Here is a 143,617-nt window from a genome sequence, read left to right as displayed (position 1 = left end):
TTTCAGCACATCGGGAAATCGGCGTAGCTGACCTTTAACGTAGCATAGCATAGCGCCACACCTGTGGCATATACGCAACATTTCGACCCGTAGAATTTTTAGTTTTCATGTTTTCTGATCCCTGTTCTGGTCTTTCTTGCTTAGGCGTCGACTAGGTACTGCTCAACTCATATCTGCTTCAGCAAAGCATCTGCATGGATGCAGTAGAATGGATAAGCCAGTCTGAGTGGTTGGAACATCATCTTTCGGCTTAGCATCTGCACAGGTTCCTTTGTGACGGGTCAGCCTTGACATGTGACACTACACAAGCAGCAAAGGGATATGGACATGTTTCCTGTCATGCTGGATTTGTGAATGTGTGTGCCTGTGCAGTGAATTTACTGATCTTCTGTGAAATCTTCCACGTGAGACATCAGCTAACAGTGAATGCAAAGTTGCTTCGGCATATTACTCGAACTTCATACACAATTGAACATGAGAGAACTGATGTTCTGAGGCTGGAACAACATAGAAGCGACAAGTACATACAAAGCCTCAATTTGCCTAAGAAATTAACGATGAAAGATGAAAGTCACTGAAAAGGTTAGCCAGTCGGTCAGAAAGGTTAGAAAGTCACCAAGGTCAATTGGTAGAGCCCTGGACCGGCAATCCAGAACATGTGGGTTCGACTGCTACAGCTGGCTAACCTTTTCAGTGGCTTTCATCTTTCTTCATAAACAATGTTCATATCAAGTTCGTGTTTGGCGCATATACGGAAGACTGCATATGTGTGATTTGGAAATACCAATCCCGAAAAATAAAGCACATTGTGCAACAGAAAGAGCCAACGCTTCCGCGTTTCATTTATTTAACTGGATGCGAACGAAAATCCAGAACCGCCAAAGATGGGGGGGGGGGAGAACAGAGGGAAAGGGAAAAAGAACACCTCGGCAGCGTCGCCTTACGTCACCCGTCACCCAGGGAGACAAAATAAAACAAAGCAAATAACTACTCTACCGAGGCCCATCGATTGACCCGACGTCAGAGGTCACGTGAGTTGTTCCCAACAATAGAAATATACTACACGTTCATTCCCCTGCTCACGCTACAGAAGTGTTTAGAAGTTTAGTAAGTGTATTTCTTGCCTGGCGTCGCGCGTATTTTGTCTTGCAATGTTTGAGTCAGCGAGGCAGTTCCTGCATCCTGTCCAATGCTATGAACGATGGCGTAACAACGTCCGCGCAACGTCCCTTTCTTCTCAGGTTTCAGGGGTGAGATTTCTTTCTTTTTTGCCCTTCGCTTTCATATTGGTTCCTGCTTGTGTTCACAATCGCATGTGGTAGAGCTGTTGAGCACAACAGCTGAGTATCGTTTTCTTTGTCTGCAGAATGTGGTTGCGTATGAGTTACGACCACAATGGGGATGTGGGACTGAAATAAATGTGTGGTAATAAAATTCAATCGTTTGATTACATTCAATGCTATCTGTGTTGCAGAAAATACGGGTTCAGTGAACAGTGTGCCAGGGGGAACATAATTAAGATTGTTGCATTTGTTTTAAAACAGTGCGTACGTTGAGCAGTTCTTTCATTTAATACCCAGCCGAAAAAAAGTAATGGGTTCATTTGGAAAATTTTGAATTGAATCCAATTTGTCGATCAGTTGTGTTTTCGCCACCCATTGGACTCCAAACCAATTGGATCCGTTCCAAAACCAGTTGGTGTTCCCATAGCACACACAATTGGTGTTCCAATTGGTCGACCAGTCGTGCTTTAGCCACCCATTTGCAAAACTTCCATGGAACAGCGCGCGCCCTGGGAGGGCACGCCGGGAAATGCTGTGCAAAACTACAGCGGCGGTGCATACAGCAGTACGACGACGATCGGAGACGATAGCAAATCACTGTCGTTTTGCACAGCATTTCCCGGCACGCCCTGCCAGGGCGCGCGCTGCTCCCTGGAACTTTTTCAAATGGCCTATTGGACCTATTCAGGAACCAGTTGGGTTTTCATTGCATGCCCAATTGGATTTCAAATTTGAAATAACTGGCGACGTGGAATTACACAGTTGTGGCGGCACTAGACTGACCACCTAATTCAAATGGTGGATGATATGCACCATCACATGCAACCTATTACAATCCAGCTGGATGAATACGTGGGCAGATGAGATAAACTTGCTTTTGTAAATCATGACTTGTGTAGCATGCGATTCCATGAATGCCGGTACATGTTGAGAACACTGTAGTATAATTTATTGTATATAACTATATTGCAACAATCCCGTGTAACTTGTAATTTTCATATTGCATGTTACACATAGAGTACCAACATAGCTGTCATCTTGCAGACAATGTTGTAAAAGAAAAAAATACATGACTAGCTTCAGTGTGCAGTCTGCAGTTCACATAAAGGCTTCAGATCCTGGAAAAACACCCACGTTTAAACAGACATGCAACTGCTCATGGCTTTTGACTACCAACATTGCATTTATGTGCATTATAATCATGGAAACATACTATTTGTACTACTGCACAGCTCCATACACTGCTGATATGCATCAACGTCCTTTGAAGCAGTGGAAAGGTATTGAATAATAAGAAGATTATTATAAGCACTATTTTTTGTGAAGATTAGATGCAGAAGATTAGAAGAGAAGATTAGATAGAAGATTAGATTTGGTAAAGAATAGTCTTGCAGAGCGCAATCCTCCAGTCACAAATCATAATAAAGACCTGGGTTTTGACTATTTCACGGAAGCTCCTCAGAACAAGACTCGCTGATATTTTGAACACACACTGTCTCTTGTTCTTCCGTGTTTCCTTCGCTTACATGCTGAAGTGAAGGCAACTTCAGGTAAAGCAAAATTCTGTAAAGACTACAAAACAGCGCAAATGGTTTTCGAGGCTGCAGTGTGGTTGGTTTCTTACTCTGGAGCTCAGATTTCTCCCCGAAATTGGGATGCTGAGAGTTTTTCAGCCCAAAGTTGCATGAATATAGGACACATACTTAATTAACTGACTCTTAACCCCAAAATGTGAAAAAACGTTTCTTGAGAACTTCAGGCTCTAGTTTTATGCTGGGAAAACAAATTTTTATAATCCCCTATTGACCTTCAGCTGAATTTGAGTGCTCACGTTTGCAACCATTCTGAGATACGAGAAGCTACATGTATTCACTGCAAACAAGAGTTGGCATTTTTCGAACAGCCCAACGACGCACAGCTTGGTCAGGTTCCTTTTCGGATGCTAAGAAAAGCCCAGCCTCCTTGATTTGTATTGATAAGATGCTTTATGTGCATTGCAAAGTAAGTATGTGGCTGATACACAGATACCTCCCTATGCCATTTGAACTCCATGGGATGAAATTTTCAATACCACACATCATCCTGGTATCATGATCTAAGCAGACTCATAAAACGGGTGGAGGTAGTGGAAAGCAAATACGGCACTGGCAGTAGATGCATTCCACGCCACGTGGTCCAGCGATTGCGCACGACCATCACCAACTGTCATGAAAAAAATCAGAGTTCTTTGTGGTGGCAGACATATACCAAATCCCAAATATGAGCCTCAAACATTGCAACGTTCCAATGCTGGGGGGCTCTGAAGTTTGCGCTGCGAGCGAAAACCATACTCGCTATGGAAGGGTGTCGTGAGCGTCCTACAGCTCTGAAGAAGCTCAAAATTCAAACGTGTTTTTTAGGAGTGCATCTAATTGAAGTATGCAGGTGAGCAGTATGAGGTTTGTGTTGTGTGCGTCCTTCTAGTTTACTTGCCTCATCCACTACAATGCGACAGTAATGTTTTACAGCTGTCTATATTCTATTCAGTTTCTATTTCAGTTTTATACTACGTTTTCCGAGGTGAGCAGGAGCAAGGTGCTCTCATCCTCCATGACCGTGCTGAGAAGCCTACGTCTCGTGTTTGCTACAGAAAAAAGAATTAATTTCCTCAATTTAACAAAAAGTATCCTCTCATTTTTCTCTGCCCATAAGCAAGGTGTTCTTCTACAGATCTATGTGAAGCACGCCTTCCTAGCTTGTTATAGCGTGTGAAAATTTCCTCTCTGAGATATGCACTTTTCAAGGATTTCAATGATTTCATGAATATTTTACTACACCTAAATCGCTGAGAAGAGTTCAGAATTTTCTGTTAAAAGGTGGGCCTGGTTGGCTTTACACCTGCAAAATGCAGTTTTGTTAAAGGCAGTAGCTATTTTTAGAAAAAAATGGCAATGTTGGGCAAATGTTGAAGTGTTTCCCAGAATTCCCCAAATCCTAAATTTTGCAGAAGGCTACTGAAACTCGGTCGGTAGGTGGCATGGTTTCTCTATAAAACACATTCCAATTTTGAGCTTCTTCAATGCAGTACGTTGCTCACGACATGCTTCCGGTGGTAGTGTGGTTTTTCGCTCGCTCCGCAAACTTCAGAGCCCTCTAGCGTCTGAACGCGGTGGTGTTTGAGGCTAATATTTGGGATTTGGTACATGTCTCTGAATGAACCACGCCACAATGAACTCCGATTTCTTTCGTGACAATCACTGATGGTCTGGAATGCACCAGTTGGAAAAGCTCTGCATAGCAAGTCTTGAGCCACAAACCACATGTGAATGCACAGTCAATTAATGCCATATAAGTAGCACAACAAGCAGGATAAAGTTATCTGCAAGACTTTTGGGTGTGGTAATGACTTCCAGCGGAAGATTTCAAAGGACGCAGAGATATCTGGCTCCTGCAAGAAGTTACTATTCTGCTTGCTCCTGATATATTAAAGTAGCACAGAAGTCATTTTTAACACACAGTTTTGTTCCTATAAAACTGTTAAGTTTGCCAGTAAGATGCACCATGCGAAGTAATTTACACCACATAGTCATAATTATCGCGGAAATTGAATTTAAAATACGCCGCAAAAAGCGACCGTGCGCAACGGTGGTGAAGAGCAGTATCAGCCTGTGATCTGCCTGGAACCTCGCGCTGACGCTATAAGGAGAACGCTCGCTGATTGGCCTAGAGAAATGTTGTCTGCTACTCCGCTGTCGTCTGCTACTCGGCTGTTCGGGGTTCTGATAAAGCATTCCTCCTTGCTCGATAATGCTTCGGCCGCTCCTTCTATCCCCCAATTCTCCGGGAAAACTGGCAAAACAGGTTTACGGCGGCAAAGGGACAAGGCGCTGACCCCCACTGACTGGGGAACCAGGACGAGTCTCCTTATGCCGTCATCGGTGACGTGCCATCATACCTCCTCATCCTCGTTATAGCTGGAGTGGCGACTTAAGGGTCAAGGCGCGGAGCTACGTTTATGTGAGTTTTTTTCTGGGAAACAAATTGCACACATCAAAACCTTTTGCGCTATTCGGTATAATGACACATACACTTTCATCAGATGTCTTAATCTAATTTTTTTTTGGATGGCCCTCTGTACTCCTTTAAGTGTACAGCTCTCCACAACCAATGCTTAGACCGGTAGAGCGGGGGCAGAGACACCCTTCTGGGATTCAGCTCAACTATTGGGAGACGGTTTCTGGCTGTCCCACTATCGGCATAGAGATGTCAGTCTGTCGTCACTCAGACGCTTCCAAGGCAGCCGTTGCTTTCTGCACATGTTGTTATAAAGATCATTATTGTGCGTGTTGTTTGTGCTACATGCACTTAGTTACATCTCCAACACCGGCGATATTCGTGGCATGGCTGTGTCGCAGCTAAGAACGATCTTGTGCACCCAAATGTATCATCAGTTATGCTGTATAAACTTGAAAGAAATAAACGAAGATACACAGAAGTGTACTCCACATTTCTTTGACTCAAAAAGCAATGCAGAATGGAACACAGTTACTGTAGATGCGGGCATGATTTACGTATCCTGACATGCACACAAAATTGGGCAATTGAAACACGACATGTTGTGCCTTTTCCCAAATGCGTTCCCAAATGAGCAAGTTCCACAACGAGAGCAGGAAACTGTCACGAGCGAGAAGATGCCTTAGCCGATGTACGTGAGCCTTAGCCGATGCGGCTTAGCGACACCGCATCCAACGTCTCTGTTCCCAATGGCGTACTCACGAGAAGCCCTGGAGCAGACAACAATAATATTCATCGTGTAGTCTTATAAAATGCGTGTAGTTTTTCTAAATATCGCATAACGCCATTCTAGGTATTTTGAACTTCGTACACAATAACAAGCAGGTGCAAACGTGGTTATGGGATGGGTTGTTTTTCTCCTTTTTTTTCTTTGTTCTGTGCATCTGCCAAGCGTTGTGCACTGGTCTCTGTTCTGCAGTGACATTTTTTTTAGAATCCCTTGTCTTTTGCACTGGCACTTTTCACCCCACACACAACATGTGTCTTCAGTGTGGCATAGCTTATATGTTTTTTTCCATAAATTGATAAAGTTTTCTGCGTTTTTATTTCCGGTTCGGCAGTCATAAATGAACGACTTCCATGATCATTTCTATAACATCATAGAGTCCCCTAGCAGATTCTGGGATGAAGTTATTTACAACCAACCGTTTGTTTGAAAGAGACTGACACATGCAGAATATCCCTAATTTTCGTCTCCGATATAGCACAGTCAATATTTTCGCAATTTTCGTTTGTTTTATCACATTTTGATGTGGCAGCATGTATGTATGTGTTAATTTGTGATTTAAGTCCGCTCTATTGGAAGCGATAGCGAAAATATCTACGTGCTGCAGGTATCAGCGAGAATGTGTTTCCTCGCTCGCATTGCTGATTTTTCACGCTTGTTCCAAGCATCCGACTAGGTTGGAAATACTAGAGCGAGAAGTGTGACATTTTCATGCTGTGGCGCGTCACAATTGCTTGTTTGGGAATGTAGCGTTATACTTCCAGCTGTTCGGCACCATCACGACATCTTTGCCTAACTGAAAAACTGGAGTACTGGTTGACATACTTCTAGCATGACACCTACATGTAAACTTAAAGGGGCCGTAAATCCAATCCCAAATGTGAAATGAAATCATGGTTTGAATGTAGATTTATAGGTACCAAACATCTCCGTCGAAACCCCTTCACACTGCATTTTTACGTCACGGAGTAATGACACTTTGAAAATGAAGAGATCCTTGTGCACTTGGCTCGCCTCCTCCTCGCCCGATCTTGGTATGACATCGCACTGAGCGTGCAACGGAAGTGCGTAGTTTCCCTTCCCCATGACAGCGCCTGTACACAGGGATGCAGCGAATGGTGGAACGTGACGAAGTGCTCAGATGGAGGCGGAGATTGCTATGATGTAGAGCAGTAACGCAATCGGTCAAAGCGGCTCTTCCTGCCTATTCTATGGCGCTGCTCGGCACTGCTTGGAGCCACGGTCGGCAAAGGGCTCGAAAATGGGAGATTTTTAAAACTGTGTAGCATAAAAAATAATAGGACGTGTAAGGTGGGAATGGGACATTGGCATACCCGCCAACTTGGGAGGAGCATGGATAATCCGCATGCTGAGCTGACCCTCTCAAGCTGTTTACAGTGCGTGACAGTTAAATAAATCCAAGAAGAACACAAAAGGAATACAAGCCTGATACAAATGTCAAGTCATGTCACATGTCAAGAAAAAGTAATGCATTTCCGCTTTGCCACTTTCTCAATTTCTGCCAGCTTCTCTACGATGAAGCGGTTCAGGTTTTTCGCTGCTGAAGGCAGCACGCTCTGTTTCACGCCGTTTCGTTAGAGCCGTGCTTTCTAGCATTCCGAAAAATTATCGTGCTAAGGTAAGCCATGTAGAAAACGAGCACAAACAAACAATTTGAATGCACATATTCATGTAAAGTGGGGTTCGAAACAGATACTTAAAACGTAGTGAGACAAATAGAGCACCTTCACCGTTAACCGATAGACAGACCTCTCCATAAAGCTCAGACAAATCTAAATATTGCAGCTTCCAAATTGCGGGTTGTGCGTTTATGTATAAGAATATAATTTTCCTGCATGTTACTGTTTAAGGGCAAATACCAGGCTCAACCAGACACAACGAACACTGCAGTTGAAGTGTACACTTGGGGAGTAAAGGGGTCAAACCTGGAAACTTCTGGCTCTATTTCCAACAAATACCAGGAAATGCTGAATGCCCTATGCTGTACGAACAGATACAGCAGGGTTAGGTGACTAGAGAACTGAACTTTGACAGTGGTGACTGTGCAATTCCATTAGCATTTCCTGAAAATAGATATGGCAAGGAGCTATACTGCCCGTTGGAAGTGGATTCACTGTAATGGCTTGGCTGATTACTCAGTACAGCGAAGCCCATTTAAAACAAACGCGAAGGAATGAAATGTTTAATACTAACTAACTAATAAACTAAACGGAATTTGTTCACCTTATCAGAAGTTCAGCTCACGGAATATGCAAAATTGTAATGTGTGTTGGACACAATAAAGGAGTTTTGCAATGAAAACACATTGGCACGAAGCCATTTAGTGTTTCAACCATCAAGACACATTTTGCTCCATAACTGTCGTGCTTCAGTTGCACGTATGTTTCCTCGGTTTGCACTTCGGGTTCTCTGGAGATCTTTCATGTCCTCGTACGCTCTGGAACAAAATTACCTTCTTTCAATGCTGCAAGTACCTTCTCACTTCCTTAACTGTTCTCTATAACGTGCTTTTGTCCGCTCCGGACTTCTCTGCGATTGCAGTCGTTGAAATCCTGCCATCGTTCGGCATAACCAAGAATTTATGCAAAGCGAGTTCGTCTGAAAGGGGATATAGACACTTACCTCGCATGACCGCCACTTTCCAGGGTGTGAGTGGCGGCTTTGGGGCCCTCCCAGGGCTGAGGGTACTGCTTGCTCGAAAAAGTAAAGGGAAATGTTGTACCATGTCGGGCCTGTTATGCACACAGTAAGGAACATGTCAAGGTGTTCACAAATAAACCAACTTACCCAACAGAGACCTGTTTTCCGAATTCTCTCTTGTCCATATGCTTCCAAGGAGCTCCTTGACGAACATAAAATCCTCTAGCTGTCTTTGAATGCGTTCCCATACCATCTGCTCAATGTGCAACCCCTGGCCAATGTCTATCTGTGACACATTGAAATGAAAAAAAAAAATCGCAATCTGAAAATCACAAACACGGTACTGATTTTCTTAAAGCTTCGAATTTAAAATTTTGTCTCATTCTCACTTTTGATTATTTGATCCTCAATTAACATCCTGTGCCTTATGTCTAAGTGAATACGAGTTTGAAGAACTATTGTATTTTAGAGCACAGTATTAGTCGCGACTGGTGAGTCTGAATGGACCTCTTTCACATACGCGTCGTATCCTAGCGGCTCTCCAATGAACTGTGCTCGGCGCGTGGGTAACACAAAGGACCAAAACCGGTCCGTAGTGAGGGGCAACAAGCTCGCACGGTCTCGCCTCTGGTCCCCGCTTCTGTCGTCCCCGTACTGCGCCATCTTGTGAAGACGGAGATAATCCTCCCCGACGCCTCAATGACACACGCATAGGCCATTGTGATAAAGGCCCATTGATTATCCTGAGCGTGAGGTGCAGTGGGTTCATCATGCTTGAAGAAATGCTAACACCCATGTATGTCTCGCCACTTTTAGATTAAATATACTTGGAATGAATAACTTTATCAGTGGCAAGTGCACAGGCAAGTTAGTACACGGCACAGGCAAGACCAAAATTGAAATTATTCAGCAAAGGACAGGATGTCAACGTCGCCAGTGCGAAGCACAAAGGCTGAAAAGCTGCGAACTGGCAAACTAAGCAGCTCGGTGCTGTATCATTCTTTCTTGTGCCCTCACACTGGCGCTTTTAGTTTTTAAAATGAGTCATCAAACATTATACGTTTGTAACCCTGTTTAAAAATGGGACATGACACTTTCCCAAACATGTTCTCTGCTTTTCTCTGGTTTACTTTTCCTGGGCTCATCGAACATAACACAAGTTACTTGATGCCTGTAATGCACCATGCTGTGTGAGGCTTTATGTTTTTTACTAGTTGAGATACGCCATGAATTAAGGAAGTGGCATAAGACCCCCATTAGACAGCGGACACCGCACACAAAACAGGTGCACCTCAAGCAATTTGTACTGAATGCATCAAGTATCTTGGCTATGAACAAACTTATCCTCCTGCATTCAGCTACAGTTGTTCCCACCATATTGTTGCTGGCTGCACTAGCAACCTATGGCTCAGGCGTCGTCTCACGAGGTGGCTGGACTTGTGGTGGTCTTGGCACACAGCACACAAGTTGCGTCTTCTTCGGCATGTGAAGGGACGGCATTGACTCCTTGAAACCTACATGATAGATTTCCAGTGCGTGGTCACATAGTACCTTAACTGCTGAAGGGCACCACGTAAAGGTGCAGGATGTTATGATTACAGCTACCACTACCCCTGCAGTGATTCCAGGTGTCATATGATCAAAGATGCATTCAAATCAAATGCATTCCACTTTATGGGGAATGCAGTTGCATTCCTGGAGCTGATGCTTACTGTGCAACGTTTGCTGTTGCCCATTAACGACTAAAAAATATTTTTCATTGTGGTAAACCCCACTATTGCTTTAAGCATAAATGTGTGTTGCCCTTGTACGCAAACTTACACGAATATGCCTAATCAAACAAAACATTGTGTTTTGCAGTGGACTAATGGCACTGACACACCATACCTTCCTGATCATCAAGCTTGCACAAAAGTTTCTCGTGCAGGGCTATATTAAGTCTGCGCAGGTTCTGAAGTTCATTGTCTCTTTCCTGCAGCTTCTTCTTAAGATCATCTATGGTGCTCTCTCTGTTATATCTAATGTCGTCCGCACAGATTGCTGTACTGTCTCCATAAGTTAGTGGCTTTTGTTGCTTTTTCTTGGACTCAGTGACTTTATGATACCTTTCCTTAATTTCGTGCTTTCGTTTCTCAATGATACGCAGGAGGTTCTGCCTCTTGTCGTGCTTGCGCAGACGTGTAGGTGGCTGCAGAGGGAAGACGCAAAGCTTAACTGAGAAAGCGTAAGTTTTTGAGTGAGATACCTCTGGTGGCGTTTCTTCTTCACTCTAACTTGTCTCTACGATGCGATTCACCCTGAGTATCTTGCGCCGCACTTTAGAAGCGATGTCTTCTGCTGACACTAAGAAATATTTCAGAAATGTCACTACGTCCCCGTTGAAAAAACCAGCAAGATTCCAACTGGGATTGTAACTGGTTTGGACTGGTCAGACCGGAAGTGTTACTGGTTTGGACTGGTCAGACCGGAAGTGTTACTGGCATGACTGGAAGTAAGACTGGGTAGACTGGAACTGACACTGGTATTGTTGGGCACCAGTCTATACTGGATGCTGGTTACACTGGAAACTAACTGGCCAGTACAACTGGAAGTTGTACTGGTAAAACTGGGACCAGTTTATACTCTTTACTGGACATGCTTAGTTTTGACTGGAGCAGACACTGGGCAGACCGGTGACCGGTTTGTGTTGGTTACTGGTGCACTGGATATGATACTTGTTAAACATATACTACGGTAACACTGGGCCTCATATTCTCAAAATTGGTCACCACTGGTGGTCATGGTGTCTGAACTAGAAGTGAAATTATACTGACAGGATTTCCAGATACTGATTTTTGAAAGTCACTTTTACCTGGACAGTTAGCTAAACTGCACACCCCTGTGCCTATTGCACAAGATTACCGCAACTACACAGTTCGCAGCATGGGCTGGATGTATGCTTTCATTGAAAGTAAGCCTATAATCAGAGGGGGGGGGGGGTCCAAAATTTTGTCCTATCGCGCACCTTTGTTGCGTCAGTTATTTTAGTTTGTAAATCTCAAAGAACTTTTGAATGGTTAATGTTTTTTACTCAATACTGAGCGATTGACAAAGAGCGCTAAAAGGAAAACGAGCGCTGCTTTTGTGCCACTTGGCATATATACTACAGGTCAGAGAGCACCTGCTCGTAACACAAGTATCACAAAGACAGCCTTATAGTTTCATTTTATCGCTCTCTTTGTGAAGCGGTCAGCATTGAATAAAAGCAGTGTGTGTTACAGTTATCGAACAAGACTGCTTCGAAGAACAAAAGAAAAAGTCTGTATTTAATCAGTGACAAATAGAATAGTACCAGGTCACAACAGATTCAGTCCCGTTCTATTTTGTTGGGCAGGTCACAAACATAGGACTGCCCTGTTGGAAACGACATAAATAGACAAATGTCTCTGACACAATGCGGTTCAATGACATTCACGTCTGAACGCTCAGACAAAAAACACTCCTTAATGTGTGGTGGAAATTTGCGTGAAGGCACACACGCGACTACCTTCCTGCAGATCAACAAGCACTTTTGGGCTCGTTGCACACGGAGCTCCAAAATCGTTTCAATCCTCTGGTACTGTCCGTAACAGTCCACGAACACAGTGGAGTCACTTTTAGTTGGTCTACTGTAGGCCGCGCTGTTAAACACCTGGTGACAGTAAATTAACCTGTCATGTTCCACAACACCCCCCACTTGGCTACCCAAGAACTGTTCCAATGCTTGTACCTCTGTCGAACTTAGCCTTCCTGCACGGCCATGACCCATCATGCATACATCACCAGCGTATGAGGCAGTCTGTATGTGAGCAAATCCAAGAAGACGTTGACATGCAACCTTCTCTTCGTTAGCAACACGGCCCAGAGCAAGAGCAGTTTGCAGTTCTTGATGCATCACAACCCTTTCTGTGATTTGTTGTGGCGCACCTCTCGCAGCTGTAACCAAGTTGACCAGCATGCCATTTCCTCCCTCAAAGACGAATGCTGAGTGGGCCCACAGGGGCCCAAGATATGCCACTGATGCAGCAAGGTGTAGGAGAGCATGAACGTTGAAGGTCATAAATGCCTCTCCGTATAGCGGGATGCAACGGCCAACAAATTCCCTCAGGAGCTCATCTGGCAGAAAAAAGAAAAACAAATTAGGAATGCTTTTTAGCACCACTTGTATTGAACCTTGTACATGATATTTTCGAAGTGATCACAGTCTGGTGGTCACTTTCGACGACATGCATGGCAAGGCTCTATCTATCACTTACTGAGTGGCGTAATTAACTTTCAACCTTGTCCAAATAGGCAGATCAAGAGAACGAAGTGAAAGTTTGATGTCGATAGTTGAGAGTGAACGGGAGCAACTATTCGGTGCTTCCGTGTGGTTTGCCCGGCAGTGTTTGATGATATGATGTCAGCTTTAACCCTAACATTTTCCTTCTGGACAGTAGCTGTGGGCCACCTTGTACCTTAGAAGAGCATAGTTGCAAAATGACAAAGGTGCTGCCAGATTTATGCATAGTGAGACTACAAAACTGAACTTGGTTTGACACCATCTGCATCAATTTTTGTTCTCTCTCTCTTTTCTTTTTTGTAGGTATTCTAAAACTCCAAAATATTAAAATTTTTATTTTCCAGAATTTCTCCACTATGATCATAGTTTTAGGCTGCGTACCAGAATCTTTAATTAATATTTCCAGTTTATCATTATTTGCTTGCAGTCCAATCGGGCACATGCAGCCAAAAGTATACGTGCCTTTTAGTGTGTATACAAATCCATATAGCTGATAGCCAGTCGTCAATGCTGCGCTTTGTGAGCCTGACCTGCTCTGCTACATGTGGACGTTTGGATTGCGAAAGCCACTGAACCCACCGCATAGCAGTTCAAACAGCTATTTTGGTTCGCTAAACCTAAACTCAAACCAAACCAATACACCTGAACCTTAACCGAGCCCCAAAAGATAACAGTTCTATATCCCTGATGGTATGCCTCCCTTGTGCAGCAGTGCTACACTGGTTTGATATGCTGTGTTTCAAACTAGTATATACCTGCATGCGTTATGTCAAGGTCTGATATATTTTCTCTCAGGGGGATGTGAACGGCTTTCGAGAGTTTCGCCATGTGTCTCCAATACTCTCTTGGCAGGATATCCACTGTGCATGGCATACTATAGAATAGCAGCCAACTTCTCAGCTCTGGTGCTTTCCAGTGGGCACGGTCACTGATGCTCCGTGGGAGTCTTGTGATGCAGTGCGGCGGTTTTATAGAGAGGACGCGGCTATTGATCGCTGACAGATGAGCTCGAGAACCTAGAATAATGTTGAAGCATTGAATCACTGGTGACTGATCACCTGAAGCATGCGTGCAAGCCAGACAAAACCTTCAGGAGGACCACACAGGTTTTGACAAGCGTTGTTTTGTTTGTTTTTTTTAGAAATTTGAAGGGGCACTAAAATGCAAAAACAACTTGCTCTCAAATGAAAGACCGTGTTTCAATTAGTGTGATGCAAGCAAAATTGCTTCACAGAACGCTACCGTTAAGAAGAACACCACTATGAAAACAGAGTCGTCTTTGGCGGCAACGAATGAGATCCGCCGGAGGAAAAGATTGGCGGCATCCAATGAGACAGCAGGAGAAGCATGCACATACCTATCGTTGCCTCGTGGATTGGAAACGCATCCGATTGTAGTGTTCTGTACATGAGCGGCATGATGCACACTGCTGCATTTTTCAATACCGATTCCCTGAATTGTAGCCCACAACAGTTCTCGTGGATGTTCCACTGACAACCTTTATCTTCACGTCCTCTGGACGGCGACGCCAGCCCGCTTCGCAACACGCACTATGTTTTTCACTGGTACTGCTCTATGACATGGCACGCGCAGCATGGACTAAAAATGTCGATGCACGAGCTGCTTAGCGCAGAAGCAAGGAATAGTCAGGTATAATTTTGATTGTAGCTCCGTAATGCAATCAAGTTTTGAATAACGATAACAAGTACGAAATTAACATAGCGTGTAATGTAATTATAAGTGAACTTGTTTTTGCATTTTAGTGCCCCTGTAATGACTCGTTCCCACTCCGCACTCAAGTACATTGCTAGAGAAAAATGCCCTGCATATTGTATATTGGAAGGCATTTCCTGTATACCAAATGAAATGTGAAAGATATTTGAATACCTATGTACTGACGTTCCGAAGAGTGTGATGAGCTGAAAAGGTACTCGTTGACTTGCCGAGTAACACCAAGTAGCACCGAATGCATGTATTCGACGCTACATCCACGCACAAGGTCGAACCCTGAGAATGTAATGCGCTGTGTCAAGAAGTGAAAGTGCATGAAACTGAGTGAACATTTCATGCGAGAACAGTAGTCAATACAAAATGAGAGTGCAAGGTAGTAAGTCCGTAATGGTGACAGTATTCTATCATTTCAAGTTTGGATTATTGCAGAGTAAAAAAGAAATACCTGAGATGGAAACCTTACCTGGCAGATTCATCATTGGCGTTGGGCCTTTTACACCGTTAATGTCGGTGTCTAGCTCAAGTGCAAGATGGCAATCACGAACCACCAATGCGGACGTCCTTTCTTCTACTGGAGAGCTGCTGATGTATCGTACACAATCTGAAACAGTGCATGGGCAAATTACTGTCTGCCAAGAGCCCAAATATTCTCGCAATGTTCTTATCCACGAACAAAAATATTCTTTATGATAAAGGTCTCCCCCTAGGCCCGCCGCAGAGTACATCTTAAGCAGAAAGTAGAGGAGCAATATGGCTGTTCGATGATGTATGTAATAATAACATACTTACTGTCAATGTATTCACATGTTATGAAGCACCACGTGCAGGAACTGTATCCATTGTGCTGCTTCATGTTGAGGACAGCTGCCCTTGCTGGTGCGTCAACTGCACAACACAGTACAAATATTCGCGATGAGTAGCAGTGCCCGTCTGCTTCCCAGAGAAGTGGGCCGATGCTGTTGACCTCCTCGACAAACTTTGTTAGGACCCCAAGAACACGCTGACATCCCTCACTTATCCTGAGGATGTCATTGCGGGACAGCAGTGACGTCCTGGGAATATCCCCATATGATCCTCAATTTGTTAGAAAAGTGTTAGAATGAGACTCCAGAGATGGTCCTAGGGACAACATCTGGGGACAAGACTGCGATACTCTCAGGAGCACTGTAGGATAATGTGAAATTCTCCAGTAAATCTGCTTTCATTTCTCACTCTTAGAAGTCTGCAGACGTTTACACCGGAAACGGACTCTCTCTTTTCCGGTTTTCAACCTCGGCCACCAGCTTGTCATTTTCCGTCTCTCATTTTTGATGTTTTTTGATGACGAACAATGGGTGGCGTGGTATAAAAAGCAAAAAATATAAAAGGTCATGTGCCACTAAGTGTAAGACTAAGACAGCCGACTTTGAAAGGAATATCCAACTGTGGCATTTCCTTTCGCAGATAGATCATATACTATATATTGCTTATCTTGCGAACTTCCGCATATGCAAGAGTCCTCCTAGCATCGCAGTCAAAACCAAGGGTGAGGAACCTAAGTTTAATTCAATTTCATGTATAAGTAACAGACCAGTGACGAATTCCTTGGAGTATAAGGATACAACCAAGGTAGCGTCCATGTTTCCTACTTAGTGGATTTAAAATACCCACCGAAAGTCAAGCACGCGCTGTAATATGCCATCACTTTTCTGTATTTTCCACGGAAATGCTCCGTGCAGCATCCCGTCAGGGACCTTGCACGGATGTTCATGGCAACGAGGTCACAATGAAAGGTCTAGCAAGCTATATTTTATCGCACATTGAACCCAGTGCATGGAGTATCCGTTGAAATCATTCAATTTGTATTTGTATTCCTGTATTTTTGTATTTTCTCTTTCTATTCTACTATTCCCTTTTTGTAATATTTTCTAGTTCATACATGATGACTGCTGATTTGGTTCAATTTGGTTATGACAAACAAACCGAAACACTAATTAATGGGCGCAGGCATAGAAACGCACATCGCATTATTAAACTAATTTACTTCTCCTATATATGTCCTCCGGCTGGCGGCCGCAGGATGTACGCAAATGACTATCACTGGAAGATCCCATGATGACACTCTCCGGATCTCCTCCGGACATCCCATCACGGACGAGGACGCGATGACACTTTGAGGACGTCCTGAGGATCGCGAGTGTTCTTGGGGGAAGACCGACATATCTGGATGATGTTTCCCAAACCAGAGGCCAGCAAGGGTGCAGTTCCTGAAGCGCGAGCGTGGCGGCAATTCGTTCAACACAAACTGAATAGGCCACACTGACGTGTTAGAAGACTCGAAAAGTGGGCTTCCGTCAGTGTTCACCGTCAAAGTCAAGTCACCGCGACAGAACCCCACTGTATTTTTCAATGTGTCATATCCTGCAGCAGATGTTATGTCACTTATCACCCCTGCAGCTGGGTTAGCTTCAGCAATGCTTCTATGCAGCTCTTGTTTGGTCTTCTCCACAACATACTTCAGCTGTTTCTGCATGCTAAACATGACAAGACGTTGACTGCTGCCATTTGGGTTCGCACGCTCTCCACATATTTGGCAGTGTGCACCAGCCTGATTGTTGTCATCCAAAAGGGAATCGCATGTTCCACATAAATGATAAGACCTGGCCTGTTCCTTCGTTTTCTTTGTCCATAGATTTCTGAACATGTATTTACTTCGTGGTAGAACATTACTTTCTGGCTCAAAGAGCATGTTGATGATGGAAATAAGATCGCCCAGCGCCTTCCACGTCAATCCATTGCTGACCACAATTGGCATCAGCATCGCAACAGCTCCTGCCTTTGTGGTTGTTGAATGTGGCAGCCTCTCTGCGCCGACTTCATCAAGACACGTAGCCAGAACTTCTTCCTCTGACACATTCCTAGGAAAGCCTCTGAAGGGATCTGTTTCTTCGTCTTCCTCACCGGAACTGTAATCATCCGTCTCCAGGGGCGCGTTGTGCACGTTTCTCCCGCATCGTCTTTCGTGTCGTCTTTGGTCATCGTCTTACCGTCTCTTCCGTGAGACGAAAGACCATGCAGCGCAAGCAACAAGTGTGATTGCGCGTGGTCGTCTTCGTTCTCCTCGCACCGAGACTAACAGACGCTACTCTCGGCACCGGACGCCGCAGGACACCTTGTGGAAAGGCACATTTTATACAGTCACGTAATAAAAGGAGCTGTTTATGATATATTACTCTGTCTTTTTCCTAGACTAGCATAAACTTGTAGAGAGTACGAGCTACAAGCCTCATCGTAAAATTGAAATAATCTTTGTTAGCAGAGACACCGTCATTCGGGAGGCGCGCGTTTTTCAAATTCAACACTGTCGTCTGCTATCGACTGACGTGCGCTCGGATCTTTTGCTCTTTTTATATACATTGCGCTGCCTATTTTAAGTTTTATTCCTATAGTGTTTCCTGTGGAAACACTTGCAGCATTTATCCTCACCTTTCTGGAAGCAGCTAGGTTGTTGGAGTCGGAGGTAGCAAAGAATCGGCCTTCAATTTACAGACATGTCAATGTCTGAAGCGCAGAAGCTGCAGCTGCTCGCGTTTATGGAGCAGAATCGGGAGCTATGCAACAATAGTTTCATGCCCGGTGAAACGAAGAACGATAGGAAGAAAGAGTGGGAAGAGATCGCTGTAGCCCTAAACTCTCTAGGGGAACTGGTGAAAGACGCAGTTGGGTGGCAGGGACTATGGAAGCAGTGGAGATACCGTGTGCGAAAAACGGTGCGCGCCAACATAATTGGCATTTGTGGTACGGGTGGCGGCGGCGGCGCTATTGTAAACTCCGGCACAGAGCCCGGCGAGGAGAAAACAACACGCGTCGTCGATATCGCAGGGTCCTTGCGTGGTTTCGACGCCCGTGCATGGCCCTTGTAGGCTGGGACACCGTATCGGGCGCAGCAGGAGCTGCACGACTAAGTATGGCGGGCAACGTTACACAAGTGCCACAAGTGGTAAGAAAACGTTACTCTAGATAAAGCTAGCCTTCCAACGAATTCGTTACGTTTACCTACACAGCCAGTGTCAGAACAAGCTGACCAACCAGAGACCGAAAGAGACAATGGCAGTGTCCCAGCAGCAACAGGCCCTACGGTGAGGAATTGCGTAACTTCTTTGCCTATCCATATAACTTAACGAGCAAACTGTCACAGGTGCTTCACTACACCGATGCTGCAGTAGCAAGCACTTCTGCAGCTGCACACCAGCAGGAAACTGAGGCTACCGCAGCAGCAGTGCCAGACGTATCAGGCACACAGCGTGGTAGAATAGGGCCATGCCGAAGGAGGAGGCGGCGAGTCCCCGCACCAATAGCAAATCGCATTCTGGAGGTGCAGGAGCGGATTGCTGCTGAAATAACGCAGCTCCGGGAGGTAAGGAAGTGGCCAGATACAGTTGACGCAGCACAGGTGCAGTGCTGGTGAAATCAATTAGAATCAGTTAATCAGTTAGAGTCAATTAAGTGAACATATTTACTTCAATTGAATAATCAAAAGTGAAAGTTTACACATAAACCCAAACGACAGTAAATGCACTTTTTTAAATTCCATACCTGTGAAGCTTCATGGTCATCACAAACTCATCATCCAAAACACATACATATACAAAGAAAGATTACATGGGGAAGGGCTGTTAGATTGTTTGCTTTCGCTTGTGTGCAGATCATCACTCCAATGGCTCAAGCCGTGACAGAGTACTTCAGGTACAAGATTGAAAATGAAAGGAACGCCAACAATAATATCTAAGGTGGGTCATTCTTTGTATTACTACTTATGCATCTTCATTGCAGTTTAATACTCAAAGTCTCCCCGTGATGTACTGGTGGGAAATGTTGCAAGAGACACTGTTTTCATGTGAAATATATTTTTCATTTGGAACGACAAGAGCCAATGAAAATATTTTGCAAAATATGAAGTTTTGGAGTATATGGAAAACATATACAAATTGTAAACATAACACAGTTACATAACTTTGCACATTTCTTGTTAACGTGAAAAACACAAAATCAGTAAGAGAAATAACATTCACAGTGACCAAAAAGAATTAATAGTAAACAGAATAGTGAGTGCAATACGTTACAGCACCTGTGAAAAGAAGACACAATGACAACAAATACACTTAATGGAATGACATGGTCAAACTGAGGAACTCAGCATACTCTTATTTTCTGACATCCGCTTTTGTGGTGTTTTGACGGTGTCTACCAACCTGGAAACGCAGGACTTGTCAGGGAATTTTCATGTGACTGGGAAACTCAGGAAAATTGGCAAAAATCAGTTGAAGCCAAGCGAAATTGAACCTTTGTATGCAATAAGGGGATAAGTCGAAAAATCTCAAACAGAGAAAACGGGCTTGATTTGATTGTCTGTCCCATTGACGCACATGCATTTCCCATTCCTTACCCTCCTGTAGCGTGCCAATAAATTGCAATACGATCCTAAATTTTCTTTGGCAGATACATACTGGTATGTAGATGTCATTGCAGCAAGAATAGTAAAAGCGGGATAAGTTCCCTTTTGTTTTGGTCAGGATTTTCCTTGAAAGGGGAAGTGAAAACGTGAAAATGTCAGGCAATTTGAAGGCTGCAATTTGGTAGATACCTTGGTTGCACCATGGTTTTGGTGGAAATCAATCCTAAATAAAATGTCACAAAGTCCTTTAAATTAGAATGTACGAATTAGAAATTATGTGGTCCCTGTACTTTTATGCCATACACATTTAAAAATATCTGTTAACAACTTGTTGCCTGCGGTGCACTGCCTGAGCAGTCAGTGATGCACTGTTCTCTACATCATCCCATTCATCCTCGGGAGCAGCAGGAGGATCGGGATCGGAGCCTTCATCTTCGTGTTCAGGATCTTGCAAATTGTAGTCAATGCAAATAGTATGCAAAACTGCACATGCAGTGATAATATTGCATGCCCTGTCAGGTGCAAAGTGCAAGGTCCTGTAGCGATGCAGACAGCGGAAGCGCATCTTCAAAACTCCAAAACACTGTTCAATTCGAACCCGGGTCTTGCAGTGGGCTTTGTTGTATGCCTGGTCCTTCTGTGTTGCAGGAGAACGAACAGGAGTCAAGAGCCACGGTTCAAGAGGGTACCCCAGATCTCCTGCACAGAAGAGAGGAAGCTATAGTTACTGAAATTGTTTGATGGATGTTAAACTTGTGAGCTCATGACATCAGTAGACAAACTGTTCTGAAAAATATTTAATATTTATGTAGTTTCTATAAAATAAACCTGACCTGCACCTTCCCATGGAAGGTGTGCCTATTTACTCTGTGAATATACCAATTCCGAAGTCGTCTAATTCTGCAGTTAATACATCTGCTGTATGCAATGATGTATACAACAACAGCATCAAATACTTTTATGTTGACGTGTACACAAAGCATGCTACTCTACTAAAAAATTCAAAACCAAGCTACATATCTGTTTCCACATTGGCCTCTACTTCTAGTAAAACCGAGCAGATTAAGGCCTCCCGTTCATTGGTAATAACGGAGGTTGTGCTGAAGACTGGGAGGTTTGAATCCTACCACAGGCTGTGATGTCTGAAGTTTTCCTTGGAATTTCCCGAAGACACAGTCCCCTCCGATGTCGGCCCAGGATGCATACTAACCCCCCTGTCCCCCACTTCTTCCTGCTTACTATAAGTGCACTTCTGAGGACCATTACTGAAGCAGTTGAGACAAATGTTCCACATACCTAACAGCCACTCGCCCTCAGCAAATGTCGTCGGTGCTCGCAGACGGACTTCGCACATGCTCCACACTGAGGAGTCGTGGCAGCTCCCTGGGTACGTGGCGTCAATGTGGAGAAATCTGCGATTGGCATCACAGATCTGCAAATAACATAATTTAGGCAGCCAAATTTGAATAAAAGCTCAGCACGTTGTCACTGTCATAGCAACTCTAAATCAGAGTCACACTCTCACCCCTAGCACGTTGAGGGCATGGTATCCCTTGTGGGAATAATAATTCCCATCAACAAAGCGGGGGTCACTGCGACTCGGGGCGATGATGGCTATTGCAGTACCGTCAATTGCACCTGCATGATAAGAACAGCACCTGTCATTTATTTAAGAAACATCATATGAACACCAATCTAAAAGGACTGTCATTTAAATTTACCAAGGCATCCGGGTATACCTGCTATGGCATAGAAGTCCCGTTTGATGGCCACCTTCTCTTCTGTCGATGCCGGGAACTTCAGATATCTCTGTCCCAAATTTTTTATTATGGCTAGGCTGACAGCATGGATAGCCTCGGAGACCGGGCGCTTTGTAGTGGCGATGAATTCATCACTGGCGATGTTGTCCAGGAATGCTCCTGTTGCATAAAATCTGAGCGCCATCAGGACCCTCTGCTCCACCGACAGAGTTGTGCTGCGCCACTGCTGGGCTATAAGTGGAGACTTATTTCAGAATGATCCCAAAAACTTGGCCGTTCATAATTACTTATCTATTAGCTTTTCAAGCACTTCCTCTTGGAATCGCAACGCAATGATCAAAGCAAAACATTCTGTTACGCGAGTGTAGGCTGTTGTTTTATTGTTTTCTTATTCCTGTCAAATGGAACCAGAACATCAGGGAAATAATGCTAATGAAGTGCAGATTTTTACCGCTTTATTGCGATAGCTGACGTACAACCAAACCTCATGAATGCTCCGAAGTTATATTTCCCTTACATTTATCGCAGTGCTGTCGGTTTTCACTGCACAGGCTCAGTTTCACCAACGTCAGTTTAGCCACATTCAAACAGAGATTAGGTTCACTCAGACTTAGTCGTTCTGTGGTCCGCACTGTAATATCAGCTGACGGCATTTTCCTGGAATCTTCGCGAATACTAGCATTCATGATGCAGAACTGAAGGATAACTTGAAGTTTAGGACCTGTTACGACTTGCTTAAAGACTCCGTGTTACGATTGGACTCCTTTCCGTCAACACTGACTAAAGTTACTGGAATTCACCTTGCGTCCTTGTCAATTCGTTTCAAAAGAGCCTCACTGTCTTTGAAACCCGTTAATGAAACCGTGCACTGCTCTCGGATTGTATTGTAGCCGACGTTGGTGAAACACGTCCTATATTAAAACACATAAAAGAAACTCACATCGGCGTAAGTCATCAGCAACGGCGTCGCACACCTGCCGGGCAGCAGCCTTCGATAACCGAAAATGGCCGATGAACTCCTCTTCTGTCACACTGCTGTCGAAGGCATCGCGGTGTTCACGAAAATGTCGCGAAGATTCGCTGTCGCTCACCCCTTCGTCAGCAAGAAAGGCGTAGAGTTCCGCCATGTTTCCTCGATGTGACGACGCTGACGACCAAAGACTCAAATTCTTGCGTCTCACGCGCTGCGTCTCCTCGCGACCACAAATTAGTCACGCCATGACCATGGCAGAGTGGCGAGCAAGCTGCCTCTTAGCGGAAGAGACGAATGGCTCCACGTGACCGCGCCGTTGGCATGGCAACGAAGACCAAAGACGACGCGCGGGTGCCGTGAGCAACCCGCCCCAGAATTCGTTCGTCTTCTTCGGCATGATCGGAATATGCTGCGGTGACAGCTTCGCTCCCTTCACAGGCTGCATGCCCCACCGTCCCGACAACACTGTTTGTCGCATCACCATCCGACTGATCGTCTCCCGGTGACCGCCCTTCGTGGGTGTTTCGTTCCTCGCGGACACGCCTGTAGCGTAACGTTGACGCAGGAACGACAAAAGGGGAATTTGCATTCAGGTAAGTCTTGCGGCGTTTCAGCGTTCCACTTGCGCATTCATCATTCGCAGTAGCCATGGTTTCCGAAGATCATAACGACTGGCACAGCACAATACTTTAGCAGATTCCTCGCACAACCCAACAGGTGGAGCAAAGATATGCAATTCAATGCGATTGAATTAGATGACAACCATACACAACGAAAAAGCTAGGTAGCGCGGTCATTAAAAACTGTTGCCGGATGTAAATTCAAGCGCCACCGCGGCCGCCGCTAATGGAACACATAACGCAATGCTGATTTCGTGTACTGCAGCTGGTCACTGTATGTGTAAAAGAAAGGCACATAACTAGGAAACAAAGAAAACTAACAATAACGATATTAATGTATGTCATCACACAACTTAGCCGTTTCGAATCCGTAACTGTAGTGTACAGTAACATGCACCTAATCCCTTTTGACGCAGGGCAGATCCCAAAAATAGGTTCACAGGTGCGAAAAACTAAATAAAAATAAAACCAAATAAATACTGTGACAAACTCTGACAAGTCCAACGCTTGGCGTCGCCCTTGTGCTCCCTCACAAGCTATAAACATGGCAGCGTCCTGGTGAAAAGCGTGGTTGTGTATGTTCACGTCTGCTGCGTTTAATCCTGTCATTTATCGTCCTGTCATGCACGCGTACGTTTGCTACGTGCAGGATGACGTCCGGGCCATTGTACCGGTGTCTCTGATTCGGAATTCTCGCCCTCCAAGTGAAACCGACTATGACAGTTCTCACCGTATGGTATACTGGTGTTCTACGAAAGGAGATGGCAGCGACGAAGAATATTACCAGGCAGAAATATTGGACCTGGCTGGTAATGTATAAGAGTTTTGCACTTTGACTTTGTCTTGCGGTGATGCTTGTGTTCTGTATGTCGTCGCCTTGTACATTCCACGAGGTATGTGATCACGTGTTCAGCTTCCCGAAACCGAAAGAAAACACACTTATTTCGCGCATGTGTGTTGCTTTTGGCCCTTCATAGAGCTGCTGCCAGTAAATCACTCATCTGCCGGAGTGTATCCGCCAGTTGTAAGGGCAAACTTTTCCGTAAGGCATACGCTGCACTCCAGAGCCGTCCCGTGCACTGGAAGCTATGCCTTTCGACCAATGCGAGTTTACTAACCACATTTGCGCCAGGATGTTTGGAACTTACGTTATCATTTTCTGTTAACCTGATACCGTTGTTTAGTGTGTTTAGTGTTTAGGAAACAAGATGCATATAATCAGTGTAAAATTGACGTTATTGACTGCACCTTTGTTGTTCCAGGTTCCAAAGCTGCCATGATCTTGAAGATAAAGAGCCAAAAGCTGCCCATACCAAGGATTTTTCACTGCAGCAAGGATTACCATCCTGCGAGTGACAAGAAGGTACCTTCTTAATTGCCCAAGGTTTTTGTACAATTAGTGCATTCATGGTCTTGCTGTGTTTCTGTAGTCTTATTCCTAGAAGGTCCTTCGTAGTACTCTGCTCGGAGGCTAGCAGGTACTAAGCTTGGAGAGGAGATTCGATCATTTTGTATCATCATGCTGTTCTGATGTTCTGTCATTTTTACGCCATCCATTACTATTACCACCATCCTGTTACCTTCTCTTCCATATTGATTTCGTCATATGTCACTTTACTCATTATATTGCATATTCTGTTCTCTGTTGCGCGCTGCTAGTGGATTTCAGTGCTTATGTAATTCTTTTATTTATGTTTTGTCATCAGAAGTCTGGTTCTGACACAAGAAAGGCAAAGGAGAGTGCAAAAAAGCAGCGTTTAAGGGACATGGCTTCATGCTCCGTCCAAGGGGGCCGTGCAGTCAAAAAAGTAAGTAAAGTGACTTGTGTTGCTGCTTCATGTCTCACTGAATTGAACCACATATTCAGGGATATGGAAAACGCAACCGTTCCTGTTCTGGAGACGACTCAACGTCTTCAGATGAGAGTGTTGTACCACAACACTTACTGGTTGAGAAGGATGCAACAATTGCACGGCTGAGAAAGCGGCTTCGCGAGAAGCAGGAAAAAACAAGTCGTCTGACCCTTGCCCTGCTAGACAAAATTGGCAAGTGATTACATATGTGGGACAGTTCAGGCTGCATAATGCTACCTGCGTGGGCTGGAGTTTATCCATGCTATGTCAGCCCGCATCATTTATCCGTGTGTGGCGCTTCAATTTTGCTTTTACACTGTTTGCACAGGAATTTTGCTACAATTTTTTTTTGCCAAACCTTTACGATGCATTTTTGTTAGTTTTACCAAAAATCTCTCTAATTATGCTGTAACAAGGCACTACAATAAGTTGTGATGATGTTTATATCTGCCTGAAGATGTTTGAGTTGTACTAATATAAATGTTCCTGTTTCAGAGGTGGCACGACAAGTTGCTGCAGAAGCAGCTCCTCAACCTGCATGGCCACTTGGTTAGTATTTATTTTGTAGCTTGCCTACTGTAGGGAACGCATTGCGGGAATACACATCCTGGACGGCACTGGGACCCTGTTCTTTTTGTGTGATGTTTATTGTGATTTCAATATGTGTTGCAGACGCTCGACAGACATTTGCTCCTCCACATGAGTCTCGGGCTGGCAAGTTCTTTTGTTCTGCTTTTTCCCTATCATCGCCATGTTTGTTAACCCACATATTGTACTGGGGAATGGAATCATGCTGGCCGTTGCTCCCTTCTGTAAATTCTGTTGCAGTGATTTGAATATGTCTGTTTCAGAGGTGTCACAGAACATTTGCCCTCAGGACGTCTCTCTGCATGGCAAGTGTCTTTCTATTTGTTACTTGTGCATTGTGCCATGGCACAGAGTGGTGTCAATGCTGGACTGCCACCAGGTCCTCTCCACAGTTCTTCCAGTGTAATGATTTCAAGATATCTGTTTCAGAGGACGTGGTACAACATGCACTCGTATCTGGTAAGTGTGCACCTTGCAGCCTGCTGTATTCCTGCCGTCCTTTATAGCAAACTAAATGTGACAGTAACAAGGTGTCTGCCTTTTAGGATATTTTCTCATTAGTCAGACCTCCTCCTGTTTCACAGACAAAGAGTGTCTTGGCCTTCAGGATGACAGTGACGCCCTGCCCATCATAACTGGTGAGCTTTCACATAGCATGTGGTGTGCTGCCTAATATGTCGAAATAATTTTATCAGAAATGTATGAATCAGGGAATTGGTGTTCCCAATATCATTTCCCACCCAGCTGGATTTAGTAATTCAACAAAAGTGCACAGCTTTTTTTATGCAAGCATGCCTTCAAAGAGACTAGTCTCGTACAGCTGGGGCGATTCCGAAACTTAGCCAAACTATATTCACATACACCGTCAAACAAACAACATACACACATACAACCGTCAAAGTTTCATTCAGAATAACCAAGTCGTTTTCGAGGAATTTCTCGAGACGTGCCGTAATAGCAGACTACGAAACATGCGCTCCACTCTCATGTAACGTCACGCATGACGTCGGCCTGCGGGTACGTCGCCGTTGTCGTGGTAGCTGGAACCTTGGGTTGAGCCATTCCCTTTGCTCTTGAAATGGGAACACTCAGGCATATATCTCCACTAGCGGATAATGTAGCCCGTGCATTGACTGTGGGGCCTCCGATAATGTGGCACATAGTCTGATACGTGGAAGCTAAGTCACATGTTTTCTTTATATAATGCGGTTTTTAAATAAACACTCACTTCCTCTCCATGTTCGTCGTCAGCGACACTTCATTTCCAAACATGATCAATGTGCAATGGGGAGTGTAATAGAAGCGTGCGTAACAAATTTTTGGTTGGTCGGACATGTATTCTGTGTGGAAAATGGTGTATGGGAGCGTCCCAAGTAGGGCATGTATTGTGTTCGTAATACATTAATGACCCTGTACAGCATGCATCACGAATTCATCTTCCTTTGTATTTTACTTTGTTTGTATACCTACATAGCTCATTTGTACTGGAAAGTTCAAATAGCTTTTTGTTCTTGTCTTGCAGTTGATCAGGGAACTGCTTGCCCAGTCGACTCCACTCGTGCTCCTCCTATGTTCACAGGTGGGCACACAATCAGTAGCTGGAATTTTTGTTACTAATTCCCTCACCCTCTACTTTCGTAGGCAGTTCGGCATCAACTTCTGGGGCTCTTGCTCGTCCAGCCTGTACGGGTATGTACTTCTTCATTAATTCTGCGCTATGGCCAGAGTTTTCAGTGCAAGACGCATACAGTAAAAAGCCCACAATGTTTGTTTCGTTAATTTCTTCCTCAGTTCAACCAGGGGAGATGAGGCCATCTCCAACCAGGGAACTGCAACTAGAACAAATACAGTATGAAATGTACTCAGTGGTTGATAGCAAGGTATGAGTTATTTGAAGGATGGTTATCGAAACTACCTGTTCTCAATTCTCCCTTCTCACATTGCCCTTCTTCAAATGACCTTGCTCAAATGGTCCTGCTAGTTTTATCCCGTATCGGAACTACCTCCCTCAAAACGTCCTTCTCGTATGACCTCATTGCACAGAGCCATCGCCTTATTTCAGGAGAACAGTTTCCACGGACAGACTTCTTTCTTTTTTCCATTGTATAGAAAGTTGACAGGCATACTGCTGACTATTCCCTTTTGAGTCCTTTTTGTTCGTACTAAACATTTTCACCCCCTGTCAGATCGAGTTTATGAACTTATGGCGAGTTTAAATTCCGGAGCTCCCGATTTCACGGTCTCGAAACAACGGAAATGCTTGATTTCTTCGTATACGATAACTACTCAAATTCACGGGTTTTCTATGTCTGTCCAAGTCATGTTAACGTGTTGTCGTGGTGTGGTGTTGCCCAAGGTCGCAGTTGGTATTTACCTGCGCGTGACGGTGCGTTTTACAGTCGGATAACATTTATTTCCAGTAGGGTATTTTGCAACGTTCAAGCATCACGATGTACGGCAAGTTTAGATGCATGGGGGTGGTGAGTGGGTGTCTTGCCAATTGCAGTGCTTGATATTGCAGGAAGACATTGAGTGGGCATAGTGGCACGACACGGATCATGTCGCTCAAATTTCCTATCATTTTTATTCAGGTCATCACTCTCGCATCTGCACTGGAATCCTGCTACAGCTATCAGCAATTCCAGCCAGCTAGATTTGATGATATCGCCGGATACGCCGAACCACTTTGCGAAGCCAAGTTGCAGACTGCAGCTTATGTGCACCATTGTGATGAACTTCGGTACTTCATGACGTCGGTAACTACAGCAGCGCCACAGACTCTGTTAACCGAGACCGGCCAGGAACTTTTCAGTGGGCACAGTGGTACGACACGGATCGTGTCGCTCAAATTTCCTATCATTTTTATTCAGGTCATCACTCTCGCATCTGCACTGGAATCCTGCTACAGCTATCTGCAATTCCAGCCAGCTAGACTTGATGCTATCGCCGGATACGCCGAACCACTTTGCGAAGCCAAGTTGCAGACTGCAGCTTATGCGCACCATTGTGATGAACTTCGGTACTTCATGACGTCGGTAACTACAGCAGCGCCACAGACTCTGTTAACCGAGACCGGCCAGGAACTTTTCAGTGGGCACAGTGGTACGACACGGATCGTGTCGCTCAAATTTCCTATCATTTTTATTCAGGTCATCACTCTCGCATCTGCACTGGAATCCTGCTACAGCTATCTGCAATTCCAGCCAGCTAGACTTGATGCTATCGCCGGATACGCCGAACCACTTTGCGAAGCCAAGTTGCAGACTGCAGCTTATGCGCACCATTGTGATGAACTTCGGTACTTCATGACGTCGGTAACTACAGCAGCGCCACAGACTCTGTTAACCGAGACCGGCCAGGAACTTTTCAGTGGGCACAGTGGTACGACACGGATCGTGTCGCTCAAATTTCCTATCATTTTTATTCAGGTCATCACTCTCGCATCTGCACTGGAATCCTGCTACAGCTATCTGCAATTCCAGCCAGCTAGACTTGATGCTATCGCCGGATACGCCGAACCACTTTGCGAAGCCAAGTTGCAGACTGCAGCTTATGCGCACCATTGTGATGAACTTCGGTACTTCATGACGTCGGTAACTACAGCAGCGCCACAGACTATGTTAACCGCGAGACCGGCCAGGAACTTTTCAGTGGGCATAGTGGCACGACACGGATCATGTCGCTCAAATTTCCTATCATTTTTATTCAGGTGAGATACTTAGTTTCCTATCCTACTACAATTCGCAGTGGAAATAGATTTTTGGTCGTGCTAGTATGCCCACATAGTGTCATTGATGCATTGAGTGTTGTCTCCGGTGTACTTGCTATTCTGTTGCTACGTGCTGGAGATGTTGGGTCAAACCCAGGTCCTAGATACCAAAGTACAGACACTCCAAAAACGACTTTGTCAGAAACACTTCCCGACCTTAGGACTGTGCTAAATGCCATCAAAGACATGGACTCAAAAATGACTGCTGGACAATGTCAACTAATTAATGAACTATCCGCAATGAAGGCTGTTCAGGAAAAACAAGATAGAACTCTGTGCGACCTCGCTGTAAAAATGCAGCAAATAGAGGCAGACATGAAATCTACTACTGATATAAAAGAACAGATTTGTGCTCTACAAGCTTCTGCGGATGAAGCTCAAGATAAGCTACTACGCTTAGAGGGAAAGGTAGATGACATTGAAAATCGTGAAAAGGCGTTGCAATCTGATAGTACACGGAATAACAGAAGATGAGAATGAAAGCTGGTCACAATCAGAAACTAAGATTAAGGACTTTTGTTTGAGGGAACTAGATATACATATCGCAGAGGGTGAGATACAACGTGCACACCGCTTAGGTAAAAAACAGAACGGAAAACATAGACCAGTTATTGCGAACTTTTCATCTTTCAAACGTAAAGAGGAAATTCTTTCTTCGGGCTATAAGCTAAAAGGGAAAAACTATTCAATTTCCGAGGACTTTTCCACGAAAGTAAGGAAGGAACGACAACGATTACTGGAGTTTGCGAAGAACCAACAAGAAAAATTCAGGTTACGATATAACACACTTACCATAAATGGAAAACAATATCAATACAGTGCCTCCTTGGAGAAGGTATGTGAAATTCAGAAACAACAATCAAAGCACAAGCGGAGTCCGCTAATAACCTTGGATAGTCGCGTTTTATCAGTTGTGAATCTAAATGCAAGAAGTATAGTAAATAAAACGCTTGAGTTTGAAGAAATCTGCACTTTTCTAATGCCAGACGTTATTATTATTACTGAAACATGGCTAACTGAAGACATTGTTGATTCTGAAGTGTTTCCGTCTAATTACAACGTGATCAGAAAAGACAGAGGTTATAAAGGTGGGGGTGTAGCAATACTGTTGAATAATACATTTAAGTATGTCTTGTTAGAAATACCCGACGATGTTGAAAGTGTCTGGTGTAAACTCTGTATTGACAATGCCAGCTACTATATTGGTGCCGTCTACCGTCCTCCTGGATCACCCCCCTCTGTCATGGATGCACTTAATAAATACATGAGCAATAACCTTGACAAAGGAGCAAAGATTATACTAGGTGGAGACTTTAATTTTCCAGATGTCGACTGGGAAAATCTTATTCCTTATGGTAGAGATTCTTCCAGCGCCGACATTCTTATTAATATTGCGTATGAATTCGGGTTGACTCAGGTGATTATGCAAAACACAAGGGTGAGTAAAAATTATGGTTCAATTTTAGATTTGACGTTCACTAACTTGAACTCTGAACCCACTTGGGAGGTGGTAGATGGCATCTCAGACCATCTAATTACAATAGTCAACATTGCGCTTGGTCATAAGGCTAAACAAAACGAACAATATAAGTATGTTTTTGACTACAACCGAGCAGATGATGTAGGCATAATAGACGAATTTGAGAAGCTGTTCAATATGTTTGTTGCTCTTGAGAGTTCATGTTCAGTTGATGACATGTGGAATTTATTTAGGCAGAAAGTACTTTTCTGTTTGAATAATTTCGTACCAAAAAAACGTAAAAAGACATATCGTGAGAAACCTTGGATTACTCGTGACATCATACATAAGCAACGTAAACTAAGACGTCTTCGAAAAAATGCGAACAACAAGGACTTGATAACATTATTTCGTAACCAAATTAGAAAAGACTTGAGAAGCGCTAAAAAACAATTCTTTGAGCAAACTCTGGTTCGGTTCATGAACAGCGCACCACAGAAGTTCTGGCGATATGTTATCCCTCAGAAGAATAAGACAGCATCCTCATCCGATAGTCTATCTGCTGAACGATTCAATGATTATTTTGCCTCTGTATTTTCTATCGATGATACGCGGCGCCCTCCATGTCACGATTACACCGGGCTTGATCCTCTTCCCGACCTTGAAATATCTGAACCCGGAGTGCTAAATATGTTGCTTCGACTAGATCTTAAAAAGTCACCGGGGCCAGATAATATAGATAACACATTTTTAAAACGATACGCAGAATACGTCGCACCATTGCTGGTAATTTTGTTTAGGAAATCTTATGAGTCAGGGAACGTTCCTAACGAATGGAAGCTTGCTAAAGTCATACCAGTTTTCAAATCGGGAGACAAAACAGATTGCTGCAACTACAGACCCATTTCTTTGACTTCTGCATGCTCTAAGATAATGGACCACTTATTATTCAAACAAATGGTGGAATACTTAGATAGAAATAAAATATTGAGCAGTGACCAGTTTGGTTTTAGAAAGGGGTCGTCTACAACATTGCAGTTAATCGAGGCTGTGCATGACTGGGCGTCGTGTCTCAACGAAAGAAAACAATGTGATGTCATCTTTATCGATTTTGAAAAAGCATTTGATAAGGTGTCACATTCGAAACTAATAATGAAAGTTGCGAATATCTTTCAAAATCAGAAGTTAACGTCTTGGATATCTGCATACTTCACGTCTAGGCAACAGTTCGTTTTCTTTCAAGAGACCTGTTCAAATACGCAAAATGTGCTGTCAGGTGTCCCTCAGGGAACTGTCTTAGGACCCTTATTATTTATTCTATACATAAACGACTTAACCGATTCAGTACTGTGCAACATCAAACTCTTTGCTGATGACTGTATTTTGTACCGATGCATATCCCCACCAGAGGACCAGTTTGTCTTAAATACTGCTTTGCAAGGTATAGAGAGGTGGTGCCGAGAATGGCAAATGGACATCAACGTAAAAAAGTCAGTGGTTATGTCTATAGGGCTGAAGAACATGCTAAAGTTTAACTACTACCTCGGAGACTTTCAGTTGCAACATGTAGACCAACACAAATATTTGGGTGTCATTGTAGATAGTAAGCTATCGTGGAAACATGTCGAATATATAAAAGGGAAGTCTCTTAGGAAGTTGAACGTAATTCGTCGTACTCTAAGGCATGCACCAAGTAAAGTTCGATTGGTGGCATACACTACACTTATTAGACCAATAATCGAGTACTGTTCACCAGCATGGTACCCAGAAGAACAAATAAAAAGGCGAGAACTTGAAATGATTGACAGAAGAACTATTAGGTTTGTCTTCAATAAATTTGGTAGATACGATTCGCCCACTCAACTGTTACATGACGCAGACCTTACTCCATTACCTGTGCGAGTTGAAATGCTGAGCATGAAAGTGTTTTGGCTACTGCTCAACGGAAGACTTAACACAAGCGCTGAAAATTTCCTATCGTTTAAAGGATCTGGGAGAACTCGACTGAGGCACACTAAGTATATATGTGAGCCACCCTGTAATATCAACGTGTTTAAAAACTCTTTCTTTCCACGTGCTATCTCACAATGGAATTCACTTCCGCAAAACATCGTTGAATGTTGAGACATTGTCAAGCTTTTTGAGCATGATGTATGGCGAGCCCAAATATGCTCTTACTGTTTTTCTGAGCTTTTATATTGATGCACCTTGTCCATGCTCCCTGTCGTGCGTGAGCACTCCTACTGTAGCACCTTCGGTGCGGAGTAGTATTACTAAATAAAATAAATAAAAGACGACGACCGTGGTGCACCTGTTTTGAAATGCAATATCCAGTTAACGGGATGGGACACTCTCTAAAATGCTTTCGTTTCTAATGATGGTTTAACTGCAGAAAGCTTATTTTGCAGGTCACATTTCAGCAGGCATTTCTTGTAAGCATTTGCCCAAATCCAATTCTGATGCATTTTTTTCGTATAGCAAAGACAATGAAACTGTGGAAAGAGTGCCATCTAGTACAAAGTCCCAATTTTATGGCATTTAGATGCAAATTATGAGACAGCACTCATGTTTCCTTCGTCTGTGCCTACCCAGCATAGGCAATGATACCGTAATTCATTTAATTAGTTGACATATTGCAAATGTAGACTTAGCGGTTGAAAAACTCAGGCAATTCTGTTAAGCTGAGCTCCTGATAAGCCGAACAAATATATTAGGTCCCTTTGTGTTTGTGTTAAAGGGAGAACACTGTACACAGTGTTTCACAAAGGTCACCCAGAACATTTCACAGGGAGAGCGACCACTGGAAACCTGAAACTATTTATGGTACTTCTGTTCCAAACAAGTCCCACTTTTGATGTACCACCTATTTGTACCACAAGTGTAGCTACCAGTTTCCTCTTATCCCTGTGAAGCTCTGTGGTGCAAATTTGAAGAGCTATATTTCCCAAAAAATTGTTGCTGTCATATCAGACAAATTCACAGCTAAGGCAACAAATGGTTCAAGCTAGCACAACTGTAGCACTACCGTAATATGAGTGCATAACATGATGTCAGGCACTGAGCTCCGTTAGATCAGAACAGTCCATTTTATGTAATCTGGCCATGCGACTACTTTTTAGGTTCGCCTGGGGGATGGGCATTTTATCCCCATGGATAAGTTCGCCTACATCCAGCGTGGCACCACCGACTCGAAGCTAGTCAAGGATCTGGCTAGATATTTTTGGACCACTGAGGAGTTGGGGACCAGAAACATGACAGGCCAGCCGTGCCGCAGGCCAGGTATAACAACCAGTGTGAAGGCCCCGGCAACACCTGCCAAGGTGCAGGCCATTGCAAGTAAGTCCTCATCTCTTTCCAACTGGGCAACCATACACGCATAGGAGCAGCCGTGCATTCATTTTTGTGCACAAGTCTCCAACCTTTGCATGGTTATACTTTTTGTATGAATTCTAGTGGCAGCATTTTCCCCTGACATTGTGCATATGTCCGCAACTTAGGTCTGAGTTGAATTGTCTATTTCTCAGATGGCCTGTCGAAATATATTGCCGACCATCCAAGTGATGTCCCGAAGGATACAAGATTAAAGTGTGTCCGTAGGACACTGAGCGATTTTTTCGCTGATGTTGCTCGTCAGGGGAGGCGAAGAAAATAAACAGAATAGTAAATGTGAGTTGCGTGTCTGTTCCTTCCTCAAACAACAACACGTTGGCGCTAGCTTTCTCAACATGGACTGACCACTGCACCAAAGAGCATCTAGCATGTGCCACGGGTAGAAATTGCCAGTGACCAGTCCGGTCTGCCAGTGACCAGTCCGGTCTAACACTGGAGACTGGTTTCCGGTCTGACCAGTAAAACTGGATTTTTCACCAGGGGTGAAATTTTGCAAGGCGAACAGCCGATTTGAAACTAAACAATACAAAAAAGTATGGTAACACACGTCAGTGCATCATGGCAAGTAATTTTCTACAAAGCGCCGAGTTAGACGTTCCACCATGACGAGGCAGTCGGACAAGTGCAGTGAAATTTTGCAACAAACAGCAAATAACGGCCAACCCAACAACGCAAATTTATGTATACTGACATACACATCGGTACATCATCCTTAATCCATGCATAATCCACGAATTTGGCTTCCGAGTTATGGCGAAGCAGGACGCGCGAACACAACCAGAAGGAACGCTTGGTCGGATCCGATCCGTGACCAGTCCAACTGATTGATAAAAGAAACTGACAGTCACTTACCTCCTAACGTCAGTATTCGAGCTCGATAAAAGTCGCTGTCGCCATCAGGATCGGTCCATCTCACATAATAGTAGGTGGACGCTTTTGCAGATTTGGGTTAAATAACTTCGTTGTTGGCGTAAATAAGGCATGAACGAGGAGGACGATGTGGCCTCTCGGGGACATTAAATAGCGTGTGAGCCAATGATTCGGTATTTTTTTGTTCGTTATGTTGCTGTTGTTGGAGCGCTCTGACCAGTTCCATAAAGAAGTTTGAAGTTTTCTCGAAGTCGTGGGTCCATTCTTGAATAGACGCCGCTAAGTCATTTTCGTGGAGCGGGTTGTTTTATGCTCACAGTGGCATATTTCCTGTCATCCTCATATCTCACATATGCATGTGTGATCATTGCAAGTCTGTCTGGCGCACGTACTAGCGGGAATTGATAACAATGAAGGCAATATGCCGAAAACTCATCCGCGTTTCAAACCGATCGCCAGCCACAATAACATGTGAAAATGAGCGCGCGTCCGCAGGCGCGCAGGCGCAGAGTGGTTGTTGGTTGTAGTACGGAGCTTCGTTAAACGTAAAACATTGTGCCGATCATTTTATGTTCTGTGTTAACATCTAGGAAATTTCTGATGTTAAAATAATCGTCGTCCAAAATAACGGCCGCTGCTTAAATCGCAATCAATTCATCGGCTACCAGAATGTACAAATTGAGCGACCTCCCTGCATGTTGCACCGTGTGGTTGCATCGGGATGGACATCATTTTCAATATGGCGGTCGTCGGCATTATATCTTCAGTGCTATATCGCTCCTTAAAGGGTCCCTGACCAGAAGCTGGAGAGTCTTTTTCGCAGTGGCTACCGACAGAATACACAAAAGCAACTTCACATACGAAAATGCATGCTTCAACACCTCGTAGTTTTCGTAAACTCGAATTTTAAACATCGCGGTTCACGCCGACGCTGGCACACCTAGCGTCAAACTGAGAAAACGTACGCATATATAGAAAACTCATCTGGTCATCCCACTGGGATGACGTCATTCGCCCATGCAATCAGCGTGCAAGATGCCATCACGTGATCAAGCACTACAACAAGAACTTTCCGCAAGAACCTACATTTTTACGACAATATACTGTTGTCAGAATGTCTGGAAATAAAAAGTATGTCTATACTTCGGCATCTGCGTCCTGTTTTATGACTGCGATAATCCAATTAGCAACTTCCGTGGAAAGCGAAACTAGCTACGACGACTTTCGGGATCCAGCGCGCTGTTTCACTAGAGTTCGTGTGTGTGTTTCCAAACTTCTTTAATAGTATCTTTTTGAACAACCGACCAATTTATCGAGGTACACCCTCGGGTTTAATTTGATATGCCTCTCGGTTGTGTCGTCGAAGGGTGCCCGAACGGAGAATTCTCGGCTAGCATAAGGTACCATCCGATACCGCGCGATCAACCGCGGCGGCAGCTATGGCTTGACAGTATTGGAAGGTGTGCTGGCAGTGATGTAGAGCAGCGCAGATTTTGCCAGTTGCATTTTAAGAATGAAGACTACGAGAGGGACCCTTCAGTTGTAGAGCAACTGGGCTTGAGCACCAAGAACCTCCGCCTACGAAAGTCTGCAGTGCCTTCCTTGAATCTGCCTTCCAGGAGTGTTGCATCCGGACGTGACGAGGTTAGTGCTTCTCCGTGATGTATAAAGTGATTACTTTGGTTGTGAGAACTACGTTGTGGCATGCAGATGTTAGAAGGTCATAGAAAAACAAGGATGTATGCTAGTTGCGGTTTACGCACTAAACCAAAATATTGTACAATTCTCTGTGTTGTTCACAATGTAGCTATGCCAGTGCAGTAAGAAACACCCGTAGTACGTACAATGAAGGTGTGTAGTGTGCGTGTAGGAGTAACTTCGTAATAGTTTTTACAGCTATGACTTTTTTGGACAAGATGTGGCACCAACTGTAGGAAACAGAATCAGGAATCGAGTAAGCTTTAATATGTTTGTTCTCCTTGTAATATGCAGCATGTTGCATACAGTAAAGGAGGGTTCAATATTCTAAAACAGTGTAGCCCAATTGAAAACCTTAGTTTACGCCACACTGCACTGGTGTTGTCTAATCTGGGGCAACTACGATATAATTGCTGCGATACAAAAAAAGAGCCTTGTGTATGACAAGAGTAGCCAGTGTCTACAGATTCCCATACCCCTCAGCTCCTTCGAGACATGCAAATACTTACAGTGGAAAAAGTATTCACTGGAAAATGAAGCTTTTACAAACAAATCGCCTTGTAAAATCAGGATCTTTGAGCACCATCACAAACAATGTCATTACGGTATGAAATACAGAACTGTCCCCCTTACAAAGTTGCACTGCTCTACACTACCTATGGAAGTGAGGAGACACCCTTCCTCATTCCGACTATTCCAAACAAATTTGGTCAGCTGACTGGAAACTCCCCTCCTGTGTCCAGTTTCAAAACTTGTTGGGGCCTTATTGTAGAGAGGCCACTCTGTTATCTCAATTTTTTTTGTGTATGTATGTGTGAATATAGGTACACCTTGGTGCAATTGTGTATTTTCTTTATGTGATATTGACTTGCTATAGGCTCATAGTAGCAATATCTCAGTCACCGCACACTGTATTGGTGCAAGGCACCTCATCAGGCTTGTGCCTTTTGTGGCTGGTAGCCCCATTTCGTTTTTATGGAATAAAAATAACGATGAACTGAACTGTAGATAGAAACTTAACTGCTCATAAATTTGTATGTTTTTTTTTACACTGTCAGGGTGATGACTTCATGGATGTGGAAGAAACTGTAGAGGGGGACATATCTGAAATGCTCACAACTGTTGTCTGCCAGGTAGGGCACCAATTTCTTTCATAAATGTCATAGATAGCGTGAGTGTTGTACTAACAAATATTTATTTTCTGCCCTTTGAAGGGATCCGTAGGTGCCGAGCACGCATACGGACCTGACATATCTCCGTACAACTTAGACGTGTCAGTTGCACAGGAGGTGTGTAACATTGTTTTACGCACAAGCTTCTGCTGGTTTGATGCATGTATGTGTCGAAATGTAAAAAACAGAGTGCTCAAAAATATATCTAAGGTGAAAAATTGAGCAGTTCATTGCAGTAATTACATCAATTTATTTATTTCCAGCATTCTTAGAAATACATAGTAATGGCTTTTATTGCTGTCAGTGGCTAATTGGCCATCAAGTAATAAAAATGAGTGGGGCCCTCTGAATGCATTTTCTTATCTCTTTATTACAGGAGGTTGTCGATGCTACCCAGGACTTCCCAGAGTTCCCATTACAGCAGGACATGAAGGGTGCCTCTACATATGAGGTAGTTTCATAAGCTTCCTGTGCCCACTAAATAAAAATTGTGCACTGTATACTAGTCAGAGCTTTTTCATATTTTTAAGGAGACCATGGATGACTGGCATGAGTTTTCACTGACACATCATGAGGTGAGAACATCAACAATATACTTTTCCAAAATGTGGCATATACTTTTCCAAAGGCATCAGTCAATTGAGACTCAAACCATGTAACTGCCATGTTATCCCAAATGATGTTGTTCATAAAAAATATGGTAAGCGATTAGGAATACCACCCACGTGACTTTCAACGATAAACACTTAATTGCTGTTGGTGGCACACCCATTTCATAACAGTAAAAACAATGCCTAAAACAGAAGTGCCCAGACATATGCATTGGGTGCAGACATGAGGTCGAACCCCCTGAAATTATACCTTGTGTTAGTACCTTTGGGAGAGGGAAGACCTCCTCTCCCATAAGCCCTGCAGAACCCTTTTCTCAAATAAATATATTTCTGGCTACCAATCTGTGTGCAAGCCTTTATCATCATGTAGACCACCACAAGCACACAAGGAACATACGATACATTATGAAACAACAAAACTTAGATTTACATATGCTACACATGAGCAGCACGGTCCCACAAGAGGCCATTTATGTAATTCTACTTGTAAAATGTGTTCCCACTTTGCAGTCAGACAGCACTCAGACATGTAAGTGGTAATAGAGGAAGCAAAGGCAATGCAGTCATTTGCAGTGAGCAAGTGGTACAAACAGTTTGCCTGCTGAATTTTTAGGATCGGCCTATCACAGACATGTGCCTTGGGACATGCCCCTGTTGCTGCACTGCTCGCAAATCCACAAGAAATATGGCTACGCAAGCTGTACTGCGCATGACATCTGTTGGATTGGTCAACACCTGTAAGTGCATACCCGCTATCTTCTTGTACAGAAGTAACAGACAAAATCCAACTACAAATGAAAGCGTAATTCTAGTGTTGCTCAACATGTAATGTTTATGCAGCAACACAGTGCAACACCACTCTGCTTGGACTAGTGGCGATGAAATCGACTGGCACGCAAACTGAAGAGGCATCACAGGATGTAGCTTCTGATGAGGCAGCTCCCATAGTGCAACGTCGAGTGTCATCTCCCTTACAAAGTGTTCCTCAGGAGCTTCCACCCTGCCCAGCATCTCCAATATTGGACTGCTCAGGATTTGAGGAAGTGGACCCTGAGAATGAGGCTGATGAGGGAGACGTGACTTATTACCCTTCACTGAGCGAGAGCTTCCTAGAGTATGTTGCACCAAGCATGCTAACGTGACAACTACCTCCTTTGTTTTATGTGGTACATGTTGGGATAAAAGTTCACGGAATACATGAGCAGTGTATGTCTGTCCTTGGCACGACACCCTAGCAGCAGGGGGAAGTGGACAAGTTCACTTGTGCAAGGGGTAGGTGAGTGATCTGGTTGCAACACACCACAGTAATTTTGGTATCGGTGGTTTGATAGGTGTTGCTGCTGGCACACTCCACTCGCACCCCTCACAAAGAGTGAACGAGCCCGCAGCTAGGGTGTTGCACCGAGGAGAAAATACACCGCTCACACGTTCAGTACACTTTTGTCCAAACATGTACATGAGTTCACCTCCTGATATTTAATTACCCCTTATTCTATGAATATCTTTGGCGTTACCTCACAGAAGACCCCTATGTACTATGACAGGAAATCATTTTCTCTACTGTAAAGTTATACGCGTACCAGTAATAGTGCTTACGAAACAAGGGTCATTGTTGTGTCTGCATCACTGCAATCGTTTCATTAAGGTATGCCAGGCTCCAGTTCTTACTTCTGAAGGAATTGGAGGGAGAGGGGGACAGTTACTGTGCGTATTAGGTAAAGAAATGGAGCTAAACGGAGTGGCTAACATATCACATGAATCATCCATCCGGTATCGTATCAGCGGTCTCGTACTTGCAAACTTGAATGCAGCAAAAAAAGAATGAATGAAATGAACGAAAAGCAGATGAAATAGCATCCAATGACAATTGTATTATTGCATTGGTTGCAACACTTCATTGAAATACCCTGCAGGGACAAACCTCTAGAAGAAAAGGCTCTGCATGAGGAACCGAAGTTCATCGTGTTTGAAAGTTGCCTCACAGAACTATTCCAAAGTTGCAAGGAGTGCTCAAAGCCCTGCAGATGCTCTTTCACAACAAGTGGAACACTACTGACTGTTGCCACAGAATGTCCTCTGGGTCACATATCGCATTGGAGCAGCCAACCCCGTATAGGGAAAAAAGCAGCAGGAAATGCACTACTTTCTGCAGCACTGTTGTACACCGGTTTGAGCCCCACAACAACACTGCGAATGCTTCGGCACATGCGTGTTCATGTGATAACAGACCGACAGTACTACAGGTACCAGAGTGCATACCTGTTTCCAACAGTCAAAGAGGTATGAACAAGAGCCACTACTGAAGTGTTCTCATGCGTATCTATCGTTAGCCTCAGAAAGTGTATATGACTTTAGAAATTTCCAGTGTGGGGCAAGTGTTCAGGGTCTGCTTGCACAAGACTCTTTCAGAGCAGCACTCATTAGGTGTTCCGCTCAGACTCTTTGAGGAACATGAGACCTGCAACATTAGGCGAACAGTTCCGTGCAGCCAGGCCCTGCATTACAGAGTGGTGTTCTGTAGTAACTAGGGTAATGAAAATGAATAGCGAGATACACAGACACAACATCAGGTAGGATAAGCTTGTCCTGTGTTGTTTCTGTGCTTCGTCATTGCAGTTTCGGACATGTCGAACAAACTATCCCAGCTCTCCACTTTGATCACAGTAACTAGGGTGTCTGTGAAGAAGTGTATCATATGTACTAACAGGTACACCTTGCATTACAGGTGTACAAGGCACAGCAACAACAACTGCTAACGAACCTTGGTACAGATCCGACTAACCTGGCGTCAGATGGGAGATGCGATTCACCTGGGCACAGTGCTAAATACCTAACGTACAGTTTTTACTGTGACTCATTAAACAAGATTGTGCATTTCGAACAAGTTCAGGTGAAGGAGGTACGCATGCATATGTTCCTTGACGTGTACCTAACTAAAGCAGTGGAATGGTGCAGACCCTGACAACGACAATTTCATTTGAATGATGACGAGTGGAAACCCTGACATATACATTTGATCACTAGTTTTACTGCTATGCCACTGCAGTAATAATTTTCACAATATTATGTTTCAGCGCAACCATTTCCCACGTGCTATGTTACGTATATGTACGTATGCTATGTTACGTATGTTACATGCTATGTCTACGTATAAATTTCACCATGCCAGAAAACTAGCACTTCTGTGCCACGCTGGTGGACACTGCCTTATTTCTACATGTTGGGAAATGCGAATAATGTGGTAGAGCGCAAGCCTACTGACATAGATTGTCTTTGGTACATGAAGACACAACAGCAGAACAAACATTTACACTAGAGAACACAGGATGAATGGCACGCTGCAAGTAACAAGCAACTGTCCTCTTTAAAAAAACAAAACTCCATTAGAGCCTTCCTTTTGCATGGTTGTGAATACAGCTGTCGTCCCATGTCATTGGATAGTTTTCTTGGAATATGTTTAGGGAACAAATTTTCAGATAAATTTTAGCAGGTTTCCAGGAAGCTGGGGTATAGCGAAAGCTATTTTCCTTAAAGCTATCTGTGCTTTACTACTGATGGGCGCTAAAAATGAATACTGAAGCCACTTAGCCTTGCATATTTGAGGTTATGTTGAACTTTGCTTTGGCAGTGGCCATGACTCGGTTTACTTTATTTGCAGCCTCGGACTACTATATAGTAATTTATAGTCTGGCATGTGGTTCAGCATTTTGCACGCTGTCCTAAGAAACTTGTTGGTTGCAAGCAGTCATCCTGTTTGACATGTTCTCTGTTCATTCTCCAGCTTTTTCTTCCAGGATGGTTAATACGTACTGTTTAACATTGATGACACATGAACAATTCCTTATTTAACTATTCATGCATTTGGCCGTTTATCCTATTCACGCGATGAATACTACATAATATTTGTCTACGAGTAAATGCAAATAATCTGAAAATAATAAAACATCACATGACTGAACTGCATAGCAGTGTTATGGAATTGTAAATAAGCTCTCATCCTTGTTAAAACGTGTTCTCATATCATGTATATTATTGCAGTCCCCAGATGTGCAAGCGAGCAGCCATATGGAGAAGGAGGGCCTTATACGGGGTCTAAAGTTCCTCGAGGAAAATGATGTGAATGTGGCATCACTGACCACCGACCGCCACCCAGCCACGAAAAAATACATGCGAACGATGAAGCCAGACATCAAGCATTACTTTGATGTGTGGCACGTCGCGAAGGGTATGAAACAAAAGGACTTTTCTTGAACTTTTTATGGTACACATGATTAGCAATGCTAGCTACATATAGTGTCAAATTTATGTCATGATTGTACCTTATGCAACATACATTTATTGTGGCATCTCAGGTGTTAAGAAGAAACTTGTAGCAGCAAGTAACAGTGCAGCCACAAGGGACCTGAAATTGTGGATCCCCGCAGCAGTGAATCACATGTACTGGTGTGCAGCTGTAAGTGGAGGCAATGCTGGCTTGCTCTTAGAAATGTGGAGAAGCTCAGTAAACCACGTAGTGGATGTGCACGAGGGCCATGCACCGAACTACCCTCGCTGCCTTCACCAGCCCAACCAAGAATCTGCATGGCTCAAACGTGGTACAGTACCTACACTATTTTTCAAAATTAATACTTTGAAGAAGAAAACTGTATCCTACGTTGTAGTAGTACAGCAAAGAAGACAGACAATTTCTTTGTTGTTTTAGATTCTCCAGCACATGTGAAATTCAAGGCTGTTGTGACTGCTCCGCTGCTCATGAAAGACATTGGGCAACTGTCCCCTACAACACAAACATACGGGCTGGAGTCCTACCACAGCGTGCTGAATACCTTTGCATCAAAGTCTGTGGCTTTTTCTCCTGAAGGAATGTATGAAAGGTATGTTGGAGATTCTCATTCACCTCAAAAAGCGAAACCTCCAAACTGGTTGAGTTTAGATGTTATCGGGCTATTCTAATCTAGCATTACATATAACGTATTATACCCTTTCTCATGTTTTGGTATGAAATTTCACGTAACCGATGCAGCATTTATTTCCCAAGAATATTTTCTACAAATAATATGTACAGAATAGTAATATTAGGGGGGGGGGGATATACATTTATTGAATGGAAAGGTAGTGATATTACTCTGACACAACACCATGCACTTTTCTATCAATCAGAACTTGTCTTGCGGTGCTACATTTCAATGAAAATTCCTGTCGCAAGCAAGCAAGAACTCTAACCGATGAAGAGAGGTGGAAACTGAAAGTGCCAAAAGGGAGAGGAGGGCATGTTGTTGCCTGCTCTGTGAAAGAAGATGCAACATTCCGTGAGTGTGCATACCTGCAATGCGTACTTATCCGCGACTTTTTTTTTTTTCACAAGTTTACTTATTGGCAAAGAAATGGAATGTTTTGCCTTTGCAGGCTACGTTGATGTCCTTTTTGAAAAAACGCTGCAGAGATGTTCATCACTGCCATCATTCAAGAAAGCGCTGGAGGACACAACCCCAATTGCAACCCGCCCAATGAGTGACTCCCACCCACGTCAGCCAAGGGAAGCCATCATTGAGGCCCACAAAAGCCGTTTTCTGCACCACTCAGAGCCAGCATCCAGTCAATGAAGGCAATCCAATCTGTGCACTGAGAAAAGTATGCATGATTATGAAATGAGATACGCATGTTTAGGAGAATTACGGCCGTTGCATATTTCACTGACATCAGGTGTCAAACCAACAGGCAACCTTGAATCTCCTTGCCAATTCCAGGTTTCCACTGCCTATTTAACCTGAATTTCCCGAATAACCACTACAGGAAATTGGCACCGGGTGCTACATTTTGGTACAGTTCCTTCATAAAACAGATCACTTATTGAGTATTAGTGAGGCTTCCCTACTTTTCTTCCTCTCAGCTTGTCGTATTAGAGAGCTTTCTGCAGTGGCAGAGCTGCTTTTGCTACAATTCAGTATTTTACTGCTAGAGTTGGAAATTTAAACCACTATCGTATAATCTGTTGAAGTTGATAACTTAGCCCTCTGGTGATAATCAAGTTAAGTTACATGATGTGATAAAGGAAAAAATGGGGATGTGAGCTTTGACGAAGTCGAACTGGCTACCCCAGTACACATATACACAGAAAGAACAAAGAGATGATGAAGTGATGCAAAGGAATCAATGCTTTAGTATTAGCTTGTATCATCTAAATCAATTACTATGGCGTAGAAACATACAAAAGCCATGTTCTTCAGGACACTAATGCTTCTTTGGGCAGTGGTGTATGCACATGGCCATATGCCCCCTTCCACATTACATTTCCATATTTCTGCTGTTAACTAAAACTGTGCAAATAATGGGAATTTTGAACAGAATATTCATGATGTTCGAATGCTATCTGAAACATATTTTCAGTGTTCGAAATACCATAACTCCATTCTGCAAGTCACCTCCACCCTGAGTGCCCCCAAACTTGAGCCTACCTTGCACTGTTTACAATATTCCGTCACTAAAGTCTTCAACTTCTGTAACCTCGTGGTCAACACTGTGCTCTAGGCATTGCATGTTCCAGTAAATGTACTTCCACCTTTTAGAGTCACGTTCAGTAGCAGATACAAATATGTGCAGTTTGTAAAAAGAAAAGTGCAGGAAATTCACGATGTAAATGTAGAAATGAGGAGATGCACAAAACGCGGGCTGTATGGAACATGTTGACTCAGGGTAGTTCATCCCGCTAATGAAGTCTACAGAGGGACCCTTACACAACACAGAGGGACCCTTGTCTCATGATATGTTATGGTGGGTGTAAAGGCTCACAAGTTTGGAGAAGATCATCATCAGTGAGCACACCACCACAAAATATTTCACCATGAAGTATACGAAACTATTTGAATTTTTAGTACCCAGTTTTTCAAGCAAAGCTTCGCAAAGTCTGCTGAAGTAAGTATGATATATATGGCATGTGCATCTCATGCCTCATGAGTGCTCAAATTGAAACCATATGTGTCAGGAAGTACGAGCACTTAGCCTTCGTACTGTCTCGGGTACTGTGGCAGTGTTCCCTCGTTTAATTGTTCTACAAAATCCACTTTCCGAAGGGCTAAGGAACTGTAACACTATAAAATCATGTGCCATGCCAAACCCACGCCAAAAGCACTGTGCCACGCGAGCTGGGGATGCGAAGCCGCATGGCTCAAGCCAAAGTAAGGCAGCCCAGTCGTCGGAACCATTCGAAGAAGACCAATCGCACACCTACCTAAGATTCCAGAACTGTAGTGCCAGATATTCATTCACGCTCACTGTGTGCTGCTTGCTGCTGCACGGAAAACGTAGTTCGCGTGCGATATCTAAATTGAACGGATTTTTTTCCAGCTTGAGGTTGTAACTGTTCAGATTTTGAATACAATAAGACACACATTCATCTAGCACATTTTCACAAGTGAAATAAAATCACACGTGGAACCCTTGACATCAGAATGGCATAAAGTTAGAGCGCAGGCCGGAGCTAAAAAGCAAAAGAGTGCAGTGAGTATTTCATCCGTATGCAAGCGCCTTTTGATTTTGAGCGTTACAATTGCAAGGAGCTTTCACTTCCTGAGTTGCAATAATATAACGCAGTGAAGTGCACACTTTGTATACCTGTTTACGGCCCCTTTAATTGATTAATTTGTTTACATATTTCTTGCACGAAGCGGGCACCAGTGCACCCTTTAGATCAGCTATCTGGCTGTCACTTCCACGTTCATCCGCTTGGTTCACGCACTGGGGCAACTGAAGATTAGAGACAGCCACAAGAGCTGGTTTAGTACTACTTATCAACCTGTAGTGAATCTTCATTACGGTAAATTTAGTTATAGCAGTCAGATTCTACACAATTACCTGATCAGAAGTGCAGATCTAATACAACACACTCCTGTAAATCAATATTTAATCTTCATCTGCTGAGCAAGGCAGATGCATTTGGAATTTGCTGCCTTATCGGAATCCAAAATCCCGTTGGTCTGCAGTGCTCAATCCCTACCTACATCACAAACACTAAGCCAGGGATCTATGCCACAAAACAACTATGGCCATGAGCAATGCCACAGAGGTCAAGTCAGCGGATTATTTTTGCCAAGTGAGGGTTCCGTAACATGCACTGAAATGACGACATACAGCAACAAATATAAACTCAAGCACAAGGGAGCTGTATCAGGAACGTGCCTAAGCATTCCCCACTTGTTCTCATTCTGTTGCTTCTCCCTGCTACTCCAAGCATTGCATGAAATTATAATTGTGCATATTTCTGAGATATCTAGTTTGCAAGATTGTCTGTGTCCTAGTTATTATATAAAATAGCTGTTTGAAGTATTTACATATTTGTTATGCTGGTTTTATGTCTAATAGCTGTGAGTTCCTGCAAATGTACTCTGCAGTGCCCAGGCTCCACAGAGAGTTCTGCTTGTACAATAACAGCATCCGATGTACTTCTGCACATAAAACGTGCCTCATAGTGAGCAAGCAGGGAGCTGCATACAGGGGGTTGCTGGATAGAGCTCGTGCACATTAGAAATCTCGAACTCAAACAAGAGAACTTCGTCATAGTTTCACATTTGGAACATCTTTTATGCATATTATTTTACAACATTTTAAGAATAGCTGCTAATGTAACATGTGCCAGACACTGTCACCAACACTGCCTTCTGTCTCAGGTGAAATATTATTTTTCCCCAAAGTACAATAATGCATGACGGGGCATCATGTATACTATTTTGGAACAGTTTCTGTAAACATAGGATGGAGATATCATCTCAGTGCCACAATAAACTATATGAACCACATTTCATGCTACAACATGTTTGACTACAAAATGCTTCTCACCCACAAACTCGGGGAATTGAAAATATTTGCACGGCCAAAGGCACAAAGCTTGCTTTCGCAAGGGCTATAGCCTACTCCCACTGACCCCACACTTTGCACACAAAAGAAAAACTGAGGTTTTCAACGGTCAACTGGTGTGTAGTGAGCACCCCTGGTGGACGGAGCAGAATGAAGTAGCATTCAGTCACAGGGTACTCTTAAAACAATCTCATTTACTTGCGTACAACAATCTAATGTACTGGTGTCTAACAATCATACAATACTTGAGGTGATTAAACCTAAAATGACCTACAATGACCTACTATTTGGGAACAATGAGACAGTTTCAGTTTGAACAACGCTTAACAACATGCTAAGTGAATGGGTGGGCAAACGTGTCAGAAGAGGATTGGATTTCAATATCCGAGCTGTGTTGCTGGTGGAGTTCAGAGTCCGAGGTAACTCTACCCTTGCAAAACCAGCTGATGAGTTGATGTTCGGTGTCAGGGACTTGTGGTGACCAGATGCACAACACACAGCACATTCCACTCTTGTAACAGTCTCACACTCCGTCGACCTCATCTCAACACACTACCGTTCACATGCTCTACTTGTTTTTAAATTCCCTGTTGTCTCTGCAGTCTTCCTGCACTTTCCTCTTTCACACACTTTACATCCTGAGGAACATTGTCATACACAATACAGGCTGCTCACTAAGAAATGTGCACAGCAGACGATATTCTGCCCAAGCAGCGCAATGTACTGAAAGTCAGAGTGCAGTAGGGGCGGGATGTGTCCTATCAATGTTCTTTAGTTTCACAAGTCTGTTCAAGGCCTTCCACCTACCCGTCCACCCCTATTGCACTCGACTTTCAGTACATTTTGCTGCTTGGGTGTGGTTACAGCTATGCTCCAGTTTGCGCGATAGAGGCCATGAGCATAAATAGCTCTACAAACGAAAGGTCTTTATAAGAAAGTGAAAGTTAATTTCTTCTAATTCTAAGATCTCAGGGGGTCTGTGAACATAGACTGCCTGTATCTATGTCTGTAACTGTATCTGCCCCCATTCCATGCAACGTGTTGCTGTTACGAAGATATATACCACACTTTCTGTCTCCACTCACATTAAAGAGCCCCATCTCTCACTATGCAAAGTCACTATGTTCACTATGCAAAATGAATATTGAAACTGGGGTTCACAAAAGTGTTGAAAAATGTGCTCTTGTGTTTTGTCATGCTAAAACATGAATTCCAAACAATGTACTGCTAATGTGCCAATCAGCTTCTGTATTCACATATTGGACAACTCGAGTTACAAATATTTAAAACGGTTATGAAATTTGCATGCAGGATACATAACTTAAATTAGTTTGAAAGTGCTTGAGAGATTCCTCAAATGCCTTTATTGTCTGAATATTCACACATAGGTACGAATGAACATTCTGTACTGGACTAACTGACTTATAAACACAAGCTCTCCATACCAAGCCCACTTTTCCGTAAATATGAATCTTGAACGAAATGAGGAAAAATATGATGAGACGTACCTCCACCTAGTATCTTGGGTATTTAAATCCTGTAGTAGTTTCTGTGGGGAAGGCTTCTCGTATCCTATTCACTGCACAGGCTGGTATAACCATTCTTTTGTTTTTTTCCGAGTTTGTGCCACACCCACCTCGCAAACTGCCGGTATGCGGTGTACCTGTATCTCCTGTATAAGACATTGGAAACCTTGAACAAAGTTAAAGGTACTACGACGCTACTATGTGGCATTGCTTCGGCTACTATCTTTACGAAAATGTAATGACCAATGACGATAACGATAAGCTCAGAATAATAGTTTTTGTATTGAAACCAACCAACATGATTGTGCATGAGATATGCTACTTACTTGTGAATATGAGCGCTCATGGGTTCGTGCTGCCCTCGAAGTTCAAAGTACGCTACTTTGAGGACTGTTGTATTGAGGCACAAGAGTTTGAAATCCTCATGGGTTGTTATACAGTCGTACTGCAACTCCTCAGCTGTGCTCCCGAGCTCCTTGCAGCATAAACACTCTACCTCTGTTGGCATTGTGATGCATGAACCACACTGACACCTTAAAAAAAAAAGAACAGCTCACACAAACAAGAAATCTATACAAACAGTTCATGTGCTCCATCATAATGAATGCTAAAACCCCATTTACCAGTTTGTCGAAGCCAAGCGGGTAAGACTGCCTACTTCTTGCGTGCCCGATGCCTGTGAAACTTCGTCTTCATGCTGAACTCGCGGTCCCGGCGACATTTCAAAAGCAAGGCTTCCGAACTCTGCTGCACGCAACAAAACTTCCTTCTCGGTGGTAGAAAGATCGCTGAAAAGCCCTAGTGCTGTTGATTCTGCTACGCTTCCTTCGACGTCCATGTTGAAAAGCGCCAAGCAATGCGAGGATCACCGGAAGTTCCGGTGCGAACTTTGCTCCAATAAGCGCCACGGGCGTTTGACGTCATACACATAGGAAAACCACTGCCATCCACTGCATAATAGCTAGAGTTTTGCGCTGATCGCATGAGTTGAGGGCAGAAATCGAAACCGCTTTTCGGCGCCTTGTTTGAAATAGTTCGCGACTCCGCAGAGACGAAACGTTTCAGTTGTAACTTAAAGGCACCATGTAGGTTCGTTATTCATACAAACGAAGACATTGACCAGGTTCTGGTCAGAGACCCTTTAAAGGCCAGTTCTCACTTGCCGACGCCCGACGCTGCGTCGTGTGCGGGCGGCGGAAGTAGGGGCGCATTTCCGCCGCCCCGTCAGCGCGCACGATTTTCATGTTCCCACCACAGTGGCATTCCGTCGTCCAAAGCAGACGAAAAATCAGGAGGCGTGGCCTTTCTGTGTCACCTAATTGGTCGCCATCTATCGTTCTCGTCAGCTCTCGCCGACGTCGTGAAAAAAGTTCGGCATGGCAAGTTCTTTGGCTCGACGTCTATCCTGTCTCAACGCCGGACATGCACATCTATATCCGCCGTCCGTTCACGACGTCGCGTCGGGCGTCGCCAAGTGAGAACTGGCCATAAGGCTACAGCGATGTCCCCACAACAAGTTCTCCTCGCACACCACAGGTTGTCTCAACGGGCCTGTCATTGGCTACAGTCAGAAATCTCGTAATCTCCAGTAGCTGGAATGCAGCTTTGCTACACGTGCGAGATGTGTGACGTAAGTGCTGTCCTAGAAAGATGTTGTCAACCACGTCTTTTCACGGGGCATGATAATTGGGGAATGTTCGGTGAGCTGTTTAGTGCTACTTTAAGTGGCAAATGCACATGAACGGATTATTTCATAAAATAACTTCAAGGATTACACTGCATGACACTGTATGTTTAGTTACCTAATACAATAACATGTGAAAATGAGCGCGCGTCCGCTGGCGCGCAGGCGCAGAGTGGTTGTTGGTTGTAGTACGGAGCTTCGTTAAACGTAAAACATTGTGCCGATCATTTTATGTTCTGTGTTAACATCTAGGAAATTTCTGATGTTAAAATAATCGTTGTCAAAAATAACGGCCGCTGCTTAAATCGCAATAAATTCATCGGCTACCAGAATGTACAAATTGAGCGACCTCCCTGCCTGTTGCATCGTGTGGTTGCATCGGGGTGGACATCATTTCCAATATGGCGGTCGTCGGTTGTGAGCTTCTTAGTTTATCGATGATCTTTGAATGTTGCTATGTGCACGACGTCGTGCGCCAAAACCTGAAGCGACTATGCGCACGACGCGCCTTTGCGCATGCGCCGCCATGCCACTCTTGACGGGATTGGTTTTTTGCTCCTCACTTTAGTGAGGTTAGGTCAGCTTGGGTTTCACAGATTGGGGGGCTGCCCCCCCCTTGTCTGCATTTATTTCCCTCTCATAAAGATATGCATGAAACCTGCCCTATTTTACAGGTTTATTTATACCACTATTCGAATCACATTTGTTGCATAACTATTTAGTTTCTTTTTTCTTAACCTATATCTATTCACTTCAGTCCACTGCGCTCACCTACACTAAGTGAATGAAAGTTTGGTGAATTTTTTTTTTACATTTGATTAAAACACTTTTGATTGATTGATTTGCTATTTTCTGATAGGCATAAATGTGTATGAACTTCTGTCACTTCATGCCAGCTAATCCAGTGGTTATGCCCAACCACCTGCTGATAACCACGCATGCCGAGAGGCTGTGCGATTTAAATGGGCACTAAACCGGCCTAGAAGGTGCACCTTTTGTTAATGCATTGACCTACAATCCTGGCCGTGAATGTTCGCAAAAATTATTGGCCCCAAACAGTAAATAATGTCTGTAAGCCAAGACTATATTCGCTGCACTCTTTCCAGGTCATGCCCCGCCTTGCGATGCCCTACTTACGAGAGCCACACAATTTTGATGTCACCCTCCATATACCAGTCAAAATACGAGACCCTTATACGTTGATTTATTGTAACATTGGGAAGTGAGGTAAATTCTCAACATCTCTCCACTTGAAGCGTACAAGATAGCCAGTTCAAAAAGTACCAGAAGTCCGCAGTGTTTCATTTAGTGCGCGCATTATATATTCAGTGCTATATCGCTCCTTAAGGCTGCAGCGATGTCCCCACAACAAGTTCTCCTCGCACACCACAGGTCGTCTCAACGGGCCTGTCATTGGCTACAATCAGAAATCTCGTAACCTCCAGTAGCTGGAATGCAGCTTTGCTACACGTGCGAGATGTGTGACGTAAGTGCTGTCCTAGAAAGATGTTGTCAACCACGTTTTTTCACGGGGCATGATAATTGGGGAATGTTCGGTGAGCTGTTTAGTGCTACTTTAAGTGGCAAATGCACAAGAACGGATTATTTCATAAAATAACTTCAAGGATTACACTGCATGACACTGCATGTTTAGTTACCTAATACTTATGCAAAGTCAAAGCTTGCTGCTTACTTGCTGCTTCATGACTGGTAGTGGTTTCCAAGTTTGTGTAGTGCGACATGTACTTATTGAGTGTGACAGCTTATTGTTTCTTGTTCTTGCAGTCACCGCATGAAAGTGGCGGGTAATCGACATCGGGCGGCAGCTCCTTCTTTTCTGACCTTTTTCAAGAAACTGTCTCTAAAAAAATGCTGCCTCCAAAGGGGATAACGAATAGCAGCAAGAAGACAAGGACAGGGTAGAAGTAGACAGGACGACTGCAGACTCTCAACTGACTACCTCCTCTCTACTTCTACCCTGTCCTTGTCTTCTTGCTGCTATTCGTCATCCTGACCCTATACCAACTACCACGTATTGTTCCTATTGTCCAAAGGGGATATGCTTCTCATGATTTTCAAGTATGCCTTGAAAAATAAACTGACACTGGCTGGACTCGAAAACTTGATGGACGTAATCAATCTGTTCTTTGGTTGTCCTATACTACCACAATCACGCTACAGAATCGCAAAGCTCCTGGAACACACTGACACATCCATGACCTTCCATTTTTTTGCCGAGGGTGTTTTACACAGACTGGTCAACCTGAGACATCATCTTTCCAATGCCCGAATTGCACCAAGTCAACCACCATGTCAGCTCTTGCAGATGCACCATTTTTTTGTGCTAATGGATATTGAATCACAATTGCAAAAGATATTCAGAAATTCTGACCTCCTTGACCTCACACAGCCATTGTCTGAAATAACAATGTTGTCGGACATGTGGGATGGGCACCTGTACCGCAGTTTCGTTGATGCCACGAAGGAGTCTGGGTACAAGACTAGCTTTTCGCTGAATGCTGATGGCACACCACTATAAAATCAAGCAACACCGCTATCTGGCCAATCCAACTAACTCTAAATGAATTGCTGATTCATGAAAGGATGGCTAGACTAGCCTTGGCTGCCCTGTGGTTCGGGAAAGAGAAGCCAGACATGACCTTGTTTCAAAGTGCTTTTGTAACAGAAATGAATAGGTTGAGTAATGACAGGCTCGGGGTTGAATACTAGGGGCTACATCGAAAGTTCAAAGCATACTGTGTGCTGTGCAGTAAACACAGTTGCCCGGGCTCCTATGCAGGGCATACCACAATTTAATGACTACTTCGGCTGTAATTGATGCTTGCAAAAAAAGGGGACTGGGTTGGGGGCTCAATGAAATATTCGGTCCAGGCCACTGAGTCTACTGCACGCAACAGGAACAGATGCTGCAAGATATTGAATCGTGCAGTGCAGGGAGGGGAAAGCGTCCACGCCATCAAAACAGCCTCACCCTTGATCAACCTTCAGCATTTTCATATAGTCCAGGGTTTTGTCCCTGACTATATGCATTGCACTCTGCTGGGGGTTGCAAGACGGTTTTTAGATGCATGGTTTGATTCGTCCGACTACCCATATGGAATACGTGGTGAACAAGAGAGGGTTGACCAAAGGTTGATAGCAATACAACCTCCGAAAGATGTCAGGTGAATTCCAAGACCGACTAAAGAATGCAGATGATGGAAGGGAAAGGAGTTGGAAAACTGGGTGCTGTTTTTCCATATTGCCTCTTAAGAATGGCCGCATCGCACTGCACAAGCCCTCCCCCGTAGCGGAGATGACGGACTAAATTGATTTTCCTTCTTAAGTATGAATATAGAAATTTCAGTTATCAATTAGAATATGTATAATAATGAGACTCTGATGTCCAATTGCTCATCCGGTTGAAAACTGACTTTGTCTCAATGTACAGCTAGAGTCCAAGAAGCCAGCTGGACTTGGCAATTGGTTCATGAATTTCCAATTCGGCAACCCAGTTCGAACTGAAGTGCCCAGTTGGTCCCCATTGGTTTTTGTATTGGTCCAGTTGAGTCCAATCCCAGCTTCCATGGACCCTGACTTACCAATTGGCTGTCCAACTGGAGTGCAAGGAGCCAGTTGGACTTTCCAATTGGTTTTAAAATTTCCAACTGTAGAGCCAGTTGGAATTAAAAATCCAGTTGGCTTTCGTATTGGTCCAGTTGAGTCCCATTGGAACCAATTCAGATTTCCAATTGGACCCATCCTTTCTTTTTTTTTTTTGTTTGACTGGGTAGCTGGCTCTGTAAAACCGCATACATCATGTTGGCGCGGGTATCTCTTGGTTCCATGTCTGTTATTTTTAGAGGTGCTTGCAGACACATGGACTGGAGGTGACGAATACAGCGCCTGTCCTGTGAGTCCCCCATTTGCAGCTACAATCACATTTCAGGTAAACGAAAACCGTTAGCTTTTCAGATCTGACTGTGCTGTTGTTCAATATCGCTGGATTTCTATGTACTCGCTAATCTGACGCTAGCGTCAGTTACAGTTGGAATGTTTGAACTGCATGGTATTTATGTAATTGATGCCATTGAAATGCAGGCTGTAGAATGATTATTTTTCAGATTCCGTAACACTATTTCCTTTTTAGCGTGTGCGCATTTTGATTTGCAGACCAGAATGTGTCACGTCACGGTCTCTTTACGTCGACTTCAGAAAGTCCCAGAATGCTTAGCACTGTTTCAAACATTGGCAACTTGCATTACATCGCGGTATGCGAAGGTCTGCAAACTACTTCAGTTCCGCGTCATTCAGCCTATGATCCATGCTGCGTGAGTCAGCAAAAATAAAGCATGGACTACTATCCCTTCCCCAATGCAAGGAGTGCTGGGATAAACTGATGTCGCCCATTCTGTAATTTTGCCATGCTGTTATGCAAGTGTATAGAAAAATGTTTTGTCTTCGAATTTTCAGTCGGGAGTCAAATGGGTTCTGCACAAGCAAAATATGATCCCACATGTATGGATTCGTATGTGTGGATTCGTGGATTCCAACATGTATGGATTCGGTGTCGATATGTGGATCGACATGTATGGATTCGGAGTATGGATACGTGGTGTGGTGTACATGTATGTATAGGGAAATACTTGACAGTTGCATATAGTGCCTGAATCAAAAATATGCATAAATTTCAGTTCTTCAGTAAACAAGCTGCATCCAACATTTTTACATACAGGCGTCTATAGTTTTATGATATATATTGTTTCTATTTTCAGTGTGTCTTGGAAACGTTCCTTCTTGCTACCCACAGTCGTCTACCACTCCACACGTGAGTAAAGTACTTGTTGCCTTTGGAGCAATCAAGATCAGTGCATGGACCCGAAAACAGAGGCATTGCTTGCAGCTAACAGTGATACAAGAACTGCGATTTGTTGGTATGTCATTGTGCAGAGAGGGGATGTGCTCATGATGTCTGGTAACTTGTCTTGGCATGTTTGCAACTCTAGTCAATGTTTACCCTGTATGTTAATAGAAATAAACCTTGTACCAACATCCATGGTGCCTCTTTGAATTGTATAGACATACTGTGCGTGAACCACACATACCTGCATGTGCACGTGAGGGACATATACCTGGATGAACCAATACATGGGCCACTAGTGCCACACTTTAGGTATAAATTATGCATGATTTTAGACATCGTGGCTAATACATGTCTATACGACGGCTCAGTGGATAGATAAGTGCTGTCCCACTTTAGACATTTGGTCTAAAAAATGTCTAAATCGGTGCTATACTTATCCGGCTAATAGCCGTATTGTAGCGTAACGTTAGCTGGGCTAGGGGAAGGCTAGGGGCCGGATACGGAGCAATAGAGGTACTTTGTTAGACGTCTAATAGACATTCCCAAACTCTACATTTAAATGTCTTTTAGACGTATACTAGCGCACCAGGCGTTTCCTGGGAGAGCTTCATTGCTCATTCGTGAGTCTATGTGCTCGTCTCGTCCTATGTTCGTCCTGCGTGTTCCCTCACACTCAAAGCAATGTTAACATCAAGTCAACACTAGCCAGCTTGCCTCCTGCTCATACTATGTTCATTGATGGAAACGTGCTTTTTTTTGCGCGTGAAGTCATGACACAAGTAAATAACTGGATGTACCTTTTAAGCGCGCGGCTAAAACCAAATAGACTCGAATTAAACACGCAAGGTATCTAAATACCTATTGCAACACATTTGACGTTTCGTAATGAACAGGCGCAAACAATTTGCTTTTCGGGAGTCCCCCATACTGCACAACTCCGTACTGACCTCCGCTCATCAGTTGGCGTAGTGAATAAATTCAGAGCTTTCTTTCAGCACAAGCAAAACGTGATATCTTTCTATCACTCTCGTTTAATGTACTGCCTCTGAGTTTGGTGGAACAGAACACAAACAAGCCTTGAAAGTCTTGTAACCGTTCAGAAGCGAGCAGTTAGCGCAATTCGTAACTTGAGGATATCTCAAAAGTGTACGCCGTATTTTGCAAGCCACAGTATACTTAACGTCAAACAACTATATTCATATAGACTAACCATGGAAATTAATCGCGTATATATACTTGACGCGCATTCAGCGTGTTTAGCTCTATAAGAGAAATTACCTATGGCATTCCCCAAAGTGTGGTTCCCAAACCGCGTTCCCGCACACATTATTGAATTCCAACGCTTAACTCGGAAAATCCCGGATTTACTGAATGAATATCCAGCAATAGTGGCACAGCGACGCCTCGAAACAACAAATAATCAAAACAATGAAAGGAGAGCAGCTCGTATAGTTATACAAACCAGTTAAGATCGCATTCATCGCGCAAATGTGCTCACATATGTTGTATATCTCACTTTCCTTCTTTTCTTTTTCTTTTTTATTGCTCATGGTATCACCTAGTGTTGGGTTACGGTTAAATTCAATAAGTAATGTTCTTTCGCCTACCATATGTGTAGGATGTGTATGTATCCCTGTGTACATAGGCTACTGTATTTATTTATTGTAAAGCAATTTAGAGGGCACGTGCGGTAACATGTATGTGCTTGCCTCTGTCATGTGCACTTTGTAGGGTGTCATGGCCTCGCTAGGCACTCAGTGTCTTTAGACGTGCCTCCCAAGACAATCCGTCTTAAATAAACAAAAATAAATATCTTGAAAATTACGTTCCTCAAAGGATGATTGTATCGGTATCTCGAATGACGTTGGACATCTGCACAATTTGAATTTGTGCTCATCCTCTGGATATACATAGTTGTCTGGGAAGCGATGATGTTGGAATATGTAGCATAGGGAACCCAGTGGAAAGACAAGAACATTGGAATACCGATCGTATTAAATGCATTATGCATACTCTAGTTCAGGTATAAAGGTGCTTTTTGTCGCACAGCGGCAGCCATTGACGGGGAAAACTGTTCTGCACTAGACGACCCTCCACATGTCTGTGCATCCCAATCGTGCATGATTCAATCAGTCAGCAAAGCGTTCTAAACTTTCGGGACTGATATGTAATATGATGACCAGCACGATGAGAGAATCGTCCAGTACACATTTTTTTTAAAATTATGTTCAATGAAATGCTTCATCTCGCCAAATAACTCCGGCAGCAGTTCAGTGAAAACTGTGAGAATCGTGATTGATACACGTGACAGACATACACAGTGCATCATTTATTTTCTCGGTGTGGAGGGCAGGGCTACGTATTCTTCTACTGACCACCTCTCAGCCGTGGTGGCTTTTTTGGCAATAGCTTTTCGAACCACCCCAGCAAAAGAACTCACTGCACATACAACCTCTGCTGCAGTCCCGGGTTCCGTCTCTACACTGAAAAAAAGAGAGGAGACATTTCCATTACTGACATCTTGTTATATGCACGTGGAAGGCGAATTACATAGGACAACTGCAGGCGGAAAAGCATTATACAAACCACGACTCATATATCATACTCCCGCAGCTACCATAGACCGTAATTATACATGGTGATAGTGAAACAGCATCGGGACCATAAATTACCGGGCAAGTAAAACTGAGTCGTCTTGGAATTGGAAACACTAAACACTGCTTGAGGCGATGATGGCGGCGATTCGAGTTCTGTATGACTCAAATGCGGCCGAGGCCTGTACCTGAGAGGCTCCAACGAGGTATGTACATTAGGTATATGCGAAACATGAAGACAGGACACATGGAGATTATGAACTGCCTTACAACTACGTAACACTGTGGCCTTACGCAAAATCGGGATAAAAAGAGGCACTCATAAACGCAGAAAACTAAACAACAACTTTATTACGGGATGATGGCTGGGGAGTTTCATCGCTGGGGCCGATACTCTACCCCGTTGCTGATGGTGATGCGGGGAATGAAACAAGAAGCCCCTTCACAATAAGGATCGAAGTCCTGTGGTGTCCAGAAAGGTGAAGAGGGCCTTGCGGGCAGAGCGTTGGTGTGCTGGATGTGGTCAGGAACCAAGCAATTTTGTGAGAGGGTGGGGGCGGGAGTTTAGAAAACTATAAAAGCGCATGACATACTGTTCTACGAAACCACAGCCTGCGCAAAGACAGGTTCGACAAATTTCGGTTAAGCACGAGTATACAACACTGTTAAGTTCTAAACACCCTTTACGGTGTAATCACGCGATACCATAACTAACACCCTTTAGGGTGTAAACCTACAAGAAGAAAAAATACACCCTTCAAAAAGAGTGTTTTCAATTCAGCGTCTTACCCTCTGGTAGAAGTGTAAGGTTGCAGGCGAGCCTGTACATTGTAAAACGACGATAAAACCTGAGACACGGAACAAAAAAGACACCACGACACGTTCTCAAAACACCGCGACCTATTTAATGGCATTCATTTCATTTACTCATACCGCGGTGAACTGAAAAATCAAATATTTGTCCGAGTGGCCTGCGGGATTGTAACAGCGAATCATGGTCTTTTATTTTGTGTTCATGTTACGAACCGTCGATAGGGTGCCGGGATCCTCGTTTATGAGAGAATTAAACTTGTATACGGAAAAAAGATTCGCGTTGTTCCCTCGTTCTGTCTGACCAAAATCCTGACTCAATGATGAAGACCGATACGTCATCAATCGAGTGCCCAGCTGCTGGAAGTGGCGTGAAACTGGGAGATTTTGTTTCTCCATGATATCAGATCTATGATTGTTAAATCTGATTCTGAACGGGGTTTTACATTCTATAGCGTATATGACGTTGGCCGAGTTGCAATCGAAGTTTCCCGTTACCTTTTGTGCTCGGAACTGTTTCGCACTTTTTCGTTACTTTGCAGATCCGGCACCTTTTGCCATTGCATGGTTGACAACCCCAAACTTCATCTGTTGGTTTGTTGACTTTAGCCCTTACTAATTTATCCTGTAGGTTGCGGAGCTCGCCTGCCTGCGCAGGGAAGTCATACGATCTTCAGTCGGTGCAACACTGCATCTCGGCAAGACGTCAATGTTCCACGGTGACGCCACCACCTGTGGAGGCCGCAGTGCGAACCGAAAAGTACAGATACAAAGTGGAAATAGCCGAAGCTCGGCAGCTTCTCGTTGAGCATATGTTTACAATTTGATCGTGCACTCCCAGCCAAGAACAACTCTTTCGCTCTACTTGGAGCTCGTCAGCCTTGCGCAGGGAAGTGACACGACCTTGAGTCGGCGCATCAATGCGCTTCGGCGAGACGTCAATGTTCCACGGTGGCGGCACCACCTGTGGAGGCCGCAGTGCGGACCAGAAAGTACAGATACAAAGTTAAAATAGCCGAAGCTCGGTAGCTGCTCGCTGAGCATATGTTCACAATTTGATCCTGCACTCCCAGCCAAGAACAGCTGTTTCGCTCTACTTGGTGCTCGTCAGTCTTGCGCAGGGAAATGACACGACCTTGAATCGGCGCAACCATGCGTTTCGGCGAGACGTCAATGTTCAACGGTGGCGGCACCACCTGTGGAGGCCGCAGTGCGGACCAGAAAGTACATATACAAAGTGAAACTAGCCGAAGCTCGGTAGTTTCTCGTTGAGCATATGTTTACAATTTGATCGCGCACTCCCAGCCAAGAACAGCTGTTTCGCTTTACTTGGAGCTCGTCGGCCTTGCGCAGGGAAGTGACACGACCTTGAGTCGGCGCAATAATGCGTTTCGGCGAGACGTCAATGCTCCACGGTGACGGCACCACCTGTGGAGGCCGCAGTGCGAACCGGAAAGTACATATACAAAGTGAAAATAGCCGAAGCTCGGTAGCTGCTCGTTGGGCATGTGTTTACAATTTGATCGTGCACTCCCAGCCAAGAACAGCTGTTTTGCTCTACTTGAAGGTCGTAAGCCTTGCGCAGGGAAGTGACACGATCTTGGGTCGGCGCAACAGCGCGTTTCAGCGGGACATCAATGTTCCACGGTGACGGCCGACCCAAGGTCGTTTCACTTCCCACGCCAGGCTGACGAGCTCCAAGTAGAGTGAAACATTTCTTCAAAAGTCTGTTTACCTCGTGGCCTCCTGAAACAGGAAAAATCAGAAGACGACAAAGAGCTTACAGCAAAACACAAAGGGGAGTTTATTGCACCGGGCTTTCTGAGGTGAGTTTCTCACCCTGACGGGAGGACATGACGTTCCACGTGACCTTCCGACGTCAGTCGCTCAAAGGTCGCTCACCTACGCATTGCTGATGAAGGCCCAATAAGGCCGAAACAGCTGTCCCATGCTGGTGTGGCGACGTTTTGGGCTCATAACGTATATTAAACCTGCAGCCAAAGAGCCTTTGCGAATTTACTTCCCTATATATTTTATATACATAAAAGTGAAATAATAAGACTTGGCCTACAGATTACAGGAACGTTAACAAAAACTAATTTATTTAATGGGCAATTTAACACATAGAAAAAAAAAAGAATGGTCGACGTTTCGACAGTTGCACTGTCTTCGTCAGGACAAAAAAAAGCATTATATATATATATATATATACACACACAAAGGAAAAATAGCTAAAGCTCGGTAGGTGCACGTTGAGCATATGTTTACAATTTGATCGTGCACTCTCAGCCGAGTACAGCTGTTTCGCTCTACTTGGAGCTCGTCAGCCTTGCGCAGGGAAGTGACACGATCTTGGGTCGACACTAACAGTGCGAGACGTCAATGTTCCACGGTGACGGCGCCACCTGTGGAGGCCGCAGTGCAAGCCATATGTAGTTGCTGGCTTGCACTGCGGCCTCCACAGGTGGCGGATTGGAGCTATTGCCTCCATGTCGCATGCGTCGGTGCGCACCGCCGATGTTGTCGCGTTTAGCATGTTTAGTTAGCATGTTCGCGATGTAGCATGTTTTGGGATCCGCCCTGAACGGCACAAGATAGAAAACACATGGTATGGGTTACGACGTGGAACCGGTGGAGCAGCAGAGAGGCAATTGACGTTGACGACGTAGTTTAACAGCTTCTTGCTTGTAAACCAAGCTCAACGAGGTAGAAATGTGACAGAGATGCTTGACATTTTTAAGGTGATAATTTTAAGAGAAGGTAAAGATAATTTTTAAGAGATAATATGGCTCGAAGCGACGTGTGATTGGAAATAAACCACAATTCGTCAAGCAACAATGATTTATCTTCCCGACTGACTTGCTGGTCCTTATGTCAGCATAGCGTACACAACTTCGTCTTCGTCAGGCTCAGTGTTATGCGCATGCAATGTACGGTCTTCATTTGTACCTGGTGAGCATTGCCAATTCAGGTGCCATTGTTTCCCGTAATGTTCCATTTTGTAAAAATAAATGAGTGCGATTGGAACGAAAACTGTGACGTAAGAATATAGGCGACTCAGGCCACCGAATACGTAGAGAAATCATCAAGGATTGCAGTTTTAAGTTTGAGACTTTGGAAAACCACTCGATGACGGCTTTCTAGCTAGATTTCTGCACGTGGCATACAGGCTGTTACGCATAACTTGCTGAAAATCTACTTTTTCGACAATTATGAGGTCAACGGTATTTATCTTCAACGGGCTTTTACCACGATTTACGACCACTTTGATCAATTTTCTGTCGAAGGAAATTCAATTTTTCTCACCATAGAGCACAGCGTCAAGCGGACGCGTCAAGCGGCTGGGGTCGTCTGCAGCATTCCCCCTACGATGCAGCAAGGAGTGCATAGGACAGACCGACTGATGCTTGAAGGGGAGTATGTAACAATTTTTAGTTGTTTAATTTAATTTAAAGAAACTGAAAATATAAAAGAAATCGAAATTTTACTATCGGGGTTCGAGCGGTTTTCTTAGGCAATATTTTAAATAGGATGGCGAAGGGAATACATCCTGGCGCTGCGCAGTAGCGAGCTGCCGAGTGGAGAAACCGCAAGGGACTTTACATAACCACTAATGAGACACTTCATTCGTGACGCGTCATATTCCCGCATGTAAGTCCTTCAGTAGCGGAAATCTCAATGACATCTGGAGTCATAATCTTCTTCTTCTTTTACCTCGGTCTCGATCTTGAACTTTGACATGGCGATCGTTATCTTTATATTTAAAGTTCGCGCGTTCCAATGCTGCTGTAGTTGGCTCCCCTTTTTTTTCATGTATATAAACATGTTTCGATTAGTAAACACTGCCAGTTGAGAGTCAGCAGTCGTCCTGTCTTCGTTCTTTGTCCGCGTCCTTGTGCTGCTTGGTCATGATGAATGTGCACCAACTACCCCGCCTCCACACACTCCTTCATGTGTCGTCGAGTTCCCCGTTCCTGCTAGTTTCTCGCAATTTAGTTCTCCTCTAGGGGATGTAGCTACGCATGTGAAGGTTTAGTTCGGTGACTTGGAGAGGTGATGTTTTTGTATTTTTACCTTTTCATCTCTTCAGTTTTCTTTTCCCTTTCATTTCATTTCATTCATTTCATTTCCTTTGTGGGAGAAGCAGAATTCGTCAGGTGACGAATCCAATATCTTCCTTTATTTTTCTATAATGAAGCTCAAACACACAACGAAAGACAACACTGTGTTTTCACATGACGTCAAGCAAAGGCGTTTTGCCCGCATGGCGGTGGCTATTTGTTCGGCGCAGCCGCCGAGATCATCTACCATTTGCTCGAAAACGAAGCCTTGAAATGTTTTTGAAAATATGCTAGCTTCCGTACCCTCTTTTATCCCGAAGACACATCGTCATTGTCGTTTTCACATTTGCTTTTATGAAAACCATTGTCGCATTGAAAAATAGCGTAGTTTTGTCGTCTTTCAATGCCGCTAGCACGAAAAGTGACCACCAGTGGGAGGGGCTTACGAGCATGCCACGTTATTGCCACGTAACAACGTGACGTAGATGACAACTCCCTATTGGTTACGGGTCGTTATCCCATAACGCACGTTAAATGCATCACTTCAGCTGGTGATTACCTCTGTGAGGCCCACAACGGCGAGCTCCTTTCACCGCCACCAACACCAACCAACCATCAGCTCGCGATTCGCCACGAGCTCTCTCTCGAGAGTATATCAAAGCGCCTTTTGAGAGCGCCAACTTTACATATAACGATAGCGATCTCTGCGTGAAGGTTCCAGATCGGGGCACAGCTCCAGTCGTCTGACCAAAGCCGTCAAATGAGCCTTCAGAGGGCGCTACTGAACGAGAGGGAAATCGACGCTGTCACCGGCGCGCTTCGTTTTAGCAAGATGTTATTCAAAGTAGCAAAAGACTCCACTGGAAAGGAGTTCTAATTAGCTCGTGTGGCACAGATTTTATTCCGTGGTGTAAAACAGCTTTTTTATCACTTTAGATATATACCAACAACCCCGCACGTGCACTTTGATTCATGTGACTGCAACAAGCGGCAGAAGGAAACGATGTTCTGCGTCTTCCTGCTTCATCGTCAGTGTTCTTTCACCTACCCAGGCAGCACAATGTACTGAAAGTCGAGTGCAAGAGGGGTGGACGGGTAGGTGGAAGACCTTGAACAGACTCTTGAAACTAAGGAACATTGATAAGACACAAACCGTTCACCCCTATTGCAACTGAAACTGAACTGAAATATTATACGGCACCAAGCACAGCAACACATTTTGCACTGAACGGGATAAGTAGAGTTCATTGCAAGTGAAACGCAAGATCGGCGCCGAATGCGCACCTCGACTCGGGACGCCAGAGATCTCTATTCTCTCTCTCTCTCTCTCTTTTAGTTGTTTCTATTGCAGAACAGTATGTGTTTTAGTATTTACGGAGTGGGTAAACCCGACATGCGGTTTCTGTACCTGGCAACAACAAAAAGGGAGACAAAGAAATGGAAACGTTACAATCACTTGGCAAATTCGGGGGTTCTATTCAGAAAATACAATTTGTTTGGACTGAGAGTTGTTCAAAGCAGTCGTGAACGTCAACGCTGTCAAAACGCTGAAGGTCCATAATTTTCAGGCAGGCAGAACAGCAAGTTTTCTCCCTTTGCATTTAGATAGCTCCGACATTTTATTAGCGGGAGATTTGCCCCTAGACAAGCCGCCAAGGCAGCACAGGCCGTCGGCACACCATCCGGGCGCGGGAGAGGAGCGGTCCGGCTTTCTCAGCATCCGTCGTCGGTCCATACGGTACCGGGCTGCTAAAAGCACGACGTCAAGACGCGACGAACTCAACGTAGCGATCCTATTCACTGCTTGCCCTCTCCCCACATTTTTTACGTCAATATCTATATTAAAATATATTTCAATAAGCAAACCACGTTTCACTGTGAAAAGTTTTATTAATGAAAACTGAAGGAAGTTTCTCAAAACAGATGTGAAGTTTGCAAAAAAAAAATGTCATGGGTGTGAAACCTAGTCCTACGTACAACATCATTCTATCATTAATATGACACAGGGGTGTCTTCTATCAATGCGAGCTCATTGTGTTACACCAGGGGTTACCCTTTGGGCGATTCCACGCGAAATGATCCAGCGGACCTGCTCGGCCGCCACAAAACGATCCCGGATTTTTACGACTTTTTTTTAGCAGTCCCGAATAGTGCAAAACGACACACTACGAAACATTTCTTCCCAAATCTCAATGTGGCGGGTGCTAGACACGAGCAAAGTTCGCAGCGCTGGCGAAAACCGTGCCTGGTGTGAACGGCAGGTGCGGCTCGTAGAAAGCACCTAGAACTGTGCGGTTTTCTTCTGCTTATAGAGGAAACTATGCTCTACACAGCGTCCAAATCCCGGTTGTCGTGCCGTAATCGCTGCAGGTATACAAAGGCCTGAAGTTTCGCAACTTTCCTCCTACTTCGCTATTTTTTTCTGAAAAATCAAACCATTAAATTTTAATGGATATTTTTTTCCTGCTAAGGCCCCAAGGAATACTTCAACAGAAAAAATCGCCAGATACGTAACTTTTATAGTCATTGCAGGAAAAAAAGAGGAAGTATGCGGTTTTCCAAAATTCGCTACAATCGAGCGTAAAACACGCAATGAAGAGCTCGGAAGAGATGCCTGAAACCAACGCAGTTTTATAGAACGAGCCTTCCTCTACAACATATTAAAAAACTCGAGGGTGTTTTTTCGTATACAGGATTTTTTTTTGTAGTTAGGGTATTACGACCACAGTGACCCACGTTGCATGTATCCTGTGGGGTGCTATATTTTTTTTCTTGGGCTCCTGTTTTAATTCGTTTGATTTTTAATTTTTCTCTGGTCTGGTTGGGTTTTAATGAGCAAGCAATATGCTGTGGCAAAGACTTCTGCAAGGTTACCATAATCTTTGCTTCTATAGCACAACACGCGTATTGCAATCCTGGGTGGTTAAGTTCATGGCATTGTTTCCGGTGTGTACGGTGCCGGCAACGGAGATTGGGGATTAGCGGTGATGGGCAGCTCTAAGTAATACTTTTTGTCGTGTGAGCTAAAGCCCTGCGCGGATGAGCTTTTTGACATCCGCATCCTATCCGAAAAATCCGCGTCTCCCGCGGCACGCAGCAATAGTTCAGTTTCTATGGTCGATATATCAGACAAATTTTCCAGCAAATAAACGTTATTTCCCGTCAGCACAAAGCAGCAAACAAACAAATAAGTCCAACACAAAAAGCTGTCACCAAAACTTCACCCACACGGGCGACTTCCTCTCTTTCGTTCTGACAGTGAAAACCCCGGAGCGGCATTGCTTTTGTAGCGAGGACAGGTCCTGAGCGTCTATGATGCTACCAAAGGATACACGACAGCAAGTACAGATTTAGCTTTCACGAAAGATTATACGGCACCAAGCACAGCAACACATTTTGCACCGAACGGGATAAGTAGAGTTCATTGCAAGTGAAACGCAAGATCGGCGCCGAATGCGTACCTCGACTCGGGACGCCAGAGATCTCTCTCAAATGCGCGAGCGGCTTTCGTACACCTTGTACTCTATGTTCTGTACCTATTTTTGTACCTGTATTTGTGAAGCAAGCTGATGGCGCAATCTCGCGGTTTATCCGAGTCTGACCCGCTCCTGAGCCGGCGCAATCCGCGTCCGATCCGCAGATCACAACAAGCGTCCATATTTCATCAGAACCCAGAAGTGTATTGCGGATATCCGCGGGTATACGCTTCCATACGCGAATTGTGCAAGGCTTTATATAGCTCTGAGCGTCACTGGAACCTAGGACAGCATGGACGATGAACCACCACCACGAGATTCCGTCGTTTCCAGTAAATGCCATGTAAATGACTTCTTTGCACGTTCGTCTTTTCCTCTAGCGTTATAATTCGTTAGACTTTTCGTGGTTAATATTTTTTCTGAATTGTTCAGCATTTAAATGTGACAGCTAAAGGGAACTTTCATCAAGTGAACATGCATCTACACGCCTATAATATTCATACTGGTGAATTGGAACTCCACAGCGCACAACTGGAGCCATGTTCCTTTGGTCCGGGTGGTTGTCATATTGAAAACCAACCAGAAAAAATACGACGGAAATACGACGAATTAAAACGGGAGCACAAGGAACAAATATAGCACCCCACCGGCGGAAATACCCTCTACTACAAAAAAAAATATTTTCTCCTGTATACGAAAAAACATCATCGAGATTTTTTAATATGTTGCAGAGGAAGGCTCGCTCTATAAAACTGTGTTTGGTTTCAGGCGTCTCTTCCGACCTCTTCATTGCGTATTTTACGCTCGATTGTAGCGAATTTTGGAAAAATCGCACACTTCCTCTTTTTATCCTGCAATGACTACAAGAGTTACGTGTCTTGCAAGTTTTCCTGTTGAAGTATTCCACGAGGCCTTATCAAGGAAAAATATTCATTAAAATTTAATGGTTTTATTTTCCACAAAAAAAATCGCGATTGCGAAACTTCCGGCCTTTCTATACCAGCACCGATTATAGCACGACAACCGGGATTTGAACGCTGTGTAAAGCATGGTTTCCTCTATACGCAAAAGGAAACCGCACAGTTCTATGTGCTTTCTTTGAGCCGCACCTGCCGTTCACGCAAGGCACGGTTTTCGCCAGCGCTGCGAACTTCGCTCATGTCTAGCACCCACCACATTGAGATTTGGGAAGAAATTTTCATGGTGTGTCGTTTTGCACTATTAGGGACTGCTAAACAAATTTTCGTAAAAATTCGCGATAGTTTTGTGAGGGCTGAGCAGGTCCGCTGGATCATTTCGCGTGGAATCGCCCCTTTGTCATCTGTGAGCCACTCGGTGACCGTATTTCTTCCCAGGGCCATCAAAATAGCGACGGATTCGGCAGTCGACTCTTTACTGGGTGACATCTCTGCATGTTTCCTGGAGTACTTCTATAATGAAAAAGAAAAAGAGAGAGAGAAATGTTATTTTGGGATGCAAACTGCATAGGTAGTGTAACCACACCAACTCTACAGGAGGAGCAAACAGGCCACTTCGGTTATGAACCACCATTCCAGCATATGGGATATGACGGACACTGCTTGGTGCTAAAAGAAACGTGACAAACACCAACGTAGGATAAAGTAGTCCGCACAAGGAAAATACACACACACACAACGAACTGCGTGTCAAAAATATTGATTTATCAAAAAGACGTCCTTTCTTATGCATCGGCTTGCTCGCTATGCGAGCTTGTCATTGATATGCATACCCGATTTAAAAAAAAAAAATAACACAGCGTATGAACATGTGATTCTTGCTAGCACATCATAGGTCACATCGACAGTCTCCATCAGAGCATTGATTTATTTTCGCACGGCCCGGTAGTGTGTCCATTGCGACACTGTGAATTGCACACAACGATACCCAATTTGAATTACTCTTCTTCTTCTTCTTTTAACTGGATGTTTGCTGGACCTATGTGGTGACTTCATATGTCGCCTGCAGCTCCATTTCTTGTAGGTGGTATAGGTGATATCCACAGAAAAGTCGTTATATTACTCTTCATATCGCGCAGACGGATTAATGCAGAATAACTGATTTTTCAACGATTTATTTATATTTCTTTGTAACTTAAATTATTCGCGTAACCACATAAAAAGTTACCTTTAGCTGAAGAGAGCTTCCAGTTGTGTAGGCACGCAGGAGTTGGAAGCTCGTACAGCTGCAGCACGTAGTCAACCTGAAGAAATGGTTACGTTTCATCGCAAGTCAAATACACTTCATGCGTTTTCACACTTTAACGAATCAAATTTTCTTCAAAACTTAACATATTATCCGGAAAACAACGCAAGAAGCATAATGGAGCACTAAAACGGGAACCATGTGATGCTGCACCGCTAAGTTTAGATCGAAGCCTTCTAGTGGGCTGTGATTCATATTGAAAATCGTCTACGGGTAACGTTTATCAATGCGAGGAGCACCATAGGAAGAACTAATTAACACTTACCTGGGATGGATCGCCTCAAAAATCTTCTCTAAGGTTTTGTCGGCGCGGCAGGGTACATTTGTCACAACGAGGACGACGGGGTCTCCGTCCCCGTAAACAGGACCGAGTCATCCAGCCGCATTATTGGCGAGATTCGAAACTGTGGGTCACGTGATTGCAACAGTCGGCGCCTGCCAGTTAGATGTGGGTATCCTCACGAGGGCAAATGAAAGTGAGGGTGTCCTCACCCTCTCATCACCCTCACCCCACGCACATTGAGGTGAGATGAGGTGCGCAAAATTCCGAAAAGGGAAATTGAGGTGAGGCGAGATGAGGAAAATGTTGCGAGAGGGAGGCTGAGGTGAGGAGGGGTGAGAAAAATTTTCGAGAAGGTTGAGGTGAGGTGAGGAAATTTTTTTGCAAAGGGCGTTGAGGTAAGGTGAGTGAGGAAAAAATTCCGAAATTGAGATTGAAGTCAAGTGACGAAAAATCGTTAAGGAAGTGGCTCAGGAGATGTGGAACGTCTATTTTCAATAGCGCGATCTCTTAAAAGGGCACAAGCCAGGGCAAAGCCACCTTCTTCGATTACCATAGTAGCAGAAACATTTTTGTACTGTGAGCATAGGCTCCTGCACTAATATGTGTTCGCTGTAAACCCCGTCGTCTCAGACTTTCAGGTGTGTCAGATACATGATAGACGTGTCAGGTCAGATACACGAACAAGTGAATATAGCTTATGTGTGCTTCGCGTATTTAGCTAAGATATCAATACAATCAAACTAATTAGATGATGTGAGACACATGAACAAGTTAATATAGTCCCGTGTGCTTTGAGTGTTTAGACTTCAACAACGCCAAACTAGTCAGTGCGTAAGCAGTTGACTTTCACATATTATGGTACACGATAGTACATGACAACCAATGACGTTACCAGAGACTGGTATAAGAAATAGAGGCAACAACACGCGCTTTAAGTGCAATAAGGACAAATACTGGCATATATTTCGTATTGTCACAAGTTGAACCATTGGGCTTTTATTACGACAATGGAGTTAGGTGAGCACAAGAGATCTATGTCTCCATATAGTAATTTAGTTAGTAAGTCAACACCTAACTTACTATATAGTAATCCGTACAGAACGTCCACCTGACTGCTTCAAAACAAAGGTCTTGAAGAACAGGTCCCAAAACTCCGTCTACAAATAAGTATAAACACGTCTGCTAATTAAATAATATTGGCCTATAATATCAACATATCATAACAGACAACAATGCAAAATGTACAACTAATTCGAAGCATTGCTGCATACCATCTCGAAAACGACTTCCGCAGCTCCATTATCATTCTCGCATGAGATATACCCGATAAAAGCCATTCCTGCTTTACCATTATGAAACACAAGCAACTCAAAATCGCTCGGTTTCTGCAACTTCTCTACCCATGTACCCTACGTCCAATTTTTACTGACTGTACATGTAGTGGGTATTTCTTACAAGAAGGACCAACCAGGTAAGGTAATGATTCTTAGTTGTGCGTGCTTGTAACTTGTCGGGAATCAACCAACAAAGCAGTAAAAATCAACCACAACGTATACACCTACCTGCTCCTAATACTATTTTTGATTCCGTTTTAGCGCAAAGCAAAGCGCGACGGAACTGTGGCTATGAGCGACGCCTCTCCTAATTGAAAGTGCAATTGCGAAGTTAGAACATTTTACAGAAAGAGGTTAAGGTAAGACGAGGCAAAAAATTGTAACAAGTAGAGGAATATATTTTAGAAAGAAGGTTGAGGTGAGGTGAGGCGAGGAAAATGTGTTCTGGAAAATGCTGAGGTGAGTTTTAGGAACACTTTCCAGAAACAAATTGAGATGAAGTGAGGAAAATGATTTTAAAAGGAGGTTGAGGTGAGGAACGAAGTCCCCACCAAAAATGAGGTGAGGTCAGGTGGGAAAAAACATCTGGGACGAAAATTGAGGTGAGGGCGATCGTGGGGCATTTGCACACCTCTGCTGGCAGTCGAGTAAGAGTAAGAGACTGTGCCTTGGTCAAGTGACTGATTAACCGGAAGTGATCAGTGGAGCATCGGGGAACGATCCCACATTCTTAATCACATGACCGTCAGTCGGGAAAAGATCAAGGCACCGTCGGGGAACGACCTTATGTGCTCTTGCGCTCTACCTCCTCCTTTCCCAAACGACTGGGAAACAGTCGGGCGACGATACCGGCCGGTGAGAAGCCGACAGCCCGATTGCGTTCCCGCACAGCACCCAATGGGGTGTGCTGCCTAGGCGGGGTGATCACCATTCCTCGAAGGACATGGTCGTCTGAGGAAGACAGAAGAAGAACAGCAAGACATGCTGTCCAAACCCAGGTCAGTCTCAGTTATCTCATCCATAGCAGTTGATTTGCTTCTTCGGCATTCTCTATTAAGTTTAGGTAAAAAAAAATGTGGAGTTACCGCGTACTTACCCCTTGGTCTATGCATCCGTCTGTAGGGTCCGTGCTGCACCCTGCTCTGTAGAATCAAATAAAACCACATTAATGCAATCTATCTACGTTCTCTATACAGCAGGTGTTGATAAAAGGATTTTCAAAGCTTCTGTAGGGGTATCCAATATTCAAATACTTCAGCTGTCTATTCGTCTCTATGGAACAGTAAGTATCCTGCACGAAGGGAGTGGTTCAATCCCTGTCAAGGACGCAAACAACTCAGTGGCATGGTACGAGCTGCTCAGACACACCCCTTCCGCGGTGAACGAAAACTGTGTCCAATGCCGTGTTTTAAGTGCATGTGTTACAACTATATTACCAGAATTGCGGGACATGTATTGTGACAAATGTTGAACTTAAAAAATGTATATTTTCTTTATTCATAGAGCACAACATCTCTCACCTGCTTTACACTCTAAACCAGGTAACGCATATGTAACGGTTAAGTACCGCTTGGCCAAGAGGTATTTTTTTAAAAAAAATATACCTATTAAATTTAAGAGGTACATGCGCCCTCACATGCGGTACATGTAACGGATATCGCGCAGCGATTTAGGCCTACCCGTCGGGGTGGTTCCCCTCTTCTACGATATATTAACAGCCCCAGGAGCTACGCTGTACGATAAATATCACAAACAAATACCTTTATTCGAAAATTACATCCATTTAAGGGGTGATGCTTGTCCATCGCGAGCGTGCATTATCATGATGCACAAACGCCGAACACACGGGGCACAACGCACATGGATGAACGCTGACCACTGCATCTCTCCTTCACCATTGCAGCTGCTCCGTGGTCACGCTTCTTTATCTCTTCCACACCTTTGGATTGCTGTTCTTCCCCAACTTCCGTTTCTTCCGCAGAACGTAACACAAACCACAAATAACAACAACTTTATTTTTGACCCCAACCACAGGATGATGATTGACTCACCCATTTACGACATCGCCGGGACGTAACCTAGGAGAAAATACCAATGTAAAAAAATCCAACAACCGAAATAGCTTGCCTGAAAAACATGCCTACTTGCTTGAGTAATCCAGGTATAAAGTGCAATCTAGGCTTCTCTAATTCACGCATCAATGTTTGTGCATGAAGCGCAAAGTTCGTTGTCTCCGTCCCTCAGTCGTTGTGTCCAGCCTGTCGCTGTTCAGGACCACTGGGAATCAGAGCGAAGATGAACGAAAATGCGTCGTGCGGACGAATAATTACTTCATAGGTATAATACGCACCTTAAATGGCTCCAGTCTTCAAAGCGTCGAACGAGTTTCTTCAAAGACCGAGCTGACTCGTCCTCGCTCCCCGACGTTTCAAAACAAACTGATTTGCCAGCGGTTGCAAGAAACGCATTCTTCCCAAACGTGCGATCCCTCACGGTCACGGGTTCTAGTTATTGCACTTCTTTGATGGAATGATAGCGCTGATCCATTACGGCACTGCTGCATAAGGGAATTTATTGACTGGTATTCGGAATCACGCGAAATATTTTTGCAGCGCATGGAGATCGTGAGAAGGCGTTCGTACTCATGCGCCGGAAACACGCGGTACACATGAGGTACAGCTGCTATAGGCCGCGCTTAAAAGGTACCTAGCCGGTACGGATGGGTCTCGGAGCCCTTGTACCGCTTGAAATTCGCAGTGGTCGCGAACTGTACCTGCTGGTTGAGGACTGTACTTCATGTGTACCGCTTGGCCCAGGTGCGGGTCTTCTTTCATGCGGTACATATCGGGTGCCGGATTTACATAAGCATACAACATAAGCGTACAAAAGCATATTTTGTTACATCTTTGTCACACAGAATACACACCAAAGAAAGCAATCACCCACTATACCTCACGTTTGAAGTGACTCAATTGGTATAATTTAACAGACAGAGTACGCCAGGTTCATAATCACAACTGTCTCGAGCTCCACATGATCCTGTTGCAGGTTGCGGCCCATACATATGTAGTGCAGGAGAGCCCTCGCACATTAAGATGTAAGATGGGAGTTACTATTGATGCAAAGTGACTTCTTTGAGAGACATCGAGGCTGAGGAAAAGCGTGGTAACTGCGGAAAGTGCCATTGAAGATTTTCAGAAGCCGTGTCTGGTTTCAAGGCAGTGCTGCGACGCTCCCGTTTAGATGATGATGATGATAATAATGAATTGGGTTTCAGATGTGCAGTTGCATTTGGTGCAACGTGCTCTACATAACAAACATGCAGACCTCGGCGAAATCACGCATGATCGCGATAACCCACAATAACCGCCATCACGATCACCAAAGGGATGAGTGTGGCTGTGATTGCAATCGTCATTGAAGTGCCCTTGCGATGATCACGGCACGTCGAAACAACATCAGGAAAACCTGCGTTGATCGCGATCGCACTGACGACAGTAATCTGTATTTCGTGATTCCTGTATTGCGATCATGATGCCGCGCCTCTGCAGGCAATCATGGGAATTACAATGTGATTGCGATCAGGCTGTTTTCCCTGAGCGCGATTATTCCGTGATCGCGCTCATCACCGCGATCATGTTGTTCTACAAAAGCGCAAAGCATAGGGAAGCGCGCACTTTCTGGGCCCGTTCGCAAAGCCGTGTTCGTTTGTTTGTAAGGAAAAAAAAGAGAGGAGAAATTGAACTCGCCTCCCTACTTGTTCTGTTACTGCTAACGTAAATTCTCACCCCCCCCCCCACCAAAAAAAAGCTTCTCATGTGCTCTACTCGCAAGTTCGCTATTCACTATGCACATGTTCGCTATTCAGAAGCCCACTATTCACATGTTCACGCAACGCAGTGTGTTCCGTCCCATTCTGATTAGTTTTAGATTATGATCTCAGTTGTCTCGCGACGTAAACCCTCAATTATTATTAGTTTTAGATTATGGTTGATGCTCTTGCTTCACTGCTGTCTACCCTGAACATGCCCCAGCCCATAAAATTCAAATATAAGAGGCGATATTTGCATAATGCTTGCCTTTGGATGCTTTCTCAACTATTGCTATCATGTTCCGACGTCTCTAATTTTTCGTATCTCGTCTTCGCCGATCACTGTGTCGTTGTGAACCTGTTGCCGGGTGACCAAATGTCTGTTGTCACGATGCTAGAACTCTGCAATGTCGGCATGTAGTGGTGTGTGTCGTTTTCTGCTTGCCGCAGTTTGCTTCGCGGACCGGCATGTAGAAGTCCAATGGCGACGTCCGTTAGGAAATCTGTCATAATCGGCAGCCTACACTGTGCTTCTAACATCAGTTATTTATATAGCGCGCGGAAATACATGATGGAACAAACACTCTAACATTGACATGAAGAAATACGTGTAGGGTAGTGAGCTTTTAATGGCTACGTCGTGGAAATTCTCCGGCTTCCTTTTTTTTTGACCCCTTCACGCTTTCCGCCACGAGGACGAGTTTTTCCACTGTAATCGGGAGAAGTGAGGACTGTCACGCCCTTTGTATTGCACCGGCCACCGAAAAAAGGCGGTCAACGCCACCGGAAGTGGCCGTTATGCGAAAGCAGACCTCTGCTAGACGACCCAGCTATCGACTGGTGTCGTGTTTTCAAAAGGTACAGACATCTTGCTTGTCATAGTCCTCCGCAAGATACTCGTCAAGCTGAGACGTCTGCCGAACTTCAGGCACCGGGAACGCCGTATCAGGGACACCGTAGATGCTGAGGGCTGTGGAAAGATCCACAGCGTGCGCTGACCGTGCTCGTAATTTCCTACTGCTCTTCTCTTTCCAATCTTTCGCGACGCAGCATAAATGTTTTCTCGCCGTCACTAGAGCTGCGGATATATTTGAAGTAGTCCTGCAGCCAATCGGGGAGCCCTTGGTGTGGGGCTCGTCAACGCGATCAGACACGATTATTCACTGCAGCAGCGGCGCAACACCTGTTGCCAGCAGAACCAGTGTCCAAAATACCCACACCCGGGCTCGAACAGCTTTTTTTTTTGCCATTGTGATGTTTGATTTGCCTATTTTAGGCCCGAAAGCACAATCACAAGAAGAAATTCACGCCTTCCCTGCCTTTGCTGTGTGCAAGGCTCCATGTGCCAACAGCACAACTATATGGTGACCGCGTGAGTGCGATAATGCCTAGATATCACACGAACGACCTTTGCCTGATATCGTGATCGCATTCATGCAACCGCCCTCATGGTGATCGCAGCATGCACGATCAATTCATTCGGTCGACGTTGCGATTGCGATAAACAGTGGCGCGAGTATTAGTGCGATCCAGTATCGCGCTCATGGTGCAGAGCGATCACGCGCTATCCCAAGCAGCACAATGTACTGAAAGTCGGGTGCAATAGGGGTGGACGGTATGCGTCTTATCAATGTCCTTTAGTTTCAAGAGTCTGTTCCAGGTCTTCCACCTACCCGTCCACCCCTATTGCACTCGACTTTCAGTACATTGTGCTGCTTGGGATACCAGCATGAGCTTGAGCGTGAGTCAACTTCAGCCTCACGCTTGCCTTATCAGATGATCGTGATCGTGAGTTCTTTGAGGCCGAAATGCCGAGGTCTGCAAACATGACAAAGTCTTCAGTGGGTGGTGTTGTACCGCGCGTTTGTTGTCAGGCAAGGTTGTCTAAATCCTTTTTGGGTTCCACTGATAAGGAACAAGGGGGCGTATCCCGTCTTGTACTTAAGTGTTCAGCTGATAATAAACACACACTTCGTTCTTGTTCGGCATCGGAGGCAGTCGTTGTGCTTTCGTTGGGCGGACATAACATTGGCGACGACGGATGGGATCACAATGCCGAGGTTTCATGAGTTCAGGCCCCAGGAAGAATCCTTTGAGGAATATCTGGAACGATTCCTGATTTATGCCAGTGTCAACGATGTCAAAGCGGAAAACAAAGCGGCGATGTTTTTAAATTATCTTGGCACGACTGCCTACAAGACCCTGAATAATTTGTTGGTGCCGGACCTTCCCGCAACTAGGACGTTCGACCAGTTGACGGCAGCTCTTAGGAAACACTACTCGCCGTCGAGGTCTCTCATCGCTGAACGCACCCGGTTCCACAGGAGGGAGAAAGCTTGGCCGACTTCGCAGTTGCCCTGAAGAGATTAGCCCACACCTGCGAATTCGGGTCGTTTCTCGACGAATCTCTACGCGCCAGGTTCGTGGCCGGATGCCGTCTACACGATATTCAGCAATCTCTCCTGGAGCTGGACGGAACGAGCAAATTTGACGACGTCTACAAAGAGGCCCTAGCCAAGGAACTGGCAGGGCAACAATCGAAAGTGCTTCAGCATTCGTCGGCGTCTACGACAGAGGACGTGCACCGTCTACGCAGCTCACGACAGGACTTTGCGCCGCGAAAACAAACGGTAGGCCCCTGTTTTCGCTGTGGTTCTTCGGCTCACACGCCTCAGAAATGTCCGTTTATAGATGCAAAGTGTTTTAAGTGTGGAAAAAAAGGCCACGTTAAAAGGAAATGTGTTACGGGGCAAGCTTCTGGTAGACCACAAAGGAGAAAACAAGATGTTAGCATTGTTCGTTGTAATTCGGTGACTGGCATACCACCAGTAAAATCAATGCTGAAAGTCGAAGGTAAAGAAGTGGAGTTTGAGATTGATACGGGTTCAGCGGTAACGCTTATGCCGGAGCAAATGTACTGGCAGTTGCAGCCTTCTGGTACGATGAAACACTGTGACCTTGTGTTACAAACGTTCACGGGAGATAAGGTTCCTATCGTCGGAGTGATTGACGTATCTGTTGAAAGTAAGCGAGGCACGGAAGTATTGCCTCTGGTTGTGGTGAAACAATGCACTGTAAAGCTTCCAGCTTTGTTGGGCAGGAATTGGCTCAAGCAGTTGAAACTTGACTGGCAATCAGTGTTTTACAATTCGTCACAAGGGAAGACGTTGCAGGCACTTAAGGCTATGTTCCCTGCTGTGTTCAACAAAGGGAAAAGTGCAATAGAAGGTTTCACTGCAAGTCTTGTTTTTAAAGATAACGTGTTGCCGGTATTTTGTAAACATCGCAATGTCCCATTTGCTTTTCGTGAGGCAGTAGAAAAAGAACTGACACACATGGTGGAAGAAGGGGTACTGACACCAGTCAAAACAAGTGACTGGGCAACCCCGCTTGTTGTTGTACCAAAGCCAGGAGGCAAGATACGAATTTGTGGGGACTACAGTGTTTCTGTTAACCCGAATCTTCGCACTGAGCAGTACCCGCTTCCACGTACAGACGAACTTTTCGCTACTTTCACGGGATGTTGTGTTTTCACTGTTCTTGACTTGCGCTCTGCGTATTTACAGCTTAAGCTTGATGAGCAGGCTAGGAAAGTTCTCACAGTGAATACCCACTTGGGTTTGTTTGAATTCACGTGTCTACCTTACGGGGTGTCCAGTGCGCCTGCAATTTTTCAGGCCACAATGGATAAAATCTTGCACGGGCTACCTAAGGTTGCGTGCTACATCGATGATTTGTTAATTGGATGTGTAGACTATGACGAGTGCTTTCAAAATGTGAAACTAGTATTGGACAGACTTGCTAAACATTCTGTGCAACTTAATGTTGAGAAGAGCAAGTTCTTTGTGGAAGAAGTTAAGTATCTGGGTTTTGTTCTTGATAAAGATGGGTTGCGCCCTTCGCCAAATAAAGTGAAAGCGATTACAGAGGCTCCTGCACCTTCTAATGTTACTGAACTGCGCAGTTTTTTGGGTATGCTAAATATGTATGCACGAGTTCTTCCGAACCTAGCTACCCATTTGAAACCATTGTATAAGCTGCTAGAGAAAGATGCTTCTTGGATTTGGAGTAAAGACTGTGTGTCCAGTTTTCAGAAAGCAAAAAGTTTGTTATGCAGTGCAAGTGTACTTGCTTTGTATTGTTCGAGTAAGCCTGTTCAGGTGACCTGTGACGCTTCACAGTACGGGCTGGGCGCAGTGATATCGCAGGAAGTAACCAAAGGAGTGTGGCGACCAATAGAGCTTGCTTCAAGGACTTTGACAAGCACGGAACAAAACTACTCACAAATCGAAAGGGAGGCACTCGCGATAGTGTTTGCTGTGAAAAAGTTTCACAAGTACCTCTTCGGGAAAAAGTTTTCCCTCGTAACAGATCACTACCCGCTAACATCGCTTCTATAATTGGGACACAAGTCAACCGGCGTGGCTGCCGCGCGGATTGAACGTTGGCGACTTCTACTTGCAGAATATAACTATCATATTGTGTACAAGAAAGGAAGTCACATCGAAGACGCCGACGCGTTTTCAAGACTCCCACTTCTTACAATACCGGAGGAAGAAGACACCTTGAAGTATATCTCGCCGTTGCAACAAGTCCCTCTCAATAATTGGACAGTACAACAAGAAACCAGGAAGGATCCTGTATTGCCAAGAGTCATCGAAATTACAAAAAGGGGATGGCCAAAGAAGGTGGATGATCCAGCGCTGCAACCCTACTTTCAAAGACGGGACTCCCTTTCTACAGACCACGACTGTCTGGTGTGGGGAGCCAGGGTGGTAATACCACAGAGCCTGCGTGAAGTAGTCGTTGGGCTTCGGCACGAAGGCCATCCGGGAATGGTGAAAATGAAGATGTTGAGTAGACAAAACGTATGGTGGCCTGGTTTGGATACCGACGTTGAAAATGTTGTTCGTAACTGTCATGTGTGCCAGTGCGTTCAGAACAGTGCGCCCCTTCCACCATTACAGCCGTGGCCGTCTTCGACCCGAGTATTTCAGAGAGTGCATCTAGACTTCGCTCAAAGAGATGGGACGAATTTCTTGATTGTCGTTGATGACTATTCCAATTGGATGGAGGTGATCATGATGCCCACGACAACAGCTCAGAGGACAGTCGAAGAACTGCGAACCATTTTTGCCCAATTCGGATTGCCAGAAGAAGCTGTAACGGACAATGGTCCCCAATTCGTGTCCGAAGAATTTCGTAACTTCATGGAAGAGAATGGCGTCATCCACACGACAACACCGCCATATCACGCTGCTTCGAACGGACTTGCGGAGCGCGCGGTCCAAACACTGAAGAAATCTCTTCTAAAGCAGTTGGAAGAAGACAAAAGCGATAACAAGAAAAGAAGCATGCAGCTTAAACTTTCGAATTTTCTGTTTCAGTATCGCACGACACCTCATGCAACGACCGAGAAGACGCCTGCTGAACTCTTCTTGGGACGGCTGCCCAGGACCCGTCTCTCTCTACTGAAGCCTGGCTACGACCATGCACGTCGTGCAAAGCAAAACCGGATGAAAATGTACGCAGATAAACGACGCTCTCGCCCACGAACGTTCCAGGTTGGAAGTCTCATCTGGGTTAAGAATGTCAGGGGAGAGGATGTTAATTGGTCACCAGGAAAAGTGATCAAAGTGATCAGTGAGGTAACTTTCTTGGTACGTGTTCTCGGAAAGGTTCGCTTCGTGCACAGCGACCATCTCAGGTCAAGGACTGGAGCTGTTGCAGGTTCGGACGACAGTTCCCAGCAGCAATCGGCGGAGTCTTCAGAATCTTCCGACAACGAATACTTTGACGTGCCAGAGACTTCGCGAATACCCAGTGGGGACAGTTCTAGTGTCGAAAGTGTTCCCGACGAGGAACTTAGGCGAAGTAAAAGAGTGGCAAGGCCACCCGACAGGCTTACGTACGAAGCGCTTGGAGAACCTATGTAAGCTTGCATGCGAACCTTCCAACTGTTTCTGGTGCTTTGTATGCATGTTTCATTTCTGTACTCGATAGTATATTGTGTTCTTGTAATTGAAAACTTGTGCGGGAGGAATGTTGTACCGCGCGTTTGTTGTCAGGCAAGGTTGTCTAAATCCTTTTTGGGTTCCACTGATAAGGAACAAGGGGGCGTATCCCGTCTTGTACTTAAGTGTTCAGCTGATAATAAACACACACTTCGTTCTTGTTCGGCATCGGAGGCAGTCGTTGTGCTTTCCTTGGGCGGACATAACAGGTGGTAGCCCCCGTTCCTACGCAACTTTGGTCTTACGCTGCAGTTCTATTCAGCAAAAACATGTGAGTAAGCGAGAAGGACATTCAACTTGGCACAACCACGCCTGCAAATAATCAGAACAGAATGAAGAAAGAAACAAGAAGAAAAATAAGTGTTGTACTATAAAATGAGGTAAGTCTTGTGTCTCAAGGAGACGTTAACAGTTTCAATGTAACTTGATCAAGCTCACATCAGTACTTTGATTAAGTAGCCCAACGGGCGTGATCTAATTTCCTCAAGTGATTAATTGGGCTGCTTCTGTGTGTCCATTTTGCGAGGCATTACGTTGAACACACCACTGTAATTCACTAAAAGACCCTTTCTACGGCAATGCTTGATATAAGTCACACTAAACTGTTGCACCTGTCTAAAACAGCGACAGTCTACGGGACCATTTCATTCTACCATGCGAGCATATCTCAAGGTATATATAAACAGGTAGCGAAACTCCCATAGACCATGCGTCTTCAGATGGCGCCATGATAGAGACTGTCAGCGCCATCCATCCGTTGCGCGGACTACTACTTCTGTAAATAAATGACGTCACATATGACGTCAGCAGCATGAATAAGTAGTGCATAATTAGCCATTTCACGTTTGCATTCGCGTACTTTGTTTGCGTTGTATACCCTTCCCACTTTCCTTACCGAACCATACTAGCCACCCAGGACAGCAATACCAGACGAGAAAAGAGAAGAATAAATCACATCACGTTTAATGACACATATCAGTTCGAAATACATCGAGTTATCACAGGTTTTGACGAAAGGTACGTGATAACCACAAATAAACAGGAAGTTTCACTTAATGTACATTCCAAACCTAGACCTACACCTACACGTAGTGATTAGCTGTTTGTATTCCTTCAGCGAGTGGTCATAATGGGTCCGTTGCAAAAAAACATGGCATCGTTGGTGCACAGCTGATTCGCTAACACGCACGCTATCATGGCCGGTCTTGCCATGACGAAACCTTTTTTTTCTTGGGGCCAGCAACACGGGATGCATAGCACTCATCTGTTCACACGTGTTAACCTTGGCCTACAGCTTCGAAATGTGAACGTCGCTTCCTGTTTAATCCAAAAAGTGTACGAACTTCGCATTACAATGCACGGCTACACGACACCGATAAAAGAATGCACGGACGAACGAATGTACTGCTACACATGCGCAGTGGAGCAGGATACGGAAACTTACTCAGGTGTTAGATAATTTCGTATATGTGTACCAGTGGTGCAACAGATAGCTTTTCCTATACTTGAATTATTAATAAACTATTAGTTTATGCAAGACCCATGCGCGCGTCGTAAATATTTTTGTTTACGACCGTACCTGTGCTACCAAGACCCAGGACCGCTCGAGTCACGGAGATGACAGTGTTGCCGGGTCAGATTTGTTTTTTTTCCTCGCCTTCGCTACCTGGGTAAATTTACCTTGTATAACTTTTCAGTGACTGTTCTTTCTTCAACAGGTTTTGTCGAAAACGCAGCATGGGAGATCATAAATGTTGTTGTGAAACCCACGTCGCTTCCTAATGAAATATGGGCTGTGAAACATGCGGTAGCACAAGCCACAGCTCTGCATTGCAGTGACGGTCTGAGTTTCGGAATAGAAAACATAACGTAATTAAGAATCGAACGGTAGGACACCCTGAAACACAGTTAGAATACATCTGTGTACTGGTGCCGTTCAAACTGGTGTCATGACAAACAACGATCAATGCTTACAGCGCAATAAATAATCACAGTCTAGGTTGCTTCCCATTGTTTTCTATGGGCACACATATCGCTTTAGGTCCCATCAACATGGCGGCCGGAATTCGTGCCTCTCCCCCAAGAGCCACTCTCTTATGCGCGATCCAGCCATTACAGATAGAGATCAGTGGTACAAACTGCGTGCTTTCATGGAAGTTTGTGTCTTGGACGCTTCAGATACATATTAGCTTTGCTGTACATTGTGCATCTTCAGCATTCACTCAAAATCAAACAAAACAAAATTTGAGGACTCCAAGATGGGGCAACCCTGAGCGCCATCTACTGAGATCAAAGGTACACATTACCCGGATAAAAAAAGAAAAAAAAAACACACGAGAATTATTCTAGTGTTTCCTGGTGTTCCTACCGTTAAGAGTAGCTTTTGGCGTTTGTAATGTGTACATCAAAAATGTCTGGCGTGAGACCAGATCGATTCTAGTGATGTCGAGTGATCTTGCTGTCAACACCAGAGCGGCCTACCACGACACCAGAATGATTCTGCTGCCTTCTAGAATACCTGGTGTGTATACTAGACAGACGCAGTGTTTGAATGTGACCGTTAGAGCGGTCTGGTGTGGTTCACAGACATTGGACCTACAGGCGCAAGAGTACGAGCACTACGCGTTGTTACTATGAAAACCGCAATTTAAATTATCTTGAGTTCGTTACCGCAACTTCTTTTACAAAAGAATTGTACTTTGTTTCGCAAATAATTCCATTGAGTGTCGAAATTGACACGCTTTTGCGGCTTTCACTGGAGTTGGAAAACGAAGCATACCGGCATCGCCATCGGCATTAGTGTCTGTTTTGTATTCAACGAGCTGGCCGTGGTGGTTGATGTTGCGTTGCTCATGGTTTTCGACATAAAAACAGCGCACAGATGTGAACAACTTTAAATATGTGTTTCTGAAATGCTGCATTATGTGTCGTAGTTTGCTTTCCAACCTGTGCACAAGTTGAAGTTCGAGAAAAAACAAGGGGTGGATTCGGGGCAGATGTGACGACTGGTCGTTGGTGTGCCGTCTTTGAATGTGACCGAAGAGTCAGTCGCCTATGCTTTTCTAAAGTATAAACCTACCGCATGTGATGCATTCACACATGCAGAAGAAATAACATTGCACCTTTTTTGTACTTTTATATTGCAGTGTCCGTGCCTCTCCTAAATGTGCATCATCAATGGTAGCCATAATATAGAAGGCTTTGTACACGTATTTGTCAGTTCCTATTCCTGATTATTCAGTATACTATATGCAAAGAATTAGCAGCCTGCTAACAGCTGGGACACCTTTGCAGTAGAAACAAACCTGTGATATCGTGGGAGAACTGATGTTCTGAGGCTGGAACACATAGAAACGACAAATACACATACAAAGCCTCAAGTACCTAAGAATCCATTCATCTAAGGTGCCATCGTTCATTGTGATATCGTGTTGTATTGTTGACTGATTTGATGAGTCGCTGACCTTAATGAGTACGTGTCAAGCAGCTTTAGTAACGGAGTTAAGGTGGAGCGTGTTGGTTGAATGCTGTACGTTCATGTATGCACGGTGCAAGCAAAGAACCCTTCATGGTGTTTTCTTATAGTAGGCTACTGAGCACTATGCTGTTCGACTAAGGTTCCTGAGGAACCAAGTACATGATGGGATTGAACGCGTGACGCATGGTCCGCGTCCGAGGCGAACTGGCTGTGACATCATACACAGAACATATTGCCGATTGGGGGACGGGCTCTAACCGTTGACACATAATCCTACGAGAAATGTAATATAGCCGTTGACTGTCAGTATGGTTACCAGAGCACGTTTTCCTCTTTGAATTTCTTCTTCGTGAGAACATACCTCCTTCGGTAACATTTTACAAGCTGATGAGTACCGGACGATTCATAGACGCTGTGTGTGTGTGTCGCATAATCTCTTCCTCCATCGCTGACAATTTGCCTTTCGCCATATTTCAAGTGATTTCGACGGCAGATATACAACGTCGTTGTTGTCCAAACCGAAACCATGCACCAACATGGTCCCACGGGGTGTGTCCTCCTCGTCGTTCACAGTTGGCCGAGAGAATTGGATGACGATGACGTAAGCCCGCTTCGAAGGCATATATCTAGCGGTCACGCCTTGCTATTTTGTTTGATAAGTGCGCCCCCGTTGTACTGAATACGGTTAAAAGTTGATGTGTGTACGATAGTGAGGGATCATGAGAACGATTTCCTGCAGAGTGCTCGGAATTCGCGAAAATCATTTCGAGGTTCCTTTAAAAGCCTTCTCAACAGATTGTTCATTTTGCATTTTGTGTCCTTTTGTTAGTTGTGTGTTTGGTTTTTCATGTGTGAGTTTCAAGCGCTGAGCGGCTTAGAGGGTGTAGTCGGGTCTCGTAGGTTGAGACGCCGGCAGAGAAATGGATGACAGCCAGGGGCGGATTACTGGCCACTTGTCGGTGCGTGGCGCAGCGTATTCTCCATAGTAGTTCCTACGGGAATGAGCCAGCACATATTTTATTGTCCGTATTGTTAGTAACCCTGATTGGCATACCTAGTATAGGCGGTCAGTGCTTCCCGCGGTCCGCCGTTGTTGTTCCACCATTCTCCTTCGTTCTTCAAGGAGTTGGTGCGATGTTCATGGTGGCACCTGCCTCCTCCTCCGTCGACATCTGCCTCCGCTCCGCACATTGTGAGCTTGGCTGCTTGTTGTAGCCAGCTACTCTCTGGAAGCCTCAGCAGGCTGTGTGTCGCCCTGAGCTCTTACCCGAATGACTGCTTAGTTTAGTTGTACAACTAAAAAGGAGGAGGAGGTCACTCGAAAACACCGGCAGCAAGAACACCGTAAGTCCACCAAATAACTTTATCCTCGTCAGTATAGCAATCTTCCACGCGGTGTATAGTGCACAGATCACCGTCCTCGTCTTCTACCAATGTAATGCTACGCAATTAATCCTCAACACATGTTTCGCGTGAAAAGAAAAAGAGACAGCTCCGAGCAACGAAGGATTCCCTTCGAGCCGATGACGGCAGCAGACGACACCGCACTGCATTCGCATTGGCTGATTCGTGTCTTACGTGCTCATCTATAGCGAAGTATGTGCAAGAAGGTTTCTTTCTACGCGGTAACAAAATTTATATTTCTTAGAGGTAAATACAAAGTAAGTTAATGTCGTCAAATTTAGGCTTTTTGCTTGATAGACTTGCGTCTACCATCGAGAGTAGCGTCATTGCTCCTCGCGCTGGCGAGGCTCGCCTACCCAGCCGACGACGGTGGCCTTACTGACCACTTCAGACCGTGCGTCGGCAGCACGCGCCTGCCCGACGGTGGGCGTTGCCTCGTTAGGCCGACGCGCCGATGCAATGGCCAGTAATCCGCCCAAGGATGACCGCATCATGGTTTTTAAGATAAGAGCCCCTCAGGGGCACTTCGGGAAACGTAGTCGCCGGCAGAATTCACGGTGCACAAAATCAGGGTTACGGCTTTTATGAGGTAATGAATGAATGATATGGAGGCAGTCAAGTTACTGAAGGAAGAGGGGGTGTAGTGATTGGTGGAAAACGGGTAGAGGCATATTATATGGGAGCGGAAATGCGAAGGATAACTGTATTCCGATACCCCATCGATTATACGGATACCGACTTGGGAAAAGAGTTAGGGCACTATAGATCAGTGATTAAGACCCAAAGGGAAAAATAAAAAAAATATGGTGGAGAGCTTGAGGACTGCGAAACTGGAACGAGATTGGTGATCATGGAGCTTAATGGGGACCTTCCAAATTTTTTTTACGGTGAGGGGAGTTAGAATTGAGTGCCTGTATCATGGGGTCACACGGAGATGTGCGAAGTGTGATGCAACTGATCAGCTAGCTCGTGAACGTAAGACTCATAGATGGCGCTGGTGTGGGTCTTACTGCGAAGTGGAGTATGGGAAATGTAAAAGTGATCTGGCAAGAAAGAGGAACGGCCCGGCAGATGTAAGGCCATCGGCCTGGGGAGGCGTGGTTGAGCCAAATAGTACGTCATGGGTGCCATGTGAAAACTTTCCACGTTTGGAAAGTACAGAGTAACAGGAAGTTGTAGAGGAAGCAAACAAGTCGAGCACCGAAATGGTAGAGAAGGACAGTGAAGTTAAAATGAATGAAGTAGTCAGTGGGAACGAAGAGGGAGAAATAGGGGCCTGTGATAAGCCGCAAGAGACAGAAGAAAAAGATTTAGAGGAGAAAATGAAGGCCAGCAAGGAGGTGGAGGGAAGCGCAGACTGCGAAAGTAAGAGTGAAGAAACGGAAGAAAAGCGAGGGTCAGACGCTGGGAATGGCAATGTTGAAGAGGAAGCAAGACCGGATGAAGCTTCTTCTGTAACAAGCACAACCATAATCGCGTCTTCAGTGTCACAAGTTACATATTCCCCAAGAACACACACGCTCCTCAGGATGTCCCCACAGTGTCATCGTGTCCTCGTCCTTCAAGGTGTATCCCCAGAACATCCTGAGAATGACACTCGCGGACGGTCCCTGAAGAGTCATTCAGGTACGTCCTGTGCCCGTCCCTCTGGGTAGATAGTGGGATGAGAAATATTACTTTGTTTAGTTTACCAGCTCAGACTCCCTAAACACTTTTTTTTTTTACCGATGCTTGGACCCGATTGACATTCTTCTGAAATAAAGGGTGGTCCAGCGTAAAATTATCTGCCTCCGAAAAGGATGACTGTCTATGATACATGGAGCATTTCTCGTGAGGCCGACAGCAGCAAGCCCTATCACCATCGCCACAACCACGACCTCGTGGAAAGCGTGCGATTCTGTCCTACTGCTTTTGACTTGCAAAGGCCCTACCTGAATTTCTCAAACCGGAATGAGTAAGAAACATAGACTTTGCAGTGATGTAGAGCTAATACTTCAATTAATTCTTCGCTTTTAGTAGTTTTTCCTCATGTAATCGAAACAAACATGGACAGCTCACCCTTTGTTTTGTGTCGCAGACGAGCATGGCTCTCGAATGTACGGAGAGTCGCGTGCTAAGCAGTAAACAGTATCTGTTTCAGCTACGGAAGATCTGCTTTCTTATTAAATCTATGCGCTTATTGTCCCTTATATAAAGTACGAGAAAGTAACAGTCAGGCTTCATTGTGGCAGTTAACCAAGATGCATGGAGTCAGAGTCAGTATGCAACTGTTCTCTGTGCAATGAAAAAATAATAAAAAAACATTGATGTGGGTTCTCTGACGACTTGGGGGTATTGTTATAAGTGCGCATACTGAAAAAGGGATATGAATATAAACAAAAATTGTGCATCCTAGAAATGCTCTAGCAGTATTCTCAAGTGGTCCTTACGTAGGGTCTGTGGATGATCTGAGGATACCATAGGGACGCTATATAGTGCCAAAATGACATGTTGAGGATGATTTGAGGATCAGGTTTACCGTCCTGCGGATGTCACCCCCATCCATGCATGATGCTCTTAGGATATCCCTGGGACGACAGTGTGTTGTTGGGGGAGGCTATGAGGGGCGATATACACATACCCCAACAACACACTGTCATCCCAGGGATATCCTAAGAGCATCATGCATGGACGGGGGTGACATCCGCAGGACGGTGAATCTGATCCTCAAATCATCCTCAATATGTCATTTTGGCACTATATAGCGTCCCTATTGCATCCTCAGATCATCCACAGATCCTACGTAAGGACCACTTGAGAATACTGCTAGAGCATTTCTAGGATGCAATTTTTTTTATATATCCATATCTCTTTTTCAGTATACGCACTTACAAAACACACCCCAAGTCGTCAGAGAACCCATATCAATGTTTTTTTATTTATTTATTGCACAGAGAACAGTTACTCTGACTCCATGCATCTTGGTTAACTGCCAGAATGAAGCCTGACTGTTCCTTTCTATTACATATGGACAATAAGCGCAGACGCACTCCGAAAGGTATTAGGAAAAGCCTTCCCGTAAACAACACCGAAAGGTATTCTCTTTCGAAGCTGAAACAGATATTGTTTATTGCTTTCACGCGACTCTCCGTGCATTCGAGAGCCATGCTCGTCTGCGACACAAAACAAAGGGTGAGCTGTCCATGTTTGTTTCGATTACGCGAGGAAAACTACTAAAAGCGAAGAATTAATTGAAGTATTAGCTCTACATCACTGCAAAGTCTATGTTTCTTACTCATTATGGTTTGAGAAATTCAGATGGAGCCTTTGCAAGTCAAAAGCAGTAGGACAGAATCGCACCTTTCTGTCCTTTCCACGAGGTGGTGGTGGTGGTGATGGTGATTGGGCTTGCCGTTGTCGGCCTCACGAGAAATGCTCCAACAATCATAGACAATCATCCTTTTCGGAGGCAGATAATTTTATGCTGGACCACCCTTTATTTCAGTAGAATGTCGATCGGGTCCAAGCATCGGCCAAAAAAAAAGTGTTTAGGGAGTCTGAGCTGGTAAACTAAACAAAGTAATATTTCTCGTCCCACTAACTACCCACAGGGACGGGCACAGGACGTACCTGAATGACTCTTCACGAACTGTCCGCGAGTGTCATCCTCAGGATGTGCTGGGGATACACCTTGAAGGACGAGGACACGATGATACTGTGGGGACATCCTGAGGACCGTGTGTGTTCTTGGGGTAGCTACGCTTCATGATACAAAAGGGATATGCACTATTTACATTCGATGGAGCATGAGACGAGCCTGTGTATCTTGCACTCTCAGTTCAGATGTCTCATTACCAACTAGCCCAATCCTCAACCCTTCTGAAGTGCATTACTCGTGGAATGAAGAGAAACGCGCGATTCTGTCGCACTGCTTTCGACTTTCAAAGCTCCTACCTAAATGTCTCAAACCAAAAGGAGTAAGAAACATAGACTTTGCATTGATGTGGACCTAATACTTCAATCAGTTCCTCACTTTGAGTATTCTTTCTTTGCATAATCGAAAGAAACATGGATAGCTCACCCTTCGTTTTGTGTCACAGGCGAGCAGGACTCTCGGTACTGAGGATCGCGTTAGAAGCAATAAACAGTGTCTGTTTTGGCTTCGGAAGAGAATTCTAGTACCTTTCGGAGTGGGTTTCTCGGACTTCGTGCCCCTGACAAGATTTTTTTTGCGTCTTTTATATTTCTTTCTGCTTTCTCTTAACCGCTGCGCTCGTTGTCCGTTATGAATTTGACAAAAACAAACAGCGAGATTGTATTGCGGAAGTTAATCAAGATGTATGGAAAAAGAGAAGATATCGGGTCTGCGTCTAGTTTCGTATAAATTATACGCAGAAAAATGAGGGGCAGGTGAAGTCGTCCTCACAAGGTCCTGCGAGTGTTGCAGGTTGACACACTGAGGATGTGCAGGTGATATGACCGGGAGTCCAACTTTAACACGGAGGTAACACTGGGAGGACCAGTTGATAACTTCCTGAGGATGTCATCGTCGTCCGGGGTTGACGTCCTGGGGAAGATCGCAGGATGTTTCTGTGTTGTTGGGGTTCTGACAGTGGAGGAAGCTTCCACACGATGGTATCAGAGGAAAGTGAGGCACAATAAAGCGAGAGTGTTGATAAGAAGGGTTGTGGTAGGATTTGAAAAGGAGAAGAGTATCTATGAAGGCAAAAAAACAAAAGCGTCAGAAAGGCAGAGGTTGATATTTAAGACAAAGCTGTTAAAGATATTACCGTATCAGGCAATTGAGTCTCCTCCACTCCTCTCCATTATGACATTCAAATTCCGAACATTTAATGCAAGAGCATTTTTAAGTAAACGGAAACAAAATAAAGTAATTGAACTATCGAAATTTCTGGGAGGTACCTGCATCCTAATTCAAGAGGCTCATTGGCACAAACAACGAGAAGGAATGGAATTCGATAAAATATTTAGCACAAAGTCATACTGGAGTTATGGAACGCAAAACTCAAAAGGGGTTGGAAGTATTTTCCTACAACCAAGGTGCTTTAAAGTACTTAAATTCGAAAAAGACATCGGCGGGAGAGTAATTACAGTGGACATAACTCACGGAGGACGAGTACTTAATATCGTAACAATTAACGTGTATGGGCCAAATAGAGCAAAAGAAGCGGAGGAGTTCTATAAGGATGAACTTCCGTATTATTTTATTGGGGCTCACAATTTTATACTTGGTGGGTACTTTAACTGCGTAACTGATACTAGAGACACATCATCAGCAAAACATTCCAACAGTAGTGGGGCTAGACACTTGGAGTGGCCAGTACAAAAATTCCAATGGGCGGAGAATAGCAGGCGGGGGAGGAACGAGTTTTATTTATTTATTTATTTATTAACCACAGAATATATGTATCAAGTCGAATGGCGGAGAAAGTAAGGGACGTTAAAAACCATCGAAACAATTGGCATTCCCGACCACAAGGCTGTTCTGTTGCAAGTGACAGAAATGGGGCTTCTGGGTTCCCAACGTCCATAGAAAATGAATATAAAGTTGCTCGACCTCCCAGAAGTTGACCAAGAAGTCAGAGACATAATCCAAAGAGGGGTGAAGGATAGTGACAATACTTTTCATTGGTGGGATAAACTTAAAAATGCTCTAAACAACTGCCTTAAGGGCTGGGGGAATAAAAAAAACATGAGAAGCGTGCAACGACGCACAAGATCCAACAGCACAAGCGGCGTTTGCAACAGTTCGGCGTGGGAGTACTCTCCGGTGTGAGCTACATCTCCGGCAAAGATCACCTCGCACTCCTGAGGGAGGATAGTTGGGAGGCGTTGAGGTTTATGGTGGTGAGGGACAATCTAGAGAAGGGAGCCTGTTGCTCACGGAGGCTCCTCTCTAAACCGGCTTCAACGCAACCGCCCATGGGGGCCCTCATAAACAAGGCCAGGGGAGTCTCCATGCAAGGTGAAATAGCCACTGTAGCACGAGCGTTTTACGCTAACACGTCTGAGAATCGACTCCCAGCAGGTGATTCCTTTGTAGGGGAAAGTCAGGTAAAGGCATAGAACATAACTGCAAAGAGGTATAGCAGGCTGTTAGAAGCCGAGAGAATGGGAAGTCGGCGGGACCTGACGGATTTCCGGCACAATTTTACAAACGGTATTGGAACATCCTAGGTCCCTCATTGGTGAAGGTGCTTAATGCTGTAATTCAGAAATACATTTCGAGAAACGTTCCTTGAAGGAACGGTCACGTAAGTAAGGGATAGCGTGGTGGTTCTGCACACTGCGCGAAGCTATCTTTTGGTTTTGCGCGTGCGCAGAACCACCAATGCTATCCCTTATGTACTTACCCCAGCGGGAAAAACCACGTCGGCAAAATGCCGGGCCGACGTCTACTTCCAACCTAAAAGTTGTCGCGCCAAGCTTGCAATAAAAGCACGGACCAACGTTGGGGATTGACAATGGCCTCACTCGGGCCGACTTAGCCGGCACAAGTTCGGTCCAATGTAGATGGCCGACCTGACAGATGTAGGGCCGATGTCTGGCCAATAAGGAACGAAGCTTGGGTACGGATTGGGTAAACGTGGGCCCTACAATGGCCCATGGAACAACACCTGTGCATGGGCCAACCACGGCCCATTGCACAAAAATGCATGACCCAACTATTAAGCAGCGCGCCGCACCATGCAGCCTTGGCTGCCCCCCAAGGAGAAAAACAACGTCGGCAAAATGCCGGGCCGACGTGTGCTTCCGACCTAAAAGCCGTTGGGTCGTCCTTGCAAAAAAGGTTGGCCCAAGCTTGGCAATAACTAGGCTGGCCTACTCGGCCTTGGTTGGTGCATCGGCCAACAAGCTTGTTTCTCGATACGGATCTCTACCCTGTCCAATGACTTGCGAAGCATTGGCCAGCCTGCATTGTGCCAAGTTAGGCCAGAGCAGTCCTCTGGCGTCGCTCGTATTCATACTCAATTTTGTCGTGGCGTTGGGTAACGGCGTAGAAGGATGAGAATCATAAAAGCTCGCAATATGCACGAGGTCACTAGAATCAAACATCTCACTACAAAGAAAAGAAATAGCATTTCTTTCCTGAGGAAGAAGATACTATACATAGGTTTGTCTCGCGATCATCCACAACTTCGAGAGTCCTGCTCGCGTGTGAGTCCAAATGAAGGGTGAGGTGTCTAAGTTTAATTTGACGCGTACACAAACAACACTGAAATGAGGAATTGCTTGTCGCATTAGCTCACCATGAAGATAATGTCTCTGTTTCTTACTGCTTTTGGTTTAAGACAAGCACTTCGTCAATCGAAAGTTGAACTTATGTAGTGCTACACCCCAATTGAAATTGGCCGACGGCCGACTCTCGGCAGAAAGTCGGGGACCAGTTGACAGTCAACTAAGTCGGCCAGCCAGTCATGTTCTAAAGTCTGGGCAACGTTAACTGCCAACTACGACGGCAAGAACCTGGCCAATCACGTTGGGCGAACAGCCCGTGCCGACGGGACGCCACCGTAGCTTGCCGTCAGTCGGTTACCGAACTCATCTTCACGTAGTACCAAGGTAAGTGGCCAATGATGTCTCTTTATGACGGTTTCAATCAGTTCTCGGGAGTGCACATATTACCTAAGGTTGAGACAGTCACGTAGACTCTGTTGTAGTCCTCGAAACTGTCACAGAAGAGTCATATACGCCATATGAAAAAAAAGAGAAAGTGTCCTCTAACGTCCTCCATATGTTGCATTGTGATAGGCAGAGGTGTAGCACTGCAAGTTCGACTTTCGATTGGCCAAGTGATTGTTTCAAACCAAAAGCAGTAAGAAACAGAGACATTGTCTTCATGGTGAGCTAATACGACAAGCAATTCCTCATTTCAGTGTTGTTTGTGTACGCGTCAAATTAAACTTACACACCTCACCCTTCATTTTGACTCACGCGCGAGCAGGACTCTCGAATTTGTGGAAGCTCGCGAGACAAACCTATGTATAGTATCTGCCGTTCTTCCTCAGGAAAGAAATCCAATTTCTTTTCTTTATACTGACCTGTTTTATTCTAGTGATCTCGGGCATATTGCGAGCTTTTACGATTCTCCACCTACGCCGTTACCCTACGCCGCGAGACAATTGAGTGAGTTGGGTCATGCATTTTTTTTTGGAACGGGCCGTGGTTGGCCCATGCACAGGTGTTGTTCCATTGGCCATTCTTGGACCCACGTTTACCCAATCAGTACCCAAGCTTGCTTCCTTATTGGCCAGACATCGGCCCTACATCTGTCAGGTCGGCCCTCTACATTGGCCCGAGCTTGTGCCGGCTAAGTCGGCCCGAGTGAGGCCATTGTCAATCCCCAACCTTGGCTTAAGCTTCTTTTGGAAGCTCGGCCCGACAACTTTTAGGTTGGAAGCAGACGTCGGCCCGGCATTTTGCCGACGTGGTTTTTCCCGCTGGGGTACGTACATAAGGAATAGCATTGGTGGTTCTGCGCACGCGCAAAACCAAAAGAGAGCTTCGCACAGTGTGCAGAACCACCACGCTATCCCTTACTTACGTGACCGTTCCTTCTAGGAACGTTTCTGGAAATGCATTTCTGAATTACAGCATTAAGCACCTTCACCAATGAGGGACCTAGGATGTTCCAATACCGTTAGTAAAATTGTGCCGGAAATCCGTCAGGTCCCGCCGACTTCCCATTCTCTAGGCCTCTAACAGCCTGCTATACCTCTTTGCGGTTATGTTCTATGCCTTTACCTGACTCTCCCCCACAAAGGAATCACCTGCTGGGAGTCGATTCTCAGACGTGTTAGCGTAAAACGCTCGTGCCACAGTGGCTATTTCACCTTGCATGGAGACTCCCCTGGCCTTGTTTATGAGGGCCTCCATGGGCGGTTGCGCTGAAGCCGGTTTAGAGAGGAGCCTCCGTGAGCACCAGGCTCCCTTCTCTAGATTGTCCCTCACCGCCATAAACCTCAACGCCTCCCAACTATCCTCCCTCAGGAGTGCGAGGTGATCTTTGCCGGAGATGTAGCTCACACCGGAGAGTACTCCCACGCCAGAAGGAGAATAATAAGCATCCTCGTGACCTTAGACCAAGAAAAGTCGTTTGACCGACATAAACACGCATACTTAAGAGGAACATTAGAAGGAATAGGGGACGGAAAATCCAATATTAAACACAATAGGAGCCATGCATCGAAACGTCAGGAGTAGGCTACCCAACAATAGGCAATTGGGCAAGAGCTTTCAGGTCAAAAGAGGAGTAAGGCAAGGTTTTCCCTTGCCCTTTCTACCCTGCTGTATGTGTTAGCCTTTGATAGAGCTGAACCAGTCTGAACCAATGAAAGGGGTTGGATTACCTAGGGCAGTACAGTTTAAAACCGTAGTGGCCTAGCCAGATGATCGCACTATGATACTTCAAGGCGAAAAGGAAGTTGAAAAAGGTCTGGAAGTAATGGAAGGGTATGGGACAATGAGTGGACCGAAATCAATAGGGACAAATGGAAATTGGTATATTTAGGTCGGGAGAAGCGGACAAAATATCTGGGTCAGAGCATTGTGGAAGACACCAAAGTGCTCCGAGTCAGGTTTGGTAAGAACGGGGTTTCAGAGTAGAATTGGATGCAGCTAGAAAAATACTTGAAAAAATTGAAGGAAGACTATGTTATACCGGGAATGCCACTTACAGCTCGAGCGCAGATTGTCAAAGAATTATGATACCGAGACGTGCATACCTGCTTTCTGCCGCTTACCCTTCTCCTGAAATATGACGTAGAATTTTCAAACTCTGTTTCCAGTTTATCTGGGATGGAAAAGCGCAATGGGTAGCGCAAGTGAAAATAATAGCCAAGTATATAGCCAAATAATAGCCAATAATAGCCAAGTGAAAATAAAGCTGCCTATTGAAGTTGGGGGCCTACAGATGGCTGATCGAAAACAATTATCACAAGCACGTGATTTACATGAAATATATAGGATGTTGGACGGGAAGGACATCGGGCAGTAGGTAGCAAAATTTTGGCTGGGAATAAACATATTTTCGCCAGCACAGGATCGATCACGGGAGCCCAATGTCGGAACGGCAGTCAGCAATTTATGAAGCAGAGAACCGCACATTGTTGCAATTGAAAATGTTAGACAAGAGCAATAACTTCAGCGTAAGCTCAGTCGCGAATTATACAGAGATCTGAGTGGGAAAGAAATAGAAAAATATCCATCTACAATAACAGGGGAAGGTTGCAAAAGAATACATAGTTACTGGTGAGAAGGCAAAAGAAATATCATTCTTGTGGAATGTGGCGCATGAGGTCATACCAGTGAGGGACAGGTTTTATGAGTGGGGGAAAAGCCGCAGAAGGGACTGAGAGATTTGCGGTCAAATAGAAACGGTGAGGCACGCCGTCTTTGCATATAACCCAAGCAACAAACAAAGGTTGGGCCAAGCTAGGCTATAGTTAGGCTGGCCTACCTGGCCTTGCTTGGTACATCATCGGCCAACAAGCTTGTTTCTTGATACGGATCTGTACCTTGGCCAACGATTTGCCAAGCATTGGCCAGCCTACGTTGTGCCAAGCTTGTGCCAAGATACAGACCAAACCATTGCAGCGGCGTCCCTCATTTTCAACTCAATTGTCTCGCGGCGTAAGGTAACGATATACCATTATTTTTTTGTTGCTCGTATTTCCCATAACGTTTCCGGAGGAAAAACAGATACTATACATAACTTGTCTCGCGAGCTTCCGCAAATTCGAGAGACCTGATCGCGTGTGTGTCAAAATGAAGGGTGAGGTGTGTCTAAGTTTAATTTGGCGCGTAGACAAACGACACTGAAATGATGAATTGCTTGTCGTATTAACTAGCCATGAAGGTAATGCTTCTGTTTCTTACTGCTTTAGTTTTGAGAAATTCCCTTGGTCCATCGAAAGTCGAACTTACGCAGCGCTAGACCATTCTACGTTTCCCTCTCGCCCAGGCGAGATTAATCAAAGCTTTGGCAAGTGCTTGGCCAACGAGCTCTTTTCTTGATACGGATCTGTACCCTGGCCGACGGCTTTCCAATCCTCGCTCTGCCTATCACTATGCAACGCTGCGCCTACGTTGGATGGCCAAAAGAGTCGTTGGCCAACTGTCATCCGACCTTTTGCCAACCGTCGGCCATCGGCCATTGCTTGCTTGGGAAGGTACCGGCGTACGCGTAGTCCTGCTTTAAGAAATATTTTGGATTAAGTAACCTCACGTTTGAAGAAGAACGTAACCAAAGCACAACGGAAATTTTACATGTGTAGTTGCAGTCGAAATGACATACCAGGTTTGGGTAAACAGGTGTAGAGTAGTACATGGTGGTGACTGCTGTAGCAAAGAACGAATGAGAAATATAATCATTATACTACGTACGAACATGGCTTGGGAGGGAGTGGCTAAGGTTAGGAGCACAAAACTTCGCGAAACAGTGGGAGTGTAAAAGGTTCAGGGTAGTGGAGGGTATTATTAAATTTAAATTACCAGATTAGTTAAATGAATCTACAATATGCCAACGCCGCAACAAAAGGAGGTATCTATAGGAAATTTGGGTTGAGTTAATTGTATAGCACAGGAGTGTTGGCGGCACACGATACAGCGTTACACTCAAGTTCAAAAGCAATGGGGCAGAGTTTTCGAACTGGCCTCAGTCGTTGACCTGGATGGGAAAAATAAAGCGACTCAGTAAATTAAAGATATAGGGAGTGGTAAGATAAGTATTTAACAACATTGAAATATTTATTCTAATGAAAAACAAGCTGTAGGACGGTGTCCGTCCGTCATCAGGTGCGATACATTGAACACTTGGTGGAGATTTATACAAATGTACATCAGACAAAGGGGACAAAGAAGGTGGTGAAGAGGAAATAGAAGCCGTCGCTTTCGTCGCTCTGTTTATTTTCTAAACTGAGTATGGCTTCCAGGATTTTTCTGTAGATTTCGCACGCATAAATGCGCCATCGTGCGCCACCGGAACTTCATTAGTTAAGTAGACAAAAAGGTAAGTGCGCCAATGCCGGTTGGGTTTATCTGCACACACCCTGTATAAGCGAGTGAATAATGTTATTCCATGATCTTACACGATGTACTCGTTAAGGAGATGGGGCGGTAATTTCCAGGGTCTTGACGCTCGCCGCGTTTGAAGACAGGAACAAACAAACAGCCAACGTCATTAAACCTTAGTTTGGAGTCACCAATCGTCCATGGTGGTTGCGTGTCACCTTCCCAGGCTCGGCTGCTACGGTCCGCACCCGGCCAGGGCCAGACGTCTTCTATACATTTCCAGCCAGGGTCCAGTCAGTACCCGACTCTTTCCATGCTAAGGCCAGGTCCCAGGCTGCCTTGGCTCTCTGTGTTCTCGAGGCCCGAAGGTGTATTTGGATGTACTAAAGAGCACAGCGCATCGAGGAGAAGGACGCAGCTAATTGGAGGAGAGTGAGGAGGTACACTCGAATGGCGCGGCTGTGCTCCTCTGCAGGCAAGCTGTGCTTGGTGCTTGCTCGGCGCTTGCTCGGCTTGCTTGAGAAGGCAGCATGCAGCGGCGCGTGGGCAATATGTATGTACCTTGCGGTTCAAGAGGCACTCGTCTCCGCTCTATTGCGCATGCACCCGGTGTTAGTTCCCCTTTCTCGAACTCTCACGCGCACGAAATATGCCAGAACACCTAACCTAGCTGACCCTCGTGCCGGACTCTCACGGGAACGAAATATGACCCAACACCTCACCTAACTGACACTCGTGAGCCAGCGCTCCCACTGCACCTATCCTCTCCAAATGTGTGTGAGTGCACGTGTGAAATCCAGGCCCATCACACGAAATAAGCATGATCACATAAAAAAGTGATAGTTCTCAGGTGAGGATACCATAGCGTCTCATACCCAATGGAAAAACAAGTAACATGAAAATTCAGCAGTCCCGTCTCGTGAAATATGTTCGCGTACATGCCGGACCATGTCCGGTGTTGCCAAACTCGTAGCCGGCCGGGGCCCGATGGGTGAAACCCGAGCCTGGTCCAGCCCCACCTAAAAAAGGCAAAGCACCGCCCGGCCCGGGCTCGTGCAGTGCTCTAGTCGGCACCCAGTCCAGCTTCCAGCAGTGTTCAAAATTCATTAGTGCGAAAAGCATGAAGGACTGAGAGATGATGGCTTGTATGTGTCATCACAAAGGCGAGTTCTACATGAAGGTACCTTAAAACTTGATGGTTATATTGCACTATACAGTCTGTTTAAAAATTTATAACGATTGTTACTTTAACTCAAGAAAAAAAGGCGTTATGTAGAGCAGTGACGAAGCTGACTTAACGAGAGTATTTGTAACAATAGCACCCATTAGTGTCCAAGCCTTAACCGCCATATTATATCCGTGTGCGTCCTCCTGCATAGATATCTGAACATGTTGTCAAATAAATAATTCATACTCACTGTGCAGGTCCCGACGTAAGGAGAACCACCAGAGTGACAATGATTAAGTTCAGTTTGAGTGCGATTTCGTCTTCCGTTCTGATACCTCGAAATTGGAGCCGCTGGTTATTACTGATTTCAGTGATGATCTGCCCCATGCAGCCAGTGATATGACGCAACTCTCTTTACAAAGCAGTCTGCTGTATTGTAGTGCAAAGAGTTCAACATGTTAATATCACTCTAATTATAAAGTCACGTGTTGACCTTCTGCGTGGTAACTAGAGCAGTACGAGGGAAGCCATTGTTATTTCACCGTTTCTCCAAAGAGGATTACATAGATCAAGTGTTTTGCATGCCAACCTACGCCTTATGCTGACATTTTGGGCCGGCTGATGGCTGGAATTGGACAGGGCCGGGATAAGGTTTCTCAGGAATAAATTTGTCTGTTAGACACATGACTTTTCCACGGCAACGGGAGTCATTGTTTCGTCACTGTACACTGAACATCTGTTCTGCATGAAGGACGCATTCTCTGCGTGGAGAAATATTCTCTGCAAAGAAAAATATATAGCAGCAGTATGAACCCAATGATTATAAAGGTCAGTCCCTCATATATGGATACTAAGAGCCATCCCAATAGAGCAAGAACCCCTCGATATAGGAGGATATTTGGAGCTCCCCTTGAAGAGATATGAGCGGGCGTCCTTTACTTCTCGCATTGGGGCATACATTTACCCGACCATCTTATGGAGATTGTTAATGAAGAATATTTTTTAGAGAAGATTTTCTTAACAAGTTATTCAAACTTGAAGAAGGGTCAGCTCAAGACGCGGGTAGGTGAAGGCGCCCGACGTCGAAAACGTTCTGGCAATACGCCGGGACGCTCCCGCAACCGAACGCGTTCCGCGCCATGTGCGTTGACACCACTGGGGTGGCGTCCGATGCATTACTCCGTAGACTAAAGCGTGCTAGGCAAACGCAATGCATCCTGTAACTGTCCTAGTCGCATGTCACAGGAAACGTCATGGCACAGATGACCTTAAAGATGGCGGCGCCCGTGATCGGCGGCCAAACCGTTTGTAAACAATGCGGTTGTTGTTGTTTCTGCGCGACGTTTTCGATGTCTTTCGATCACTGTAATCATTTGTATCCGATAGTCTCGCGGTAAAACGCGCAGTTTTGCACATAAGGCCTCGTACTGTTAACGACTTCCAAAGATGATACAGCGCGTTAAAACCCACTAAGCCGATGCGATGTACTTACACTAAGGAAAAATGGGTTACTATGTTGCAGAAGAAGCACCGCATAGTTTACGCTGGCAAAATACATTCATCTCTTGGTTTTATGACGACGGAAATATGTCGATGGCTGCAGAACGACATGTAAACAAAGTCGCATGACCTCAAAATGATATTTTCTATGACGTGAGATCAGGACAAAATAGCAGTTTTGCCAAAAGCACCCGCTTGAGGGTAGTTACAACAATGGCGGGTTTGTGTCACCCCTGTGGTTGACACGATATCCTGAACCGCAAGGGAGCCTGTTGCTTGTTTCCGGAAACGACTTCGTCGTTGGGCGCTTTCACGCACGCGTGTCATATAGATGACCCTTCTTCAAGTTTGAATAACTGGTTAAGTAAATTTCCCTTGAAAATTTCTTCTTCTTCTTTCTTCATCTTCATTAATTTTCTTTTTGTTGCGGAATAGCAAGCCGACGTCCCGTTTGGCTGACCTTTCCCCGTTTTCTTTTCGTTTCGTCTAATAAATATATTCCCCCGTGAAAAATATTTGCCATTATCAAACTGCACGGCAATGAGAATCCACAGTCTGTTGTAGTGTATATAGAATAGACCAGAATGGTATCAAACCCCTGATCACTATCGGGACTAATCGAATAAAAACTGTGTCATCGCGAAAGATTTCTCGAAACCTTTCTGTGTCGTCAAGTATCACACCAGCTAGTTAAAGGTATTGCGTTCGTAAACTGCAAAACCTGGTCAAATGTTATTAAACATTTTTTGATGTGTGATAGTCTCCGCTTCCAAACACTTCTCCTGGAACTGTTTCGATAAATGTGCGTGTCTGCGAGATGCCTGTAATACGTCGTACGCAGAATAATAATTCTTATAGTCAGTGACAATTTGTCTTACAATTGGGACGGGCCACTCATCCGTCGAGGATCCTGCGATACCAGACTTTACACAACGCCCCCACTTCGCGACGTAGTGCCGGCTCTCTCTCTCCCCCCAGTCCGCACTTGGCCGGTCAGTACTACGTTCGCCTGCGCGGAGCGATTCTTGTGTGGGAGCGGACCAAGTGTAGGGCTTGTGTTGTCACTGACTATAGTGATTACGAAAGAACATTTTTAATATAGTTTCTCTCAAATTCTACCCTATCATTCATTTTATCTGTCTTCCTTGAAACGCTTAATTTCCAAAACTTCTTTGCTGTATAGGTCGTCTGACTATGCACAACATGTTAATCTACCCGCTTGTACATGAAGTATCTTGAAAAATCTCCAATTTGTAACAATTTTTTTGCAGTTTCGACTGTGAAAACTGAACCAAAAAATGATCTTCGGTGTACAGTTTGCATTTGGTTACCTCATTACAAGATGCAAACCTCTAAAATTCAGGTATACCTGAACATAATACTATAATTTATATTCAAACTTCGCTACGTCGTCTCTACGCGTCCCCTGAAATGTTTAATTAAAAAAAGATATTGAGAAAGAGTTTTAAAAAATCAACACGATTAGCGTTGAATGCATAGAGATATTCAAACATGCTTCTTTGCTGTATGCGTTGTCTGACTATGGACTATTCTTCAATCGACTCACTTGTGCACAAGGTATCTTTAAAAATATCATTTCTAAGAAACTATGAGCGCTTTTGACAGGGAAAACTGACGCAAGAGATGATTTTTGTTGAACGGTGTCCAGTTGGTTACCTCATTATCAGATATAAAGCCTGTGGGAATCGCCTCACGGCCCACCCAGGGCCGGCAATTTCCACTCCCAGGGCCGCACCACCCGCTCGCTACCAGAGTACCAAATGCACCACACAAACCAAGTCGGCCAGACTCAGTTTATTCTCATACCTTTCAACGGAAGCCAGGTATCCGCACCCAACCGCAGGCGAACACCAAAAGGCCTTGAACGGAACAATCTCCAGCCCGGTCGGAAACCGAGCGCCTCTTTTAAACCAACAAACCCCGCCCACAGTTCTCTCTAGAAGGGAAACCGTCAACAAAACAGGTAAGGGACACAGATAAGGAGCGTAGATATCAACGCACAGGTCTACGCGAAATCACAAGCTCGGAAACAATCTTTATCGCGAAAAGGCGAAAGTTCCACATCTTCCCCCCTCACAAAAAAAGGCACAAAATCTTCGGTACCGGCACCGTTTCGCGGTGTAACTTTAGAAGACAGACACCCCTCGGATCCCCTGCAGCCGTACACGGAGGAAGAGCGTCAAGCCCACGATGTGGTGTCCCCATGATTCATCGTACTGCTCACCTGCGAGGCCCTCTGCACCGGGCCAGAGTGGAGGTAGCGCGGACGGCGAGAGTAACCGAGTCCGATGTGGCAGCAGCCCTTCTAGTCATTCAGCGCCAACGGCCGGAGCTCCTTCGTGGTGGGGAATCACGATCTTTGCCGCCCGCATCGTCTCGCGACGACTTCTTCCGAAGAGCGGAGTCTCCTCCCGCACCGCCGTCAACATCGCAGGACAGCCTCATCGACCTCAATGACGACGAAATGCTTTAAGTTTGTGAATCTACAAACCTAGGACTGCCACCCGAACTGTGTCCCGAGCGTTTAGTTTTGTGCCCGACGTTTTGGGCGTTTCTTTCTCTCGCCTTGCAGACATGTAACGCTACGGTTTTTGTGCCCTTTTTTTTTGTGAGGGGGGAAGATGTGGAACTTTCGCCTTTTCGCGATAAAGATTGTTTCCGAGCTTCTGATTTCGCGTTGATCTGTGCGTTGATATTTGCGCTCCTTATCTGTGCCCCTTACTTGTTTTCTTGACGGTTTCCGTTCTAGAGATAACTGTGGGCGGGCCGTGAGGCGATTCCCACAATTGGCGCTCCAACGTGGGGCCCGTAGCCACCAACCTCGCTGGAGTATGCATGAGCCATGTCGGTTTGAGACAGGACAGTTTTATTGTGCCACCATCCCACCCTCACGCCTAGGCCGAGCAGAAGGCGTTTTGTAATCGCCGTTTTTACCGCCCTATCCCGCCGTCACGCATGACTGGCTTGCTTTTTAGGTTGCCTAAACTGCCGCAACCACGTTTGCTCCTAGGTGTCCGTCTCAGCACAGCAGGCTGCGTAGGATTACCTAGGGAGACAGCAGACCGACTCACATCGTCTTTGTCTGGGAACCCGTTCCGGGACTCCCATTTATATAGTTCGGATCCTAGTGGTCTTTGAGCGTACAGGTCAGTCCCGTTTCCGCCGGAGCAGGCGTAAGAGCTGCATGACGCATGTTCGACCGGGAGAAGCCTAAATAGTTATTTGTCGAGTGTCCTTTCTGACACTCGAAACGCCTCAGCCCCGTCGGTTACTAGCAGTAGCCCGGAACGTTTCAAAACATGCTTAATCGGCTGTTTTCGGAGTAGGCGACTCTTTCGCACCCTTCGTTTTATCTGATCTGAGTTATCTGTAAATGTAACGCCACCGTCCAAATTATCAGCAGAGTGCCTCTGCCCCGGTTGGTGTTCAGGAGACTTGCATTCTCGGCTTATCGCTTACAATCATTCATCGCGCCAGATCGCCTTCCGGCCGGTCTCGGTGCTGTTGCGTGCTACATTTTTCCCGTACCTTACGCACCGTGCTCTGCAAGTGACGCACGTAAGTTATTACAGCGGCCACTATTCCATAGTGCTCACGCGTGTAACAGGAAAACCACAGTCGCTAGTTCCTAGTGCACTCGAACCGGCTTGCCTATGTACCCCTGTCGTATGCTTCCCGTTTCCACGGCTGCTTATGACGATTGCTGGAGGGCTAGACAGACCCTCCCGGCCAGAAGATATATACCTTCTGACTACTATCTGGCTTTTGTTTCTTTTTAGAAATGTCCCGTTCAGGTCGTTCCAGGCGTCAAGGGCGCCTTGCAAGCTGCCGTCCCGAGTCCTCTCTTCGACCCAGCACCTCCCGACCAACAGATGTCTTTCGACAGCGGGCCTGTTGTCGCTCTATCGCGACTTGGACGGTCGTGCATCTTGGCCAGCCAATTTCTTGGGCATCACGTTCTAGGTGGACCTCTCAACCCAGACCTCTCCGTGCCGCACAACCATCTTCGTTAACTTTAGAAGACAGACACCCCTCGGATCCCCTGCAGCCGTACACGGAGGAAGAGCGTCAAGCCCACGATGTGGTGTCCCCATGATTCATCGTACTGGTCACCTGCGAGGCCCTCTGCACCGGGCCAGAGTGGAGGTAGCGCGGACGGCGAGAGTAACCGAGTCCGATGTGGCAGCAGCCCTTCTAGTCATTCAGCGCCAACGGCCGGAGCTCCTTCGTGGTGGGGAATCACGATCTTTGCCGCCCGCATCGTCTCGCGACGACTTCTTCCGAAGAGCGGAGTGTCCTCCCGCACCGCCGTCAACATCGCAGGACAGCCTCATCGACCTCAATGACGACGAAATGCTTTAAGTTTGTGAATCTACAAACCTAGGACTGCCACCCGAACTGTGTCCCGAGCGTTTAGTTTTGTGCCCGACGTTTTGGGCGTTTCTTTCTCTCGCCTTGCAGACATGTAACGCTACGGTTTTTGTGCCCTTTTTTTTGTGAGGGGGGAAGATGTGGAACTTTCGCCTTTTCGAAGATGTGGAACTTTCGCGATAAAGATTGTTTCCGAGCTTGTGGTTTGGCGTTGATCTGTGCGTTGATATTTGCGCTCCTTATCTGTGCCCCTTACTTGTTTTCTTGACGGTTTCCGTTCTAGAGATAACTGTGGGCGGGCCGTGAGGCGATTCCCACAAGCCCTAAAATTAAAGCTTATTTTCAAAGAGTGACATTAAACGGTAGGAGCAATTTATTTATTTACACATGGTAAACAATACTTTCATGCACGAGACTGCACTAATTCAGGTTACACATGCATTGCCGAAGGCCTTGAGGGTATGTAAATAAATAAATCAATAAAAATATGAACATGGTACAGGCACATATATACAGTTGACGGGGGGAGTTGTGGCATGAGAGGGTAACAGGGTGATGGAAAGGATGCAAATACAGGTAAAAATCAAAAGAACATAAATACAAAAGCAGGGTCATCAGAAGCGCAACATAACGCGAGCCCAAGGGATTACACAGGAAGCGAGAACACATGTAGGTGACGTTCGAGGAATTATGACGACGGAATGAGGGCACAGGTGCGGAGTACAAAGGTGACCAATGGACCGTGAGAACGTGAAGACGAAGCTAGTCTCAAGAGAGAGACAAACTGAGAAAATATGGAAAGCAAAATGGAGAGGTGTTTTACAGTTTGTGTGTGTGTGTGTGTGTGTATCATTGTTTTATTTTATTTTATGCGAAAAATGATATGCAAAAAATGGTATTTGTGAGGATGTTTACTGGTTAAATTAATGTAGTGGGCCTGCGTGGGTGTTCAAATCGTGAGGCTGCAGAGACTGGAATTTTCTGATTAAAAGGGATTCGCGATTTTTACGCTTGAAGTCACTGTTATAAACGATTCAAGGATAACGATTTTGAGGTCAGTACCTAAAGCGTGCCCAGCAAGGATAAAATGTGTGGAAATGGGTGTCGGATAATTATTAACAATATCGGATTTACGGCAATAAAACATCCTTTGGCTACACGCCAACGCACCGCTGACATTTTCCACCCGCCATGTTGAGCAGAGTTGATCCAGCGCTCGTTTTCCGCATGCCTGCACATATCTCTCGTCAAGATGCCGCACTAGTTCATCGAATGCGCCTCGATGTTACTTTCACAGCACAGTGGCGCTACCGCTTGAGACAAATTGCCTCTCCTATAGCTGGGCGGCCTCACTCATAAGGACGCCTTACCCTCAACTCATGACGATGAGGTGAGAGTGAGTGAGGTCAAACCACGCTGAATGTTCCTCATGAGGACAGTCGTGAGGCATTGTCCCTTATGAGGCCCACCGTGAGGGCCCTCTTGAGGTTAGTCGCGTGAGGCCATCAATACGTCAGGGTACAACGTATTCCGTGAGCAGCCCCAGAGATAAAGCCGTGAGGCCCTTTTTGAGGAGCTTCACCGATGAGGCCGTGAGGTCCTTTGTGAGGAACCTCACGGATGAGGTCATGGGTCCATTCGTAAAGAGCCTCACGGATGAAGGGGGAGCCACCGTATCCCCTCGCTTGGAGAAGGTGCGCGGCAGATGACATCACTCTGCGCGAGAGGCAATGGAAATTCGAAGATCTTCCAGGATTGCCATGTTCCGTTCCTAGGTTTCATTCCTCCATATACAGGGTGGTCCACCAACCATGATAGAAATTCATAGTAAAAAACGTAGGCCCCTGAGAGACATGTAGTCAGAGAATCTTTTTCTGCCAATAATTTTTGGCACACATTGGTAACATTTTTATTTTATTTCAGTTGACGGAAAGTTAATATCTTGAATTGAAATCCGAAATTTCCCAACGCAACCTGATGTTTTCTTTGCGGAAATGGGTTCCCCGTGGTCATTTTACTCAATTTAGCACATAATCCTACTCTTAATGTAATGGCAATTGCCGAAATAAATTTGTCAAAAATCCGTAGAGATGAGCCCTTGGCTCCGCCTCTTTTTTGACGGTTCTAAGTTTGAGCGCAAAGCTGCGAAGAAAGGAAGTTAGAATGACACGCTGCACGAGGGGGAAAGGGTTGCAAGCCTTACTCACGGTACAAACATGGGCGGTAAGTGCGGGAATCAGAGCTATTTTATCAAAAATGAGATCACCCGACGTGGTGACAGGTAGGTAAGGAAATACATTTTTGGAGCGTTTTACACTCCGGTCTCAGTGAAAGCTGTGAACAAGTAAACGGCAGCGATGGCAAGCACCGTGCATTCCAACCTAGAAAACACAATAATGATCATTGCTCTAGGGGCTGCAGGCATGGACTATGACAGAGCAGTCCTCAAATACAGTGAAATGCTTCCAGGAACTAGGGTGGTGAGCTCTTCGACCATAAGACGTGCACTTTTTAGACTGTGCACAACAGGAAGTTTTCATTCCGGCACCCAGAGCCGCTCACACCCAATCACTGCCAGTAAGTCGAGACAAACAGGCAAGACCCTGAAAGAAGTAGGAGATGATCTCCACGAAAAGTCTGCGCACCTTGACAAAGTGAGTACAGACATCAAAGTCAAGTGGCTGAGGATACTACAGAAGCACAAACTCCACCCGTACCACGTGAGCCTTCATCAACATTTCCAGCCGGGCGACAACGAGAGCTAAGTTTGGCTGGATTTCTGTAACTGGATCCTATGTCAGACCGAGGAAAGCAGAACCTTTGTGAACAGGATCATTTGGGCTGATGAGCCCCACTTCTGCCATAGCGCTCAAGTGAATCGCCACAACGCGCATTATTGGAGCCGAACAAACCCTCACTGGCTACGGGACTGCAAGCATCAGTACGAGTGGCGATTCAATGTATGGGCACGGATTTAGAACGGAACCATTATTGGGCCAATCTGTTTCACGGGATTCCTAAATCCCAGCCGCTACTGTAGCGAAATTTTAGATGCCGTGTTCAGCTTTGTTGATGACCTGCCTCTTGCTGAACAGAGTCGCGTATGGTTCCAGCACGATGGGGCTCCACCTCACAGCGCGCGGCGTGCAGTACAGCGCGCGGCGTGCAGTTCGTGCAGTACAGCTGCTCCGTCACATGTTCCGGGAGAAGTGGGCTGGTCGATTTTGTCCAGTGCCATGGCCCGCCAGGTCTCCTGACTTAACGCCGATGGACTTTTACATCTGGGGTCAAGTATACAAAAGCGAACCGCAATCGCCGGCTGACGAGCAGGGGGAAATGCTTTCTGCTCGTCGCTTTCCAGATACGAAATAAAAAGGGTTGCGAAAGACACAATTGGGAGAGCTCACTTGTGCATTGCAGCAGATGGCGTACAATTCGAACACTTTTACCCATACTTGGTGCATGGTGATATATTTTGCTTTCACGCCTTTCGTTTTTTTTTTCTGTTTTAGGTTGGTTCGTCTTGTGTTGTACAGGGAAGCATATCCTGTTCTGTATTGACAGTGACGCTAATGATAACCTAATAAAAGTACACAGGAAGTGTGTTGAATGTGAAGAAGTCCGTAGCATGTTGAAACAAACGAATTGAAAAAAGCAAAGAGCTGACAGGCGTTCGTGCATACAACTCTCTCTCTCTCCCACACACACACAGGTTCATGACAATAAGGTGGTGCAGAAAAACTGCGAGACCGCTATCAGCGGTCATAGTGAAAACTGCCGCGTACGCAACCAGAAGCAAACAAACACACTGAGCAAAACACGAATAAAGGAAAAAGAGCGCGACCCTGAAACTGACGTGGGCAAAGCTGATACCTGGCAGCTGAACTCTTCTCTGGGTTGGGTTTGTAACCCTTTCCCCCTCGTGTGGCGTGTCAATGTAACCTCCTTCCTTCGCAGCTTTGCTCTCACACTTTGAGCCGTCAAAAAATAGGCGGAGGCAAGGGCTCTCATTTCCACGGATTTTCGGCGAATTTATTTCGGCAATTGCCATTGCATTACGAGTGGTGTTACGTGCTATACTGAGTAAAATAACGACGGGGAACCTATTTCCGCAAATAATACGCTAGATTGCCTTGGAAAATTTCGGAGTTCAATTCAAGAAATTAACTTTCCGTCAATTGAAATGAAATAAAAATATTACAAATATGTGAAAAAACCTTTGGCAGAAAAACATTCCTTGACCACATGTCTCTCCGGGGCCTACGTTTTTTGCTATGAATTTCTATGATGGTTGGTGAACCACCCTGTATGAAGGCTACCATGAAGAAGCTCACAGATGGGGGCATGCGACTATTTCATGAGGGACCTTACGGATAAGTCATGACTCTCTCAGGCGGTCACGTTATATTGTTGCATAGGGTATACAACCCCGAGAATAGGGAACACAGTTTCGTTGGCGTTAAGTCGTGTTTTGAGCGCCACACTACCTCTTGTGGATTCGTTTTTCTGCATCTTTACTGGAATAGCAGCGTCGTTTGGAGAGGTCCTACTCTATTTTCGAAATCGCGTGCAGCTGCTTTCCCCCGATAATTTCGAATGATTGCAAATGGACACACGCGTGCTGTGTCGTGCCAAAGGTGCCATGTGCGGTATTTCTGTATTTCCTTTTTAAACAAATGTCACCGCTGCTGGGAATGTAACTAGACTTTCTTTCTATTTTGACGTCTCTTGTTCTTAGCAGCATAAAGCTCAATATAAAGCAGCCTTTACCGGGCTCCCCAAAGTCTGTGCGACAGCAATAATGAAGGAAGTACTAAGGAAGGAACTGACAAAGCAGAACAAACAAATAACAATCAAAAATATCTATGATGAACAACCCGAGACTGGGAAGAGACGAAAAACAGACGTTGAAATTAAGAGTTTGTGTGCGTCGTCTGTTTTTCGTTTCCACAGTCTCACGTTTTTCATCAAGCAGTTGGGCGATTCCACGCAAAACGACCCAGCTGACCTGTTCGGCCCCCACAAGACGATCCCGAATTTTTACGAAACTTTTTTTAGCAGTCCCTAATAGTGCAAGACGACACACCACGAAACATTTCTTTCCAAATCTCAATGTGGCGGGTGCTAGACACGAGCAAAGTTCGCAGGGCTTGCGAAAACCGTGCCTGGCGTGAACGGCAGGTGTGGCTTATAGAAAGCACCTAGAACTGTGCGGTTTTCTTTTGCATATAGAGGAAACTATGCTCTACACAGCGTCCCAATCCCGGTTGTCGTGCTGTAATCGGTGCAGGTATACAAAGGCCGGAAGTTTCGCAATTTTCCTCCTACTTCGCGATTTTTTGTGGAAAATCAAACCATTAAATTTTAATCAATATTTTTTTCTTGCCAAGGCCCCAAGGAATACTTCAACAGGAAAAATCGCCAGACACGCAACTTTCATAGTCATTGCAGGAAAAAGGAGGAAGTGTGCGATTTTTCCAAAATTCGAGCGTAAAACACGCAATGAAGAGTTCGGAAGAGACGCCTGAAACCAACGCAGTTTTATAGAACGAGCCTTCTTCTACAACATATTAAAAAATCTCCAGGGTGTTTTTTCGTATACAGAAGAAATTTTTTTTTTTTTTTTTTGTAGTAGGGGGTATTACGACCACAGTAACCCACGTTGCATGTATCCAGTGGGGTGGTATATTTGTTTCTTGGGCTCCTGTTTTAATTCTTTTTATTTTCAATTTTTCGCTGGTCTGGTTGGGTTTTAATGAGCAAGCAATATGCTGTGGCACAGACTTCCGCAAGGTTACCATAGTCTTTGCTTCTGTCATAAGACGCGTATTGCAATCCTGGGTGGTTAAGTTTATGGCATTGTTTCCGGTGTGCATGGTGCCGGCAACAGAGATTGGGGATTAGCAGGTCTAATAAGTAATACTTTTTGTCGTGTGAGCTAAAGCCCTGCGCGGATGAGCTTTTTGACATCCGCATCCTATCTGAAAAATCCGCGTCTCCCACATGCTCGATATATCAGGCCCATTTTCCAGGAAATAAACGTTATTTCCCGTCAGCACAAAACAGGAAAAAAAGAAAAAAGGCCAACAACAAAAAAAAAGCTGTCACCAAACTTCATCCACACAGGCGACTTCCTCGCTTTCGTTGTGACAGTGAAAACCCGGGAGCGGCATAGCTTTTGTAGCTAGGACAGGTCCTGAGCGTTCATGATGCAACCAAAGGACGACAGCAAGTACATATTTAGCTTCCACGAAAGATTATACGGCACCAAGCACAGCAACACATTTTGCACCAAACGGGATTAATAGAGTTTAATGCAAGTGAAATGCAAGATCGGTGCCGAACGCGCACCTCGACTCGAGACGCCAGAGATCTCTCTCAGATGCGCGAGCGGCTTTCGTACACCTTAGATGGGTAGAAATCCAGCGAACCGGTAGAGATGTAGGAAGGGAGTTGCCTCAAGACAGAAGCCGCCGATATTTCGAACAGAGACTGTTCTTCTTCTGGGCACCGTCCTCATCATTGGCATGGTATTTAAAGGGTTAGGTGTGACGTGTTTAAAGGTTCATGCGAATTGTGGGTCAACAGCCCGGAGGGAAGAAAGGGTCCGTACGGGCTCCTACGGCCGGAGTGAATGGCTGCTTTGTTAGAGTGTGGAAGGGATTATGTGAAAGTAGTGATCTAGGCTACACACCGGTTACAGAAAAATGGAAGGTTCACGAACACGTGGACGAAACGGGACAACAGGCAAGAATTGGCAAGCATAGCGAAAGATAAGGAGGTTAGTGGTCACGTGGGGAAAATTCCAGAACGAGCAAAGATTTTTTTTCTTTTTTTTTTGTAATACAATGTTGTGGCATGCAACAAAGAAAGCAGTGGCCATGCAGAACATAACAGATGATAATGGAGGTAGAAGGGAGAAGCATATTTTATTTGTGAAGTGTTTCTAGGGTGCCTTGTGATTTGTTGATACAGGACGGGTGAAGAGCGTTGAACTTGCAGATAAGTTAGACTCCCTATCACGTCCGTCACGTGTGGATCTAAACCCGGTTTCTAGAGTATATAGTTTAATGTTGTCAAAATTGTGAGCAGGAGCGTTAAAGTGTTCGCGACTGCTTTGGGGAGTTTGTTGGACGTGTCGGTTCTGCTTCCGGTAAGGCGGTTGTTCATTTGTTGGCCGGTTTCACCAATGTATTGCATAGAGCAGTCTCCGCATTCACTGCAGTATATGACATTGGAGCTTGTGCATGTGAATGCGTGGTTAACGGGGTGGGTGTAATTGCTCGCAGTGCTTTTGATGGAGTTAGCGTGTTGAATGTGCTTGCATGTTTTGCAGCAGGGAAGGTTGCAGGGTCGTGTTCCCGTGTACGGGGTGCTCGTTTTGCTGATTTGGGCATTGACCAAGGAGTCTGCTAGGTTTTTTGCGCGCGTCGGTATGTCACCTGTATGGGATGGGTGAATATATTGCTAAGTCGGTCACTGCTTTAGAGGAGGGGCTCGTGCTTCTGTAGAATGGCTTTGATGTTTGGAAGTGCGTTGGAATATATTGTGATGAAGCGTATTTGGTACGCGTCAGGATTTTTTCGGTTTTTCCAGAACCTCGTTTCGATCGAGTGTGAGTGCCTTGCGACGGAATTCGGTTAGGAGGGAGTCTGGATAGTCCCTTTGGGCGAGTGTACTGCAGAGTTCGTCAAGCTTCTCAGCGTAATCTGTGTCGTTTGAACAAACTCTGCGTAGTCTTACTTCTCTGCCCATTAGGAATTCCAACCTTACAGTGACGCGGGTGGTGACTTTTGAAGTGAAGGCATTGTTGTTTGTCAGTTGGCTTTTTGTACAGGGTTGTGATGAGGCTGCCGTTGTCTAGTGATATTGTGGTGTCGAGGAACTTAATTAGGTGAGTTAACTGTTGTGATGTGAACTTTATGTTGCTATGCGCGGTGTTCAGTAGATCTACGAACTTTTGAAATTCATGTTCCCCGTGTTCTCATATTATCAGTATATCATCGATGTATCGAATGTACACAGTGGGTTTTAATGAGAGGGCGCTGAGAACTTTGTTTTCTAAGAACCCCATGAAGATATTTGCGTATGTGGGTGCAACAGGTGTGCCCATACTTGTACCGTGTACTTGTAGGTAGTATTCGCCATTGAACTCGAAGTAGTTCAGTTTAAGGACCAAGTCCATTAGAGCGAGTATGGTTTCCGTGTCTTTTCTGGTGTTTGTTGTAGAAAAGGTATTGCAGAGGGCTGTGATTCCGTCGTTGTGTGGGATGTTAGTATACAGTGATGTCACATCCAGCGTGGCTACTATTGTGTCCCTACCAAATGTACTAGTGTTGTTTATATCTCTGATTATTCTGAGGAGGTGGGGTGTGTTTTGTACATGCGACGGCAGTGTTGTCGGAATATGGTTTAAATAGTGGTCCAGGAATTTCGAGAGTCTTTCTGTTGGTATGTTGTTATTAGATACAATTGGCCTGCCGGGGATGTCAGCCGTATAGAGCTCGTTGGCGTGTACCTTGTGGATTTTGGGCGGTAAATAGAAACGACCTGCGCCTGTGTTTAATGGGGTGAGATATCTGAGGTCATCACGTGTGATGAGCTTTCGTTCGTGGAGGTCCTGTATGGTATGGGTTATTAGCGCCGTGTACGCCTTTATTGGGTCATGGTCCAGTTTGAGGTAGTGTTGCGTATTGTTGAGTTGCCTATGAGCTTCAGAAATATATTTATCTGTGGGCCAGATGACGATACTCCCACCCTTATCTGCGGGCTTGATAATGATATCATCTCTGACAGCTAGCACTTTGATGATGTCACGCTGTGAGGTTGTGACCACGCGAGCTTTGGGAAATACCGCGAAGGATATCGTTGCTTACTTGTTAAATGTAGAGGTCTAATGCGGGTTCTCGGCCGTGATTTGGTGTCCAGGTTGAAGGTAGTTGGAGGTCATTGTTGTTTTCTTGTGTTGTATCAGCGAAGAATTCTCTAAGGCGTAGCGGTCTCGCAAGGTCTGATATGTCTTTGTGGATTTCGTATTCGTTAACAGAATTGAGTGTAGGGCAGAATGTTAACCCCCTAGAGAGGACTTGTAGTTCGTCGCTGGTTAGTGAGCGTGATATATCTATTACGGTGCTTGCGTCAGCGTTTTCTCGGTGTGGCTCAGCGATGTTGCTGAGAGTAGTGGATGTGGAGCTGGAAATGATTTGTTCGGCTGCTGCGTGTGTCGTGTTAGTGGGTCCGGTATCCGTGTCGTTGTTGGAATTAGGTTTCCCGAGTTTTGAGTGTTCCTTGTTAGCTAGCTCGCGGTAGAGTTGTCGAATGTGTAGTTCGAGAGTGTTTGCCTCCGTGTCGGTGAAACTGATATTGTTCATATGGGCCTGGATCGTAGCGAGTTGCGCGTGGCACTGTTTCTTTAATATTTCTAGAAACGTACTGGCTGTGTTGCTAAGGGCTGATGCCCACTCTAGCTCTAGTTCAGGTGTCAGTTTTCCAAATGCAGGTACTGTTTTAGGGGTGAGACCTCTAGGTACTGTGTTGTGTGCCAGGTGGTGGGTGTAGATCCGTAGATGATGTAGGTATCGGCTACGTTCCTCCATGAGTTTTCCAAGACAGAACACTATCTCCTGCGGATGTCCGAAATAGATCCCAACATCCGTGTCCTGAAATGGATGTCAGGTGGACATCCCTCGGGGCTACATGAATGGACATCCCTAACCGTACATCCGCAGGATGTACCGTAACGACCGGTTCAAGAATTGTCCAAATAGGGTCCCTGACGAGATGTTACGTGGAGCATTATCGCAGGAGAGAGAGAAACATGGCAAGGCGCATCGCGGAGTGAGTTCGACTTTCGGTGAAAATACTAAACACCTTACACCAAAAGGGGTAAGAAACACAAATGTTGCGTCATAATGAGTTAATGCGTCAAGCAGTTCTTCAGTCCACTGTTATTGGTATACGCAATCATGTTAAACTTAAACGCCCCACCTTTTAGTTTGACTCGCAGGCAAATTGGACTCTCGAATTTGTGGAAGCTTGCGAGACAAGCAATATATATAGTATCTGTTTTCGCTTTGGAAAGGTATGCCACTGCCTTTCTAAACGATCTTCGTGGTTCTAAGAGACTGTATATGTACGTCTTTATTTTTGCTTTCTAAAACTTTATGCTCATTGTCCGTAACGGAAATACAAGAAACAAACGAAAAGGAGCAACGATGCAGTGGCCGAACCCGAAAGAAAATGGCGAAAAAAAACGCCTACGGGTCTACCAAGAATCTGTCCACTTACGTGGCAACTAAATAAAGCAGTATGAATAATAATGAGGAAATGCAGGGTCCTGAGCACGTACAGAAGTAAGTCCGTGCAACATCCGGGTATCTCCGTGTAACTTCCTGTGTGGACAAACGACGGATATTTGTGGGAAGTCCAAACCGTGGCCACTCGGAGATGTGGGGGACGTCCGTCCAAAAAATGTCTGTCTCCCAGGGAGATCAGAATTTCCGGGAAAGGTTATCCCCAGGAACACCATGGGAAGTTTTGTTCCGTTTGGGTTCGCATTCGTAGAAAGTTCGTTGACTGCATGGTAGGCTGGTGATTAGGCAGTCAACGGTGTTTTCTCCGTGATGTGCGCGTGCGTCGTGTCTGTGCATGGGGTCGGTGGCTGTGGGGTCAGTAGCTGTGGAGACGCGCTGTGTTCCTCGATGTCATCTGTCTGTGTTTGCGTGCTTGTGGTCTTCCGTGTCACAGTTTGCGTGAACTTTGTGTGTGTGCGGGTTGTATTTGGAGTGTTCTCGTTTGCCGCGTGTGTATGCGTGGGTGCAGTGGTCGTTGTGGTCCCCTTTGATGCCATCGTGTGTTCTGGCGTGTTTGCGGTGCTGGCACTTAAAGTGTAAGCTGGTTGAGGATGTTGTGTTTGAGCGTTTGTCAGTGCGTACACCTTGTACTCTATGTTCTGTACCTAGTGTGAAGCAAACTTATGGCGCAATCTCGGGGTATATCCGAGTCTGACCCGCTCCTGATCCGGTGACATCCGCGTCCGATCCGCAGTTCACAACAAGCGTCCATATACTTCATCCGAACCCAGAAGTTTGTAGCGGATATCCGCGGGTATACGCTTCCATACGCGAATCGTGCAAGGCTTTATATAGTTGTGAGCCTCACTGGAACCTAGGACACCATGGACGACGAACCACCACCACGAGATTCCGTCGTTTCCAGTACTGCCATGTAAATACTTTTTTGCACGTTTTTGTTAGACTTTTCATGGTTAATATTTTTGCTGCATTGTTCAGCATTTAAATGTGACAGTTAAGGGGAACTTTCATCAGCTGCTTCTTATCGACGAGACGAATCAGCTGAAAACTCATCGTAGAAAGGGGGGCTTGGTGGGGCGGCATATGGGAGCTCATGGTGAGGACAGTTAAGATTTGTCTACGGCACACGTTGTGGAAACAGAGCCTTACGTTCGAAGCAACACTCCTGCACGAGGTGGAGGCCACGGTGAACTCCAGATCTCTTTCTTATCTACATTCATCCCCTGAAGAACCAACTGCTCCGACTCCGGCGCACTTGCTAGTGGGCAGAACTTTAACGGCGTTACCGGAACAACCACCAACGGAAGCAACGACTTCAACAGCCGACGGCACAGTTAAAAGGTGGAGACACCGACAGAGAATGTTTGACAGCTTCTGGAAAAGGCGGAGAAGAGAATATTTACTTCAGTTGAGGTTGACTCACGAGTACCAGACCCCAAACAAATCAACGGCCCTTCGAGAAGGCGATGTGGTTCTTCTACACGAAGAGAAGCTCCCCAGAAAAATATGGAGACTCGTAAGGATGGTTGAGCTGTACAAGGGGCGCAACGGCAACGTGCGGTCGTGCCAAGTGATGCTTCCCTGTGGTGCGGTTACTCGTCGGCCCGTAGAGCTATTGTATCCTCTCGAAGTGATTGAAGAATGACTTGTGTTGTGTTTGCACATTTTGGGCGGGGGAGGATGTCATGGTTTAGGGCAACGAAGAGGAAGAGGACAGTTGCCAACACGAGGTTTTTAGGTTCTTTTTCCTTTTGTTAGGAATGTTCTAGTTAGTGTTCGTTTGTCCACGGAATAAAGAGGTTCGATTATACAGAGCGGAGTAGTCGCGGTCATTACAGTCACGGTGTGGAAGTTCCACAACAAACCCAGCCCACCCAGGCATCGTAGGCCCTCTTCTAATTCTAGGAACTGTTACTCTTTCTACTATCACTCTGTGGGCTGGCTTTGGAACCTTCTTTCGTGGGACTGAGAGCGATTGCGTTCAAAAAGTCATCGCGCGTTATGGTCCGGTGCTCCGAAAAGCATGATATTCGTTTTTTTGTTTTTTTTTCGATGGAATAGCTCGTGAATATCACTGTAATTTATCATGAATGTGTGTGGATTCGGCACGCTCTTCATATTGGTAAGGTAAAAAAGTGATCTTTAATTACTTGGCAAATTTTCGAGTTCAGTTCGCAGATATTTACATAATTAAACTTACAACACATGACATTAACATCAGGAGGTGGCAAAAACCTAATAATAACAAATGCCGCTGACCGCATGATTCTAGGTGGCGTAGTTTATTTTATTATGGTTCAATGAGACGTTTTCTGGGACACCCTCCTTAGGAGCACAATGTACTGAAAGTCGCGTGCAATAGGACCGGAGTCACGTGAACTATGTGACGGGGCGAGACATGCTGGTGGCGCGCCACTGGTCACACCTTGCCGCCAGCGTTTCCTCGCTTTGCTGATTCTGGGATTCTTTGACAGGTAAGATACCTCCGTTTAATAAATTTTATTGCGATAACTATGCTAGCAGCACTACTAATGTAGTGGCTACCTGTTACTTCCCCACGCTTCTAACGAGCATTTGGAAGGTGCAGGTGCGAATGGAAGTGTCATGGCGGTCGTGACAGAACGTCAACGAAAGTTATGTGGTGATGCTTGAGAAGTTGAGTAGTGAAGGTATTCGAGAGACGCTAATGTGTTATCAGCAGTATCCGGTTTGTAGCTCTTTTAGAATTGCGTCTAAACGTGGACTTCACGAACGCTAACGTTTGTGTGTGGCGCAGCATGTTTTTGTCTTTCGGGGGCTCGTTTCGACTGTGGTTTGAGTAATTCATTCTCAATTCTCTGAGTAACCATTCTCTGTCTCAGCTGGCCGCAGTGGGTATGGACGTCACCAACGAAGACTTCACTGGTGTTCAACGTGCCGCCTGGAGGCAATGTGCGTGCGATTCATACCGAGGACTGACCGACATTAGCCGGTACACGGCACAAGTGTTACAGGGTCGGCCACACTTAAAAGTATCACGGAAGCGCATGAACTGCAAGTATGCCAGAGCCGCGTAACAGATGCTCCTGGGATTGAGACCTCGCGCCTAGCGAACATTCGCCACCTCTCGGTTGGGTTCGTCATTGCTCTCGTGGCGCCGGCGGGCCGGGAGACCCACCTGCTACTGCTATTCAATCTTTGCTGACGATGTTTTGATGAGTGCGTGGCGCGGCGTAATCTTTTACGGCATCAGCGTCTTATCGGGATCAAGAAGGAAAGTGAAACAGACGCATGTGATGACATACGATGGATCCTTCGCAAACGAACAGATAAATATACATTACAATAAACAGTTACTACAGTTACAGCTACAAAATCGGAAGATTTAACAACACCGTTTTAACACCGTTTTCGTGCGGAGAGTGCCTTCTTGCTTTTAATTTCATCTATTCGTGATTATTTTTTAGGATGGAATGATGACATGTGTACAAAAGAGATGCGGGTTTGGCGATTCAGGGCAACCCAGCTCTGAATTGTGTTCGGCAATAGAAAACTTGAGTAACTTGTAGCTGAATTCACCTCTACATGAAAATGTTCGTGGATCAACCTGTCGGGCTGCTTCCATCCATTAGTGCACCCAACACTCATTCTGCGTCAAACTCCGACGTCGGTGCTAGCCTTTATTCGTGACTTTCATTAACCTCGCATGTACAGGTTCATTGAGCTGATCACTTTCCGCCCAAAACAATAGGCCCCATCCCTACGGAAAGGCGAACTAACCGTGCGCAACAAAGTTCACCGTAGGCTTGACGACGAGGAATCCCCATGAGAGAACTGATGTTCTGAGGCTGGAACAACACATACAAAGCCTCAATCTTCCATCTTTCATCGAGGAATCCCCGTTCGCTTTAGAGACAATGTGGAAAACCGTTCATATTATCATTTATCAGAATAAACAGACACGTGCTTACGTATCAACTGAGTATACTTAAATGTTGCTCGCATTTTTCTCTTTTTCTCAGCTCCTTACGAATTCCACAGACTAGCAGCTCTAGGTGATATAAGCTGCAGGAACAAATCAGAACCGGGAATTATATGCGGAGACAAAGGAAGGTTAAATTGAAACTATAAAAGCTTCATTGAAGTATCCCGCGGCCTCATTTGCAATCATGTTCCGTCGGTTAACAGAGACCCAGCGATAAGCCATTTATTTATTTTTATTTATTTTGGTACCCTCAGGGCATAAGCTTTACAGAGGGGAGTGGGACAAGAAACTAAAGAAGAAACGACAGGCACATACAAGGCAATTTCAATCATAACATAAAAATGCAAAAAAAAAGAAAAAGAAAACACGCAGACAAGGTGGCCTAGCAAAACTAATCACTGGCAGAGTAATGAATTGCTACTGATTTCTTGAAGAGTGTAATGTCAGTTATTGATGTTAATGATGATGGCAGTTGGTTCCACTGAAGCGATGTTCTAGGTATGAAGGACTCAGAAAACGTTGTAGTTGCACAGCGATGAATACCCACTTTCTGGCTATTATCGACGCGACGCGATATGTAATGAGGTGGGAGAATGAGCGATTCCTTCAACGAAGGGTTGTGGTGATAGATTTTATGAAAGAGGTTCAGGCGACTCAATTTACGGCGCACAGACAGAGGTGGGATATGGAGGCTACTTTTCATTGATGATACACTAGCGGTGCGATTGTAATTGCCGAGAATGAAACGTGCTGATCGATTCTGAACAGCTTCAATAGCGTGAACGAGCGATTCTTGATAAGGGTCCCAGATAGCTGCCCCATATTCGAGTTTTGGTCTAATGAGTATTTTGTACAGTGTTAACTTTAGATGAAGAGGTACTAGATAAAAATTACGTTTGAATTTTATTTATTTCCACTTTATTTTTATTACTTCCATTATTGAAATGGCTGGCATGATGTCCCAACGGGAAATTGCATCTGTCATGCATTGCCGTTCTGCAACTGTGAGCATGATCGTCCGTGCTTACGTAAATGAGGATAGACTCAGAGACGCCCCCCGGGGTATCCCGTAAATAATAATGGATATATAAAGTAAAGTAAAAGAATAAGCTTCACGGACGTTAAAGAACCCTCAGGTGGGCAAAATTAATCCACGAACTGACCACCGTGGCATCGCTCATGATCACGGCTGTCTCGCGACGTAAACCCCCGAATGGTTATCGAAAGAGAAAGCACTTCGCCACGCTGAAACAATGGCCGTTTGGTGCTGTTGAATCTTTCCATTTTGTAATCCAGTGATACTGCCTGTTTATTGTACTGCTATCATGCAATTTTCAGCGAACAACACAACGTATGCCACGACATGCGCCTGTTTTACTTTTCTTCTCGATTCCGATAAGACGAAGATTACGTCGCGCTACGCACTGATCAAAACATCGTCAGCAGAGATTGAATAGCAACAGCAGGTAGGTCTCCCCGCCCGCCGGCGCCACGAGAGCAATGACGGACCCAACCGAGAGGTGGCGAATGTTCGCTAGGCGCGAGGTCTCCAACCCAGGAACATCCGTTACGCGGTGCTGGCATACTTGCAAGTCATGCGCTCCCGCGATACTTTTAAGTGTAGCCGACCCTGTACCCGCAACATGCGTCCAATGCTGACACTCACCTGTCGACCATGTGCAAGGTAATACAAGTGGCTGCGTCGTTCGCCTTGCATGCGAGACGAGTTGATTGTAGTTATTCGTTCGTCATGGATAGCTCGGCCTGACTGGCGTGTTGATCTCAGCCGCATTCAGTAAGATACCTCTTTGATCTCTCCTCCTACATACTTGGTACTGCTGTGGTACCAATGTACCATTTTTCTCTCCTCGCTGCCTCACCTATCATCGTTTTAGTATAAGCTATAATTCGTACCCTTTCACTGTTGTCGATAGTGACTTTTATTACACTTAATGTTGGTCCTACCCACTTTGTAATGCGTCTTTGTCGTCGTTTACTTTGTCACAGTTATGCCTTGAAGCAGAATTCCGATTCGAGGCCAGGATGAGAAGCATGGAGGAAACGCTGCACAGCGGGTGATAACGGCCATATCAACAGCCCCCACAAAGAGATGCAGAGCCGCAGAAATATGGTGACCATATGCTCTGAGCAACAAACAGGTCTGCATCCCAGCGAAACTTGTTTCGTAGCGAGTTTCATGCTTGCAAATAGTTGCGCAGCATCGGCGTCGAGCCGCGCCGTTGTGTGCAATCTGTGATATTTTGATTATGTGAGGTTCTTATTCATTTTTATTTTCTCTGAGTCATTTCTCTGTGAACAGGGTATTTTGCATAGTTTGCAAGTCTAGTCAATATTCACTGTATCACTGCCACAATTTCACAACTTTGCCGAAATAAAATCTTCAATCCGCTTTGAAACAAACTCTGTTGACTGCCAGCCTGCCCTCCAAGCCTGCCTTCCAAGCCTGCGCCGAGGGAGAGGGGAAGCAGGAGCACGCGGGGAGGTGGAAACGACCGGGAAAGGAGGAAACTGCGCAGCATAAAACAGACGCCACCCAAGCAGCAAAATGTACTGAAAGTCGAGTGCAATAGGGGAGGACGGGTAGATGGAAGGCCTTGAACAGACTGATGAAACTAAAGGACATTGATAAGACACATACCGTCCACCCCTATTGCACTTGACTTTCAGTACATTGTGCTGCTTGGGCACTTTTGTGGCTTCTACGAGGGAAACCACGTGATGCGACGTCATTCCCCGCGCTTTCGCGTGGTCTCTACGTAGAAACCCCAAAATTACCATTTTTCGGGTGTCTGTAGAAGACACGATAGACGATCCATTTCTAAGAGTGTACCCTTAGATAACGCTCTACGGTTTCGTCAGCATGTATCCTCGATTTCTAGTGCTGCTCTGTGTGTCCATGGTTTAATATCAGGGATAACTCGTGATTTCCGAGACCCTATTTGTTTCATTAGGTTGTATGCATCATTTGTGCGTAGTAGGTTGGAATTTGCTTCAGATATATGGAATTCTTTGAATTTGGCTCAGGCTTCTTCTATTGAGAGAGAACAGAAGAAGTTTCCCTGCATCTTATATGTTAGATAATTTGAACGTGATTGTTCTTATAATTATGTCACTGTACTTAACATGATTAACATGTCTGTCTATTTTGTCTTCTAGGAGAACACTTCGAGTCTTTTTCTTTTTAGATAAATTAATTCATAACGTCATTGATTCCCTCAGTCTCCTTAACAATGTTTGTTTTTATGCGCCAAGTAAACACACTTGTTCTTGTCCGACTTTTTACCCTTCTGTGCATTTTAATTTTAGCCCTTTGCATTGTATTCAACGTAACTATAAGCATCCTCACATGATAGTAGGATTGATATTTTTTCGCTATGTACTGTGTCTAAACCTGTTATTGTCTAGCTTGGTGCATTAGGCACTTGATTTATGACTGTTGATTTTTTCTCTTGCATTACCGTAAATAAATATTGCAATGATTCACGCTGCAATATGTTAGCACCAGTCTAATTAGAAAGACACGATGTTGCCCTTTTTTTTATGTCGTTGTAACCAGAACAGTACGGCGAAAGCCGATTGTTTCGTAAAGGTCCTGCTCTTATTTCATCGGTTGTACGAAGAACACCTCATAGATCGTGCCTTTCGCATGCGAACCTACGTCTGTTTTGATAGATTGGGCAGCCATACGGGTTTCTTAGGAATCAGTATATCCTTGTTATACACACGACCTTTCCCCGGCGACGGGAGCCATTGTTTCCTCGCTGTACACGAAGCATCTGTCGCTTTTTCAAGGAAACGTATTTTCACCGAAGAAAAGTATTATCTGCAAAGTAAAATATGAGCACCCTGGTCGAAAGAGGAAATGTAAATACAAGGGGAACACTGTAATGTAAGACAAGAGAGGCCAGGTTTCGTGAAGTGTAGCCCAAGGAAAAAAGGCACGAATACGTCACAACACAACACAAATACGAGGCTAGACGCACACGTAACCCCGAAACTTAATGATCTACCGAGCCCTATGTGAACTCTGGAAAACATACTCAAAAAAAGAAAATAAATTGCAAACAGCGCTCGTTTCGCGCTGCCAGTCGTGTAAGAGCACGTGCAGAAGGTTTACGGTTAATGCGCTAAGCTGAATTCTATGTGACCTACATATAGCGCGTCCCAACAAATCAAACACACATATCAGAAAAATGTGCGTCAGAAAGTACCGATGTACTTGTGTCCTTCTTTCTGTCTTTTCCTTATCACGGGCATACGTAGCATGATGCAGTTGGGTTCAGAGGCTTGCATATAGCAATTGCTTCATCGGCGATTAAAGCGCAAAAAATACGAACACAGAATATACAACCTAGAAAGTAAAATCAAGTGTGCAAAGTGTTAACGCGTATACAAACAGGTTGATATTATCCCTGGGTAATATTGATCTGTACTATACCCTGCCAATAGGTAAGTTTTGCGAGGAAGTAAATAGGTCGATTGATAATTATGGCATAGTATCCCTGTTGAAAAACAAAGGAAAAAAAAAAAACGTTGAACTTTCCAGGTGTAAATAAATGACCAATATGAGAAAAGCAATGACCAGTATTAGCAACACTATGGGCGGTATGAGCACCGTTATAGGCAGTATGACCAATGTTGTGAGCAGTGGAGTGCAGCTGTAGCTTGCACAGTTTCGCCACGCAAACCACCGCCCCGCTTGGCCACATGATCATCCGTAGCGAATCGCGAAGAGGTGGCGGGAAAATAGCGCCAACAACCCTCTCACTTAGATGCTCCCTCTCCCCTCTGTTTCGGACGGTGCGCCGGGCCATCTGCTAATATTATCGGGGAACTGAAAACGAAAATACAGAAGACGAAGGGATGCACATGTACAACTTTATTGACACGGTAAACATATAGACAAGAACCAACATGTGATTGGAAGTAAATCTGCACGATTATTACAGAATGAATAAATAAAGAATACTACAGAACAACAGAAAGCGTGAGTGGCATATTATACAATCTTTAAGGGAACCTATTCGCTTCGGAGAAAGTAGATATTATTGTACATATACATCGCACCTAATGAAGCGCAGGGGCCATTCGCTTCAGCCTAGCGCAACTGTAGAATTTTCAGGTGGCAGGGACAACAGGCTTCGGGATCACAGGGTCACCGAACAGCTGTCAATTTCTGAATGAAAAAAAAAAGAACCTGTTAACGATATGGTAAAGCACAGCATAAGCAATGTTAACGGACTTAATACGCTATGTAAGACATATGCTATCGTTACGCACCGAAGTGTCGACTAATACGAAAAAATCGGAGAGCCAGGCATCCGCGATACATGTTGTTTTGATTTTTATGCACACCAGTGTATTACACATCAGATGCATTCAAATAGCAGAACAAAAAGCAAATAGTAAAGCGATACAGAGTAGCACATCAAGCAGGTCATGAGTGAGGGAGCCCGCTGAAATACACCATGTAAAAATTAAACCCTGAAAAATCAATCCTATAACAATGAAACCCTCGAAATAAACACGTCAAAATCAATCGTGTACATATCCACGATGGAAAAATAAAGTCGTAAACATCTACTTTGTACTATCAATCCAGCGAAATAAAACCCTCGAAATAAACCATCTGTGATTGGTCGACAAGATGAGCAGCCGAGGCTCTCTGCATCCGCGTCTAATGTAGTTCCTGGTAGCTCCCTCCCTGAGTGAGTTCTCCTGGGCACGAGAATATCTGCCGTAAGTGCCAGGTACAAGCTCGTCCGTGCGCTTCTGCGATTTATTGTTCTTTGATGAAAATGTCGGTTGATGAACTTTGTGGGAACCTCGGCCCACAAACCCGGGGTGGTTCCGTATTCGACCCCGCCGTAACCCCGAAGAACACTGACACAGCAGTTGAACCAAAGAAACAAGGTTTATTGCCTTACATCACAGCTGCTGGCCGTCTGCCGGCTTCGTCGCTCCTCGCTTCTGTGACCGTCTGCCAGCCTGCCTGCCGCACGAATCTCCCTCTTTTCCCGAGCGCTCGCTCTTTTATCTCTTGCGCTATCTGCGCTATCGCGTGGAAGTTGCCGGGTTATCAGCGCCCCCCACACTCTCCCCCCTTGAGGCAAATGTCCGGAAGTTCGGGGAGGTCGAGGATTATATCCTCAGGGTCCGGTGAGAAGGAGGGCCGAGCGGGAACTTGGGGGGCCAGCTGCCGAAGTAGGTTCACTGCAGCGACTATGTTCCGACGTGTAGGAGCGGAGGCCACGTTGTTAGCTGCTGCCCTCGGCTGTGCGGCTTGTTGGATACGGTGCAGGTAAAGGGCTCCCGCATTATGGGTCGGAGGGTGGATCAGTGGAACACCGCAGAAATGGCAGAGGGTGCTTCTTTCTTGTTCCGTGTACACCGCTGAAGGCTCGGTGGGGTGTCTGTTTGATCTGTTTGGGGATCTGGGTGACGGGGAAGGCCTCCGAGCAGGAGAGTTCCCAGGGAATCGCTGAGGTCGGTGCCGTGGTTGGGGTGGAAAACGGCTTCTCGCTGTAGGTGGTCGTGGCATCTGCAGGGAAAAAAATGAAAAAACATCACCTTGGAGGTCTACGAGGGCGGAGGTTATAACGAGGAGACCCCGGTAACCCGCCCCGAACTGTCCCATCTTCAGCGGGCTGCGACTCCGTGTCGATGGGGCCGTGGAAGGGTTGGGATTGCGACGAACGTGTGCCGGAGTCCTCTTGCCCTTCATCTTGCTCCAAGATGCGATCGATGAACTCCTTGAGGTCTGTGATGTGAACTGGGCCGGACTCCTCGCTTGTACTGCAACGTTCAAGTCTATAAGTTACGGGTGTAAGTTGCGCACTTACCCGGTAAGGCCCGTCCCATCGGTCCGCGAGAGAAGCTGCGAAGCCCTTCGCCGCGTCGCTAAGTGGATGCGTCCGCCTCAGGACTAAGTCTCCTACGCGGTATGTTACCTGGCGTCGACCCTTGTACTGGGATGCTTGCTCCAGTCTTGCGACCTCAAGATTCTCACGTGCACAACGAACTGCAGTTGAGAGACGGTTGCGAATGTCTTCCGCATATCGTGCATACGGGCGACGGGGTTGTTCCCTCAGTGTTCGTAGCGTGTTTTCGAGTGGAAATACTATTTCTCGTCCAAAATTCAAATAGGCAGGGGTGAACCCAGTAGACCTATTTTCCGTCGTACGAGTGGCGAAGCCAATCTCCGTTAGACGCGCGTCCCAATCCTTATGCCTGCTGGTAAGTGTTACCATCATCATTTTGATATTCCTATTGACCCGCTCAGTTATGTTTGCCTGGGGGTGATAGGGGGACGTCTTCTTGTGTCGGATACTCAATGCCGAGCATGTGTCGACGAACACCTTACTTGTAAAGTACGAGGCGTTATCCGTGATAAGCTGGTCCGGGAATCCAAACCGCGAAAAGACATCCAGCAGTCGATCCCAGATCCGAGCTGACACCAATTTCCGCAGGGGATAGAGCTCAACCCACTTCGTGAAGTGATCTGTAATGACTAACAGGTATTGGTTACCACGGGGACTTCTGGGGTATGGCCCCATTACGTCACATGCGACTATCTGCCAAGGCCCTTGACTGACAATCGGTTGCAGCAATCCTGGCGGCTGTCCGCCCCTAGGTTTCGACTTCTGACACACTGGACAGCTGCGAGTAAACCGCAAAACATCCTGTCTCATGCCTGGCCACGTCGCGATACGACATAACTTAGAATGAGTCTTGCTGCCGCTACCGTGACCTGCCAAAGCAGAGTCATGGAAATATCTGAGGAATAACTTACGTAGCTTTCGTGGTACTACGATCCTGAAAGGGTTGCCGCCGATCTCCTCGTCGTCCGCCTGGGGGATATACCTCACCAGAAGACCATCCTCGCTCAGCTGATAGGAGTCGAACCTCTCTTCAGCGTCTCCGGCGTCCGCTGGGCCCGTTTTCTCCAGCCACCTTACTACACGCTGACAGAGTCCGTCCGTCCTCTGGGCTTCCACGATGTCCTTCCGGCTCACGATGTGTCCCCACGCCTGCTCTCTGTCCGTTCCGGCTTGTCCAACCGCGGCTACGAGCTCCGGCGTGGTAACGACGTCCTCCAGGGGCAGAGGTGCTCGAGACAGCGCATCTGCCACTTTGTTAGAGGTCCCCCTCCGATATTCGATCGAGAAGTCGTACCGTTGCAACGTCAGACTCCAACGTGCAAGTCTTCCGGCGGGATTTTTCAATCTACTCAGCCAGGCGAGTGCCTGATGGTCAGTCTGGATTGCAAATTTCGCACCATCCAGGTACATGTCAAACTTATTCAGTGCGAACATGATAGCCATGCACTCTTTCTCTGTCACGGTGTAATTTCGTTCAGGTGATGTCAGCGTGCGGCTTGCAAATGCCACCGGCCGAAGTTCACCTTCGTGCTGTTGTAACAACACTGCGCCCAGTCCATAATCGCTCGCGTCTGTCTGCATTACAAATGGGCGATTAAGATCTGGGAGATACAGACAGGTGATCTGCGCTATCGCTTCCGTCAGGGCGGAGAATGCATTCTCCTGTGCTTCTCCCCATGACCAGCGCGCACCTTTCCGCAGTAGCCAGGTTAGTGACTGCGTCATGTCCGCACACCGCGGTATGAATTGTCTATAAAATCCAATCATACCAAGGAAGCGCTGCAAGCTCTTTACGTCCTGCGGGCGAGGGTAGTCTAGGATAGCCTTCAGCTTGTCCTCGTTCGGCCTGACCGTGCCGGACTCCACTGTAAACCCTAGCAGGCCGATGCGGTTAGTCGCCAACTGCATTTTTCGAGGATTGACAGTCAACCCAGCAGCTTGCATACGTCCCAACACGACTTTCAGGTGTGAAAGGTGTTCCTGGAATGAACGTGAAAAAATTACTACGTCATCCATATAAGCCATAGCGAAGTTGTACTTCGCATCGCCGAGCACCTCGTCCATCATACGCTGAAAACTAGCCGGGGAATTGGACAGTCCGAAGGGAAGCCGGACGAACTCAAACAGTCCCCTATGAAGGTAAAGGCTGTCTTTTCGACATCATTAGGTGCTATCGGTATCTGCAGGAATCCTCGACTGCAGTCCAAGATTGTAAACACGCGGGCTGATCCCAACGTGTACATGATCGAGTCTATAGAGGGAAATGGATACGAATCTCTCACCGTCACCTCGTTCAACCGGCGGTAGTCCACGCATAACCTTGCGGTTCCATCTTTCTTCGGAGCGAGTACCACCGGAAAGGCCCACGGGCTGCGCGAGGGTCTCACAGCACCCGTCTCGATCATTTCGTTCAGCGCAGCATCGAGCAGCTTGCGCTTATGGACGCTAAGCGGCCGCGGGTTGCATCTCCAAGGCCTTGCGTCGCCGGTGTCTATGCCGTGTTCCAAGACTTCGGTCAAGCCGGGTTTTTCCGTAAACATCCGGGAAAAGGGTAGCAATGCTTGCTCCAGCATTTCTCGTTGCTCTGAGGTTCCAGAAAACCCTTGCAGACCCCCATGCAAGGCAGGAGTTCCAACTACAGGCGTTTGGTATCCCGTTCCATGATGCTCTCCAACGGGCAGTGATGGTCCAGTGCCGCGAAGTACTCTAGCGGCTTGCTGCTTAGGTTCATCGCTGTTGCCAGTCGGTTCCCGGTTTCGCTTTCAGCAGTCGTCCTGGGTTCCCTCACCAGTCCGGCGTTGGTCCGCTCCAGGGGTTGTCCACTCCAGGAATAGGTAGAAGGCACTGCTGCATGCATGCTGGTAACCTCCGCGACGCAAGTCCAGGACAAGTCCCATCCGGATAATGAAGTCGCGTCCCAGGATCATTGCTCCTGCCAGCCCAGGAAGGTAAACAAAGCGTTGTCTGACCCGATGTCCATCGACAGTCAAGGTAAGGCGCACCGCGCCACCGGCAGGTACAACCGCATCAGAGGCGAGCCTTAGGCGAGTCCTGGTCGTCCGTACCGAGATGTTCCGCTCCCGGCACCAGTCGTGGATGGTGTCGCCGATCAGGGAAACAGCTGCTCCGGTGTCCACCAAACCTGCAACGTCTTTGCTCAGAACGCGCACCACGATGAAAGGTCCGATGTTGCAGATGTCATCTTGCAATCGGCACGCAAGCGGGACCAAGGCCACTGTATTATCAGAAAAGATAGCACGGTTAGAAGTAACTTGCCTCTTATCAATGTTCGCTCCGGCCGACGACGGGAATTCGTAAAGCGCTAACCGCATACGACGAATTCTCGACGGAAAAACGGCCACCGTCACCGTTTTTCCGGTGAGCCGACGCGAGCAATGGGAACTTCACCGATTTCTCGACGACAGCGGTGGACAGAAAAAATCGGCGAAGAGCGGAAGCGGCCGCTCGACGGCAGCCAATAGGATCGCTCCACGCGCTGTCGTTCCACGAGCGGATGTGCCGGACCAGTGGCGGGCAATTCGGATGCCCGTATGGCTAACCTGGAAAGTGGGAAGGATGCTGTCGTCCGCTCGCTGCTGTCTGAGGGCGCTTTTGTAGCGCTTGCTTCGAGAGTATGCATTGACCGCAAGAACTATTCTGTGTGTCACTATAATTTTTCTATGTGTAGCAAAATGTTTGTCAGTTAATTTGAAGTCAAACTTTAACACGGACTAACGAAACGCCCGCTAGGAAAGCCACCGTCCACCGCAGTGGAAATCTGTGCATGCGGTTCAACCCGCCGTTTTTCCGTCGAGTTGTCGTGCCGGTGGGGAAGTTGGCCGTTTTTTCGTCGAGAAATCGTCGTATGCGGTTACCGCTTAATCCACGGTTACCGCCGTCGGCGTTCCGAGTTTCCCTGGGGGGTTCTTTCGGGGGTGGCCAAAGTACGATGTGGGCAGTCCCGACGGATGTGTCCGTATTGCCCGCAACCGTAACAACGCGGTCTCCCAACGTTTAATCCATTAGAGCGCGGTGGGGTTGATCCCTCACTCCTGTCGTTACGCCGGTATCCTGACGTTCGGCGACGTTCGCTACCGGTCTGTCCTGCGCTCCTCGAAGTCTCCTCAACAATCCTCGCTCGGTTCCTTTGCTCGTGCGCAAAAGGATCGAGTGAGCGGTGTGAAGGACCTGCCGACGCTCCGCTATTCGGTCCTGCAGGCCAACGGGGATGCAGCTCCGTTGCCTGTACCGATCCGCCCCATGCACAACTAGGCTCAAGAGTCTCCTCCGGTCTAGGAGGTGGGCGGTAACGCAGCTCAGCTAGCAAGTCGGCCTGAATGCTGCGCGCTTCTGTAGCTAACTCCGACAGGGAAGTAAAACTTCGACCCCGTAAATATGGCTTGAACCGAGGGTGGCACTGTCGGATAACGCGTGCCACCTTCTCTTTTTCATCTACGAGAGGGTCCGCTCTCCGATACAGTTCCTGAATCGCCCGGATGTATTCCAAAAGGCTCTCATCACTATGCTGCGTTCGGGCTGCAAGCTCTTCGCGCATACGCATCGCGTAGTCTGGGGGGAGGAACTCGTCCCGAAACTGCTGCTTGAATACGCTCATCGAGAGAAATGGGGGCTGGGACCTACGCCACAAAGCAGCTGAGCTTACCAGCGCTGCGGGAAGTACTCGACACAGAATGACGTCGTCGGTAGCTCCAACGGCAGTTTGGTAAGCACTCAAGTCGGCGAGGAAATCTTCAGCCGACTTGGAGTCGCTGTAGCCCGAAAATGTCGGTGCCGGCAAGTTCAGGCGCAGCTGCGTGTCCGGGGACGGCTGGGCGGCGGGCGTGCTGCTACCAAGCTGCTGCGTCAGTAACGTACAGAGGGATGCCATCTGTCGGAGCAAGTCCTCAGCCACTGGCGCAGGCTCGTCCTCGTCACTGTCTGGTTCGTGCTTCTTCCTGGGAGGCATCTCCGGTCGAAGAACCTGCGTTGCAACGCAGACGGCGGCAGAACGAAAAAAAAAACAAACAAACAAAAATGCACACTAACTGCAACTATGCCGTGCCCTCCGGGGAAAACGGTACGACGGGTCGAAAACACCAACGTTGGGCGCCAATTTTGTGGGAACCTCGGCCCACAAACCCGGGGTGGTTCCGTATTCGACCCCGCCGTAACCCCGAAGAACACTGACACAGCAGTTGAACAAAAGAAACAAGGTTTATTGCCTTACATCACAGCTGCTGGCCGTCTGCCCGCTTCGTCGCTCCTCGCTTCTGTGACCGTCTGCCAGCCTGCCTGCCGCACGAATCTCCCTCTTTTCCCGAGCGCTCGCTCTTTTATCTCTTGCGCTATCTGCGCTATCGCGCGGAAGTTGCCGGGTTATCAGCGCCCCCCACAACGTGTGTGAGTGATCTGTTCTGCTGTGCTTGGTGTACGGGGAATAAACAGGATTAACCAGACAAGACGAAACCTGTGTTGCCTAGCCTTTTCGACGGTTCTCATATTTTGACGTGCTGCGGTTGACTGCTTGTGTTGATTAGTACTGCGTGTATTTTATTTTACTGCTCTTGAGTTAAAGTATATGTATTGGGGTATTGCTTTGTCGCTGTCAATGCAGTGCCGGGTATTCATTCTAGCAGTGGTGTACAGTTTGGTGTACGTCGCGGTGCATCCTTTTTCACCGTCACTACATATCTTCGCATCTCCAAGAAATTACGTTGACTTCATCATCCGTGTATGAGCAATTTGTGTCGCCGAGAGGTTGTCACTGCGGGTAATTTATTATTAAGTTATGTGAGCTATGTCTGAATTCTAGGTATGTGGAAAGTAGTGAAAATGGCATCCCACAAGCTCATGCACACTCCTACAAACTCATACGGATCATGTATTTTACTTATGTATTACTTCTATATGGCACAAGGTGCTACAGACCTGTTGATGACAGTAACTACAGACCAATAGTGTGAAGGTTAAGGCATAGTAACTAGCGTAGAAAAGTTTGATTACAAAATAGAGCTGAGAAAAAGTAGAACGGGACTCTCCAAACATGATGGCAATTGATGTTCTGAGGCTGGAACACATAGAAAGGACAAATACATACAAAGCCTCATCAGCCTTCCATCATTAATCTCCAAACACCTCACAAAACGTCTCTGATTCCATATACCATGACACAGTTTGTTTAAAAAAGACTTATGCATGTACAGTGTAGAGGGTGGAGGATTTCACCTGAGTCAGTGATTTGGAATCGCCCATCTGCTTGTCACGTTGTACTTTCTATGCCTCTGAAGAAACCATTTAGCTGAGGAGTTTTATGAGCTGAATAATGAGGCTTTCTATTTTGCAGACTGGGTTTTTGTAACATACAAGGGCTGTGCACAGCGCATAAAAGTACAGACCTACTTTCCACATGTTTTTCCGCAAGTGAGATAAGAGAATGCAGTTCCCAAACAATTTTGTATAAACAATTCAAGGGTGTTTCAAACACCTTTCAAGGCTCAACCGTCGTTCTGCCAGGGGTCTAAGTGTTATGGCCATCCATATTTCACAAAAAAAAAATATTTATAAGCTAGAGCCATCACACGACAGAATAGGTGCATGGGGAGTGCTGCATTCAATGAAGTAGCTGGTACCGCACCTTTTTTCTGTCGTCTTCATTACCTACTACCCCTTGCCAGGGGTCCCTAGCATAAATAGTGATCACAAACATGATTGAGAATGAGACAACTGATGTTCTGAGGCTGGACAACATAGAAGGGACAAATACATACATACTTCTATGTTGTTCCAGCCTCAGAACATTAGTTGTCTCATGTTCAACAGTTGCCGCTTGTGTCGACGCCGTCGTAAGAATGTGTGTATGAGTGAGCAAAAATGTAAGAGTGAAAGGAGGCTGAGTGAGAGAGAGTGACTGGTTTGTCCCTTCAGATGACGCACCCTGGAAGTCACTGAGGAGGCGTGTTAGACTAGCTCAATTGGTAGAGCCCTGGACCGGTAATCCAGAAGATGTGGGTTCGAGTCCTACAGCTGGCTAACCTTTTCAGTGACTTTCATCTTTCATGGATGATTGAGGATCTCTTAATGTTAAAGATCATAGGAAAGAAAGGAAGGAAATTAATACAGTGAAGGGCGCCATTTATTCCTCATACTTCTTGTTTCCACTACTCATTCTTACTAGAATGCGCCCATCCACAGCTGCGGAACTCTATGCCGTACTTTTCTTTCTGTTGCACATCGTTGATTTTACCCCACGGGAATGGGTTGTGTTCACTAACTCTACATCTGCACTACAAGCTATTGAAAATTCGGGCATCCGAGGCTCACCCACACCATTGGTGATGGATGTCTTAATGGCTTACAACCTTGGCTATGAAGCAGGTCACATGCTGGTTTTCCACTGGGTTCCAGCCCACTGCGGTGTCGAAGGGAATGAACCGGCCGACAGTGTGGCAGAAGCAGCCCTCTCGTGTCGGAGACTGACACGTATTGCGCTGCTGAGAGGAGATTGTCGTTCCGTACTTTTCCCTGGCTTCCCGCCGATGGACCGCTGACATTCTTTCCCCAGCCATGCTGAACAGAGTGGATCCAGCGCTCGCTTTCCGCATGCCTGAACATACCTCTCGTCAAGATGCCGCATTAGCTCATCGAATGTGCCTCGATGTTCGTCGGCTTTTACAGCGCAGTGGTGTTACCGCCTGAGACAAGTTGACTCTCCCCAATGCTGTCACTGCGGTGCTGTTGAAGATCTCGAGCACATTCTTCTCGATTGCCTACACCACCAGGCTTTTTGAACCACACTCTCCAGGTCTAGTCACTAGCTGCACACTTGCCCCCTCTTTCTCTCTAAAAATTGTTTGGTCCCCGACCACATCCAGCCTAGCAACACTCTGCCCTCAAAAGCTCTCTTCACCTTTATGAATACTATGGGACTTGGATCGTTATTGTGAAGGGGCACATTATTTTATTCCCTGCATCACCACCAGCAGTGGGGTAGAGTATCGCCCTTGGCGACGAAACTCCCCATTCATCATCTCGCAATGAAGTTGTTATTACAATGAGCGCTAATTCTTGTGTTTTCGAGCCATCGTTCACATGTCGGAGGTGTAGAGTTTGCACTGCAGATCCGTCGGAATAAGAAAAAGATGCAAATTCAAAAGTTTTCAAGGACTGTGAGAAAATTACAGTTTTCAAAGCCTTCAAAAAGTTATTTTCAGTGTAGTGAAGGGTTTCAAGGACTATTGGAAACTATGGCATTGCTTTCTTCATGGTGAAGTATTGATCAGGTAGCATTTTTTTTGTGACCAGTTGACAGCAAGAGTGAAATGTTAGAGTGTGCCTTCACAGCAACCCCGATACAAACCAAACATCCCCGTGAGCAACAACTTTATTTTAATGATGACTGGAGAGTTGGAGATACGAGTGACTAAAGTTGGAAAATAAAGTGTCTGCGTTTTATGCTGTCTTTTAAGTGTTTCCCTGCAATGGGATTTTTACCATTTTTAATGATTGGAGAGTTTCAATGCCAGGGGTGATGTCCTAACCCTTTGTGGTAATGTGGTGAAATTCAATACTGAATCACCTCAGAGTAAGGGCTGACGTACTACGGTATACAAGGAGTTTAGAAGTGCTTTTAGCACAGAGCGTTGTGGGCTTGATCTGGCCATGGACCAAGCAGTTCTGACAAAGTGAAACTGCATGAGTCCAGCTGACTGAGAGATGCAGATTTGCATGCAGCAGCGGCCGAACTATTCAAAAAATACTACATACTATTCAAACAAGACATACTTCCCATTTTACGTATGCCTTGAAGTCTCTATATGCTCACATATTTGTGTGTTCTGTTGCAAAGAAGACTTATGACTACTGAACGGAATTAATTACAAATTTCATTTTGTTATCTTTTTTATTTGACAGTTATGGAAATACCTTCCTGCTATAAAAGCATACCTTGATTAAAAGGGAAAAAGTCTGTAACAGCAGCCTTGATGTAGTCCCACGTACACCAGAACAACTTCACTGGCTGCGGATGGCGAGTTTGACACTGCTAAAGGCAAAGGAACATGCATTAAATTGAAGACATAAGGGCTTCAGGTATTCATAACATCACTTCATGAAAGCAACTTTTTAAAATTGATGTAACCATATTGTAGATGGCATGTTTCAATGTAGTAGGTGCAGGTGATCATAAAAGAGGGTGTTTAATATGTCTACAGCTGTGATTCAAGACCATAGTGATCTTGTTGTTGGAGATCATGTTCATTCAGTTAAGTGCACTGGGAGGAAAGTTTTTCACATTAACCTGCAACTCTTACTAATTTTTTCATGTTGTGTTATACCATGGGCAGATGTGACATTCATGCAACCTGGTAGCTCCAGATTTCTCTAAAAGATGTTGAGTGTGTGCCCTAATGTAGGGAACGTAATCTCCCGGTTATTTTTTATATATGTATGTATATATATGGCAAAGCTACTAGTGGATGTTCATATTCACTTACACCCGAGTAGATCACAGTAACGCAAGTGCACATCAAAAAGGAACAACTTTATTTTCAGATGATGAATGGGGATTTTCATCCAGAATATGATATTTTCTGACACTCGGCACAACTCTTCTCCTTCATGGCACTGAATTTGTTAACAAGAACTGAATCCCACAGCTAGTGTCCATGAAAAAAGAAACACCAAAGAGTCCTAACCATACCTCCTTGACGTTGAGGAAGCTCCAGTTTATTAACAGCCATCTAAAAACACCCTAAAATGTAGAGCCTGTGAAAAATGCTGCTGCTATCTTCAATAACTATTTATTTATTTCAAAAAACCCCATGGGCCTGGGAACATTACACGGGGGTAGGAACATCAGTACATTGGAACAGCATGGCATGGTTACACTGACAAGGTAAAGACACGGAGAAAAATCAAAGCAAACACCAACGGGTAAGCAAGAGGAAAAAAGAAAACTAACGCTGGAATTGCTGGTGAAGAAAGGGAGTAGCTCCCTTTCTTCACCAGCAATTCCAGCGCAGGAAAACTGCATGGTCGTCAATAGTTGTGATTGATAATCGGAGGTTGTTCCACTCAATGGTAGTGGTGAAAAAAAATGGTTCAGAGAATACGTTAATAATACCGTGCAACGGAGTGATCTTGTTCGTGTGATTGAAGCGAGGGAAAATGACACTCGGGCGAGTGATGGGTGATTGTTGAGAAGACAAGGTGAAAAAAAAAATCTATGCAAGAGGGCTAATCTGACAGAGCCACGACAATGTTCGAGTGGCTCAAGGTTAAGGATTATTTTTAACGTGGAAACGGAGGTAGTGGAAGAGTAGTCACTGACAATGAAGCGGGCAACGCAATTTTCAATGGCTTCACAGGGATAGCTTTAGGGACGGTCCCATATTGCGGATGCGTACTCGACTTGCTTCGTACCAGGGTGGTGAAAGTTTGAAGTTTGAGATGAGCAGGGGCCAATCTGAGAGTGCGTCTGACAAAGCCCAAGAAGCGAGAAGCATTGGACATCATGTGATTAATGTGTTCGTTTCAAGATAAGTTAGAAGATAGATGAACGCCAAGATTTTTGTAGGAATCTGCTCGGATGAATGCTTTATTATTGTTAAGTGCGTAGCAGAAAGGAGGAAGACAGGAGGCACGTCGGAGAGAAAGTGACATGATGCAGCACTTAGATGTATTGAGGGGCATTTGCCACTCGTCACACCAACAATGAATTGGGATAAGGTTGCTTTGTAAAGATAGTTGGTCAGAAGGAGAATTGATTTCGCTGTATACAACGCAATCACCAGCGAATAGTCTGACAGTGGATGATATGCCTGAAGGAAGGTTATTAATATATATATGAAATAGGAGGGAACGAAGAACTGAGCCCTGTTGCACTCCCAAATGGACAGGAACAGTTGAAGACATGTGATGGTTACATGAGACTGAGAACGAAAGCTTGAAAAGAAATTGAGTTATCCAATGGTTGACATTCGGATCGAGGTTCAGGAGAGAGATTTTAGTATGAGCTCTCAGATGGAAGGAATACAACAAAGAAAGAAATGCATACAGGGGAAAGGAATACATATGGAAGAGGCATTATGGGCATCATAGTAGCAGTTGCTGACGCTTCAAATACCCTATGTTTGGTACAAAAATTTCCACCTGTATATCCCCACAGCTTCCTGGAAGTGAATATCACAGAGACAGTCACCTGTTCTTTTTTGGTTCACATATATAGGGAGTATCCTTATGCACATTCGCGCACGTGCACTTCTATGCACGTAACCCCTTAGCCCATTGATGGGTACATGAATCTGCATACATGACCTCATCAGTATGCATTTAGCCTTCAAAGATCTCTCGTGGATAACTTGTGGGTGTGCCAGCGAAAATGCCACCGACTCTGTTAGTCGTTCCGGGAAAAAGAAAAAAAGAAACAGGTTTTTGATAAGGTCCCCAAGTCACCACCCCCGCAGATGTCATCAGCATTGGGTCATTAAAGGACAACGGAAACGAAATTTGTCCATTGCAAAAAGGGGACCGAACAAGGTGTAAATATTATGTAAAATTATGGTGCCACTAGTATTTTGCAAGTACGCTGTGCGGATGGCCATATTTCTGACGATTACGAGAGCGCTGGGCCGCCCACTCGACACGATCGCCCATGGAGCGCGCCAAGCATTGCGGGAAAATCTGAGGAGCGCGTGACGTCAAATATCTCTCGCGCTCCATGTGCGGCTGCACGGTACAAACACGGCGAATTCTGAATAACGCCTGAAGATGTTTGATTCGGAGATCTCGTGGAAGTCTGAAGACAATATATCTTATGAGAGATGGGTTCGTACATGCTTCTTCGTCTTCGTTCTTTCCCCGTAGCAGGAATTAGACGTACGCCGAAACACCAAATGAAATGAAGCGAAATGAAAGTCAGGAACTCCAACAGGAGAGCCAACGTGCGTCACTTCCGTGGTCTGCTACGGCGGCGCGGCGACGCTCACCAGGGGCTCAGAGTGCTCCACGGCAGAATTTTATATCGCGATTGTGGCGGCGTTTCAACGAATATACGCAAATCTAAGTCGAATTCAGGATTGTTTTGGTACACATCGCAATATCAGGCAAATAGCTTTGCAGCCTATTTTCGTTTCCGTCGTCCTTTAAGTTCTCCCTCGCGGTGTCAACAGTATGCAGTTTACTTTTTATCTATACACTTATGTTGCCATATCAAACTCTCTCCACATATCGGTGTTGCAAAGCTACCACACGTACACACACAGAAACACATCCAAGCGTTAAATACCCATACGGCCAAAATGAAATTGTGTATATTCACTGCGATCTTGGCTGTCAGGTTCAGCTATAAATGCACCACGCGCAATTTTGATTCTGACAGTTTACAGTTACTGTAAATCACACATCCCCACGCATTCGCTTCAAATAACAACTAACACAAGAAACAGCTGATGTCGATGTCTCCATAACCGTATGCTCTAGGCTGCGTCTACTAAAGCAGCGCCGCTGCCAGCGCTGTCAGCGGATGGCAAGTTTCCGTCTACTAGGGCAGCGCGCTCGTTTCGTAGACAACCTGCTGCCGCAGCGCCGCTGCTCCCGCTGGCCAGCGCAGGCAGCAGGTCGGGAGCCGCTGAGCGCGCTGCTGCTGGCTGTGTGACGTCACTATAGCAGACGACATCGCCCGCCGCGTAGTTTGAACATGGCGTCCACATGGACTGCTGTGCTCATCATTGTCACAATAAAAACACCGCAAGTATGCGTGAACGTTCTTTTGTCACTCCAGAATAAGCAAGCAGACTGCAGCACGGTACGTACACGGAACTAATTGAAGTACGTTTCATGTGCCGCGATGTACTAACTGAAATAAACCTCCCGCACCCCTATTCGCGCGGTTTCGGTTTTGCACACATTTGCTTCTCTACAGGAACAGTTTTGCAATGTATACGACGGATCAACGAATTATACAGAACTGAGACGCCCCTCGTGATTAAAGGGAGTCGCCTTTGGGCATATATTGGAGTAGAAGCGTGAGGGAGGGCTGGAGGCTAAGATGAGGGCGTCACAAAGCTCGTCTGCTCGTTGGCCGCCATTTTCAGCAAAACTAGCGAGCTTGTCTACTAAACCAGCGCCTGCTGTCGCTAGCACAGCCCCCTACCGGTGCTGTCGGCGCTTTTTTAGTAGACGCAGCCCTACACTCAGAGGAAAGGCCGGTCCGTTTGAGCAATCTTTTTGGGCCCGGTAGAGGGCGGTAGTTATGAGTCCGTTTGATGCAACGAAGCGGAGCGCACTAGTTCACCGTAGCGAAACTGATCTCGCTGCCTGGTTTTCCTGAAAATAGCCACCATTCATAGGTCCTTGAACTCAGGCGTTTGATGCTTTGTAGCGTCTGTCCCTGAATGTATTCATGACGCCGAGTACCCTTAACCAAACTTTTCATCGAGCCCAACTAAAAGCGCAAATAGGTGTTCGGTGCTGAACGTGATGGGTTGGTCAGGAAGTCTTTGCTTGACACATCGGCGGCTCCCTTCCTAATATCGTTACTGGTTTGCTGAATTTTCCTGTGCCTCTACGTATTTTCAGCTTCAGGTGCATGTCGGCAATGGCAGATGCGCGCAGGCCAGCTGGTGGAAACGTCCTGAAAGAATAACTCTGAGCTAGAGCCCTGCACGGGCCCGAGCCCGACCCGGCCTGCGGGCCGGGCCAGGCTTGTTATTGGCTGTGTGCTCCGGGCCGGGCCGAGCACGGGCCGACAAAATACGCCAGCACCGCGGGCCGTGCCGGGCCCGGGCCGACAAATATGTTCCCGAGAGTCAGGCCCGGCCAGGCCACGCAGCTAATTCCACACAATGGAGATGCATTACTTCATATCATCATGCGCCTGCGTCATTCCTGTGCATATTTTGCAAAGACAAGCAAAGGATACTGCATTAGGCATATGATTCGACACTCTAGAAGATTCTCCGAGCCACTTTACATTGCTCCTCACTCCTCATATATTTCACAATCACTTTGGCAAAGCTTGGTGAGAGGGGTAGGGACTGGGGGAAGCAGTTTGTCGACAGCATGCTCTACCTCCGCAAAATCTTGACAGTGTAACGATAACGCCCATGCCCGCGTGCGTTCTGGATTTAATTTGGTCTCGTGCGGTTACGGTGTTAAACCGCTATCACTTGTATGTTTGTCTTCTCTCCTTATAAATTTACTTATAAATTTGTTTGATAATCGCCAGAAACGCGTACGTTGCGGCTGGAAATACTAGGCCGGGATCTACTCGCCGGGTCACCGGGCCGGGCCGGGCTCTATTTGCTTAGACGCCGGGCCGGGCCGGGCTCTAGTCACTGGGACGCATAAAAATATGATGGTCCGGGTCCGGGTCGGGCCGGGCCATTTTTCGATGCGCCTGGGTCGGATCGAGCCCGGAAAAGTCGGCCCGTGCATGGCTCTACTCTGAGCTTTGCAGCACACTCAAGAAGGACGAACGCGCGACGGCCCAAGTGCTGACAACCAAATTTGTCAGCCCTTGTGCCCGTACGTTCCTTCTTGAGAGTCTACAAGCTCAGGCTTTCTGCATGGTTCTCCAAAATGGGAATCTGGGGATACTTTTATTACAGCACTTGCACGTGGTTCCACTTGCAAAAAAAATTCCACCTAGGTTGTGTCGGCAATTGATACGTAAAGCTGCTGCAACCATTCACCCTCCATTTTTCACCACCTCCCCTTGCGATTCTGGATTCGCGTTGTTTTCTCTCTTCTACTGCACCACGAGCAATGGGGCAGAGCACTGCCCCTGGCAATGATGCTCCCGTCCCCTCAAAATAAAGCTGTTGTTGTTGCTGTACTCGATCAGCAGCATAGTAATTTTCCCTGTAGACAACGCAATCATCAGCGAATAGTCTTACAGAGGATGATATGCCCTCAGGAAGGTCGTTATAATATATATATATATATATATAAGAAATAGGAGGGAACCAAGAACTGGGCCCTGTTGCACTCCCGAAAGGACAGGAACAGTTGAAGATATGTGATGGTTACGTGAGACTGAGAACGAAAGCTTGGAAAGAAATTGAGTTATCCAATGGTCGACATACGGGTCGAGGTTCAGGAGAGAGCCATGAAGAAGACCGAGAGACTCGGATACAGAAGACGACACACGTAGGTTCTCAGACACAGCAATAATTTATTGGTTCATCTCAACTTAAAAGCTAAAAATTTTAGCTAAATAAAAAGCTAAAAAGCCAAAGCTAAAAATTAAAAGCTAGATTTTTAGCTTTTAAGTTGAGATGAACCAATAAATTATGAAAGATGAAAGTCACTGAAAAGGTTAGCCAGATGTAGGACTCGAACCCACGTCTTCTGGATTACTTTGTATGTCAGCAGAAAAAGTAGGGCCGGTTGGTACAACTCCATTTGTAGCGACAAGAATAAGGACACACGGTTGCTCTTTCCTATTCAGTGTCTAACCGTGTGTCCTTATTCTTGTCGCTACAAATGGGTGGTACTTTGTATGTGTTTGTCCTTTCTATGTTGTTCCAGCCTCAGAACATGAGTTCTCTCTTGTTCAATAAATTATTTCTGTGTCTGAGAACCCACGTGTGTCGTCTTCTGTATCCGTGTCTCTCTGACTTCTTCATGGATCTATACCAGCTAGCCTGCACCCTTTCCCTTGTTTCAGGAGAGATATTTTAGTATGAACCATAAGTAATTTTCTGAGCGGGTCGATGGAGACTTCGCTATGGTGGGATGAGGGTCTCGCCCTCTGGCCATCCGCTCCCGAACCAAACCCTTGGATGAGGTACTGGCTAGAGACCCGAGCAGCACAGAGGGCCGGGTCGGAGTCGGGGCCCCATCGACGCGACCGGCACCCCGCTGGGGAATATCGGCTACCGGAAGCCGCCACGACCCCATCTCGTTCCCGGCACATGTGGGAAAGGGGGTGTAGAGGGTAATACCTTCCACCGATAGAATCCCAGCAGGTATCCGGTGTGGCGCGCGTCGACTGGGAGCCCACCGGCGGCCGATGCTCTCCCTGTTGCTCCTCGTCCCCTCCCTGTCCTTCTCCTGCTCAATCGTGCTATAGCGCGCATGCGCGACTTTTGTTTTCATCTCCTCGTGAATCAGACGTGTTGGCGGCGTTTCTGAACTGCGAAACTCGAAGAATCCTCCTTCAGCAAAGGTTTGTTCATGATCTTGAGTTTTCTAACACCACAGTACGATGTGCGGTGCTTGACTTATTGAAGGGAAGTGATATATGATTGCTAATAAGCGTCAGAAGTGAGGTAATACGAAGCGTCATATCAGAACATTAAACTGGCGTGACAGATGGCAATCAACGGTTGCTGACCGCTTCTTAGTCGCTTGTTTCCAGTGTCCATATGACCTGTTAATGACCCCGAATTGGCCACGCATCACTCGAGTCTTGCCCCTCGTGGAGAGAGTCTTTCGTTATGTTAGGTAAATGTCTGTACCATCAGGAAGGGGTTCTGCAGTCCAGGCTGTGACGTAGCTACCGTGAGCGTGGTTGTCTTGTGGTGTAGTCGTTGTGTTGCCAAAGGGGAGTCGTCTCCCCCGAAGGCTGTGGAAATTATAGTATTTCGTAGGCAGTGTTGGTATAAAGTTGGAGACGTGCCCAGTTGTAATGGGCATTTTAAGACCGTTCATTTCTTACCCCTTCCATGTTGTGAGCTCTACGACTCATGCTTGTCACTTAGCCTCCTGATCACTGTTGAAGGGATACAACTGTACACCTCGACAAACAGAGCTAACAAAAATACAGTTCACCTTTCAGGGCTGGACCGAAACGTCATCACCTTGCTGCTTGATATTAAAAGAAGCGTGAAGTTGGTAGAGCAGCACCTTGAGACAGTTGAGCGTTTCATAGACACATATTGCCAAGGGAAGTCTGACGGGATACCAAACTTCCCACATCTTACAGTCAGCACCGAGAATGAACTTCTGCAGTTGGAAACACTGCTATGTGAGGACCGTGCCAGGGTATACCTGGTGGGTTTCTCTTCCACCTGTAACTTTCTCGTTTTTTCACATTTTATTTTCCCAAGTATCTGTGAGTCTTTTGCCCATCAAGGCATGGAACACTCTCGGACTTGAAAATCTTTGTTTCCGGTCGTGGTGTTCAAATATTTGTACGTCGACCCATCTATTTTCTTCCAGGTCGAACTTTTGTCACGCATGGGTGGAAACTCTGTGCAAGAAACTGTACGTCTGATCATGAACCGGGTGATGAGGAACACGGTAGCACTGGTGTACAGCCTGAAAGGAGCGTAGCAAAAAAAAAAGAACTTTTCGTCTTTGCGACTCTACTCTTGCGTTGTTGGTAAATATCATACAAGCTTGTTCTTCTTGTTTCCAGAAACTGCATCTGCCTAACATTCCGGGTACGTTCCATACTTTCCTTCCAAATGTGTTGCTCAAGAGGTACCAGACAGCCACCGAGCAACAAATTGATGGCAGAATTGGACGCTACTTGGCTGGAACTCCTGACCGGGATGGTGGACGTGAAGCTCGCAAAAGAAAATCGGGGACGGCGGCCGAAGAAGAACATTGAATGGTTTCAGTAGCGTTGGGTCCCGCAAGAAATCAGAACACGCCTATATCTACCTTTTACACGGTTTGTCATGAGCATTATTATTGGATAGCTATGGATAGTGCATCACTATCCAATGCCAATTTGCCGGCAGCATAGCGCGGCATGCCTTGCCACTCAAGGGGAACGAACCAGGCACAGGAGGCCACCTGCCAAGGTCTGAGCAAACAAATACATAAAACATTAATATAAAAATATAAATACAATAAATGTCCCCCCAGAACCACGACGGAACCAATACCGAAATCGTAATGGGGACGCGTCGGGCGTCGGTACCGGGAGCCAATATTGGGCCGGTGCGGGTGTGATGTTGCGCTCCCGGAGCGCTCCCGGTACTGAACCCCGGGGAAACCCCGTTCTGGAACCAATGCTCCGCCGACGTCGGACCGGTGGGTTGTGCTGCTCG

At 45.6% G+C, this 143,617-nt stretch overlaps 6 protein-coding genes and 3 long non-coding RNA genes across 17 annotated transcripts; 5 read left to right on the top strand and 4 right to left on the bottom strand.

The window, feature by feature from the left end:
- Positions 1-12,009: 12,009 nt before the first annotated feature.
- On the bottom strand, positions 12,010-15,731 carry LOC135371716 (uncharacterized). 2 transcript variants are annotated; one of them, XM_064605691.1, is made up of 5 exons: positions 15,545-15,731; positions 15,219-15,356; positions 14,912-15,031; positions 13,780-14,040; positions 12,010-12,858 (listed from the first exon to the last, which is right to left on the bottom strand). In XM_064605691.1, exons 1-5 carry the CDS (start codon positions 15,606-15,608, stop codon positions 12,071-12,073), a joined length of 1,371 nt encoding a protein of 456 aa, XP_064461761.1. In that variant the 5' UTR covers positions 15,609-15,731; the 3' UTR covers positions 12,010-12,070. The 2 variants fall into 2 exon arrangements, with proteins under 2 accessions (XP_064461761.1, XP_064461764.1); XM_064605694.1 differs by lacking the exon at positions 13,780-14,040.
- A 3,102-nt stretch (positions 15,732-18,833) lies between these two features.
- Positions 18,834-21,057, top strand: LOC135378697 (uncharacterized). 2 transcript variants are annotated; one of them, XR_010418538.1, is made up of 4 exons: positions 18,834-18,873; positions 18,933-19,151; positions 19,440-19,524; positions 20,838-21,057. It is a non-coding gene; the product is annotated as an uncharacterized LOC135378697 (long non-coding RNA). The 2 variants fall into 2 exon arrangements; XR_010418537.1 differs by having other exon boundaries at positions 18,840-19,151.
- LOC135378696 (putative nuclease HARBI1) lies at positions 19,233-23,357 on the bottom strand. Its single transcript, XM_064611789.1, has 5 exons — positions 22,890-23,357; positions 21,929-22,180; positions 21,715-21,827; positions 21,486-21,621; positions 19,233-20,888 (listed from the first exon to the last, which is right to left on the bottom strand). The coding sequence occupies exons 1-5, from the start codon at positions 23,074-23,076 to the stop codon at positions 20,497-20,499; spliced, it is 1,080 nt and encodes a 359-aa protein (XP_064467859.1). The 5' UTR covers positions 23,077-23,357; the 3' UTR covers positions 19,233-20,496.
- A 522-nt stretch (positions 23,358-23,879) lies between these two features.
- On the top strand, positions 23,880-34,881 carry LOC135378695 (uncharacterized). 5 transcript variants are annotated; one of them, XM_064611785.1, is made up of 16 exons: positions 23,880-24,351; positions 24,805-24,905; positions 25,249-25,350; positions 25,410-25,587; positions 25,891-25,944; positions 26,068-26,109; positions 26,247-26,288; positions 26,413-26,442; positions 26,529-26,621; positions 27,506-27,562; positions 27,625-27,672; positions 27,775-27,863; positions 28,575-28,739; positions 28,854-29,692; positions 33,620-33,643; positions 34,331-34,500. In XM_064611785.1, exons 1-16 carry the CDS (start codon positions 24,120-24,122, stop codon positions 34,407-34,409), a joined length of 2,175 nt encoding a protein of 724 aa, XP_064467855.1. In that variant the 5' UTR covers positions 23,880-24,119; the 3' UTR covers positions 34,410-34,500. The 5 variants fall into 5 exon arrangements, with proteins under 5 accessions (XP_064467855.1, XP_064467856.1, XP_064467854.1 ...); XM_064611786.1 differs by lacking the exons at positions 33,620-33,643; positions 34,331-34,500 and having other exon boundaries at positions 23,881-24,351; positions 28,575-29,352; positions 29,412-29,553; XM_064611784.1 differs by lacking the exon at positions 33,620-33,643 and having other exon boundaries at positions 23,882-24,351; positions 28,575-29,692.
- An 8,183-nt stretch (positions 34,882-43,064) lies between these two features.
- LOC135371711 (uncharacterized) lies at positions 43,065-44,627 on the top strand. The gene is made up of 5 exons (XM_064605684.1): positions 43,065-43,177; positions 43,305-43,547; positions 43,655-43,826; positions 44,113-44,261; positions 44,359-44,627. The coding sequence occupies exons 1-5, from the start codon at positions 43,120-43,122 to the stop codon at positions 44,553-44,555; spliced, it is 819 nt and encodes a 272-aa protein (XP_064461754.1). The 5' UTR covers positions 43,065-43,119; the 3' UTR covers positions 44,556-44,627.
- Positions 44,628-54,572: 9,945 nt separating this feature from the next.
- On the top strand, positions 54,573-56,066 carry LOC135371704 (uncharacterized). The gene is made up of 2 exons (XR_010415703.1): positions 54,573-55,640; positions 55,788-56,066. It is a non-coding gene; the product is annotated as an uncharacterized LOC135371704 (long non-coding RNA).
- A 2,126-nt stretch (positions 56,067-58,192) lies between these two features.
- LOC135371694 (uncharacterized) lies at positions 58,193-98,957 on the bottom strand. 2 transcript variants are annotated; one of them, XM_064605670.1, is made up of 4 exons: positions 98,795-98,957; positions 71,754-71,799; positions 70,404-70,480; positions 58,193-58,359 (listed from the first exon to the last, which is right to left on the bottom strand). In XM_064605670.1, exons 1-4 carry the CDS (start codon positions 98,929-98,931, stop codon positions 58,206-58,208), a joined length of 414 nt encoding a protein of 137 aa, XP_064461740.1. In that variant the 5' UTR covers positions 98,932-98,957; the 3' UTR covers positions 58,193-58,205. The 2 variants fall into 2 exon arrangements, 1 of the variants encoding a protein (XP_064461740.1); XR_010415702.1 differs by lacking the exon at positions 70,404-70,480.
- LOC135371687 (uncharacterized) lies at positions 72,410-73,306 on the bottom strand. Of its 2 annotated transcripts, XR_010415700.1 has the most exons (4): positions 73,008-73,306; positions 72,802-72,934; positions 72,709-72,735; positions 72,410-72,629 (listed from the first exon to the last, which is right to left on the bottom strand). It is a non-coding gene; the product is annotated as an uncharacterized LOC135371687 (long non-coding RNA). The 2 variants fall into 2 exon arrangements; XR_010415699.1 differs by having other exon boundaries at positions 72,410-72,735.
- On the top strand, positions 79,313-80,404 carry LOC135379137 (uncharacterized protein K02A2.6-like). Its single transcript, XM_064612388.1, has one exon. It carries the CDS (start codon positions 79,313-79,315, stop codon positions 80,402-80,404), a length of 1,092 nt encoding a protein of 363 aa, XP_064468458.1.
- Positions 98,958-143,617: the final 44,660 nt, after the last annotated feature.

Source organism: Ornithodoros turicata, chromosome 1 (genome assembly GCF_037126465.1).
Source record: "Ornithodoros turicata isolate Travis chromosome 1, ASM3712646v1, whole genome shotgun sequence".
Lineage (NCBI taxonomy): Eukaryota > Metazoa > Arthropoda > Arachnida > Ixodida > Argasidae > Ornithodoros > Ornithodoros turicata.
This window is presented reverse-complemented; position numbering and strand designations above follow the sequence as displayed.

Excerpts from the sequence above, each read along its gene's own strand:
- LOC135379137 (XM_064612388.1), top strand. The coding sequence starts at position 79,313 with ATGAAGATGTTGAGTAGACAAAACGTATGGTGGCCTGGTTTGGATACC.
- LOC135371711 (XM_064605684.1), top strand. The coding sequence starts at position 43,120 with ATGCGAACGATGAAGCCAGACATCAAGCATTACTTTGATGTGTGGCAC. Across the intron at positions 43,178-43,304 it reads TGTGTGGCACGTCGCGAAGG|GTGTTAAGAAGAAACTTGTA; the intron begins GTATGAAACAAA and ends GTGGCATCTCAG. Across the intron at positions 43,827-44,112 it reads CCTGAAGGAATGTATGAAAG|AACTTGTCTTGCGGTGCTAC; the intron begins GTATGTTGGAGA and ends TCTATCAATCAG.
- LOC135371716 (XM_064605691.1), bottom strand. The coding sequence starts at position 15,608 with ATGAAGCAGCACAATGGATACAGTTCCTGCACGTGGTGCTTCATAACA. Across the intron at positions 15,032-15,218 it reads GCCAATGATGAATCTGCCAG|GGTTCGACCTTGTGCGTGGA; the intron begins GTAAGGTTTCCA and ends TTACATTCTCAG. Across the intron at positions 14,041-14,911 it reads TTCGGAACGTCAGTACATAG|GTTCTCGAGCTCATCTGTCA; the intron begins GTATTCAAATAT and ends ACATTATTCTAG.
- LOC135378695 (XM_064611784.1), top strand. The coding sequence starts at position 24,120 with ATGTTCACGTCTGCTGCGTTTAATCCTGTCATTTATCGTCCTGTCATG. Across the intron at positions 26,289-26,412 it reads TCAGGACGTCTCTCTGCATG|AGGACGTGGTACAACATGCA; the intron begins GCAAGTGTCTTT and ends TATCTGTTTCAG. Across the intron at positions 27,864-28,574 it reads ACTCAGTGGTTGATAGCAAG|GTCATCACTCTCGCATCTGC; the intron begins GTATGAGTTATT and ends ATTTTTATTCAG.
- LOC135371694 (XM_064605670.1), bottom strand. The coding sequence starts at position 98,931 with ATGGGGCAGATCATCACTGAAATCAGTAATAACCAGCGGCTCCAATTT. Across the intron at positions 70,481-71,753 it reads ACGGATGCATAGACCAAGGG|ACGGAGTTTTGGGACCTGTT; the intron begins GTAAGTACGCGG and ends ACTTATTTGTAG. Across the intron at positions 58,360-70,403 it reads TCTGTACGGATTACTATATA|TGTAGAGACGGAACCCGGGA; the intron begins GTAAGTTAGGTG and ends TCTTTTTTTCAG.
- LOC135378696 (XM_064611789.1), bottom strand. The coding sequence starts at position 23,076 with ATGGCGGAACTCTACGCCTTTCTTGCTGACGAAGGGGTGAGCGACAGC. Across the intron at positions 22,181-22,889 it reads TGCTGATGACTTACGCCGAT|CCCAGCAGTGGCGCAGCACA; the intron begins GTGAGTTTCTTT and ends CTCCACTTATAG. Across the intron at positions 20,889-21,485 it reads TGAGGGCGAGTGGCTGTTAG|GAGATCTGGGGTACCCTCTT; the intron begins GTATGTGGAACA and ends TCTTCTGTGCAG.